Below are 144,179 nucleotides of genomic sequence, written 5' to 3'. Positions count from 1 at the left end.
GGTACAAACTTAGATTGTGAGCCCTCCTGGGACAGAGAAATATCCAGTGTACCTGAATGTAACTCGCCTTGAGCTACTACTGAAAAAGGTGTGAGCAAAATCTAAATAAATAATAATCACATAGGTACCATATTTGGCCCCTTTGCAGTATATCAAATATTTGCAAATAATAAATATTGTAACAGTATAACTCTAGTTGAAAAAAAGAGTCTTAGATAGATCAACCTTCCATCAAGTAAAACTTGACATCTGTAAGATTAGCCTTTAGTGAAATAAATGCCTTTTGTAATCTTTATTTATTCACTTTTGATGATGTACAGTAGGTAAACCTGCTGTCAGCATATCCATAATCTATCTAGCAATAATGCCGATTTAATTGCTCTGTGATAAAGCACTGAGTTAATGTTCTATATAGAAGTTCTTCTATTTCAGATACAGTATTCCATTGCCAATAAAAGCTTGAATTAATGAAATGGTAACAGAGCTGCTTTCATTAGATTATGATAGCTTAAAGTGTTCACAATATAAAATACTGCTTATCATTGTCTCGATTTCTTCCTAGTCAAGAGAACTAAGACATCAACCAAAATACTTTGCCATCAAGAAAGATTTTATTGTAGAAGGTTCATGAATAAACAGTATGGGCCTGATATTCAGCCAGCAGTGATCAGCATTTTGCTGGCGTTTGTCATGGCTGCTGCAGGGAAGCCCGCAGCCTGACCGAAGCTGACGCCCTTGCTCGGGGACCGCATGGTGGCATAGGAACAGTTGCTCTCCAGAGGACCCATGTGGTGGTGTGCCTTAGGTGCATGCATGTGGCCCAGGCGTACCTTTATGTTAAGTAGTAGTAGTAGTGAGTCAGAGATGGATGCCCCCGGATGATGTCACCTCTGGGCGTTCCTGGTCGCCTTCACAATGTTTCTCAGCATGCCTGCTGTGTGTCACCTGGGCCTCAGTCCTGTCTTATTCCTGCCAAGCTCAATCCTATTCTGTTCCTGCCAAGCCTCAGTCCTGCCTCATTCCTGACAAGCTCCAGTTTTGTCCTGTTCCTTCCTGCCATGCTTCAGTCCTGTTTCATTCTGGCCAAGCTCAAGTCCTGCCTCGTTCATGCCGAGCTCCAGTCCTGTCTTGCTCCTGCCAAGCCTTGTCCTGCCACGTTCCAGCTGTTTCCGATCCAGTTCCAGTTAAACGCACAGTGCTGCCTGTCCCCAGTTCCAGTTGCTCCCGCTCTAGTGCCAGCCAAGTTCAATACAGCCCTTGTTGTGGCTGGTGTGATTGCAGTCCTTGCTCCAGCTCAACCCTTCACTGTCTTCTCTGTGACTCGTCCTCTATCACCTGGGATTCCCTGGTCTTTGGGTCATGGCCCTCACGATGGTCCAAGGGCTCACATCCAGGACAGTAAAAATTTGCGAAGGCCATGAGCTCGACAGTCACCCGCCTTGCAGCTACTGCAACAGATGGCCATTCAGCTCTAACAACTGTCCGGGGGTAGTATAGGAGTTGACCCAGTGTACGGACAACCTGCAGAATTCTGGCACATTGCAAGCCGTATCTCCTCCACCTGCTGTCGCTCCGACTCTGGCTGCCGCGCCATGGCTCGGTAGTCCATGTTGCTCCTCCCCACATTGCCACATGCCGCCCAATTACTGTGAGGTTGGCGCATGAGCCCTTACTGCCTACTAAATAGGTGGCGGTAAAGCCTCAGGCAGTAAATAGCCACATGCTAATTTTAATATTAGCGCACGGCCGTTTACTGCCCCGTTTTAAAAAAAGGCCTTTTTTCCACTGTGCTAAAAAGTGGCCCAGTGTGCAGCAATTTCACATGCCAAAACTCTCGCAGGCCACTTTTTACCATGGCTTAATAAAAGGGACTCTAAGCATGCTATTCAGCATTTAACCAGCCATGGCGAGTTGCATAAAGAAGGACTGACTTTTTTGTGATCCTACTTATGCGGTGACATTAGCTGGTTAAAGTGCTGAATATTGGAACTTAATTGGCCAAAGACTGATCCTGCCCCCCAGAACACCCCCAAAATAGCTGGATCATGTTGGTTGCTAGCTGGACATTTTCAGTGGCACTATTAGGTTGAGTTAGCCCTGAACAAGCTAATTAACCAGGCAGGAGCCGTTTCTTGCTAGTTAAATTGCTTTGACATAGTGGAATTGGAAAAGGTGCAGAGAAGGGCGACAAAGATGATACAGGGGATGGGACGGCTTCCCTATCAGGATAGGCTGAAGAGGCTGGGGCTCTTCAGCTTGGAGAAAAGGCGGCTGAAGGGAGATATGATAGAGGTCTATAAGATAATGAGTGGAATGGAACGGGTCGATGTGGAGCGTCTGTTTATGCTTTCCAAAAATACTAGGACAAGGGGGCATGCGATGAAGCTGCAGTGGGGTAAATTTAAAACGAATCGGAGGAACTTTTTCTTCACTCAATGCACAGTTAAACTCTGGAATTCGCTGCCGGAAAACGTGGTTAAGGCGGTTAACTTAGCGGACTTCAAAAAAGGGTTGGACGGCTTCCTGGAGGAAAAAGCCATAGAATGTTATTGAATGGTCGAGGGAATACAGTATTTCTAGGATGGGCGGGACAAATTGCTTGTTCTTTTGGCCGCTGTCGGTGACAGGGTGCTGGGCTCGATGGACCCTTGGTCTGTCCCAGCATGGTGATGCTTATGTACTTATGAGTATCGACCCCTATATTTTTGTGTAACATATTTTATATTTTAGTTTTATCAAACTGTACCTTAAAAGGGTCATTTTATAACAAGGATCCTAGGTTAAGAGGCCAGGTAGGCAGCTAGTTGGGTGCTACTGGCATTTTAAAAAGATGCAGAGGCACCTCTGTGCCTTTATATCGTACTTGTGTAAGGGATAGAAATCTGCCTTGAATGCAGGTGTGGACATGCTCCAGAACAGCTGTAAATGTTTGCACATAAATGGAGGAATTTTACATACACTGTAACTTAGATCAGTTCCTTACCTCTTGCTTAACTATACAAAGAACTTGCCTTGATTTTAGATAATCATCAAATTATCCCAACTGACTCTGTACCCTTGTATGACAGGCTGGGATTTTGTTCCAGGTTTTTTATATTTCACGGTATACATGGTAGTGCAGAGAGACTTATGTAGCTTTTGCTCAGGTGATACGAGAATCAGAATATTTTTTTTTTTGTATGGTGACTTCCAAGGAGAAATGTTCTATCTGTTGTTGCAGAGGCAGTTGGATTATTGTGACAGCAGAGCATGTTAGTGCTTAGTTTATAACATAACATAGTAGATGACGGCAGATAAAGACCTGTACGGTCCATCCAGTCTGCCTAACAAGATAAACTCATTACACATGGTACGTGATTCTGGCCTCCATGGGACTGACTCTTCCTGTGTCAGATCAAAACAAATGGGAGGAAATATGTTTTCATTCAGTGAGTGGTTAAGCTCTGGAAAACTCTTTGCGAAAAGATGTGATAAGAGTGGATAGCGTATCTGGGTTTAAAAAAAGGTTTGGACAAGTTCCTGGAGGAAAAGTCCATAGTCTGCTATTGAAACAGACATGGGAAAGCAACTGCTTGCCCAGGGATTGGTAGCATGGAATGTTGCTACTATTTGAGATTCTGAATGGAATCTTGTTACTCTTTAGGATTCCAGAATCTTGCTATTCTTTGGGGTTCTACATGGAATCTTGTTAGTCTTTGAGATTCTGAATGGAATGTTGCCACAATTTGGGTTTCTGCCAGGTACTTGTGTCCTGGCTTGGCCATTGTTTGGAAAATAGGATACTGGGCTAGATGGACCATTGGTCTGACCCAGTATAGCTACTCTTATGTTCTTATGTAATATACATCTTGTTCCCATCATATATCTGCTTTTGGTCTCAGCTATATGGTAAGCCATATTGTAGAAAATCTTTAGCATCATATTAGTTGAATGCTCTAATGCATGCTAACTAGGTGTATCATTAGCATTATGCTAACATTGTATTACATCTCTGCTATTTGAATTCCTTCTGTTAAATGTGCATATTTTTGATACTGTTTCACGATAGTTCTATTATTAGGTTTCAATTTACTGTTTTCAAGTTTATCTCATTTATTGTGTTTATGTTTATTCTTGGTTATTTTACTATTGTTATGTTGTTAACAAAATTGTAAGTTTTATGTTAAACTGTACCTGCTGTACATCGCCTTGGGTGAATCTCTTCATAAAAGCGATTAATCAATCCCAATAAATAAATAAATATGGTGCTGAAAATTGCACACTACTTCCTTGCTGAATTTTCGATGCAAGGTGCCGAAATGGGGTCGAAATGGCCAATCATTGTGAAAACACACTCACCCATTTATAGCATCATACCTAAGTATTTCCGCACAGATCTGCAAAAGGATGTGGCCCAGGGGCGTAGCCAGACTTTGGCGGGAGGAGGGTCCAGAGCCCGAGGTGAAGGGGCACATTTTAGCCCCCCCTGGTGCCACCGACCCCCCCCGCCATTGCCGATCCCCCCTGCCTGCCACCACCTTGACCCCCCCCTGCTGACGACCCTCTCGACCCCCCCTCCCGCCGCCAACCCTCTTGTCGCCGTTGCCTACCTTTGCTGGCGGGGGACCCCAACCCCCACCAGCCGAGGTCTGACGTACAACGTGCAGGACGTCAGACTCAGAAACAGAACGAAGGAAGAAGAGGACCTCGGCTGGCGGGGGTTGGGGTCCCCCACCAGCAAAGGTAGGTGACGGCTGGTTGACGGCGGGGGGGGGGGGGGGGCTCAAGTGGGTTGTCGGCAGGGGGGTCCAGGGCCAAATTTACGGGGGCCCAGGCCTTCTTGGCCCCACGTAACTATGCCCCTGGTGTGGCCATGGGAGCCTGGTGTCTATTGTCACTTTCACATCTTTGGGTGACGGGAAGGGGTCAGTGACCACTGAGTGTTTAAAAAGGGGGAGGGTCATGCCTTCATTCCTACAGTGGTCTATTGGCCAGTTAGGGTACCTTTTTCTGACTTAGTCGTGACTGAAACAGGTCTAGATAAAAATGTACTTTTTTTGCCCTGGACCTTTTTATCTGTTCCATTAACGCTGAAAAATGTCCAGATTTTAAGTCCGTCCAAGTCCTGCCCAAAACACATCTCCAACACGCCCCCTTGCTATTTCGACGAATTCAGTGAAAAATATCCCAGTTCTGCCTTTTTGAAAATCATGATTTAGATGTTTTGGCAAGAAACCCATCCATCTGCCACTGTGTGCCGCTTTTCAGACCTTTTTCTCTTTTGAAAATGAGTGCCATAGTTCATCTTAGCACATTAAGATTCCTGATTGTTTTTTAAATGATTCATGAAGATAATATGACCTTTGTCCTTTGGGTACAATATATTGTGGCAGTGTCTTCTGTATTTGATTGCGCTGGGATGCTCAGTGCACCCAGTTATGAGTCCCTGATAAGCCACTAAAGATATTTCAATCTGCAAAATTCCACTACTGCAGGCCTGAAATCTGCTCTTGTGAAATAATGTTCCTAAGCAAATGAACCTTGAGAAGGGAATGTGAAAAGGAGCAGGGATCCCGCTGACTTGTCAAGAACAATAAGGAAAAGTTAGCAGGCACTTGGAAAATAGTCAGAAGATCTCATTACAGTACGCCATCATTGCAGCGCTGCTGCTCAGAACCCTGTGAGAATGGCAGGCAGGCGAAGCACTTTGCTATTCAAGTGGAAAATTGATGCTGCTCAAAATAGCACCCTGTATTATTTTATTCATAAATGAAGCACAGTTTGATGCAGCTGAAGGGCGCCCTGCCTTTAGTCTTGCTGCCCTTTGTGCCTGCATGAAAACCCCCTCAAATATGTTCACCTAGCAGCATGTGCTGATCCGAATGAGGCGTGCTTAGAGCAGATCGAAAGAGTGAAAGAAATCTGCTGGAAGCAAATGTCGTTTTTGGAAAATGAGGCCCGACTGAGGTTGTTCTATTTTATCATCCTCACTTTAATATTCCCTTATCTCTTGTTTGTCCTGCTTGTCTGCCCTAATTAGATTGTAAGCTCTGTGGAGCAGGGACTGTCTCTTCATGTTCAAGTGTACAGCGCTGCGTACGTCTAGTAGCGCTATAGAAATGATAAGTAGTAGTAGTAGTCTTGGGATTCCGGAATCTTGCTACTCTTTAGGATTCTGCACGGAATCTTGCTACTCTTTGTCCTTATCCCTTATTTGTTCTGTTTGTCTGTCCTAATTAGATTGTAAGCTCTGTGGAGCAGGGACTGTCTCTTCATGTTCAAGTGTACAGCGCTGCGTACGTCTAGTAGCGCTATAGAAATGATAAGTAGTAGTAGTCTTGGGATTCCGGAATCTTGCTACTCTTTAGGATTCTGCACGGAATCTTGCTACTCTTTGTGCTTATCCCTTATTTGTTCTGTTTGTCTGTCCTAATTAGATTGTAAGCTCTGTGGAGCAGGGACTGTCTCTTCATGTTCAAGTGTACAGCGCTGCATACATCTAGTAGCGCTTTAGAAATAAGTAGTAGTAGTAGTCTTGGGATTCCGGACTCTTGCTACTCTTTGGGATTCTGCATGGAATCTTGCTACTCTTTGTCCTTATTTGTTCTGTTTGTCTGTCCTAATTAGATTGTAAGCTCTGTCGAGCAGGGACTGTCTCTTCATGTTCAAGTGTACAGCGCTGCATACATCTAGTAGCGCTTTAGAAATAAGTAGTAGTAGTAGTCTTGGGATTCCGGAATCTTGCTACTCTTTGGGATTCTGCATGGAATCTTGCTACTCTTTGTCCTTATTTGTTCTGTTTGTCTGTCCTAATTAGATTGTAAGCTCTGTCGAGCAGGGACTGTCTCTTCATGTTCAAGTGTACAGCGCTGCGTACGTCTAGTAGCACTTTAGAAATGATAAGTAGTAGTAGATATGGCTAGTTCACAGCTTCAAAATGGTGGAGTCAATTTTCAGTACTAATTGAAATGTTAGCCGGTGGGCAAATTAATATGTATATTGACTGCCTAATGGTGAGAGCAGCAGGCTGAGAACCAGCAGCTGCTTGTGATCTTTGAGAAGTCACTTAAACCCTCCACTACAAACAGATTGTGAGCTCCCCAGGGACAGAAAAACACCTACTCTACATGCATGTACATTTTGATAGCTTTCAGGCAATATATCAGTAATTAAATAAACTCAGTGGTGTTGAATATAGAAGTAATGTGGTGACTACTGTTGCCACTATGGACAGAATTTGGTAAATGGCACCCAAAGGAATTGGTACTAAGGGCCCCTTTTACCAAGCTGCAGCAAAAGGGGGCCTGTGCTGGCATCGGCACATATTTACGTGCAGCAGATAAAAGGTAGATTTTTCTTTTTTTAAAGAAATGGTCATGCGGCAAGTGAAGTACCTGTATGTACACCATTGTGTGCTGGTCTGGATAATTGGACATCTGGTTAATTGGCGTTCAGATAATCGACGTCGTACTGTATAACATCAGGTACTAGATACCCAGAATGCCCTCCCGTGGGAGGTGGTGGAGATGAAAAGGGTAATGGAATTCTACGGTCTGTGTCCTGATCGTAGCTGGATAAACTTCGATGGGCTGGAGTGGGGCTTCAATAACAAGTTCGAGAACAAGGCCAGTGCCAGGCAGACTTCTACAGTCTGTGCTGTAAAAATGGCAATGACAAATCAAGATCAAATATACATATGTAGTATCACATCATACCTTTATGCTATGCGTTTATCATGTTGGGCAGACTGGATGGACCATACAGGTCTTTATCTGCCATCTATGTTACTATCAGGCTTATTTTCGAAAGAGAAGGGCGCCCATCTTCCGACACAAATCGGGAGATGGGTGTCCTTTTCTCAGGGTTGCCCAAATCGGCATAATTGAAAGCCAATTTTGGCCATCCTCAACTGCAGTCCGTCGTAGGGACGACCAAAGTTCACGGGGGCGTGTCGGAGGCATAGTGAAGGCGGGACTGGGGCGTGCTTAAATGGGCATCCTCGGCCGATAATGGAAAAAAGAAGGGCGTCCTTGACGAGCATTTGGTTGACTTTACTTGGTCCATTTTTTTTCACGACCAAGGCTCAAAAAGGTGCCCACACTGACCAGATGACCACCGGGGGGGAATTGGGGATGACCTCCCCTTACTCTCCCAGTGGTCACCAACCCCCTCTCACCCTAAAAAAAAATTAAAACTTTCTTTTGGAGCCTCTATGCCAGCCTCAAGTGACATACCCAGCTCTCTGACAGCAGTATGCAGGTCTCTGGAGCAGTTTTAGTGGGTGCAGTGCACTTCAGGCAGGCGGACCCAGGCCCATCCCCCCCTACCTGTTACACTTGTGATGGTAAATGTGAGCCCTTCAAAACCCACCCAAAACCCACTGTACCCACATGTAGGTGCCCCCCTTCACCCCATAGGGCTATGGTAGTGGTGTACAGTTGTGGGAAGTGGTTTTTTTTGGGGGGGGGGTTGGGTGGCTCAGCACACAAGGTAAGGGAGATATGCACCTGGGAGCAATTTGTGAAGTTCACTGCAGTGCCCCCTAGGGTGCCCGGTTGGTGTCCTGGCATGTGAGGGGGCCCAGTACACTACGAATGCTGGCTCCTCCCACGACCAAAGGGCTTGGATTTGGTAATTTTTGAGATGGGCGTCCTCGGTTTCCATTATGGCCGAAAACCGGGAACGACCATCTCTAAGGGCGACCTAAATGTTGAGATTTGGGCGTCCCCGACTGTATTATCGAAACTAAAGATGGACGCCCATCTTGTTTCGATAATACAGGTTTCCCCACCCCTTCGCTGGGATGTCCTTAGAGATGGGCGCCCTTAGAGATGGTCGTCTCCGTTCGATTATGCCCCTCCACATATAGCATGCCTAACTTATGTTTGAGGAGCAAACACAAGTATTGGCAGCTAGGGTTTTTAAAGTGCTGTGATAATCAATAGAAATAAAATAAAACATAGAAAAGAAAATAGCAAGTAGAGCGTCCACAGTTAGCAAATGCAATGTATGAATTCATTGGCCTCCAATTCAATGCAGCAAGCACCCTTCACACTGAGATGCCAAGTTATCCAGTTCCAGGAGGGAGACTTTTTAGTCAGTCCTAGTTCTTAACTTTATACCCCGGAGCTGCATGATATTTGTATTTCCTGATTTTACCATTGAAATAAGGGCTGCAGAGTACATAATGTGGGCAGTTGCAGCAGCCATTTTGACTGCAGAGCTGGCATGGGCAGGAGCAACTGGGAATCACTACTGCCCTGACTAGGCTACTAGACCACAATGGTGTGTAAAGTAAGCCTAGGATTTGCTTACGTGTGGGGGCTGATTTTGTTCAGGGGGGGGTCAGAGGTAGGGCCCACTTTTGTTTGGGGGGAGGGGTCTGCTGTACCATTTTAGATTTCAGCTTCGGCTGTGGCGAATTTTGGCTGCTGGTTCAGTTTTGGCTGAAACCAAACCAAACAGTTTCAGTTGCCCTCTACAGTGTCGCAAAACACTCCTCCCCCACCCAAAAGAGGGGGAGGTAATAGTAAAACAGAATGCCATGAACCTGCTATATATATATATATATTGTGATAAGTATGAGGCTGTCCTATCTGGGATAGGCCACTAGAGGGCGCTAGGAGAATAGATGGAGGTCGCTAGGACCGGGGAGAGCCCTGGGAGGTCCACAGGTGTAGGAGGTTATGGGCTGGGACCTGTGTAGGTAATTAGCCCCTTTATACCCCACCTGAGGGGTGAAAGGAAGAGAAGTGAGCTGGCAGCAGAGAAAGAGAGATCCCCCTGGAAGATACTGGCTAACCCTATGGACTTGTGGTGGACTGTGTGTCCAAAGGAGAGAAGCAGGCTGAAAATCCTGGGGTAAGAAGTCCCTAAAGCATTAGTGTTGGACTGTGTGTCAGTACTTATAGGAACTGTGTGTTCAAAGAAGGAAGGACTGTGTGTCCAAAGAAGGAAGGACTGTGTGTCCCAGTACTGAGAGAAGCAGGCTGCAAAGCCTGGGGTTAAAAGTCCCCAAAGTATTGAGGTAAGTACTGAGCCCATGTATCTGTGTGGGGAGGCTCAGTGTGAAGACCTATGAAAGCATAAAGTATTAAGCTAGAAGAAGTGTGCCCAGGGGCTGGAATAAAGAGTTGCCTGAGAAATATGCAGTTGGTAAGCCTGTTTAATTTGCTTAGTGGGAACCAGGTCACCCTGAGCGAGAAGGGGTAGCACACTAATTTGCATATGATCTGCATATTGAGAACCAGGTCACCCTGAGTGAGAAGGGGGATATCACAATATATATATATATATATATATATATTACACATACACACAGAGTGTAGACGATATGTATATCATGAAATATTTGTAAAATTTGTGGAAAATTATCAATAGGGACTAACCCGAGTACAAGACTCACAATATGAAATCGCCACTCTCAGGCCATTCAATATGCTCTCCTTACATTATTAGAGTTTCCACATGCTCAAATTAACCAAACAGTGTCAGTGAAAATAAATGTGAGAATAGCAAGTTCATGGCCCATATTCAATCTAAAGAACATTGAAACAAATGCAATAGCATATGGACAACATCCATAGTCTAATAGTTTAAATCTCTTGATATACCACCCTTCTAAATAAATATTGAGAGTGATAAAACATCACAAAAACTGAAAAGAATGCCAATTAAAATAGGACAGACCTTAATCAATCTCCCAATGTTTAATAAACAATCACACCACCTTCCTGCAAGCCTGGGGAAATATCTGCCTAGATTAGTTGCCCAACCCAGATGCTTTTTCAAGAAAATATGCTTTCTATTTCCCTTTTAAACAGCTTAAAAGACTTTTCCTCCCTCAAAGCCTGAGGGAGCTGATACCATTCAACTGGCGCATGCCAAAAAAAATATACATTGCTGAATCATCTGCAGGTAAGCACGGTCTGCCTCAGGCAATGACAAGAGTTGCACTGAAGCAGACCTCAGGGAACGCCTTGAAATATATAGTTGAACTATAGGCACTAAATATTCAGGAAAACCCTCATACGAAGCTCTATGCATCATAACTAAAATGTTATATAGTGGCCTCTATTCCACAGGCAACCAATGATAATTAATATATAGGAGGGTAACGATCTCCCCACCCCACATCTCCCAACAACCTAATGGCTGCATTTTGCAATGTCCTCTACCTCTTTAAGAGAGAATTTTTTTTTGTTACATTTGTACCCCGCGCTTTCCCACTCATGGCAGGCTCAATGCGGCTTACATATTGTATAGAGGTACTTATTTGTACCTGGGGCAATGGAGGGTTAAGTGACTTGCCCAGAGTCACAAGGAGCTGCCTGTGCCTGAAGTGGGAATCAAACTCAGTTCCTCATGAGCCATTCCCATGCAAACCATATTGGCGTAATCCATAAGTACATAAGTAATATCCAATTTAGATATTACTAAAGCAGACATGTAATGTGGCTTCATCAAAATAAGGCTTAACTGTCCACAACATTCATAAAGTACCAAAGCCTGAATGAATGACTTGGGACACATGCTGGTCAAATTGCAACTGCAAGTCCATAATAACTCCCAAATAGCGAAACTCCTAAAATAACTTATCCTGCTCCTCCAAATACTGTGGCAAAATGTCTTCGCCAAGTTCGAAATCAATTTATGCTGACGCAACCAATCAACCACCATCAGTAGGCATTCATTCAATGGGGTTAAATCCACCAACCAGGGAGAAGAATAACCTACCAATAAAACATCATCTGCGTACACATATACACCAATTGAAAATGCCAGAATACTTTGGATTAATGGAGCCAAGAACAGGTTAAACAAGACAGGGGATAACGAAGACCCCTGAGGAACCCCATATACACTATCATACAAATACACAATAAGACAATACAAATACGCAATAAGACAGGCCATAAGATCATACTATAAAACCAAAATAGGGACAGATTACAAAGACATGAAGAAATTATACCAACTCGTGAACAAACTCTTAGACACCAACTTGGTCACTATCATGAATACAGACATCCCATCTGCAGATAAAGTTGCGAAGTACTTCAATGAAAAAATTGTAAACCTACGCAACACGCTACCTCAGAACAACACCGACATTGAAAACTTCCTTAATGAATTGGACCCAACCATTGGAGAATACCCAGCAGATCGGACCTGGTTAAACTTCGCCCTCCTTACCGTTGAAACAGTTACCCAAGCGATTAGTAGGTTTTCCAACACTCACTGTAAACTAGATACCTGTCCCAGCTACCTAATGAAATCCGCCCCTGACCGCTTCATAGCTGTCTCATATGGAAATCTCGTGAGCCCTTAGGTCCAGCTGGAGGGTTGAGGTTAGGATAGTACCAGCCCTCCAAAGGACAGCCGAACAACCCGAAGTCTTCACCTGCGGCGACCGCCATTCCACGGGGGTTGAGCCCCCATGTGCTGGCGGCTAACAGGACTTCCGGAACCTCGGGGGTGGCGGGCTGGCCGCAGATGGTGAGGAGTCTTGGAGGCCTGGACAGGCACACGCAGAGAGTAGTCAGGATACCAGCAGAGGTCAGGGCAGGCAGCGAACAGAGAGTTGTCAGGAAACCAGCAGAGGTCAGGGCAGGCAGCGAGCAGAGAGTTGTCAGGAAACCAGCAGAAGTCAGGGCAGGCCACATGGAGTCTAGATGCAGCACACGGAAGCTTGTCTCCTCTGTAAGTAGAAGCCAAAGCAATGTTAAGGATGTACGTGGCTCCTTAAATAGTCCTCCGCGTCAAAGGAACAAGAATCGGCTGGCAGCAGCATGGAGACGCGGACCCTGTGATGTCGTCAAGAGAGCAGCGTCCTAGGGATAGGTCCGCCGACCGGCAGAGGAGGAGCTGCGCCGCCAACGACCAACCCAAGGGAAGGAAGGCTCCCCACTCTGCACCCGGAAGTGCTCGGGGCGCCAATGCGATCCCCTGCCTGGCGCCTGGGAACGCTACGGAGGGATGGGGCTCAGCATTGAGCCTCGCGCCCAGGCAGACCACCAGCCCCCACTGGCGGTCCCATCCGGGGAAGCCTGCGGACCCCGCCAGGCCGGGACTGCCCCCGTGAGAGACGCGACAATAGAAGACCTCACATCCCACCTAAATTACATGCTTCAGCAAGGCCTCTTCCCTAAGGAAAATGGCAATATCTTACTCACCCCAATACCAAAAGATACCAAGAAAAAACCAAACGAAATCACTAACTACCATCCAGTAGCATCTATCCCGTTGGTGGTCAAACTGATGGAAAGCATGGTAACCAAACAACGTACAGATTACATAAACAAATTCTCAATATTACACGAATCACAGTCAGGCTTTCGCCCCCTCCATAGCAAGGAAACAGTATTACTCACTCTTCTAGCCAAATTCAAGCAGGAAATAGCAACAGGCAAAAACATCCTTCTCCTCCAATTCAACATGTCTAGTGCATTCGACATGGTAAACCATAATATATTAATAAGATTACTAGATAAGTTTGGGATTGGTGGAAACATACTTAACTGGATCAAGGGCTTCCTAACCACAAGAACATATCAAGTAAAATCAAATTCAAACATATCATCACCGTGGAAAGCAGACTGTGGAGTACTGCAAGGATCGCCGCTATCACTGATCCTATTCAACTTAATGATGACCCCACTTGCCAAGTCCTTATCCAACCATGTCCTTAACCCTTTCATATATGCAGATGATGCCACAATATACATTCCTTAAAAAAACAAACTGACAGAAATCACCAACAAAATCAAGCTTGGCCTGAACATCATGGATTCATGGGCAAATGCATTTCAACTAAAACTCAATAAAGAAAAAAACTCATTGTCTCATCCTCTCATCCCAACACAGCGCGGACATCCCCTCAAGTATCAACACTAGCACAAAACAACATATTTCAAAGAAACTTTCAGGCTGGGGGAGGCCCAAAAAATCTCTGTTGGATGTCTCAAAATTAAAGCTAAAATAGAATCCCCCCAATATTCAGCTGGAGGCGGTCCCCACTTTTTTAAACGCTGATTGTCACCTGCTAAATTATCCCCTGATATTCAGTGCTGAGCCAGCACTGAATGTTGGGGGATAATTTTGGGCAGCCTGGCCACCCAGAGCTTATGCAGGCTTGGCCAATTTTCAGCCGGGCCCATGTAAGAGAGTTATGCGTGTACTGGCACTAAATATCGGGCTGGCACCCATATATAACTAATTTTTCTTTGTAACCCCCTCCCAATCCCCCACCCAGCCTCTCTAACACTCCCCCTCCTACCCCCCCTAAGCTGAGATGCTCTAAGTCCTTCCCCTGCTCCCGAATGAAATCTCTGCCCACGATGTCTAGGTAGACCCCTCCCTGGGGGTCTTTCAGGGCAGGAGCACAGCCCCCTGTTCCTGCCCCTTTGCGACTGACTCTCAAAATGGCTGCTGCAACCTACTGCATCAGCTTGTGGTGCTTTGAGCTGCCATGAGAGTTCGCAGCAGCCATTTTGACTGGCTGCCGCGAGGGGGCAAAAGCATGGGTCTATGTTCCTGCCCCGAAAGACCCCTGCTGAACCACCAGGGAGCCAGGTAGGCCCTTTGGGGGATAGGGTATTCATTTCAGGGGAGGAGAGGGATTTAGGGCATCCTAGCTGGGGGGGAAGGGGGTAGGAGAGGGGTGTTAGAGAAGCTAGGTGGGGGATCAGGAGGGTGTTACAGAGAAAAATTAGTTATGTGGATGCCGGCCTGATATTCAATGCTGGCACCCACATAGCTAAGTGGCCTAATTTAGGACAGCTTTTGAACCCCAGGCTCCTCCCCAGCAGTGTTGCCACATGGGAAAAAATGTTCACGCACAAAACCAGCCCAAAAACCGCACACAGTTAATTTGCATGTGAATGACATCATTAATAAATATTAATGAGGCCATTTGCATACAAATGACATCATCGCGGCCGCGGAGAACCAGTGGAAAAACCCGCAGTGGGTGAAAAAACCGCCGGCGGGCAAGAAGAAGCCGCCCAAAACCCCGCAATCCGCACACAGTGTGAAAAAACCGCAGCGGGTCGCGGGAAGGAGCCCAATTGGGCGGGAAACCCGCAGCCCTGGCAACATTGCTCCCCAGTGCTGCCTCCAGCATTGCCCCTGACTTGCCCACTTATTCGCTTTGAAAATTGGGCCTGATGTCTCTGTTGACAGAAATGAAAAAGGGGAATAGTAAAGTAAGGCACAGAGGCAGCTTTATTATTCTGTAAAAAGAATTGAAGCGGTTCAAAGAAAAGCTACGAGAATGGTAAGGGATTTGCGTTACAAGATGTATGAGGAGAGACTTGATGACCTGAACATGAATACTCTCGAAGAAAGGAGAAACAGGGGTGATATGATACAGACGTTCAAATATTTGAAAAGTATTAATCCGCAAACGAACCTTTTCCGGAGGTGCGAAGGCAGTAGAACGAGAGGACATGAAATGAGATTGAAGGGGGGCAGACTCAAGAAAAATGTCAGGAAGTATTTTTTCACGGAGAGAGTAGTGGATGCTTGGAATGCCCTCCCGCGGGAGGTGGTGGAAATGAAAACGGTAACAGAATTCAAACACGCGTGGGATAAACATAAAGGAATCCTATTCAGAAGGAATGGATCCTAAGGAGCTTAGTGGCTGGCTCTGCGAGGCGAGGATAGTGCTGGGCAGACTTATACGGTCTGTGCCAGAGCCAGTGGTGGGAGGCGGGGCTGGTGGTTGGGAGGCGGGGATAGTGCTGGACAGACTTATACGGTCTGTGCCCTGAAGAGGACAGGTACAAATCAAAGTAGGGTATACACTAAAAGTAGCACATATGAGTTTGTCTTGTTGGGCAGACTGGATGGACCATGCAGGTCTTTTTCTGCCGTCATTTACTATGTTACTATGTTACCTACATTCTAGAAATATGAAAAATAAAGGTTAATCTTTGTCATCCTTAACAATGCTGAGAGCAGGAATCCAGACATGTGCATGATATATCGATGCAAAGAGGATGCATCTTTTTCACCTTTTTTTGATGTTAATTAAAAGAAATCATTTTCCTTGCTCAGAGGCCTTATATAAGTGCTCCGTCTAGATGGTATAATTGGTGTTAATATGAGGTTACTACACTAGACATGAAACTGGAAGATGCAACAGATAATTACAAGGCTGACAGAACTGTAGTGAGCATTTCTGGGACACTTGCTCCCACATGCACGCACGGAAGCAAGTCAGAAGTCCAGCCACATACCAGAGAAAAACTCTTTTTGCAGTCTAACCTCACAATATACAGTTTTCTGATAGTTTAAACTGTTACTAAAAATTCTTGAAATCTATTTCAAACTAGTGATGCTTTTGCATTTGAGTGTAATTTTATAAGGGGGGGGTAATTAAAGCACTATTTAAGGCACTTGTGTGAAACCACTTGTCTTTATAAAATGCTAGTGTAAGTGGTGGGCATGGATATAAACACCAGCCCTAGAGCAGATAGAAGATTGTTTCTATTAAGAATTATTTATATTAAATCTTGGTTTCTGTAGTATTTAGTTTAACCTTGGACCATGCTGGCACAGTTTTTAAGGTGATACTAGTTATTTTTACATTCTTAAAATGAGTTGCTAACTAGGATGATGTCACCGGAACACATTTTAAGATGGCGTCTGGAACGCATAATAATTTAATAATTGTAAGCATTTTGGGGGATTTTCTAAGTGATTTTAGGAAGTTATGCACTGAGTTTTAGCGATTCCAGCTAGTCACCTGATGCATTTTGTGAATCTGGTACTATATTAAGGATATCTGGATTTTGCTTTTTTTAAGCACTTTTTAACTTTCCTTTATAATACAGTTTTTCATTTTGCTAGATTGATTAGGATCTCTAGTTGTGCTGGCAAGGGTCGTTCTGGGTTGCATTTGATTAAATCATGAGTAAATGGTATGTTTAGAAAGATTTTCTGATATGGTGACCTTTGAACCAGAGGGAATGTTTATAAGGCAACTAGAACTAGTCAGAGCATACATTGAAACGCTGCTTTTCACAGGCAATAGTTCTGCAGGTTTGTGAGATCCCTTACCACCATCTCAATGGATGCTGGTAAGTGCTCCTCCATCCCACATGGCCACATGGTAAGTGCAATTGTACTGCATGGCTGTTTCTTTTTTGACCTTTTTATCTATTGCAATATAAAGGGCCTCAGTGCACAGCAAAAATGGCAGCCGCTGCTAGCGCAGGGCCCCTTGTACCGCAGCTTAGTAAAAGGGCCCTTAAGGCATTTCTACTGACCAAAATGCCTTCCCATGTTGTTTGAATCTAGATCCTGCTAGTTTTGAAATAATAATTTTGGATATGCAGGTAGTAATAACAGGGTAAACATTCAGCTGGTGACAGTATTTTTTTTTTTTTTTTTGCATTATTCCTGGATATTCAATACCTTTGAGACCTCTAAGGTCCTCTCAAGCAGCATAACTATCTATCCTCATCAAAAGAAATTGTACGATGTAATACTCGCCAGCGAGCTTTCTCAGGAGTAGCCCTCATGCTTTGGAACTTACTCCCAGAGGGGCGAAACAGAACTTACTAACTCTACTTCAGGAAGCAGGCTCTTCTCCCAAGCCTTTAATACATGGATGGGCATAATCCAACAGGGACGACCATCTCTAAGGGCGCCCATCTCTGAGAACGTCCCCGCGAAGGGACGGGGCATCCCGTATTATCGAAACAGGATGGGTGTGCATCTTTCTTTGCGATAATACGGTCGGGGACACCCAAATCTCAACATTTAGGTTGACCTAAGAGATGATTGACCTAAATGTTGAGATGGTCGATCTCGGTTTTTGGTGATAATGAAAACCGAGGACGCCCATCTCAAAAATGACCAAATCCAAGGGAGGAGCCAGCATTTGTAGTGCACTTGTCCCCCTCACATGCCAGGACACCAACCGGGCACCCTAGGGTCACTGCAGGGGACTTCACAAATTGCTCCCAGGTGCATAGCTCCCTTACCTTGGGTGCTGAGCCCCCCAACCCCCCCGCAAAACCCACTCCCCACAACTGTACAACACTTATGGGTGAAGGGTGGCACCTACAAGTGGGTACAGTGGGTTTCGGAGGATTCACATTTACCACCACAAATGTAACAGGTAGTGGGGGATGGGCCTGGATCCGCCTGCCTGAAGTGCACTGCACCCACTAAAAACTGCTCCAGGGACCTGCATACTGCTGTGATGGAGCTGGGTATGACATTTGAGGCTGGCATAGAGGCTGGAAAAAATGTTTAAAAAAATTTTTTTTGGGTGGGAGGGGGTTGACCACCACTGGGGGAGTAAGGGGAGGTCATCCCTGATTCCCTCCGGTGGTCATCTGGTGAGTTCAGGCACCTTTTCAAGGCTTGGTCATGAAAAAAAGGGACCAAGTCGGCCAAATGCTAGTCAGGGATGCCCTTCTTTTTTCCATTATTGGCCGAGGACGCCCATCTCTTAAGTATGCCCCTGTCCCGCCTTCAGTACACTGCCGACATGCCCCCGGGAACTTTGGTCGTCCCCGCAACGGAAAGCAGTTGAGGATGCCCAAAATCGGCTTTACTTGGTCCATTTTTTTTCACGACCAAGCATCAAAAAAGGTGCCCGAACTGAGCAGATGACCACCGGAGGGAATCGGGGTTGACCTCCCCTTACTCCCCCAGTGATCACTAACCCCCTCCAACCCTCAAAAAAAATCTTTAAAAATACTTTTTTTGCCAGCCTCTATGCCAGCCTCAGGTCCATCGAAGCAGTATGCAGGTACCTGGAGCAGTTGTAGTGGGTGCAGTGTACTTCAGGCAGGCGGACCCAGGCCCATCCCCCCCTACCTATTACACTTGTGGTGGTAAATGTGAGCCCTCCAAAACCCACCACAAACCCACTGTACCCACATGTAGGTGCCCCTCTTCATCCCTAAGGGCTATGGTAGTGGTGTACAGTTGTGGGTTTTGGGTTTGGGGGGGGGGGGTTGGGGGGTTGGGGGGGCTGAGCACCCAAGATAAGGGAGCTATGCACCTGGGACCTTTTTCTGAAGTCCACTGCAGTGCCCCCTAGGGTGTCCGGTTGGTGTCCTGGCATGTCAGGGGGACCAGTGCACTACGAATACTGGCTCCTCCCATGACCAAATGGCTTGGATTTGGTTGTTTTTGAGATGGGCGTCCTCGGTTTCCATTATCGCCGAAAATCGGGGACGACCATCTCAAAAACGACCTAAGGACGACCATCTCTAAGGTCGATCTAAATTTCATGATTTGGGCTTCCCCAACTGTATTATCGAAATGAAAGATGGACGCCCATCTTGTTTTGATAATATGGGTTGCCCCGCCCCTTTACGGGGTCATCCTGCGAGGACGCCCTCATGAAAACTTGGGCGCCCTGTTCGATTATGCCCCTCTTAGCGTCCATCATCTCCAACGCACATTTTTGAGTGCCATTTATAGAAACTAGTCCATAATGAATTTCTTTACAGTTAGGTCTCTAGCCTGCCTCAACACGGTCACTGCACTGAGAAAAGTGAGACCTTCATCACCTGCAAACTCTGAGCCACAGCAGACACAGACTCTAGGAATCATTTCCTGAATATTTGTTCATGCTACACATATTTCACAAATGGTTAAAAAAACCCTCATGGCATTTGGCTTTAATTATCTGCAATTTAATATGGGTTCAGTAGTTCATGATCGTTCATGCAGAAATGTCTCAGGGAACAATGAAAACCAGATAACACGTAATTAGGAAACAGAATGTGATATGGACTGAGGTTAAACTCTTTTACCATCTGAGATGAGGGGTTATCATGAAGTCTTTGGTGGGTAGTATATCATGTGTCTACTTTTAGTTTTGAGTGCAGGAATAATTTTAGAGCCACACAAAATATGTACTCAACACTGAGCCTCTGAAACTTGATTGGATATTTGCCAAACTGAATCTCAACCACAACCATCGTCATGTTGAATGGTAGGTTCAGTGTGTTTTTTCTAGCAAAAAAGGTGCCGGTACTCAAATGCTAGGCATGTCCATTTTCGGCAAAAATGTAAAAAAAAAGGCATTTTTTACAGGTGCGCTGAAAAATGATTCTGCGCGTGCCCAAAACACAAGTCTACACTACTGCAGGCCATTTTTCAGTGCACCTTCGTAAAAAAGTCCCTCTGTGCAGTGAATGTTATCTCATGTGAATATTTACTTAGGGATCCTTTTACCAAGCTGCGTTAGGTGTTAACGCACGCCTAACCCAGTAAAAAATGGTGTGCTGTGGGATGCGCTCAGGTGTCCTGATGTAACTTTGAAATTACATTTTTCTGAGGGGACATGTCAGGGACAGAAAGCGGGCATCCCTGTGCTAACCAGTTAGCACATCTACATTACTGTAACATATACATAGTAGATGACGGCAGAAAAAGACCTTCACGGTCCATCCAACAAGTCTGCCCAACAAGATAAACTCATATGTGCTACTTTTTGTGTATACCTTACCTTGATTTGTATCTGCCATTTTCAGGGCACAGACCCTAGAAGTCTTGCCCAGCATTAGCCCCGCCTCCCAACAACCAGCCCCTGTGTGCTACTGGTTAATGCACAGATACCTCATGAGCCCTTACCACTTACAAAATAGGTGACAGTAAATGCACAAGCAGTAATTTACAAAAAAAAATGTCCATGTACTAATGACATTAGCATATGGTTATTAATGCAAGAAATAGAAAAAGGCATATTTACAGCTGCAGTAAAAGTGGCCTTAGCACATGGGAAAGACTCTCGTTAGGGCGCCCTAAGACTACTTTTTATCGCAGCTTAGTAAAAGGACCCCTTAATTAGAGGCCTGTGATATTTGAGAAAGGGAATGGGATCTGATATACCGCCTTTCTGTGGTTTCAATTAAAATGGTTATCATATACAGGTACTTATTTTGTACCAGGGGCAATGGAGGGTTAAGTGACTTGCCCAGAGTCACAAGGAGCTGTAGTGGGAATCAAACTCAGTTCCCCAGGATCAAAGTCCACTGCACTAACCACTAGGCTACTCCTCCACTAGCAATAGTCCATGTAGAAGCCTGTCCTTGTAGATCAGAAGCCTGCGCGGCCGCATTGCTGTTTCTGTGAGTCTGACGTCCTGCATGTATGAATATGTGCAGGACGTCAGACTCACAGAAACAGAAGCCTGTGCGGCCCGTTGCTGATCTGCAAGGACAGGCTTCTACATGGAATGCTGCTAGTGGAATAGCAACATTCTATGTAGAATCTTCAAATAGTAGCAACATTCCAGAATCTCCAATAGGGAAAGGGAAATGGGACTTGATATACCACCTTTCTGAGGTTTTGTTTGCAACTACATTCAAAGTGCTTTACATATATTCAGGTACTTATTTTGTACCAGGGGCAATGGAGGGTTAAGTGACTTGCTCAGAGTCATAAGGAGCTGCAGTGGGAATTCATTCCAGGATCACTAAGGGGTCCTTTTACTAAGCTGCGGTAAAAATTAGCCTTAGCATATCCCTATGTGGGTCTTTCCTGTACGCTACGCCATTTTACTGTGGCTGCAAAAATCACAACTTTCTATTTTTTCCCCATTTACGGCCATGTGCTAATGTTCCCATTCTAACGTGGCCATTTTAAAACATTATCATGGAAGCACTTACCAAAACCGATTTTGTAGGCGGTATGGGCTCTTGCATTATCTGTGCGATAACCAGTCAGCATGAAGTAATGTAAATGTGCTAACTGGTTAGCACAGAAACACCCACTCTCCACTCCTGATGTGCTCCTCAAAAATAAAAATTTATCACATGCTTAGAGTGCGCACATGGCAAAACTAACACAGGATGCTTTAGCATGTCCCGCATTAGGTCATTTTTGCTGCGTTAGCACCTAACAAAGCTTAGTAAAAGGTCCTCTAAATATTTTCATTTTTATGCCTTTTGTTTTTACTATTACCCTATAAATGAAAGATTTCAGAGATCAGAAAATTAAAGGGTCAATATTCAAAGGGGTTTAGCCAGACAGGAGAGGCTCTTACCTGACTAAACCCTGCTGAGCCGGCCGGCAGCCGATTCTCAGGCTCTTAACTGGATAGTGCAGCCAAATATGGATTCTAACTGACCACTGTGAAACTTGCTAATTTAGGGGGTGGTCTGGGGCGGAATATGGGCGGAGCCACAACCTTTTAGGAATAGATTCTATATATCATGACTAAAAAATTGACACCGAAAAAATACACCTAGGCATATTCTATAAAGTACATCTAAATTTAGGCGTACTTTATAGAATATGCCTAGATTTCCATAATGTTTTACAGAATACGCCAAATACCCACCCGCGCAACTAAATTTAGTCATGAGCAGGTTCGCCAAGTAAAACTTGGTGTAAATGCTGACGCCTAAATTAGGCGTGGACTGGGTGTATTCTAGAACATTCATAGATTTTAGAAATACACACAACCCACCCATGCCACGCCCATGGCCACACCGCCTTTTCAACTATGTGACTTAGAATTTACGTGCATCACTTTACAGAATACTCTTAGACAGTTGTGCATGTAAATCCCAAATAATGCCAATTAGTGTCAGTAATTGCTTGTTAATTGGCAATTATCAGCACACATTGGCTTGTTAACTAATTAAGTTGCATGCGCAAATCCAGAATACAACCAGATCTGTGCGTGCAACTTAAGCTACACTATACAGAATCTCAGGGTTAACAGCGATACTCAGTCCACTAACTGCCTAAGTGGCTAAGGACAGCAAAAAAGCTGTCCTAACTTTATGCACCGAGGGCTCCTTTTACTAATTGGCAGTAAGCCCAACACGGGCTTACCGCTCGCTACACAGGAAGTACTGCCAGGCTACCGCAGCAGCCCGGCAGTACTTCCCACCTCTAGTGCACCACTATTTCTGGTGCTACAAAAATTGATTTATTTTTGTAGTGTGACGTGTACCCAGTGGTAATCAGGCAGTATTGCGCGCTGCCCAGTTACCGCTGGGTTAACGCGGGAGCCCTTACCGCCAGCTCAATGGGTGGTGGTAAGGGCTCCCCCCCCCCCCGAAATGGCCGCGCCACAAGTGCTTTACTTGCCGCACAGGATTTTCTGCAGGAAGTCGAGACTTCTCTTTTGCCAGCTGCGGTAAAAGGGGAGCCTCGGCACGTGTCGCCAACGCCAGCACCGGCCCCTTTTTGGCACAGCTTGAATTTAGGCTGGTCCCTGCACTAACCTGGATATTCAGTGCCGGAAGCTAGACATGCTGAATAGTGGGCCCTAAATCTCTACGGGGGGTCTTTTATGAAGTGGCGGTAAGCCCAACATGGTCTTACCACTCGCTAATCCAGAACTACTGCTGGGCTACCGCAGTAGCCTGGCGTTAGCTCCCACCCCCAGCAAGCGTCACTTCCAGCACTAGAAAAATATTTTAATTTTTGTAGCACCGGTGTTTACCCTGCGGTAATCGGGCAGTGCTGCTTGCTGTCTGGTTCCTGCCGGGTTAGCAAGCGAGCCCTTACTGCCATCTCAATGGGTGGTGGTAAGTACTCCCCCCGAAATGGCTGCGCAGCAAGTGGTTCACTTGCCATACGGCCATTTGTTTTTTTTTTTTATTTTCATTTATTTAATCAAAATTTCAAGAATTAGTCAAGCAAAAAAAATACTTGTACAGAAAAGTATGATATGACAATAATAATATGCAATTATATCTAATAAAAAGGAAAAACATTACCTGTCAATCATAACTCAAGTCAACATTTTAGATAAAAGATATTAAACAATGGAAATTCTAAGGAATGCAATAAAAGGCATTTTTTTTCATCTAATGAATCACTAGATTCCTGTTAAATTAAAGAGAGAGCCTATTATTGGGGCATTATAGAGGGGCATAATCAAATGGGGTGCCCAAGTTTTCATGAGGGCGTCCTCGCAGGATGGCCCCGCAAAGGGGCGGGGAAACCCATATTATCGAAAAAAAGATGGGCGTCCATCTTTCGTTTCGATAATACGGTCGGGGACGCCTAAATCTCAACATTTAGGTCGCCCTTAGAGATGGTCGACCTAAATGTTGAGATGGTCGACCTTAGAGATGGTCATCCCCGGTTTTCGGCCATAATGAAAACCGAGGACGCCCATCTCAAAAATGACCAAATCCAAGCCCTTTGGTCGTGGGAGGAGCCAGAATTCGTAGTGCACTGGTCCCCTTCACATGCCAGGACACCAACCGGGCACACTAGGGGGCACTGCAGTGGACTTCAGAAATTGCTCCCAGGTGCATAGTTCCCTTACCTTGTGTGCTGAGCCCCTCAAACCCACTCCCCACAACTGTACACCACTACCATAGCCCTAAGGGGTGAAGGGGGGCACCTATGTGTGGGTACAGTGGGTTTCGAGTGGGTTTTGGAGGGCTCACATTTACCACCACAAGTGTAACAGGAAGGGGGATGGGCCTGGGTCCGCCTGCCTGAAGTGCACGGCACCCACTAAAACTGCTCCAGGGACCTGCATACTGCTATCATGGAGCTGGGTATGACATTTGAGGCTGGCATAGAGGCTGGAAATTTTTTTTATAAAGTTTTGTTTAGGGTGGGAGGGGGTTGGTGACCACTGGGCTAGTAAGCGGAGATCATCCCCAATTCCCTCTGGTGGTCATCTGGTCAGTTCAGGCACCTTTTTGAGGCTTGGTCGCAATAAAAAATGGACCAAGTAAAGTCGGCCAAGTGCTCGTCAGGGACACCCTTCTTTTTTCCATTATCGGCCGAGGACGCCCATCTCTTAATCACACCCCAGTTCCGCTTTCGCTACGGTGCCGACACGCCCCCGTCAACTTTGGTCGTCCCTGCGACAGAAAGCAGTTGAAGATGCCCAAAATTGGCTTTCGATTATGCCGACTTGGGCGACCCTGAGAGAAGGACGCCCATCTCCCAATTTGTGTTGGAAGATGGGCGCCCTTCTCTTTTGAAAATAAGCCTGATAGTGTCCCCCAATAATCTGTTTAGTTGACAAAAGATACCTGTAAGAAGGGAAGGCTGCCACGTGGCCATCTCTTAAAAAAAAAAAAAAAAAAAAGACAGCCACTGCGGTAAAAGGGGGCCTCAGTGCATGTCAAGAACATGTGCCAATTCCAGCACAGGCCGCCTTTTACTGCAGCTTGGTAAAAGGACCCTTAAACGCCATTGTTTATGAACAGATCAGTGTTCATGGCTTAAGGAGGAAAGCAGAACACTGTGTTCAAATTTCTTTTGGATTTGTTCTGTTGCTGTGCTTTTACTAACGGCAGAAGGACCTCTAGTGGACCAGTTAGAAAGAAGCTCTTAGGATGTCGTCTGTTATATTGTGCTTCTATATTGCCTTCCTTAAACCAAAGTTGAACCCAAGTGGTTTACAAACAGGTGCATAATCAAATGGGGAGCCCAAGTTTTCCTGGGGCCGTCCTCGCAGGGCGTGAAAGGGCGGGGAAACCCATATTATCGAAAAAATGGGCGTCCATCTTTCGTTTCGATAATACGGTTGGGGACGCCCAAATCTCAACATTTAGGTTGACCTTAGAGATGGTCGTCCTCAGTTTTCAGCGATAATGGAAACCAAGGACGCCCATCTCAGAAATAACCAAACCCAAGCCATTTGGTCATGGAAGAAGCCAGTATTCGTAGTGCACTGGTCTTCCTCACATGCCAGGACACCAACGGGCACCCTAGGGGGCACTGCAGTGGACTTCATAAATTGCTTTCAGGTGCATAGCTCCCTTACCTTGGGTCCTCCCAACCCCCCACCCCAAAACCCACATCTCTTTCGAAGGGACTCATTTTTAAAAGAGAAAAACGTCTCAAAAACAGCATAAAGTGGCAGATTTGAGATGTTTTTCTCTGCAATGCATGCAAATCACAAGGGGGTGTGTTGGGGGTGCAATTTGGGCGTTGCCAAAACGTGGACATTTTTTTGTCATAATGGAACAAAGCAAAAATGTCCAGGGCGAAAAGTTAGATGTTTTGGTCTACATCTGTTTCAGTCACGACTAAGTCAAAAAAGGTTGCCCTAAAGCACCAGATGATCACTGGAAGGATTAAGGCATGACCTCCCCCTCCTTACTCCCCCCATGGCCACTGTTCCCCTCCAACCCCCCAAAGATGTGAAAGAAAGAGTACATACCAGCCTCTATGACAGCTTCAGATGTTATGGCCAGTCCTATTAAAGCAGCAAGCAGGTCCCTGGAGTAGGCTAGTTGTCCATGGAGTGGACTGTTGAGAAGGGGACTCAGGCCCATATCCCACTCTAACTGGTACATTTGTGGTGGAACATGTGAGCCCAACTGGTATAAGACTAACCCTCCCTGTACACAGAGAGACATATCAGCACGTCTATGTCCCTCCTTTGAGAAAGCGGTGGAGTGAAACGGGTCCCCGTCGGGAGATAAGAAAATAGACGTGAGACCATCCAGCACACAAAAGCTAAGTCAAAGAAAATTTCTTTTTGTGAAAAGTCCTTTGAATAAAATTGAAGGAGGGTTTTTTTAGGTCGATGATGAGTTCAGCCTAAGATATGCCTTATGATATACTCATATATATATATGGGCAAACTGGTATTTTGAGACCTTTTTTCTCCATAATTAAGTGAACCTCCCAACACATAATATATGTAACACCAGTAAAAAATGCCCGTTTCTTAAGGGAAGTAAACGGGCGCTAGCAAGGCCATCCCCCACCCTCCCTCGCTGTTCCAGACTCTGCCCTCCCTCCGTTTTCACCCCCCCTCCGCGTTACGGACCCCTGTACCCCCCTTCCGTGACCTTGTCGACCCCCCTTCTCGGCGAAAACAGTCCGCTGCCGCCGTGGAGTACCTGTGCTGATGGGGGGCCCCAACCCCCACCAGCCGAAGTTCTGTGCTGGCCTTCACGGCGTTGCTTCCTCAATGATCTTCTGTTGAAGTTCCTCTGCATGCGTCTGACGTCAGACGGACGCAGAGGAACTTGAACAGAAGATCACTGAAGAAGAAACGCCGCGAAGGCCAGCACAGGACTTCGACTGACGGGGGTTGGGGTCCCCCGTCAGCACAGGTACTGGACGGCGGCGGGGGAAGGTTTTCGGCGGGAAGGGGGGGTCGACAGGTCGTGGAAGGGGGGTACAGGGGGCCGTAACAAGGGGGGGGTTGAAATCGGAGGGAGGGCGGAGTGTGGAACTCGGTGGGAGGTGCGTGAGGGGACACGAGGTGTTCATGCTCGTCAGGTGGGGGGGGGGGGGGTCTGTGTTGCCCCGCTCCCTGCCACTTGCTCAGAAGTGGCAGGGAGCGGCGCTCTGACAGCTGATTCCATGTATGTGCAGGATGTCAGACTCACAGAAACAGAAGCCTGTGCGGCCGTATTACTGATCTGCAAGGGTAGGCTTCTACATGGAATGTTGCTAGTGGAGGAGTAGCCTAGTAGTTACTGCAGTGGACTTTGAGCCTGCTGCCTAGGGAACTGAGTTCAATTCCCACTGCAGCTCCTTGTGACTCTGGGCAAGTTACTTAACCCTCCATTGCCCCTGGTACAAAATAATTACAGTACCTGAATATATGTAAACTGCTTTGAATGTAGTTGCAAAAACTTCAGAAAGGCAGTATATCAAGTCCCATTTCCCTTTCTTAACAAGTCATCTTTTTCTGTCAATTTAGTTTCCTGGACAGAGTTAGCTAGAACATTTTTGATAGCTGAACTGCTCAGTCCATTTATGGACTTGCTAACTTAACTACTGTTTCACTGATGGCAACCTGTGAGCTATAGGAGGAAAACTTCGGCTTTGCACTGCACAATGTCACCACCTAGTGGAGGACACTGCATTTATTTTCCTGCTTGAAAGTATGGAAGAAAAGGTTATTAATACAAAAAAAGTTATAACCTTTTTATTGAAAGCTAACTTAATGCATTTAACAAATGCAAAGTGAATGGGCTGTGTCAGCATTAGTGCATGGCAGTCACTAGTGTGGCTTTGTAAACGGGGGGGGGGGGGGGGGGGGGGGCGGGGTTAGTGCAGCTACATTATCGTACAGAGAAAAGTAATGAAAATGATAAAGGGGATGGGACGACTTCCCCATGAGGAAAGGCTAAAGCAGCTAGCACTCTTCAGTTTGGAGAAGAGGCAGTTGAGGGGAGCTATTATAGAGGTAAATAGAATACTGAGTGGAGTGGAACGGGTAGATGTGAATCGCTTGTTTACTCTTTCCAAAAATACTAGGACTAGGGGAAATGCAATGAAGCTACAAATTAGTAAATTTAAAATGAATCGGAGAAAATCTTTTTTCACTCAACGTGTAATAAAACTCTGGAATTCATTGCCAGAGAATGTGGTAAAAGCAGTTAGCTTAGCAGGGGTTTAAAAAAAGGTTTGGATAATTTATTAAAAGTCTATAAGCTATTATTAAGATGGACTTGGGAAAATCCTCATAATCATAATCCAAAACTTGGAAGGAAGAGAAATTGACAATGAAAAGGTAGAAACATTCCTACCTCAGAAAGTTGTTAGGAAAACACAGGGACTGAGTTCAATTCCCACTTCAGGCACAGGCAGCTCCTTGTGACTCTGGGGAAGTCACTTAACCCTCCATTGCCCCATGTAAGCTGCATTGAGCCTGCCATGAGTGGGAAAGTGCGGGGTACAAATGTAAAAAACAACAACACAGGGCTCTGTTTACTAAGGTACACTAGCACTTTTAGCTTGCACTAAAATTAGTGCACGTTAATCGCTAGAGACACCTCTATACTCCTACGGGTGTCACTAGCGTTAGCACATGCTAAGTTTTAGCATGAGCTAAAAACGTTAGTGCGTCTGTAGCGTAGCTTAGTAAATAGGGCCCTTAACGTCAGTTTTAGCTCTGTTGGATTAAATTCCATTTTCAGTTTCAGAAAACATTTATTATAATCCTATCATGGCATGCTTTCCATTTTGGCCAAGCACTCCTTTCTCATTTTGTACATAAAGCCCTTCTGTTTCGTTGCTCAGGAACACTGTTCACTTGTTTTCCTTCTCTACATTGTGTTCCCAAAGTGAGCGGCCAGTGATACAGAAGCATTTTTGGGATTCCGAATGAGACTGTTCGCTACAGGCTGACTTGAGAATATCATTCCTCGGGCCCCCCCCCCTTTTTTTTGTCCATTTGGAAATAGTTCTTCCTTTAAACTTCCTCTTAACCTTTAACTGCTCCACTGTGCTAGCCCTCATGCTTTACTACAGTAAATACCATGAGTGATTGCAGTCAGTTGATAACAAGCCAAAGGGCGAGAATGATTTACATTATCCATTCTTATGCATCAGAAAATGAGGTGTTATGTTTTCTTCAGATTAAAAAAATCCCCACAGTTCTACTCTTTTAAGGAATTCTTGTTATGCCTTTCTTCTAAAGCTGAAAAAAATTAGTTTTCACCTATCCTATTAGAGAGTGATTTTCAAAGCTTTCTTTCCATGATAAATGTTTTATTCATGGAAAAAGACCTACTGAAAATTGTCTTGACAAATACCTTTTCCACTGGCAAACTGAAGGTGGAGTTAGACTGGTGGGCCGAACATGTGTATGAAAGTCCCACATGTACTTTCCCATGGGTACATTTGTATCTACATCAAATAATGGTGTGACCTCACTGAGTATTGTGTTCAATTCTGGTTGCTGTATCTCAAAACATATATAGCGGAATAAGTAAAATGTTCACAGAACAGCGACCAAAATGATAAAGGGGATGGACAGCATAGCCAGAGTTTAATTTTTAGATGGGCCTGGAGGTGGACTGGGTGGGCACAGGCCTCGCATTTCCTCTCCACCAGCTACCACCTCCCCGTCCGCCGCCGCCGCCGCATTTCCTCTCCATCCGCTACCCCCCCCCCCCCCCCCGCGACAGCCCCTGCACATGGTCAGTTCTGGTAATTTTTATTGCCCTGAAGCGCCATTCTCCCTCCAGCACCAGCGATTCCCATAGCCAGCCTTCTGCCAGCGTGCGTCGTCGGAGCCTCTTCTCAGGCACGTCCCGCCTACTCTGCAACTTCCTGTTTTCCACAAAGGTGGGACGCAGGAAGTTGCAGAGTAGGTGGGACACGCCTGAGAAGAGGCCCCAACGACGCACGCTGGCAGAAGGCTGGCTATGGGAATCGCTGGTGCTGGAGGGAGAACGGCGCTTCAGGGCAGTAAAAGTGAGCAGATCATGTGGACGGGGAGAGCGGGCAGAAGAGACTGGGCAGGCCTGGAGCAAAAGTGACTGGGCCTGGGCCCGTCCAGGCCCACCCGTGGCTACGCCCCTGAGGTTAGGGCTCTTCAACTTGGAAAAGAGACACCTGAAGGGGGATATGACTGAGGTCTACAAAATCCTGAGTGGTGTAGAACAATTAGAAGTGAATCGATTTTTCACTTTTTCAAAAAGTACAAAGATCAAGGGACTCTCAGTGAAATTACATGGAAATACTTTCAAAACAAATAGGAGGAAATATTTTTTCACTCAATGAATAGTTAAGCTCTGGAACTCTTTGCAGGCGGTTGTAGTAACAGCAGGTAGCGTACCTGGGTTTAAAAAAGATTTGGACAAATTCCTAGAGGAAAAGTCTATAGTCTGCAGTTGAGGAAGACATGGGGAAGCCACTGCTGCCCTGGGTTTGGTAGCAGGGAACGTTAGGTTTCTGCCAGGTACTTGTGATCTGGATTGACCACAGTTGGAAACAGGATACTGGGCAAGACGAACTATTAATCTGACCCAGTAAGACTATTCTTGTGTTCTTATGTAAAAGGAAACCTGCTGTACATAAGCTAAACTTGTTTCATGAAAGGGTTTCATAATTGCTACTTTAATCCTTGGCTTGAACTCATGAACAGTCACCAATAAACTGCATATCCCCAACTTTTAGGGCTGTATTCTATTAATGGTGCTAATCTATATATGAGAAGGCATCATAACCTGGTGTCAGACAATAAATTAAACGTGGACATGGCACACGCTGGGGGAGGAAACTACTGCCGGGCTGCTGCAGCTGTCCAGCGGTACTTCCCAGTAAGCCTGCGCTGGGCTTACTGCTGCTTCATAAAAGTGTCCCTTAACCCTCTATTACCTACTACTATTTATCATTTCTATAGCGCTACAAGGCATACGCAGCGCTGTACAACATACACGAAAAAACAGTCCTTGCTCAAAGAGCTTACAATCTAGATAAGACATGCAAACAGACAGAACGATTAAGAGTAAGGGAATAAATAGGGGAGGATAAAGGACAGGGCAAGTGAGTAGTGGTTAGGGGTCAAAAGCAGTGGTAAAGAGGTGGGCTTTAAGTTTGGACTTGAAAACGGCCAAGGACGGGGCTAGACGCACAGGCTCGGGAAGTCTATTCCAGGCGTGGGGTGCAGCAAGACAAAAGGAACAGAGTCTAGAATTAGCAGTAGAGGAGAAGGGGACAGATAAGACAGATTTATCTACAGAGCGGAGTACCCGAGGGGGGGGGGGGGGGGCGTAGGGAGAGACAAGAGTGGAGAGGTACTGGGGAGCGGCAGAGTGAATACACTTATAGGTCAATAAGAGAAGCTTGAACTGAATATGGAAATGGATAGGGAGTCAGTGCAGTGACTTAAGGAGGGGGCTAATGTGAGCATAGCGACTTTGGCGGAAGATGAGTCGCGCAGCAGCGTTTTGGACTGATTGAACTTGAAGAGGAGAGAGATGGCTAAGAGGGAGGCTGGTGAGAAGCAGGTAATACCCAGTGTACCTGAATGTAATTCACCTTGAGCTACTACTGAAAAAAGGTGTGAGCAAAATAATAATACATTTTACACCCACATTAGCAAGTTCCCTTCCCAGATAATAAAACTTCACTTCTTTTAGCCTCTGAATAGGGCTTTCTTTCCCAAGCCCAGCATGATGGATGTAACTTGAACTAATAATGATCTGAACCTTTGACATTTGTGAACCTGGAAATTCAATGCCACGATCTTCTGAAGACAAGTCGGTAGGGAATCTGGTTGAAGAAAATTGCTGTGATTTTGATCAGCACCTTAGCGAGTAATTAGCCAATTAGATTACTCATGAAAGTGAATATTTTTCTCCTACCTACATATGAATCCCATGCATTTCTCAATTTTAATCCTTTTATGAATTCAACTTTGCAGTACAGCTCTTTTTTTTTCTGCTGTGATAAATAGAGCTGCCAGCTCAGTTTTTATCTTCTTCCTGCCAGGGATTAAGCAATGGGCAGCCACAGTGAGCAACTCTCTGGCTAGAATTACATACTGTACTACAAATCCTAGTTTGTCTCAGAGAGGAATTTCAGCTGTCCCCAAAAACTTGCATCTCTAAGGGGTCCTTTTACTAAGCTGCGCTAATGGATTTAGCTAGATGCAGTGGCGTTCCTGGCCTGGCTGGCACCCGGGGCAGAGCGCCGATGTGCCCCCCCCCCCCCCGGGTGCAGCGTGTCCCCCCCGCTAAATGACACCTTCTCCCCCCCTCCGGTGAAATGACACCCCCCTGGGTGCACGCCACTGGGGGGGGGGTGCCGCAGCACGCGCCTGCTCCGAGTTCGCTAAACTTCGCTTCGCTGCAGCTCCCTCTGCCCCGGAACAGGAAGTAACCTGTTCCGGGGCAGAGGGAGCTGCAGCGAACGAGCGACAAAGTTTAGCGAACTCGGAGCAGGCGCGCACCGTGGCACCCCCCAGCGGCGTGCACCCGGGGCGGACCGCCCCCACCGCCCCCCCTTGGTACGCCACTGGCAAGATGTCCATTATATTTTTATGTGTGTCATATCACTTAGCGTACACTAAATCTATTAGCCTACCTTAGTAAAAGGACTCCTAAATTTCTACCCAATTCCGTTGTGAACTTTTAACTTCATTTTTTTTCTACATTATACCGTGCTAGACAAATAACGCTTGGCATGATGTTTGATCTTGTGGTGCATATGGATGTCTCAGGGCCAGATGCACTAAACTTAATGAGCCATTAACGAGCAAGTAGTAAACCGTGGCATGCATAAAAGTCATTTTCCAATCACGGTAGCAGCTAACGAAAATGGAATGCAGATGAGCAAATTAGTACCCCAATGTGCATAAATCGTATTGTAATGAGATGCACTACCGTTTTCCGATTGCCTAACCGTGGGGCTGCGCAGGATTTATTCGCCTCTAAAACTTCTATAAATTTAACAACAACAAAACAAATCGGGAAACAAATGTCAAAGTGCTCGTCAGGGACGTCCTTCACTCAAAACAACCAGATGGAAACCTTTGCCTAGCCACGTCCAAGTGCTTGTCAGGGCTGTCCTTCTGAAGTGCCTAACATGGACGTCCTTCACTAAAAAGGACGTCCCTGATGAGCACTTGGACGTTTTTCTCCCAGAGTTTTTGTGATGGGTGCGAGGACGTCGAAATCAAAAAACTATTTGGCTCTGAGGTGGCGTTGCTGAGTCCGCCTCTTCAGGTTGCTCCGCCGAGACCAGGTGGAGAAATGGACCCTACAAGTGAGCCTCATTCGGTTAGTTTTGAGGCGGGTAGCGGCCCTGTGGGATTCTCAACGCCGGATGTGATAACATTGGAGCGGAGGGCGGGAAGAACAGAATCTACACCTTCCGCCATCCAGACACCCCCACCCGTAAGCCTCGGCGAAATTGTGAAACCGGCAACCGTGACATTGGAAGCCCTCTGGGATGCCATCTAGACTATGAATGCGTCCCTGCAGCAAATATCAACCGCTTTGACTACTGAAGTAAAGGATGTTGAAGTTCGACAACAGCTAATAGAATCGAAAGTGGAAAAGCAAGAGGAAAAAAGTGAGTCAAACTTGCTTGAAATAAAAAAACTACAAACTCTAGTTAATAATGTAGTTATGGAGAGAGACAAAGATCAAAGGAAAGTGGAATTTCTGGATAATCAGCTTAGACGGAATAATTTGAGATTTTTAAATTTTCCAAAGAATCCTTTATTACCTCCAGCAGAAATGCTATGGAAATATTTCCTGGATATATTGGGAATTCCTAAAGAAGCCCTTCCTCAGATTGTAAAAGTTTATTATATTACAGGAGCTAAACCAAGTTTGGGGACAGCTCCAGATTTAAATCTTACAGTTTCTTGAAACTTCTCTAGAGACTATTACCAGTGGTGTAGCGGGGGGGGGGGGGGGGGGGCTGCCACCCGGGGCAGGGTGGTTCGCCGTTGCAACCCCCCCCCCCCGGGTGCAGCACGATGACATCCCCCCCTCAGCGCATCGACACCCCCCTCCCCCCGACCAGCTCCCGCACCCTACCTTTAAAAAGAATGTCAGAATCCGAGGCGAGGCGCAGCCCCTCGCGCCTGCCCTGCGTGTAAAAGAAATGTGGACCATCGGGCCTTCTCTCGCTCTGTCTGTCCCGCCCTAGCGGAAATAGGAAGTTGCGTCAGCGGAGAGCGGGACAGATAGAGCGAGGGAAGGCCCGACGGTCCACATTTCTTTTACGTGCAGGGCAGGCGTGAGGCGCTGCGCCTCGCCTCGGATTCCGATATTCTTTTTAAAGGTAGGGTGCGGGAGCTGGTCGGGGGGTGTCAATGCACCGAGGGGGGGAGCTGGCAGGGAGCACCCCCCCACTGAGCTGACACCCGGGGCGGACCGCCCCTCCCACCCCCCCTTGCTACGCCACTGACTATTACTGAACGCACTACTCTCCTAGCGTCTTTCGCTTTTGAGACTGATCAGAATAATATTCTAAGACTTTACTTCAAATTCATGGCAGCTCAGTTTATGGATCGAGGATACAGGTTTTTCCGGACATTAGTAAGTCTACGCAGAAAAAAAGATGCAAGTTTTTGGGGCTTAGGCCTCGAATTCTCTCTTTAGGAGGAACATTTAAATTAAAATTTGCATGTAGATGCCTTGTATCGTTTGGTAATACTCATTATGTATTCTTTGATCCAGATAAACTGAAGCACCTTGTAATAAGTAAAGAAAGCGGGGACGGTCAAGTCTTGGTGGCACCAGAAGGGAGCTAAAACCACTGGTAAAGTTTGGGACCCCGTCCTCTCTTCTGTTATTGGAGTTCGCTCTAATTTTCTTTAGATACTATTACCTTATATCTTGATCAGTATTTTCTTGTGGACTAAGTAACTTTGACATTTTCTGAAATCCATGAATATGTAATGGATGTAGTTTTTTTTTCTTTTTTGGATGTATTGCCTGACTGCCTACATTTATTTTATGTGAATGTAATATTTTTGAAACAATAAATAAAATAAAAAACAAAAAACTATTTGGACGTCTTTCAATTATGCTCCACCTCCAGGTCTCTGTCAGCCAATCACAGCGCATTTAGCTGACACCAGTGACAGCTAAATGCGCTGTGATTGGCTGAGAGAGACCTGGAGGAGGGGCATCGGACATGCTGCTAACACACCGGGGCAAGGCGGCCGGAGCAGAAGCCGCCGATAGCTGCCAGGTATGAGTTTGATGACACGGTGTGGAGGGGCTTGAGAGAGAAGTTCCGAACTGCGGACGAGGAAAGAAGACTGAAGAACGGTTCCCCGATCCCTGGCTTGCAGATGCAGTTTGACACCTGCGGGATGCCTTACAGGGAGAGAAGGTGTGCCTCGGCAGAGACATCCTTTTTTTTGTGTTTTTTAGTGAAGGACATCAATAAAGGACGTCCTTGGCATGCGCAGAGCAGCTCTGTGCATGCTCGACCGGCCGACTGGCTTCCAAGGGAATAGAGAATGCAAGTGAGCTACAACGAGCAGCTCATTTGCATTCTGTTTCCTTGATGCATGGCTGTTCCCTACCGATTCGCTATGGAATTGGTAAGGGAAGGGCTCTTCCGAGGACCTTAGTGCATCTGGCCCTCAGTGTGACAAGATGCACAAACTTCATGGAGGTTAGGGATCAGGAGGCAAAATCTGGAGCCTTAAATCCTGAGGAACAAACCCATAGCCTGCGTGTGGAAGGTATTTTGCTCTGCTATTTTGAGTTGTTTCTTTGTTGTTACTCTTAGCACTCAGAAAGAAAAAGGAATCTTCCTTTTTAAAGCCCCGTGGTCAAAATACTTCTTAATGTTTAACCAGGCACTATGAAAAGAGCTCTAAGGATGTGCACTCTTTAACGTGTATTCCTTTCATCAGACCCACCGCTGGATCTTAACAGTTCCAGTTTATTCAATTTTGTTATCTTGCCTGGTTATGAAACAAGATCACAGCAGTGTACAATCAGGAATTATAAAAACAATTAAATAGAAACTAAGTGCAGTGGTGATCCTAGGCCGGCTGTCACCCGGGGCGGATCGCCGCTGCACACCCCCCCTCCCTGGGAGCAGCGGCGTCCATCCTCCCAGGGTGCAGCACGACACCCCCCCCGGCGCAATGACATCCCCCTCTCCGGCGCATTAAGCCCCCCCCCCCGGTGCATTCTTGGCTGCTGGAGGGTGCAGAGAGCAGCCATGCGCCTGTCGGCTCCACTGGCTCCCTGCTCCCTCTGCCCTGGAACAGGAAGTAACCTGTTCCGGGGCAGAGGGAGCAGGGAACCAGCAGAGCCGACAGGTGCACCGCTGCTCTCTGCACCCTCCAGCAGCGTGCACCCGGGGCGGACTGCCCCCACCGCCCCGCTCTTGCTATGCCGCTGACTAAGTGGCCCTTTCACTGAGACGTGTAGGCGTACAACGCACATCAAATTAGAACTACTGCCCGGCTACCATGTGCCATGGGCAGTAACCTACGAGTCCACCCATTCCTCTGCCTTTTATCTTCTTGCTCCCTCATTCTGGAATTCTCTTCCCTCTCATATCCGATCTAATTGTCATTTCCTAAGTTTAAGGTTTTGCTGAAAACTTTTCTGTTTGATAAAGCTTTTGGTCTGTCTGTCCCAACAGCTCAGTACATTCTCCTAAACCTCGATAGAATATGTATGAATGGTTCTTGTAGATTGGTCTTTTGCTTTCCTATTATGCTTTGGCATTATCTCATTTTTAAATTTGTTTTTTAATTGTTAGCTGCTATGACCTACAATCAGAAATAACGACATATCAAGCCTTTTAATAAATATAAACATAAACATACCTAAGCCAATCTGTGCATTTATAAACAGTGAATGGGCAAAGTCTGATTTATAAACCCTTGATTCATCCATCCATTATTCTGGGCCCAGGAGAACACAAAGTATCCTCTTTTACTAACACAAGACACAACGTATTAATAAATGTACTGGACGCTGGAACACTGAACAGTCTCATGTGAATATTTTTGACGGTGCAGTGAATGTTAGATTGTCTCGTCTTGTTGCTATTTTTGCCTGACTCAAGGCTTTTCAAACGAGCTAATTTGTAACTTCTGACAAATATTTCTCTTCAAAATACCAGGTACAACTGAGTTACTGTAGTAACAATCTACCTGCAGAACAAGTTTGTCAGTGGAAGGCTTCTGGAATGCAGGAGTAGCCTAGCGGCTAAGAGCCAGGGGGAAACCAGGTTTATTTCCCACTGTAGCTTCTTGTGATCTGGGCAAATCAGCTAACTCTCTCCATTGCTCTAGGTGCAAAAACTTGGATTCTGCAATATGTAAACGTCATTGGATTGTACCATGTAAAGGTGGTATATCAAGAATCTAATACACACACACACACACAAACAACATACGTCTCTTTCATGATCTTAAAGATGGTATAATTCAAAAGGGAAAAAACAAATTATCTTCCAATGTTCCATTCGCTTATAGCAAAGTTCGAATCATAATTTGGTGGGTTTTGAGCTTTATTCTTTCTTTAAAAGTATTTAATACACCACTCTTAGTACACAAGACAGCAGAATGGTGGACAGTTTTCACCAAAGATGGCCTCTCATAATCTCTGACTGGTGGGTTCTTAAAATAGTTCAGCTAAGATACACCCTCAATTTGATATCCAAATCTCCAAACTGCCCACCGAGAGCTCATTCATTCCGCTCTCAGCAAAAGCAGGTACTTGCAGAGGTACTCTCTACTCTTCTAAAGGGCCATGCGGTCAAACCCATTCCACCAGGGGAAGAAGTCCTCCCAAGGACTTTCACTAACTACACCCTCTCCAAAAGACATTGCATGGTGTGATACCCGCAAGCGAGTCTTCTCCGGAGTAGCCCCCACATTCTGGAATGCACTGCCTGAAAGGCAGACCACCTCTACTTCAGGAAGCAGGTGAAAGCTTGACTCTTCAACCAAGCCTTTAATGGAAGAAGTAACTAACTTGTTAGTCTCACTCACACACAGAAGGATTGACTCGGGCTGCACATACTGCAGCGGGACACGTTTATCCACTCCTAGGCCTAACTGAGATAATATTTAACCGTCTCTCTGACCTCATGTGCAACTTTCTTCAAATCAGTCACCTTACTTTCAAATTCGTCCTACTTTCTTACTCATCTATATGTTACAACTTTGCCTTACCCTTCACTACCAATTATAATGTTCTATTACGTATTGTGTTGACATTGCCATACTTTGTACTGTCCAAATATTTTTACTGCTCTAATTGCCTCCTGCTCATGTTTGATCTATTCTTACTGTACACCACCTTGAGTGAATTCCTTCAAAAAGACAGTAAATAAATAAAGGAAAACAATTTAACATAATACCAAATTATGGAGCCCTTTTACTAAAGGGCATTAAGCCCTAATGTGCACTTAGCATTCAAGAAAAGTCCCATGTTAGAATAAGCTAAGCCCCTAAATGACAAGAAAACATCAATAATTCAACCATTCAATAGCCAAATACATATTAGTTGAGATTTCAATAATCAAAAAAAAATTTAAAAAGACACAAGAGGTAGAAAAATATTAGCACTCAATACAGCAGTTTCGCTTTTCAGAGGCCTGATTTCAAGTAACATAGTAGATGACGGCAGGAAAAGACCTGCATGGTCCATCCAGTCTGCCCAACAAGATAAACTCATATGTGCTACTTTTTGTGTATACCCTACCTTGATTTGTACCTGTCCTCTTCAGGGCACAGACCGTATAAGTCTGCCCAGCACTATCCCCGCCTCCCAACCACCAGCCCCACCTCCCACCACCGGCTCTGGCACAGACCATATAAGTCTGCCCAGCACTATCCCCGCCTCCCAACCACCAGCCCCACCTCCCACCACCGGCTCTGGCACAGACCATATAAGTCTGCCCAGCACTATCCCCGCCTCCCACCACCGGCTCTGGCACAGACCGTATAAGTCTGCCCAGCACTATCCCCGCCTCCCAACCACCAGCCCTGCCTCCCACCACCGGCTCTGGTACAGACCGTATAAGTCTGCCCAGCACTATCCCCGTCTCCCAACCACCAGCCCTGCCTCCCACCACTGGCTCTGGCACAGACCGTATAAGTCTGCCCAGCACTATCCCCGCCTCCCAACCACCAGCCCCGCCTCCCACCACCGGCTCTGCCACCCAATCTCTGCTAAGCTCCTGAGGATCCATTCCTTCTGAACAGGATTCCTTTATGTTTATCCCATGCATGTTTGAATTCCGTTACCGTTTTCATTTCCACCACCTCCCGCAGGAGGGCATTCCAAGCATCCACTACTCTCTCCGTGAAAAAATACTTCCTGACATTTTTCTTGAGTTTGCCCCCCTTCAATCTCATTTCATATCCTCTCGTTCTACTGCCTATAACTTGAGTAAAAAGCAGGGTTTTTATTCCCATCTTGAGTAGATTTCTGATTAGACGAAGAAGGGCTACCTTTGAAAGCTAATCAAAAAATGTATTAAGTTAGTCCAATAAAAAAGGTATCATCTTATTCTCTTTTCTATGTTTTATTTTATTCTATTTCTATTGACTGCTATTCCCATCTTGAAATTATTCAAAGTACTTTCCATCCTAAGAGCACGTGGCAGTGGATTCCGTCTGAAGTGCAATAATGTGAAAATACGCAAAGGATGGGCTGTGGGATTTAACAAAAAGAAGGAAGTGGATTGGTTCATGGTTCTGTACTGGGTTAGCAAGAGAAAGATAAAGCCTTAGTCGATAGCCATTGAAATGGAGGAGTTATATTCCTGAAAGTGGGGTAATCTGCACTAACCCCCCCCCCCCCCATTTACTAAAGCTTAGCTCGAGTTATCTGCAGCAGGGTCCATTTTATTCCTATGGACCCTGCTGCAGATAACGCGAGCTAAACTTTATTTATTTTTGGTACATTTATACCCCCACATTTTCCCACTAGAGCGAGCTCAATGTGGCTTACAATATTACAAAAGGCTACAATGCAAGGAGGGTAATGACACAAAAGTCAGAAGGACGAGAAAGAACATAAGGATAGTACACGCTGGACAAACGGGTATAGGCAATGTGAGGACGGTGGAGACTGAGGATTATTTGGGGGGGGATATGCTTTCTCGAATAAAAATGTTTTTAAGGATTTCTTGAATAGCTGGTGGTCGTCAATCACTTATTATTTTTATTTATTTTTATTTATTGCACTTGTATCCCACATTTTCCCACCTATTTGCAGGCTCAATGTGGCTTACAGGGATCTGTTATGGTATCGCCATAACAGAGAAGAAATACAATTGGTGTTACAAAGGAATAAAAGAAGATAAGAGGATCAGGTTATGCAGCTATACAGTGAGACATTCTGGATAAAAGAAGTGTAAGAGGTTGTGTTCTAGTCATTATTGGTTCTCGTGGTAGGCTTTGTTAAAGAGATAGCTTCCGCAAAGCTTTGAAAACCTATTTACTTTGTTGATCATTTTCAAGTGAGTTGGTAATGCATTCCACATTTTCGTGCTCATGTAGGAGAAGCTGGACGTATGTGTTAATTTGTATTTGACCCCTTTACAGCTGGGGAAGTGTAGGTTAAGAAAGGTGCGAAAGGAGCGTTTAGCATTTCTGGGTGGAAGGTCCACGAGATCCAGCATGTAGGTCGGGGCGTCTCCATGAATGATTTTATGAACAATTGTGCATATCTTGAACGTGGTGCGTTCTTTCAGTGGGAGCCAGTGTAGGTTCTCTCTTAGGGGTTTTGCACTTTCATATTTTGTTTTTCCGAATATGAGTCTGGCTGCAGTATTCTGGGCTGTTTGGAGTTTGAGGATCTGTTCTTTACAGCCAGCGTAGAGTGAGTTGCAGTAGTCCAGGTGGCTTAGTACCAGGGATTGTATCAGGTTTCGAAAGATGGCCCTTGGGAAGAAAGGTTTTACTCTTTTGAGTTTCCACATGGAGTGGAACATCTTCTTCTTTTAGATGTCTTGGTAGGACTTTTAAGTCTTTAGACTGACGTAGGAGAAAGAAGATGAAAAGAGCAGTTTGTATTTAACAGACTTGCAGCTTGGGTAATGTAGATTAAGGTAGGATCGAGCAGTCTCCGAAGCATTTCTTGATGGTAGATCTATCAAATCTAGCATGTAGGCAGGGGTTTCCCCACATATTATTTTGTGAGTCAATGAGCAGATTTTGTAGGTAATACGGCCTACAATGGGGAGCCAGTGCAGATTAAAACGGAGAGGTTGAGCATGATCAAAGCGTGTTTTGCCTAAGATTAGCCTTGCAGCTGTGTTTTGAGCATTCTGGAGTTTTTTCAGAATGAAATTTCGGCAACCAGCATAAATTCCATTGCAGTAGTCAATATGTGATAGGACCAACCAGTGAGTAAGGGTTCAGAAGAGCTCCCTTGTGAAGAATTGCCTGAGATGCCTCAAACTCCACATGGAGTGGAACATTCTTTTTGTAAACAACTCCCCAAATTGACCCATTAGTGCCCAATGTTCCCATAATAAGCCACCATATGGGAACGTTGGGCACTAATGGGTTAACAAGGTGAATGCTACCTTTGATATAAATTATTGTGTGTGTTAATGCAGCTTCATTATTTTTAATAGGGCCATCATTAACATTCAGGGCAATTTATAATGGTTTATAATTTATAATGGCCATACCAAGACTCATTAGAACAACCAACGAACTTCTACCCTTCCGAAAGTTGCTGAAAACATACCTCTTCAAACGAGTCTATTCGAACGACCCAACTTAATCTAATTACCTAAACCACATCTCTAAACCAAACCACTAGCATTAACCATACCTTATCGTGCCCCCATATTCCTTCGTCTTCTCATTCTCTATACAATTTGTATCTCTGTAAAATGATGTATCCATATCTTTTATTATCTCTGATACACCTTATTCCCATTTATTGTAAGCCGCACTGAACCTGCTATTGAGTGGGAAAGAGCGGGGTATAAATGCTACAAATAATAATAATAATAATAGTCGAAATGTGAAGGCTATTTTACAAACAAGAGACAAAGTAGGAATGGACCAAGGAACTTCCAGCATAACAGGTATAAAAACACTCTTTGGCTGTTTTCAAGTCTAAACCTAAAGCCCACCTCTTTATTACTGCTTTTGACTCCTAACTCACTTGCCCTGTCCTTTAACCTCTCCTATTTATTCCCTTACCCTTAATTGTTCTGTTTACCTGTCTTATCTAGATTGTAAGCTCTTTGAGCAGGGACTGTCTCTTTTTGTGTATGATGTACAGCGCTGCGTATGCCTTGTAGCGCTATAGAAATGATAAATAGTAGTAGTAGGTAATATCTGAGAGTACTCTATAAAAATATAAGATATTCATGAATGGCTAACTGTGACACTGAAATATAAGTTTTTGCATAAGGTAGCAATAGTCCTGGTTTCTATAGTATTTTATATTTGATGTTACCAGAGACAGGGATATTTTTGATTACGGATTCCTTAGGAGTCAAAGATTAAGCAGCTAAAACAGGGGAAAGAATTTCTAGCAAATTACCCCATGGTATAAGTGCACAGGAGTACACATGATGATAAGACGGCTTGTAATTACACATGCACCATGTGTAGGTCTTCCCAGAGGCATAACTTTGGGACAGCAGAGGCGGAGTTGCAATGTATTCACATCCTATATAATAAAACTCACCCTCAACGTTCTGAGGACACTGACATCACTGTCAGGTCCTCCGGGCACTTTCTTCCAGTTTGAAGGGTTCGTGGTGGTGAAGCCACCGAAAACACTGTGTTGGGTCCCCGCCCTCGCGTCAAACGTGATGACATCGAGGGCGGAGCAATGGCGTCAGTGGCTTCACAACCAACGACTCAACAGATTGAAGGTGGCGTGCCGAGGTCCGCAACAATGGCGGTCAGTGCCTTCAGAACGCTGAAGGGGTGAGTAGAGAGGCGGGGAGGTTCGGAAGGAAAACCGTGCTAGCGCCCGTTTCATTTGCGCAAGAAACGGGCATGTTTTACTAGTATTTTATAAAATACACGGGTACATGCATAGAGTACATGCTGTGAAGAAGGTGTCAGCGACTGCATCAGCAGTTAAGCACTAAAACAGCTGCTTCTGGAAGTCAGTTTTCTAAAGAGGTGGCTCTGTTGCCTTTACAAAATAGGCATAAAATAGGCACTTTTTTGGACTTCTGCAATAGGTATCCTGCTGTAAAATTACCCTCGTTAAATCTAGTGGGAAAAGTGTGAATTTAACATGGGGAATGTTTTCAAAATGGGGCCTTAATGTAACAACCTCTCTCTCCTAAGGGTTCCATTATCAAAACACAGATTTTCACCGGCAGTGAGCAGCAACTAATACACTCATGTTGGCCCCACAGCCTTCCACTGACACAACTTCCTGTTTCCGCATAGGCAGGAGTACGTCAGAGGGAAGGCTGTGGGGCTGGTGTGAGTAGTATGTATCAGCTGCTGCTCGCTGCAGGCGAAGATCTGCTATTTACAAGGTATGCAGGAGGGACAGTTGTTGGGAGTTTTCAACTGGTGGGACTTGGGAATCCCTGCAAGCCACATCATAGGTGTGCTGCTACTGGGTGGGCCTGAGCCCACCCAAGCCCACCCTTGGCTACGCCACTGACAGGCAGAGGAGTGGAATCCCAAGCTTGCTGAGTTAGGAGGCCTCCTAGTGGCCATAAATTACATAGCATGCCTCTAGGTACACTGTGTGGGATTAGGTCACAGGGAACAATGACTGAAAGTGTTAACTTAGAGAGTTTCTAAGAGCAGCCTAGTGGTTAGACCAGAGTTCAAATCCTACTGATATTTCACATGACCTTAGCAAACCACTTCATTCTTCATGACTTCATGGGAAAATTAAAAAGAGTCTCTTTACCAAAGGTTGTCTCTTCAGCTTGGAGAAGAGATGGCTGAGGGGAGATATGATAGAGGTATAAAGAATACTGAGTGGAGTAGAACAGATAGACGTGAATCGCTTGTTTACTCTTTTCAAAAATACTAGGACTAGGGGGCACACAAAGAAGCTGCTAAGTAGTAAATTTAAAATGAATTAGAGAAAATATTTATTCACTCAATGAGTAATTAAACTGTGGAATTTTTTGCCAGAGAATGTGGGAAAAGCAGTTAGCTTAGCAGGGATTTAAAAAAGTTTGGATAATTTCCTAAAAGTCCCTAAGCCATTATTAAGATGGAGTTCAGAAAATCCACTGCATATTCTAGGACAAGCAGCATAAAATCTGTTTTACTGTCCTGGGATCTTACCAGGTACTAGCTGTCTGTTCGTCTGTCCTTCATGTTCATTTGTACAGCGCTGCGTAAATCTAGTAGCGCTATAGAAATGTTTAATAGTAGTAGTAGTAGTAGTACTTGTGACCTGAATTGGCCACTGTTCGGTCTGTCCCAGTATGGCATTGCTTATGTTCTTATGTTGTGTCTATTGGAAGAATACAACCTATGGCTGGGAAATACACACTGTACCTGTATTGTAACTTGCCTTGAAATTATGGTTGAAAAAGCAAGTAATTAAATCTAAATTCATATGTGAGACTGGAACACTGGATTATGGGGCCTGAATCCCAGGAACCATCTTTTGCTGGAGTTCCCAAAGAAAATCAATTCTAGGGTCCTTTTTTGTTAACATAGAATTCCCTTTCTTTTTAGACTGTACCATGTTATGTTTGTCTATATAGTAACTCATTAATTTTCACTCCTTGTGGACACTGGTGCCAATATTCAACTTGTGGGAGGCAGGTCGGCTAAGTCTCATGGTTGGCACTGAGCCTGGATATTCAATGCTACGTCATGCACGGTTCCACATTAGGAATCACGGACCAAGAAAGGGATCTAGGTGTCGTCATTGATAATATGTTGAAACCTTCTGCTCAGTGTGCTGCTGCGGCTAAGAAAGCAAATAGAAGGTTAGGTATTATTAGGAAAGGAATGGAAAACAAAAATGAGGATGTTATAATTCCTTTGTATCGCTCCATGGTACAACTGCACCTCGAATACTGTGCTCAATTCTGGTCGCTGCATCTCAAAAAAGATATAGTGGAATTAGAAAAGGTGCAGAGAAGGGTGACGAAAATGATAAAGGGGATGGAACGACTTCCCTATGAGGAAAGGCTAAAGCAGCTAGAGCTCTTCAGCTTGGAGAAAAGGCGGCTGAGGGGAGATATGATACAGGTCTATAAAATAATGAGTGGAGTTGAACGAGTAGATGTGAAGTGTCTGTTCACGCTTTCCAAAAATACTAGGACTAGGGGGCATGCAATGAAGCTACAATGTAGTAAATTTAAAACGAATCGGAGAAAATTTTTCTTCACTCAACATGTAATTAAACTCTGGAATTCGTTGCCAGAGAATGTGGTAAAGGCAGTTAGCTTAGCGGAGTTTAAAAAAGGTTTGGACGGCTTCCTAAAGGAAAAGTCCATAGACCATTATTAAATGAACTTGGGGAAAATCCACTATTTCTGGGATAAGCAGCATAAAATGTTTTGTATATTTTTGGGATTTTGCCAGGTATTTGTGACCTGGATTGGCCACTGTTGGAAACAGGATGCTGGGCTCGATGGACCTTTGGTCTTTCCCAGTATGGCAATACTTATGTAGGTCATTTCCAGTGACTTGCACTGAATATCTGGGAGAATTTTTGACTGCTATAAACCTAACCGGTGCTGGCTGGTTAAGGTTATAGTGGCCAAAGAGAGGTCCTGCTATTTTGGCAGCTTCGTTTGGCTGGTGAAGCACTGAATATTCGCAGAAAGCCGCTTATATCACATAATATGACCGGTTAGCCGCTACGGGAGAGATTCTATATATGGCACCTAAAACATCGGTGTGAAAATCCAGTGCCAAATGTATTCTATAAGTGGTGCCTAGATTTAGGTGTGGTATATAGAATATGTTTTGTTGATCTCAGCAACTAAAACTACACACCTCCATTTACACCAATGTGGCATAAATCCTGGCGTGTAGATTTAGGCGCACTGGACTATATTCTATAACTGTGTGTGTAAATGTTGGAATGCCCACAAAACGCCTGTTTCCCTGCCCATAACCACACCCCTTTTTGCCTGCACACGTTAGAAGTTAGGCATGCTGCATTACAGAACGCGCTTAGCAAGTTGTGCGCATAAATTAGAATTATTGCCAAATAGTGCTCATTATTGCTTGTTAAGAACCGTTATCTATGCTGATTGGCTTGTTAAGCCAATTAAGTTATGCGCATGGTTATAGAATACGCTTGGATTTTGGCGCCAATCTTTAGGCGCACTATATAGAATCTGGGGCTATGTGCTGCTCGCTGCTATCTCCCGCTCAATAGTCGTGGATAGCCAGTTAAGTGCTACTTAACCTGCCAGGCGCCAATAAGACAATAACAGGGCCGCTGAGAGGGGGGCAGGGGGACCAAAATTCCCCAGACCAGGCCTCCAAGGGGGCCCGACGCTACAGTTCCACCCACCCTCCGTTGTCAACCTTCTGCCACTGGGCCGGGCCCCCTGCATTGAAATCATAGCGCTTCTCACCTCTGTGTGAAAGCATTGCAGGCACCAGCAGATCGCCTCTCTTCGGGCCTCCTTCCCTCCCTGTGTCCCGCCCTCGTCTGACATAACTTCTGTGAGGGAAGGAGGCCCGACGGGAGGCGATCTGCCGCTGCCTGCAGCGCTTTCACACGGAGGTCAGAGGCGCTGTGATTTCAATGCAGGGGGCCCGGCCCAGTCTCTCGGCGGCTCTGGACAATGAGCTGGTACAACACTACGAATACTCAGGTCCCCTTTCCTACTGCTTACTGTGTTTAATGAATGTTGAATGTTACTTAGCGGATGCTTTAGGCCCTGACTGCCGTGTCCCGAGAACGGGCAGAGGGGGAAGTGCAGGAAAAGATGCAAGTTAAAGGTGGAGGTGCAATAGTGAGGATGCAGTACAGATTTTATTTACCAGAGCAAAAAGAAGCAAGTTTGGGAGTCATCAAATCTATAAGCAGCTAAGAGAGTTTTAAAGTAGTAATGAGGCCACTGAGGTACAGGTGAAAATGTCTGCACTCAGCACTATTCCTTTCCACAAATGCTGCAATGCAATATTCTCTCATTTCCTTAATGAATATCTGGCAGAATGTTGAATACTGTCAGAGATACACGTGATCACATGATTCTTCCCCAGCGTTTGGGTCCTGTCCCCTCTGGTTTTATGTAATACTACAGCGTGGACCCCTCCAGCCCCACCCTGTCTTCCTCACTGGCTCTTGAAAAGGAAAGCTACCACTAATGGTTAGCTTGCAAACCTTTCCAGACTGATCAACTTGATGCAATCCACGTTACCTAATAATCCCCACCCTCCCTCCTCCAGTATTTACAATAATAACCACCCAACCTACAATCTGTCCTGGATTAACCAGAAGGGTTTTGTGACACGGTTCAGTTGAGGAAGAGTTAGCCCAGTCTCCAGGTGATAACCAGGCATCAGACTCCACAACCACTAATAAGGAATAAAATTCTGCCCGGTACCTTTTTTCCATGTGCTGCTCCCATGGTATAGTGCAGCCTTTCCCCCAAATCCTCCGCAGTCCTTTGCAATTGTGCTCCTGACTTTTTTTTTTTGTTTTGGAGTTGGCACTTTGCAGCCTCTGTATTGTTGTGTTGTGCTGTCCACAGGCTCTGTGCTGAGGCACAAGCGCATCAAGCACCAGGGAATGTGCAAACACGCAGTTCCTGGCATCCTGACAGCTCCAGTTCATTCTATTCAGCAGGCAGGCAAAAGCAGCAGGAGCTTAAAAGAGATGAGCAAAAGTTTCCCTTTCTGTCTGTCTGCATTTTTGGTTTCATGCCTTTTCCCTTTAATAGCCAGCAGAGAACTCATTTTCGAAAGTACACTTCTTAGGAGCTTGAGCACAGCCTGGGTCCCCAAAGACAAAGGCAGCTTTCATAGATGCCCTTCCAAGCTGGGTTCTTCATTGTGAAACGTTGTGGGAAATTTCAGTAATTGCCCTTGACGGACCAAGAGGTTTTGAAAGCTGATCTGATCTCAGGAAACCTTCACCAACTTGTCCCGTCACCTTTAGGCACCACCACGAAAGCCTCCAGTTCTTGGTGGAGGCGAGGTTTTCCTTTGGAAGAACTTTCTGGAAAATTCAAAAACACCCGTGCACTTTGCTAAAACAACGCCGTGCTATTTGCAGAGACTCGTGCAGTGCAATCAGTGGGTTCTGACAACACAGTCGGCTCATGAACTTTAGCTGGATCCCAGTTTGTTCCCAACTGCGAGCATTTCAAACCATGACCGTACACAAGATACCACTGAGCACCACAGTGGAGGAGCAAATAAACCTTGCTGAATCACACAGTGCAGTTGTTTAATGCAAGGCCGAACATTTTTTTGATGACTTGAATGAGAAATGTTAATCCTGCTGCAAAGTCCTCCCATTGCTGGTGGATCTTTTACAATGTTTTCTGAAGTACCAAAATTAAAAAAAAAAAACCCCACCTTTTTTTAATGCAATACTTAACCATTTAGAGCGGACATAATTCAAAATATGTGATTTAATCCTATAAAAAGATTTTAAGAATGTCTCTTCTCTCCTCCTATAATTTATTTTGCACTATGAGTGTAGTTGAAAAAGTGGGCTAAACATGCATTATTATTATTTAAATGTCCAGATGTGCCCTTGAGTCAGATTTGACTTGCCTAAGGCCACAAGAGCTGCTGTGGGGTTTGAATGCTGGCCTGTCTGGAACATAGCCTGCTGCTGTAACTATTAGACTATTTCTCCACTCCTAGTTAAGCATACCTATGAGTAAACTTGGATGTTGTGGTAAATAAAAGAGATATTGAATAATGAGGGCAGAGCTACCTTCATGCAGAAGTCCGGAGTCAGTCTAAATGTGCCAACATTGTCTAGCTCAGCACATTATTAGCCGCCAAGTTCATACAAAATTAATTATGTTCAGTGGAAAATAAATCAGTTGGCTCAGGCGGCTTGCTATGTGAATATTCCATCATTGTTTCATTATTGCTACCATGTATTACATAAGTAGTATACTATGCCATACCCAAGAAAAATGTCAGGAAGTATTTTTTCACAGAGAGAGTGGTGGATGCTTGGAATGCCCTCCCACGGGAGGTGGTGGAGATTAAAATGGTAACGGAATTCAAACATGCGTGGGATAAGCATAAAGGAATCCTGTGCAGAAGGAATGGATCCTCAGGAGCTTAGCGGAGATTGGATGGCAGAGGCGGGGCTGGTGGTTGGGAGGCCGGGCTAGTGCTGGGCAGACATATACGGTCTGTGCCCTGAAAAAGACAGATACAAATCAAGGTAAGGTATATACAAAAAGTAGCACATATGAGTTTATCTTGTTGGGCAGACTGGATGGACCGTGCAGGTCTTTTTCTGCCATCATCTACTATGTTACCATGTTACTTTGTATTGTTATTTGAATATTTTTACTGCTGTAATTGTCTATTGTTCATGTCTGATTTATTCTTATTGTACACCGCCTTGAGTGAATTCCTTCAAAAAGGCGGTAAATAAATCCTAATAAATGAAATCAAATGTTTTAGAGAAAATCAGCCCTACCACTGGGTAACTGTGTTTCTTGCACATGGTCCTGCTTTTCAGCTGTGAATGAAGCCTCACAATGGGTCTCTGCACATGGCCCCACTTGGGTCATGTCTTGAGCTGGCTCTGGAGTCAGATCCCTGATGCTTCTTAGCAGTCTGGAAACCCAAAGGACTCACTTCTCCTCTGCGGTAGGCAACCTAGCCCAGCAAAAAGCCCCAGCCACCCTAAGTATAGGGCTTTTTACAGTTCACTCCAAAACACAAGCTGGGAACACCTACGCAAGTTGTTATAGAATACACTTAGATTTCAGCACGGAACGCTAGGTGCGATATATAGAGTCTGGCAGTAAATAGATAACCTATTTATTATCGCCAAAAGCATAAATGGCAAGAATAGCTTTAAGAGGTACTGGTATGTATTTAACGGTGGACCAACTGTATAACTTGAAATGGATAATATATCTGTTAAAGTTAGAGATTTTCTTTTTTTTAATCTTTTTATTCTTTTTAGATTTAAACTCAATATCCAAGTAAATACCATAAAACTATGATAGAATAGAAATCAGAAAAAAATGACTAAGCATAATTAATAACCCTCATGTAAAAAGAAATAATTTGTCCACCAGTGAGGAAACTAGATCCAAGACATTATATTGCGATGTCATCAATAAAAAAATATGATGCTTAAACCTAGTTGTTTCACATTTATAACTTGTTGATTTATAATTGTATAAATATGATTTTTGATGACGTTCCACCTGTTATTTGATCTAGGGTTTGTCCTATTCTTAGCTTGTAGACTGCTCTGATCTAAAATTTTTCGTTATGTGCAGCCTATAAACGTTACCTGTAATGTAAGAAAGAGAATTAAGAAACAAGAAATCATTTGAAAGATTTGTCACCTGTGTCCACTCCTTAAGCCAATCCTAAACAGTGAATGTGTAGAATTACCCAATAGCATTAACATCCTTTCCGGATTTCAGAAAGTCTTCCAGTGGTTTGGGATCAAAGAACAGAAAGTGTTTACCTTCAAATACAACAGAACATGAAAAAGGAAATCCTAGCACAAAATTGGCTCCCAAGGCTTGAAACCTGGACCTAGAGGCCAGGAAAATCTTATGCCTCATCTGTATCTCTCTAGCCACATCAGGCAAGACTCTTATTTTCGATTCAAAGTTATAGGGATTTTCAGTGATGTTATTTATCTGTACAAGTGCACCCCTGAAAAACCATATATAACTTTAAACAAATATCTTACCATTTAAAGATATTACTACTACTATTAAACATTTCTATAGCGCTACTAGACTTATGCAGCGCTGTACAAATTAACATGAAAAGACAGTCCCTGCTCAACAGAGCTTACAATCTAAATTGGACAGACGAACAGACAGCTAGGGGTGGGGAAATTGCAGTGGTGGGGTGATAAGTGAGGGTGTTGAGTAAGAGTCATGGTTAGGAGTCGAAAGCAGTAGCAAAGAGGTGGGCTTTAAGCCTAGACTTGAAGGCAGCCAGAGACTGAGCCTGACGTACTGGCTCAGGGAGTCTATTCCAGGCATAGGGAGCAGCGAGATAGAAGGAATGGAGCCGGGAGTTAGCAGTGGGGGAGAAGGGGGACGACAGGAGACATTTACCCAGCGAACGGAGTTCACGGGGAGGAGTGTAGGGAGAGATGAGAGCGGAAAGGTACTGAGGAGCTGCGGAGTGGATGCACTTGTAGGTCAAAAGGAGAAGTTTGAACCGTATGCGGAAGCGGATAGGGAGCCTGCTGTTAATTGATTACCTGTAAATGTTTCCTCTGAAAGTTTAGATGTTTCTGCTATTCTCGAGACTTCGCAAGAAATCGTAGACTTTCGGTCTACTTTATTGGTTTCATTCGTTTTTCTTCAGGACAAGGAGGCAGTTTTACGACTTTTCTTAAAACAAAAAGCTCCAGTATCTTTTATGGGAGAAAGGATCCAGATATTTCCGGATGTGTCAAGGGTGACACAAGAAAGAAGGAAGAAATTTCTGTCTATGAGACAAGAGACTCTATCCTTGGGAATTAAGTTTCAATTAAGATTTCCATGTAAATGTGTTATACGATTAGACAATACGATGTTTCATTTCTTTGAACCATCTCAGTTACGTACATTTATAGATGCAAGGCTCCCCAAATGTTAACAGAGTTGTTTATTTAAAGTTGAAATAATAATGTGTAATCATAACTTTTGATATCCATCATTTTGTTATTGTAGTTTCTTTCTTTCTTTTGAAGCCTTATCCTCTATTAAGGTATTACAGTCAGTCTCCCTCTAGCTTGTGGACTGTTGCAGGGCTAATTTAAAAATGGTTGGGGTATTATTCCCCCCAAAAATTGTTTCTTGAGAATTAATGGCATGTTACTTGACAAAGTACGCTTTGGAAATGTATTGAAAATTGAATAAATAAAAAATAAAAAATAAAGATATTCCTGCTGTTTATGCCTTCATACAGGGCTTAACTGGCTCCTGTATTCCATTTCTAAACGATGCAAATCTTTTTTTAATGCTTTTATTATTTCTTCTACATCAGCTGCGACATCGGGCTATAGTGCAACGTTAGGCAGTGAGCTGATAGAGTAGGCTATGTTATTTATAGCTATGCGGGGTGATGCAGCTAGAAGGTTATAGTATGCATGAAAGCAAAGATTAAAAATCAGCGTTTCTGGTTTGGGAGGGGAGTGGCTCCCTGAATGAAAGAAAACACCACCCCTCAAGGTACCTTGGAAGGCTGAGAACAGAGAGTGAAAATGATAGGAAAGGATGTATCTGTTGAGGGTAAAGGGGAATGTGTACCTGGCCTTTCTCTGACTCATGATGGTACAGTCTAATTAGGTCATCTTGTGTGTCTGGCCACTGTGTCTTCATTAGTTCATTGTTGGTAATAAGACGTGGAGTTATTTGTGAGTGCTGTCTTCTATTTCCGCTTAGATTATTCACCAGGACAATACAGAACAAGAGGAAAAGCTAAATAAACCATTATTCTGTTTCAGTACAAAGCAAAGACCTCTTAGGGGTCCTTTTACTAAGGCGTGGTGAAAAATGGCTCGTGGTAGTGTAGGCGTGGGTTTTGGCCATGCGCCAATCCGTTTTTTTAGCGTGCCTGTAAAAAAGGCCTTTTTGCCGAAAAAGGACGTGTGGCAAAATCAAAATTGCCGCACCGTCCATTTTGGGTCTGAGACCTTACCGCCAGCCATTGACCTAGTGGTAAAGACTCATGCGGTAACCGGGTGGTAATGACCTACACATGCCAAATGCCACTTGGCACGCGCCCGTTAGGAGCGCCCGAAAATAAAAAAAAATATTTTTCAGACGTGCGTATCAGACGCGTGCCAAAAATGAAATTACCGCAAAAGCCATTTGGTAGTTGGGTGGTAGCTCCCTTTTGGTGTGCATTGGGTGCACATAGATGCTTACGTGGATTAGTAAAAGGGCCCCTCAGTTATTATTAAAGAGGTAAATCTTCACAGTTATATTTGTGCATAAAACTGAGTTTTGTGCACTTACAGTAAACGGGGCTTTTTATAATGGTATCACTATTACCACCTCTCAGTATTTGAATTCGCTGAGAACTTTATAATGGCGGAGGAGGAAACCACCCCAGCGCTAAACACATCCCTCAGGGTCAGTTTACTCCTATTCAGGGGCTACAGTGAGACCAATCATCGGTTTCCAAACCTCAGCCATCTATTCAGTTTTCTTCAAAAAGACAAATGGAGAAAAAGCAACTAGGTTGAAAAAAAATCTCCACTGAATTTTGTTCAGAGAGCTCCCTACTGAAGCTATAAGCCTATTTGCTTATCTCTCCAGGAAGGCAAAACACAACGGTAAGGTCCAGAGTGCAGCTGAACACGTCTGATCAGGTACACGCCATCTTGGATCTCTGCTTGAGGAGATATTAAACAAATTAGGTAACAATATTGATCCTGTTGGTATCTCATTGGCCAGTGGTGATGAGGTGCTGCTGAACAATACGAACTGTTGTCTATCTGATAGGATCTAAATCAGACAAGTATTACCACTGATAGCTGCATCTGCCAGTCATGCCAGTATGATATTGTGGTCCACAGAATCAAAAGCTGCTGAGAAATCCAAATGTAGTCGGAGGAGAGTGGGAACAGAATCTGTTCCTGCTCCTGAGACTTTTCGTGGGACACCATTGTTCTTTCCACTTCCGTGGTTGTGCTGCTGAGGGTACCCGGTCAAAATAGTCCTGACATAATTGCCCTGACAAAATAGCTCCAAACAAAAGAAGCTCCTCACATAACAGCCACTGTCAAAACGGCCTGCCCACAATATAGCCCTTGACAAATTAGCCCCTTGACAAAAAGGCCTGATCAGGCTTCCCAGAATATGGAACTGCATATTTTTCTAGGGGGCTATTTTGTCAAAGATTATTTTGTGGGAGGGGCCATTTTGTAAAGGGGTATCTTGTTACAGGCTGATTTGTCAAGGGCTGTTTTGTCTGGGCTATTATGTCAGGGTGCCGCTGCTGAGAAATCCAGCAGTGACAGTTTCTATCTTCTTGCCAATCATTGAGCTGAACACGGAGGGGGGGAGGGGGAGTAAATGGCACCCAAAGTTAGGCACTGGGAAGATCCGTGATAAACTAGTGAGTTCTCTTTGAAGATTAGTAGCTTATCGCAGATCTCGTGCTTCACTTTGAGAGTGAGATCTTACACCTACTGAAACCTGCTGTAAATACTGGCATGCAACCAATGATGAGACACTATTCTCTAACATTGTGCCTAAATTCTGTGATGCCCCTGACCCACCCATGCCGCTCCCATGGCAACACCCCCATTTGAGTTAGGGGCCATAAATTTGGAGGAGTGGCCTAATGGTTAAAGCACCGGTTTTATAATCCAGAGGTGGCTGGTTCAAATCCCACTGCTGCTCCTTGTGATCTTGGGCAAGTCACTTAACCCTCCATTGCCTCAGGTACAAACTTAGATTGTGAGCCCTCCTGGGACAGAGAAATATCCAGTGTACCTGAATGTAACTCACCTTGAGCTACTACTAAAAAAAGGTGTGAGCAAAATCTAAATAAAATAAATGGAATGTTGCTACTATTTGAGATTCTACATGGAATGTTAATGTTGCTATTCCACTAGCAACATTCCATGTAGAAGCCTGCCCTTGTAGATCAGCCACGCAGGCTTCTGTTTCTGTGAGTCTGACGTGCAGGAGGACGTCAGACTCACAGAAACAGAAGCCTGCGCAGCCGCATTGCTGATCTGCAAGGGCAGACTTCTTCATGCCAGTGGCGTAGCCAGACCTGAGATTTTGGATGGGCCCAGAGCTAATATGGGTGGGCACTATATATATATATCTATATATCTATACATCTATAGATATAGATAGATATAGATATATAGAAATAGATATATATATAGAGAGAGAGATGATTATGATGGAAAAAAAAGCATTTACAATTTTATTACCTGCTGGCTGCTGCTGGGCTGGGCTGGCAGCTGCTGCTTACCTTGGCAGTAAAGTTTATACAGAGACACTGGAACTCGATTCGAATGATCTCTCCAACAACTCCAATGAATCGAGTAGAAGAACTTTTCCCAACTTGCCAATACGTCGTCGTCCACTCCAGGCAGGGCCAGGCTGAGGCTCGCCTTACACCTGCGTGCGTGCGTGCACGTGCTGCAGCTATTTTTTTTAGCCTGCTCCTGCCCTCAAATGCCATGAGCGAGTGGATGGAGTGAGAGTGAGGCTGAGCACGCCGCTGCGCACAGCCATGTCCAGTCATTAGCGCTCCTGCTACCGCTACCCACGTAGGATGGATGAGATGGAAGGAATCATGGGAAAAAAAACAACTACGACGCGGTGCGCTGCGTGGCCCTGCAAGTGCATGCCCGAAGGTAGGCGCCTAGGCGGACTGATGTCTGAGCTGATCAGCTGAGCCTGAGCAGGTGCCTGGCTGCACGCGACATGGTACGCTAGGCTGCCGCTGCTGCAGTCACAGTGTGTGTGTGCGTGGTGTGCGCTTGGGTGGTGGGCGGGCCTGAGTGAGACGAAATCGGGCTGGAGTGGAGAGTCTGTGGGAGCCTGATCAGCTGACTGAGCCGGTGCGGGTGCTGTCCCTGCCGTGCCGTGCTGCTGCTGCAATGTGTGTGCGCTTGGGTGGGCGGGCCTGGGCCGAAAATGGGTGGGCCTGGGCCCACCCGTAGCTACGCCCCTGCTTTATGTAATGTTGCCATTGGAGGAGTAGCCTAGTGGTTAGAGCACTGGTCTTGTAATCCCAAGGTGGCCAGTTCAAATCCCCCTGCTGCTTCTTGTGATCTTGGGAAGTCACTTAACCCTCCATTGCCTCAGGTACAAACTTAGATTGTGAGCTCTCCTGCAACAGAGACATATCCAGAGTACCTGAATGTAACTCACCTTGAGCTACTACTGAAAAAGATATGAGCAAAATATAAATAAATCAATAGAAAAAGGTGCAGGTTAGACCCACTCATAATGCCAAGTGAATGCAAATTAACACTAATTATTAATTGTTCGTGCCTCATTAAGGAGCCCTTTTACTAAGACACGCCTAAAAGTGGCCTACGCTGGTGTAGGCATGTGCTTTGGATGCGCACAGGTCCATTTGCTCAGTGCGCCTGGCAAAAAGGCATTGTTTTGTGCAAGAAAATGGACGGGCGGCAAAATTAAAACCAGTGTGTCCATTTTCAGGCCGATACCTTACAGCCACCCATTGACATAGCGGTAAGGTCTCATGTTCTTAACTGTGCGGTAAGCGGCCAGCATGCGTAAACTGCCAATTACCGCCAGGTAAGCGCCATGCAGTAGAAAATAGAAAATATTTTCTACCATGTGTTTTGGGTGCGTGTAAAAAACGGAATTACCACCCACATCATGCAGTAACTGGACAGTAGTGCCAATTTGGCACGTGTTGGATGCGCATAGGTGCCTCACGCGTCTTTGTAAAAGGACCCCTAACTAATTAGTTTGCATGCATATCTGGGATATCTATATAGAATCCGAAGGAGTGTTCGCAAGAGCACTGCTTGTATTGGTACAAGTAAAACGAAAGTCAAAATTTGGATGGAGGAGGTGTTTATTTTAAGTATTTAACTGTAACCAGACTTGGAGGGATTTCTCAGAATTTAGGAGGAAGATTTCAGAAATATGTTCAGATCTCTCTGTTTCTTAATTATAGTAAGCCAAGGATTTCAGTTTTGTTTTAAGACTTGGAGGCGTAGTGTATGTAGGTGTAGGATTATTGCTCAGTAGTCATATTGCAGCAACCATATGGCTACATATATTTAAAATAGGAATTACAAGATGAAAAGATCTATAACTGTACAAAGTATAAGATCAATCATTACATATTTAAAAATGTATTCAATTATAGCAGCTTGAACTTTAAAAATCAGCCAACAGATATGAAAATGTTTAAGAAACTTGGTAAAAGATGCTGCATCACCAGGAAAGATTCTAGGCTGGTATTCAGTTAGAAAAAGCTGGTGTCCAACATTAACAAATTTACAGCAATTAATTTTAGTGTAGATTAAGGTCTAGATTAAGGGGCCATAAGTACATAAGTATTGCCATACTGGGAAAGACCAAAGGTCCATCAAGCCCAGCATCCTGTTTCTAACAGTGGCCAATCCAGATCACAAATACCTGGCAAGATCCCAAAAAAGTACAAAACATTTTATACTGCTTATCCCAGAAATAGTGAATTTTCCCCAAGTCCATTTAATAACGGTCTATGGACTTTTCCTTTAGGAAACCGTCCAAACCTTTTTTTAAAACTCCACTAAGCTAACCGCCTTTACCACATTCTCTGGCAACGAATTCCAGAGTTTAATTACACGTTGAGTGAAGAAACATTTTCTCCGATTCGTTTTAAATTTTCTACATTGTAGCTTCATCGCATGCCCCCTAGTCCCAGTATTTTTGGAAAGCGTGAACAGATGCTTCACATCTACCCGTTCAACTCCACTCATTATTTTATAGACCTCTATCATATCTCCCCTCAACTGCCTTTTCTCCAAGCTGAAGAGCCCTAGCCGCTTTAGCCTTTCCTCATAGGGAAGTCATCCCATCCCTTTTATCATTTTCGTCGCCCTTCTCTGCACCTTTTCTAATTCCACTATATCTTTTTTTGAGATACGGCGACCAGAATTACTAAGCAGCATTAGGCAGCTAGCACAGATTTTGCTCCATGATAAGCTTTAGCATGGACTCACTCTGAATATACTGCTCGTTAAAACCAGCCAGTGCAGTAACAAAATTTGTGCTAGCTGCTTAATGTGAGTAGGGATGGTTCATGGGCGTGACAGGGGCAAAGCAGAGGAGTGGCCAATTGTGACAACTAGTGCATGGGTCAGTACCGTGTGCTAGCTATCACGACTACCGATGGCACAGCTGCACTTAAAGTCAGTACAGTGGTATTGCTAGGGGTCACCTATGCCATTTTGATACCTAGAGATAGATGAGGTGGGGAGCAGAGGGAGCTGCTCCCACTTTGTGCCTTTAGATGACCTCAGATTACCCCTGGGTGCTGGGGGAGAAATGATTGGAATGAGGGGGAGGGGGCTTTGCACCAGGGGTGGAGCTTCACTAATGCATTCCATTCAGGAGGAGGGGCTTCTGAGGAGATTGGATCAGGATGGTGCAGGTCTTCTGGGAGATCAGTGCTGGCAAGAGTCTTGGGGGTGTCAGATCAGGTTTGGAGGATTCTGGGATAAGGGATTGCATTTGGGGAACATAAGTGCTATTGGGAGGGGTTGAAGGGGGGAATGGCCATTGCTACGGCTTCATGTTTTGTTGAATGTTGAGGCAGCTGCATTACTGAAGTGTAGCCACTCAATTAGCAGTCTTGACAGCTAGCATGTGGTACTGTTCGCTGTCACAGCCGGCCACACCTCTGTCACAGTTGTGAACCTCCCCAACCCATATTAAGCAGCCAGCGTGAGGTTTTGTTTGTGTATTTGTTTGTTTTTGTATTGTACTGTCTGGTATTAACTCACGGTAGCTGTTAGTGAGTCTACCATACAGTAAAATGCTTAATACCACAATCTGCATACTTGTTCAAGGTAAAATTTGTTTCTTGGTGTATCAATAGAAATCAAATAAAATAAAACATGGAAAAGAAAATAAGATGATACCTTTTTTATTGGACATAACTTAATACATTTCTTGATTAGCTTTCGAAGGTTGCCCTTCTTCCTCAGATCGGAAATAAGCAAATGTGCTAGCTGACAGTGTATGTAAGTGAAAACATTCAAGCATTACTATGACAGTCTGACAGGGTGGGAGGATGGGGGTGGGTAGGAGGTATGCATGGGGACATCAAAGCATATCATTGATATTCTAACAGGATGGGTGTAGATAGGTGAGGGGTGGGGTGATCAACAGAGACATACAGCTTTATGGTTTATAATGGGCTAGGAACCCCAGATCCTTGTTAAGTCCTTTCTGTTAGGTATTAAAATATTCAATCATTCTGACTTCAAAGGTCTTACGTTCTTGTATGGTTTTAAAGTTACCTTTCAGGATTCTCACTGTGAAGTCACTGGTACAGTGTCCTGGTCCTGTATAATGTTGACCAACAGGCATGGGAACCCTACTGGCACCAGTATTGTTAATGTGATGTCTATGTAAATTGAATCTTGTCTTAAGCATCTGGCCTGTTTCTCCAATATAGCATCCTTCGTTACATTTTTTACACTGAATGATATATACCACATAGACATCACATGAACAATACTGGTGCCAGTAGGGTTCCCACGCATGTTGGTCAACATTATACAGGACCAGGACACTGTACCAGTGACTTCACAGTGAGAATCCTGAAAGGTAACTTTAAAACCATACAAGAACGTAAGACCTTTGAAGTCAGAATGATTGAATATTTTAACACCCAACAGAAAGGACTTAACAAGGATCTGGGGTTCCTAGCCCATTATAAACCATAAAGCTGTATTTCTCTGTTGATCACCCCACCCCTCAATTATCCACACCCATCCTGTTAGAATATCAAGGATATGCTTTGATGTTCCCATGCATACCTCCGACCCACTCCCATCCTCCCACCCTGTCAGACTGTCATAGTAATGCTTGAATGTTTTCACTTATATACACTGTCAGCTAGCACATTTGCTTATTTCCGATCTGACGAAGAAGGGCAACCTTCGAAAGCTAATCAAGAAATGTATTAAGTTATGTTCAATAAAAAAGGTATCATCTTATTTTCTTTTCCATGTTTTATTTTGTTTGATTTCTATTGATAACCTTAAGAGTGGACTAACACGGCTACCACACTCCTCTACTTTCTTGGTGTATAAAGCAAAAAACGTGCTGAAAACACTGAGGGAACCAATTTAATCTGGCTGTACAGAGTAATCAGCAACATCGGTTGTTGGGTTTGCATAACCTTTTCTTAGCGTATTGTGAGGCTTCCATCTGCTGGCTATCAGGAAAATAGCAAAAGCTTAAACTGCTTTGTGAGTTAAACTCAGGGCGTTTACAGGAGCAAGGAAGAAGGGTGATTGGTGCTGAAATGGTAGGAAGGGTAACCGCTGCCCTCTTGAGTCAGTCTGTAATTAGCAGGGAGAGAAGCACTGAAATTTCAGGGGTGCCATACTATCAGCTGCCCTGGTTAGAGAAGCTAGCTCTGAAGTGTAAGATAAATATCTTGTTCTGAAATGTAAAACTGGTATTTCTTATTTAGTGTTTCACAGGGCCACCGAGAGACACAGCCAGGCCTGGGGCAGGACTGCCCCCCCCTACTCGGGCTGCCGCCGCCCCCCATTCAGATCCTGGCATGCAGGAGAGAGACAGACAGGATGAAGCTTGCCGGTGCCGAGCTCCTCTTTGGAGTCTGGGCCCGGGGAATTTTGCCCTCCTGCCCACAAAATAAGTACCTGTATACTGTATATGTAAACCGCTTTGAATCTAGTTGCATCTTTGAACGGAAAGGCTACAACCCCAAAATAATCTCCCAAAATATGCCTCCTCCCTCAAAACACCCAGGGAAAATCTGCTACGATACAAAGAAAAAAGAGCCACAGACAGAATCCCCCTTATAGTGACATACAATCCAGAGCTGGAAAAATTAAGAAAAATCATAAAAGATCTTCAGCCTCTACTCCAAGAGGATGAATTACTGAAAGAGATATTCCCATCCCCACCAGTGCTGGCCTTCCGACAGCCACACAACTTAAAACACAAGTTAATTAGAAGTAAGCTCCCAACACAGACTCAAAAAGAAAAGAATGGCACACATCCTTGCAATATATCCAGCTGCAAACTATGCCAAAACATTTCACAGGACCCCACAGTCATTCACAAAGGAAAAATATTCAACATAAAGGTATATTTCACATGCTCATCTTCCAATGTGGTATATATCATTCAGTGTAAAAAATGTAACGAAAGGATGCTATATTGGAGAAACAGGCCAGATGCTAAAGACAAGATTTAATTTACATAGACATCACATGAACAATACTGGTGCCAGCCGAGTTCCCACCCATGTGGGCCAGCACTTTACAAAACCAGACCACTGTACCAGTGACTTCATAGTAAGAATCTTGAAAGGTAACTAAGACAATACAGGAACGTAAGACCTTTGAAGTCAGAATGATTGAATATTTTGACACCCAACAGACAGGACTTAAAGATCTAGGTTTTCTAGCCCATTATAAACCATAAAGTTGTATTGCTATGTTTATCACCCTCCTCTCACCTATCTACCCCCATCCTGTTAGACTATCTCTGAAATGCTTTGATGTTCCCATGCATACCTCCTACCCATCATCACCCTGTTAGACTGTCAATAAAATGCTTGGATGTTTTACTTATATATACTGTCATCTACCACATTTGCTTACTTCCGATCTGACAAAGAAGGGCAACCTTCGAAAGCTAATCAAGAAATGTATTAAGTTATGTCCAATAAAAAAGGTATCTTATTCTCTTTTCCATGTTTTCTTTTGTTTGATTTCTATTGATTACCTAAAAATACCACAGAAAGGCGGTATATCTAGTCTCATTTGCCTTTCCCTCTCTCGGCAGCCCTGGTGTTTCAGCAAGAAATCTCCCTATTTCTTTTGGAAGTTAAAACCCAGGAGTAGCCTATAATGTCCTAACTGGAATTGGAGAAATTGACAGCTATGGATTCATAGTCTATAGGTCAGGTATAGAGGAAGCAATTTTAAAAATTATGACTGGTCTTCTTAGCCCTCAGAGGAATGTCTGCTATTCTGTCAAGACTTACTATCATTGAAATGTGCCAAATCTTTGTCTAAATCAATTAACACCCCAAATATTATAAAAACAGAGGCACGGTGCAAGAAGAATAAAGATCTCATTGCCACAGAGTAAACAAATCACACTGGATTTTACTTAAAAGTTCCTTGCAATTTATTTTACCTGCCTTTTAATCGATATAAAGGGTACTTAGTTTCAAATGCTATTCAAAATGCTTTATAGCGTTTAGGGTTTTAGGACTGTTCTGATTTAACAGCATTTTTTTGTGTGTAAATCTATTAAAGCCAACACCTAAAACCTTAAAATCAGGAAGCAGTCTTTAGAGATAGAAGATAAAGATACACCACCCTTTTCGCAGGTTTTTTAAATATCCCTGCGAAGGCTATGGAACGTCAACAAAGGAACAATGTACAAAATGCTCAACCACTTGATGATTCAGCTTTGCTTGAAATGTCAGATACGGAACAAATAACTGCCACTACTTTATTGGCTACAGTAGCGTTACCCTCAGATAAGGTCTGGATTTTAAGGAAGTATTTCCAGAAAAAAAGAGAAGGTTTTTCGTGGTTTGCAAACTCGGTGTGTTTCCAGACCTAGCGAGGGAAACGCAAAAACGAAGACAAAAGTTTTTGCAAATGAAGCAGGAGGTAATCCAATTGGGAGCAACATTCTACCTCAAGTATCCATGCAAATGTTTAGTTTCTTATCAAGCAGCGAAATATGTTTATTTTGATCCTGTCCCATTGTCGTCTTTTATACCAGCTAAAAGAGCCCTTATTTAAGATAGTCGAATAGAAACATGTCTGTAATCTCAATTTGATTTAAAATGATTATTGCCTATTTTTTTCTTTTTCTCCAATATATGGAATCTTGGACTCCAGTTGTGGACTTATATGAAGCTATAGAATTTCTTTGTGTTTTGATTTTATTCAATATTTTTGTAGGAATTGATTGTAATAGCGGAATTTTTCTTTCGCAAGTGATATGCTTGCGTAATTGTTATATAAAAAATCAGGAAGCAGAAATCTTCACAAATGACAGTTTTAACAAATACTGCAAGTAGTACTTTTGGGTGCTATTTACTGACCTCTATTAGGTGTTTAATGCAGCTGATGAGTAAGAACTTAACGAGGTTCTCCAAAATAACAAATGCACTGTGCATTATACTGCCACATTAAACATGGAATGTCATATTAGGGGGCAGGGAAGGGGTGGAGTGTGTCATTGCAGTTAACATGGATGGTGTTAAGATGCATTAAAACTGGTAACTTGGCTCAGCTGCTTTCCCCTAAGTGCTAAGAGTGACCCTTACATTACCACGGAGATTTACAATTAACGAAACTTATCTTTGGCTGTTATCTATGTATGAATCTTTAATACAGTTTAGTAAACAGAATGACAGATGGAAATAATTTTTTTTTTGTCAAAGGGCATGGATACAGTCCTGCAATTTGATTTAACAGCTGCATTTGATACCATGAGGTGCTGATCTATAAATTAAAGGGCCGTTTTACAGAGTGGCCGTAAGCCCAATGCGGGCTTACCACTCGCTCTTCCAGGACTACCATTGGCCCAACATGGCCGCCGGCAATAGTCCATCCCCAAGCGCGCGCCATTTCTAGGGGGAAAAAGAAAACCCATGGAAATGGCTTGTGTGGCAGTAACCCGGTGGTAATTGAGCACCACCGCGCACTGCTCGGTTACTGCCAGGTTAGTGTGGGAGCCCTTGAGGGGCATAATCGAACAGCGCTGGCTATCTACATGGCTGGCGCTGTAAAGGGGCGGCGCCAACTGTATTATCGAAAAAGATGGCCAGCCATCCTTTCTTTCGATAATACGGTTGGCGCCGGCTAAATCTCAACATTTAGGTCAAATGTTGAGATCGCTGGGTTTAGGGATGGCCGGGTATAGAGATGGCCGGATTCGCTTTTCGGCCATAATGGAAACCAGACCCAGCCATCTCAAACCTGGCCAAATGAAAGCCTTTTGATCATGGGAGGAGCCAGCTTTTGTAGTGCACTGGCCCCCCTGACATGCCAGGACATCAACTGGGTACCCTAGGGGGCACTACAGTGGACTTCAAAAATTGCTCCCAGGTGCATACCTCCCTTACCTTGTGTGCTGAGCCCCCCAAAAACCCACTCCCCACAACTGTACACCACTACTATAGCCCTAAGGGATGAAAGGGGCACCTACATGTGGGTAAAGTGGGTTTTGGGGGGGGGTTTGGAGGGCTGAATATTTACCACCACATGTGTAACAGGTAGGGGGTGGACCACTGGGGGAGTAAGAGGAGGTGATCCCCAATTCCCTCCAGTGGTCATCTGGTCAATTGGGGCACTTTTTTGAGACTTGGTCCTATAAAAAATAAATGGACCAAGTGAAGCCAGTGAAATGCTCGTCAGAGCCGGCCATCTTTTTTCCATTACCAGGCGAAGCCGGCCATCTCGTAACCATGCCCCATCCCGTCCGCATCCAGACTTCGCTACCCTGCCAAAATGCCCCCTTGAAGTTTGGCCGGCTCCATGATAGAATGCAGTTGGCGCTGGCCAAAATTGGCTTTCGATTATACCGATTTGGCCAGGTTTAGGAGATGGCCGGCCATCTCCAGATTTGTGTCGAAAGATGGCCGGCGATCTCTTTCGAAAATAAGATGGCTTATTGCTACCTCAATGGGTGGCAGTAAGGGCTTCCCGTTGCATGGCCATGAGGTAAGAGTTCTCTTACCACATGGCCATGTGTGCCTGAGGTCTTTTTACCCACTGCAGTAAAAAGGACCCTGGTGCACGGGAAAACAGCCCCCGCCATTAGCGCAGGGTCCTTTTTCCCATAGCTTGGTAAAAGGACCTCTAAGATGCTTGGGTATTTCAGGGTTGGTTCTGAAGTGGTTTAGGAACATAGGAGCATAAGAATAACCATACTGGGTCAGACCAATGATCCATCTAGCTCAGTATTCTGTTTCTAACAGTGGCCAAGCCAGGTTACAGGTACCTGGCAGAAAACCAATTAGTAGCAAGATTCCATGCTACCAATCTCACAGCAAACATTGGCTTCCCCATGTCTGCCTCAATTGCAGACTATGGATTTGGCCAAATCTTTTTTAAACCCAGGTACGCTAACCACTGTTACCACATTCTCCAGCAAAGAGTTTCTAGTCAACAGATTCTATCAAGTCAAAATAAATGATTCCTTGCCATTTACTTGGAACCCTCTATGTGGAGTTCTGCAGGGTTCCCCACTTTCCCTGATTTTATATATAGATATAGATTGTAATCCTATTATTCCTCAGTGTGGGGCAGACAACTTACACAGCTCTGTCCTCCTTGCTTCCCTCTTTCACACAGTCCAAAAGTAAAACACCAAACTCCCTTCAGGATCCACAGCTTCCTTTCCTTCCTAGAGAAGGATTCCATGTCGGGGGTTGCCTTTCTTTCCCTCTCCCCCCTGGCCTTGTGGGTAGGATAGTTCTATACCCCCTGGATCTGCAGCGTGCCAAAGTTGCCCTTCCTCACTACAATATTATATATATATATATATATATCATTCGATGAGAGCTTATAAAGTCACAAATAGTCACAAATGTATTGAGTTAGTCCAATGATACCGCACCAGCCTACAAGTTGTTTGTTCACCCTTATTTTTACTTATGTATTTATGTAACCTTTATAGCTTTCATAATCTTGCCTATAATCCACAGGTGGTGAATGCTCCCAGCCTAGACATGTAAATAAAACAGCAACATGCATGCAAGTCTCATAAATAAACAGAGCTTTATGGCTAGTTTGTCAAACAGTAATGAATAGATTGATGAACTAAATTCCATGGAGACAGAATTGCACATTAGAAACCTTGAGCTAGCATAAATGCCAAGGAACAGTTAAAAGGAACTAAGAAGAGAGATTATGATAGCATCTGTTCCAGTAAGAAGCATGGAAGTAAGTAACAGAAGAACAAGTGATAAGAAAAATAAATATTGAAAATTCAGGCAGAACTTCAAAATATAAAGAGCACAAGACAGAACGGGAAAGCTTGGAAAAAAATGAAATGCATTGCAGTTCAATTGATCAGAGGTATAATTGAAAGTGAATGGGTTAAGGAGGAGGCTTTGGTAACAAATGAAAAATGTTTAAACTTTACAGATTTAAATATATAAACTATTCAAAGTGATGTATGAGCAAACAGAAAAGTTGGAGGTTATATATGATATGTGACTCCTGCATTAATTTATTAAAAGTTAGAACTAAAACAATGCAGATTACAAACACAGAGTCATGATGGACAGAAGGTAAAATTCAAAGTTTCAGTTCATGGTAAATTTACCTATCTTTCACTGGAGAATCAAGACTCAGAATATTAGTTTTCCAGCATCTTTACACCTTTAGATTTTCGAAGGGGTTGGCACCTTTTACACATGTAAAAAGCTGATTTGCATGTGCAAATGGTCATAGATGTGTAGGTACCAATTTAGAAAAGCGGCTACTTACATGTCTAGACTCAAGTGATGCCCAACTTGGACAGGGTCTTCTTCTGGACATGGTTTGGGTGGACCTTAAAATTATATACACATCTCCTATTTTGCAGTGAAATACATATATATTTAAAAAGATTTGCCCCTTGTCATGTACACCTGCTGCAAGACATGCAGAAACTGTAATTAACTGCTCATGTGGACCTGGGGTTTTGAGGAGGGATTGAGGGTTATTGTGCCTATCATGCTGCTGCTGAAAAGCAACTTAAACAGCAAAAAACCCTCTTCTCATACAATTGTCTGAATGCAAGTGCCAGCACTCACACACACAATGCTCTGAGTGAAGCTGCTCATATTTGTTATACATGTTCTTTTTGTAACATGACTGTTTCCGCAGGATGGGCCAGAAAATACACATTTTTCCTGTGGCCTAATACGTAGGTCATGGTTTTGAAAACTGCTGTCATAAAATCAATGAGTAAGTGATTTGCACTAACATACATCAACACAAATGGAGGGTAATTTTATAGCAGGGCATCTGGCTTAAGAGGGCAAGTAGGTGCCTTCTTATCTTTATAAAATACTAGAATAAGTGGCAGAATAGCTCCCACTATGCAACCACACACGTTTACATTTGCTCTGAAGCAAGTGGAAATGTCTTCACATGTGCATAGATTAGCACAATTTATAATCTATGGAGGCAATTCAATAAAGAGGCACCTACAGGTAGGCACCACCTACGCATGTCAAAAGTGCCATTAAATTGATAGGCACCTATGTGCACTAAGTGCTATTCTGTAAGGTAGCACCTAAGTGCCAAAGTGCCTAAAAGGGGGGGTATGCATGTGGGTGGAGCATGGGTTGGGTCTCAGTTGTCAAGTGGCACTGATATGTACAGACGGGGAGAGGATTTTGGGGTGATAGTATCTGAGGATCTGAAGGCAACAAAACAGTGTGACAAGGATGGTGGCCGTAGCTAGAAGGTTGCTAGGCTGTATAGAGAGAGGTGTGACCAGCAGAAGAAAGGAGGTGTTGATGCCCCTGTATAAGTCATTGGTGAGGCCCCACCTGGAGTATTGTGTTCAGTTTTGGAGGCCGTATCTTGCTAAGGATGTAAAAAGAATTGAAGCGGTGCAAAGAAAAGCTACAAAAATGGTATGGGATTTGCGTTACAAGACATATGAGGAGAGACTTGCTGACCTGAACATGTATACCCTGGAGGAAAGGAGAAGCAGGGGTGATATGATACAGACGTTCAAACATTTGAAAAGTATTAATCTGCAAACGAACCTTTTCTGGAGACGGGAAGGTGGTAGAAATAGAGGACATGAAATGATATTGAAGGGGGGCAGACCCAAGAAAAATGTCAGGAAGTATTTTTTCACAGAGAGAGTGGTGGATACTTGGAATGCCCTCCCGCGGGAGGTGGTGGAGATGAAAATGGTAACAGGCTCATCTGTGCGTGGACGCGCTGCGCAGAGGATCTGTTCCTGGTCAAAGAAGCTCCTGGCTCTAGCTGTGAACCAGGCCCCTCCCCCCAGCTGATGTTAAGAGCCTGGATGATGTAAGGAGGGGCAGTGTTTATTGGATAAACACCTATTTTACTTTTTTCTACTGACAGTGTGTTTTTATTGGTTAAAACCTAAAATCTGAATCCTAATCCTAAAATGAATATTGACACTGGATTGTAAGAATAATTCATGCTATACTTGAAGCCAATTAAAGTCAGTTTAATCTTACAAAAATATTTCGAACATATATGTAAAACTATAACAGGCCAAATCCATTGACCGGGCAGAAACAGGCTCATCTCAGAGCTGACCATTTGAAAATGATGCATCATCGTGTGCTGTGCTTTGCATCCAGGTAAATGTCATTAGGGTGAGTTGGTCAGCAAGTCCTGGTTACGGCACAGCGAAGAGCAGCAACTTTTCATCTGTGGTGTGCACGCATCCTAGAATTTCAGCTGTAGTCATTCCCTCTTCCTGGGTACACAGCCCTCCATTTCCAGAACCTCGGGCCACCCGTCATATTTATTTGTCTCTCCATCATTTTTAATGTGCTGCCAAAGAAAAAAAAAAAGAACAAGATTCAGGGCTTTATGCTAGATAACGAAATGTAAATAATTTCAGATTTGCTGCATGTGGAAACACTGTAATTAAACTGTCTTTGTAAAACAACAGTTGGATAAATGATAGGCATTTCTATCACTTGGCACCAAGATGTAGGCGCCGCAATGGAGGCTGCCAACCGGATCCAGGTTCTCAGGACAGGGTTGATCCAGTCCTGGGCATTCCCGAAGAAAAGCAAGACTACAAGTCTCAGCATGCACTGGGGTGAAACCAGGACTGGGTCAACCTTAGCCTGCAAATCTGGATCCCATTGGCAGCCTTAGCGTAGCACCAATTTCTATAACGGCATTTAGGTGTGCCTGAGCCATTATAGAAATACTAGCACAAAGCTATGTTGACGCAGCGATAGTTAGGCATCTCCAGTTCTGACAGGTCAATGCCTGGTGTAAGTTGACACATCCTCCCCCGGATTCTATATAGCGTGACTGAAATTCCCTGACAAATCTGGTCATATTCTGGATTTGTGCACGCAGTTTCATTACTTAGCAAGCCAATCAGTGCCGACAATAAGAAATTATTGATACTAACTGGCATTAATTAGAATTTACATGCACAACTTGTTAGGTGTATTCTTTAAAGTGGTGTATGCAAATTCTAATGCGTGCCGCCAAAACGGCGGTGCGGATATGGGTGGGCTGTGGGCATTCCAAAAAACTACATGCAGAATACACCTGCTCTGCGCCTAACAGGCATCGGTATTTACGCACGCACCTAGAGTTAGGTGCAGGCATGACCGCTAGACAGGGGCGTACATAAGTACATAAGCATCGCCATGCTGGGACAGACCAAGGGTCCATCGAGCCCAGCACCCTGTCACCGACAGAGGCCAAAAGAACAAGCAAGTTGTCCCGCCCATCCTAGAAATCCTGTATTATTCCCTCGTCCATTCAATAACATTCTATGTCCTTTTCCTCCAGGAAGCCGTCTAACCTTTTTTAAAACTCCGCTAAGCCAACTGCCCCAACCATCTTATCCAGCAACGAATTCCAGAGTCTAACCACACGTTGAGTGAAAAAAAACTTCTTCCAATTTGTTTAAATTTACTACACTGCAGCTTCATTGCATGCCCCCTTGTCCTAGTATTTTTGGAAAGCGTAAACAGAGGCTCCACATTGACCCGTTCCATACTCAAGGTGCGGTCGCACCATGGAGCGATATAATGGCAGAATAATATTCTTATTTTTGTTTTCAATTCCTTTCCTAATGATACCCAACATTCTATTTGCTGGCGTAGCCAGAATTTGGCAGGAGGGGGGTCCAGAGCCCGAGGTGAGGGGGCACATTTTAGTCCCCCCTGGTGCCGCCGACCCCTCCGCCATTTCTGGCCCCCCCAACGCCGCCGCCGCCACCACCACCTTTGACCCCCCCGGCGCCAACCCTTTTGACCCCCCTTCCCACTGCCGCCAACCCTCCCCCTTCGCCGCCGTCGGGTACCTTTGCTGGTGGGGGTCCCCAATCTCCCCCAGCTGAGGTCCTCTTCTCCGGCGTGGCTGCGTTGCTGATCTGCAAGGCTTCTGTTTCTGTGAGTCAGGACGTCAGACTCACAGAAACAGAAGCCTTGGAGATCAGCAGTGCGGCCGCGACAGAGAAGAGGAACATGCAGGACGTCAGACTCATAGAAACAGAAGCCTTGCAGATCAGCAACGCAGCCGCGCTGGAGAAGAAGACCGGCTGGCAGGGTTGGGGACCCCCACCAGCAAAGGTACCCGACGGCGGTGGCCCCACATAGCTACGCCCCTGCCACTAGGTGTATTATATAAACCCGCCTAGGCATGTTCTATTAAACTGTGCCTAAATCTAGGCACAGTTTACAGAATACACCTAGGTGGAAATATTTTCAGCACTGATTTTTCAAGCGCTGTATATAGAATCTAGTCCCTTAAGTGCACCATGCAATACGCACAACTGAGAGTATCTATAAGTTGCGTGCATCACTTGGTGGCATGCTCTTTAATATTCCCTTATCTCTTGTTTGCCTGTTTGTCTGTCCTAATTAGATTGTAAGCTCTGTCGAGCGGGACTGTCTTTCATGTTCAAGTGTACAGCGCTGCATACGTCTAGTAGCGCTATAGAAATGATAAGTAGTAGTAGTAGTCTTGGGATTCCGGAATCTTGCTACTCTTTGGGATTCTGCATAGAATCTTGCTACTTTGGGATTCCGGAATCTTGCTACTCTTTAGGATTCTGCACGGAATCTTGCTACTCTTTGTCCTTATCTCTTGTTTGTCCTGTTTGTCTGTCTTAATTAGATTGTAAGCTCTGTCGAGCAGGGACTGTCTCTTCATGTTCAAGTGTACAGCGCTGTGTACGTCTAGTAGCGCTATAGAAATGATAAGTAGTAGTAGTAGTAGTAGTCACCCATGCTCTGTATATGCCCCTCGTAGTTACATACTAAGCTACTTTGGTGTCCATGTTATACAAAAGCACCTAGTGCTTATGCCTGTTGCTATCAGCTATTGGCACTTCTGACACGCATAAATGCTAATATTCTATAACATATGCATGTTCTTGTCACTGGATTCTATGTGCGTTGCCCAAAGTTGGGCACAGAAGTTTAGGGGCAGATCCCAGATTCGCACATAAACGAATTAGTTAACATGGCTTTAACAATAATTAGTGCTAATTGGCAGTCATTAGGATTTCTGCATGGATCTGCCTTTTGTGCTATTTCTATAACATGCACACCTAAATTTTATAGCATACATGGTCATGGGAGGGGCATGGTGCATCAGAGGCGTTCCCAGGATTTAGGTGCAATGTCATAGGATAACGTCATTTGCGTGCGCAATTGCCATTAGCTGGGCGCCAGCATTTACTCTAGGTTTTGGCAGGCGTAAGTGCCATGCCCAAAGTTAAGCACAAGCCCCCAAATTCTATATAGCGTGCCTAAAGTGGACTTTGATCCTGGGGAACTGAGTTCGGTTCCCACTGCAGCTCCTTGTGACTCTGGGCAAGTCACTTAACCCTCCATTGCCCCTGGTATAAAATAAGTACCTGTATATATGTAAACCGCTTTGAATGTAGTTGCAAAAACCTCAGAAAGGCGGTATATCAAGTCCCATTTCCCTTTCCCTATTTGAAATTCTACATGGAATGTTGCTACCAGTTGAGATTCTACGTGGAATGTTGCTGTTGCTACTATTTGAGATTCTACATTGAATGTTGCTAGTGGAGGAGTAGCCTAGTGGTTAGTGCAGTGGACTTTGACCCTGTGGAACTGAGTTTGATTCCCACCGCAGTTCCTTGTGTCTCTGGGCAAGTCACTTAACCCTCCATTGCCCCTGGTATAAAATAAGTACCTGAATATATGTAAACCGCTTTGAATATAGTTGCAAAAACCTCAGAAAAGCAGTATATCAAGTCCCATTTCCCTTTCCCTATTTGAGATTCTGAATGGAATGTTGAGATTCTGTTGCTACTATTGGAGATTCTACATGGAATGTTGCTGGTGGAGGAGAAACCTAATGGTTAGTGCAGCAGACTTTGATCCTGGGGAACTGAGTTTGATTCCCACTGCAGCTCCTTGTGACTGGGCAAGTCACTTAACCCTCCATTGCCCCTGGTACAAAATAAGTACCTGAATATATGTAAACTGCTTTGAATGTAGTTGCAAAAACCTCAGAAAGGCGGTATATCAAGTCCCATTTCCCTTTCCCTAGAGATCCGTGACCAAATTCAAGCATCCTATATAATAAAAAGCACCTTCAACGTTCTGAAGCCGAGAAAGTGAAGCCTTGAAGCATTCGTGCTCACTGTAAGGCTGTATCCATCACCAGAACTGACGTCAGCGTGCTTCCGGGTACGTCACAGGCAACCCTGCCAACCGCACGACAGCTGCACCGCACACCCAGAAACAAATTCTCACACGGAACTTAACCATTGCAGACAACCGCCATCAACACATCCGGTAACGCCAGGTAACCCCCCCCCCCCCCCCCCCGTCAGAGACACTCGCCCACAACCTCACCACTACCGCTACCGTTGCTGACGAAAACCACCTCTAAAACCTTCCGCCGCACCTCCAAGACTGCTGGACAAGCTACCAGACCCCTGCAAGCCACTAGCCGCCTGCCTCTAAGCCCGCCTCAACCACAACCCCTCTCCCACAGACACGACACACCTCCCAGCTCGCCAGCAAGGCCCCTCCCCACAAAAACAACAACATCCACCCACCTGCAAATCATTCGCCGCCTCCCTCTCAACCCGCCTCCAAGACACCCGACACACCCTCCCAGTTCGCCAACACCGCTAACACCCCCCCAAGAAGCAGACACAAAATCAACCCCCTGCAAGCCACTCGCCACCTCCCTATCAACCCCCCGCCCACACACACACACAACACATCCTCCCAGCTCGCCAGCAATGACCCACTACCCCACAAAAATGCAGGCAAAAACTCCACCCCCTATAAGCCACTCGCCGCCTCACTCACAACCCCCCTCCCACACACACACGACACACCCTCCCAGCTCCCCAGCACACAACGAACCAAACCACTCGCCGTCTCCCTCTCAACCCGCCTCCCAGACACAAGACACACCCTCTCAGCTCCCCAACACCGCTACCTCCACTCCCACTTCTTTCCACTTGGGCAGCACGGGGCTTGATGGACCCATTGGCAGGACTTTAGGTGGAGGACTCCCACTCAACTTAGAGGGAACAGTGAACTCAAGTAAGTTTGGGAATCTCTGGCTTATCATTAACAAAGATATTTCTATATATATTTATTTTATTTTATGATACAGCATAACAAAACAATTCCATCCCCTCCAACGCCCCTCCCCCAATACAAAAGCTTCTTGCATACTGTCACTCTTTAGTATGCAGTGAATATCACAAACATCAAACCCTCCACATGATACCCCTCCCAGATCCACCCAGCCCTCCCTCATTAACAAAGATATTTGGAATTTTGGAAATAATGGTGGACTGAAGTCTCATCAGAAAAGCAATCACAGAGGAGGATCTTGGTTTATGTGATGCACCATTCTGGTTATTTTCATTGTATGAAGAAGGACATGATGGAGTGTGTTAAACAGAACTTACTTTTTCAAAAGGACTTTTTATCTGCATCCCCACCACACCTAGGAACACCCAATTATCCCGAAAGTTCAACTTGTTTGCATAAGCGCTTCCCATGTCTGTAAAATATTTTCGTGCTTCATCGTTCAGTCTAAAAGAAAAAGAGGAACATTTACATGGTTTTTGGTGTTCAGTCACTCTAGATAGAATCTCTTCTCAAAGCTGTTGGATCCTTAGAAAATGGTAAGTGAATATGTACTTCAGAAAAACAAGGTAGTATCTAATCTATTTCCCCCTTTACAGCACATTTTCTTGTCACCTTTCTGTTTCCCCTATCCAGAATTTTGTGAGAAACAGGAAGTTGCAGTAGAGAGGGCGGGACTTGGCAGGAGGAAGGCCATGGAGCCGGCCTGTGTGAATTGCTGCCGGCTGGCTGCAGGAAAGTGTAAGTGACTCCATGACTTCCTTGAGTGACACCCATGGGAGGAGAGGATTGTTTTTATTTACTGTGGGAATAAGTCTTTTTACTGTTCCTGCAGGGCGGTAAAAGTTTTGTTCACGCAGCCGCAGTAATTTTTTTGAGGACAATAATGAAGAACAAATTAAAGAAATTTAGGGGGGAAGTTATCAATAGCATTAAGACATTTTAGGCTAGGTACTATATATGGTGCTTAAAAATGGCGCCTAAAGTTCGCTTAAGTGTAGAGGTTGCATGTAAATTTAGGTGCCACCATGTACACCAACAAAAATGTAGTGCAAATGCCTACGCTTAAATTTATGCGCGGAGCATCTTTATTCTACAATTACGCATGTAACTCAAAACCACTCATCCCGAGCTGCCCTGAAACACCCATGACCCTCTCATTTCTGTGTCTCTTTTTTTGGGCCTCACGTAAAGTTTAGGTGCAAATCCCGCATCTAACTTTATGCACGTAAGTCCCAATTAAATCTAATTAGTGGCAGTAATTGCTTGTTAAAAAGCCAATCATTAATTAGCTCATTATTCTATTAAATTGCGTGCGCAAATCAGGAACACGTATAAATTTACACGCACAATTTTTGGTGATCTTTATAGAATCAGAGGGTTTGAGGCTCATTTGCAAAGCACTTAGAGGTCCTTTTTCAAAGGCATGCTGAAAAATGGCTTGCAATAGTGTGGGCATGGGTATTGGGCGTGCATCGATCCATTTTTTAGCGCACCTGTATAAAAGGCCTCTTTTTTGACGAAAATGGACGTGTGGCAAAATCAAAATTGCTGCGCGTCCATTTTGGGTCTGAGACCTTACCGCCAGCCATTGACCTAGCGGTAAGGAATCCAGGCGGTAATGACCTATGAGCATCAAATGCCACTTGGTGTGCGTCCATTACGTGCGCCTGAAAATAAAAAAATATTTGTCAGACGCACACAAAAAATGAAATTACCACAAGAGCCACTCGATAGTGGGGCGGTAACTCCATTTTGGCGCACTTTGGGCCCGTGTAAACAATTACACGGCTTAGTAAAAGGGCCCCTTAGACTTACAAAGTTCTCTTAGACTTACAAAGTTCCATAGGTTACTATAGAACTTTGTATGTCTTTGTGCTTTGAAAATGAACACCAAATTTATTTTACTGTTAACCCCAGTTACTAGGTTTCATTGCATAAAATGGGACCTGTGCTAAAATAGCACGAGTTAGTTGTAAAAGAACACATCTTATCCACATTGATAACTATGCCCTTTCTGGAACTCTTTTCTTTAACCAATTCCATTGACCATATATCACTGGTTAAATGAGTACCTTGGCTGCCATCATGTATCAATGGGACAGTCTCTCTGCAGAAACATGCAGTAACTGCAGAGAAAGTGTACCAGTGCAAGGCAAACAGCAACTGCAGCTTAATTTAATTGGTCTAAAGAGGTAACATAGTAGATGACGGCAGAGAAAGACCTGTACGGTCCATCCAGTCTGCCCAACAAGATAAACTCATATGTGCTATGTTATGTGTATACCTGACCTTGATTTGTATCTTCTGTGTGAAAATTAGGATAACTCTAAAAATCAAATTAAGGCTTGGATTATCAACAATATCTGTCCACAATAAAGCATACAAAGATATCCAATTACTGTGTGTACGTGGTGTATTGTGTTATACATGGAGACAGGAGGGTGACAAAGCAGTACAATTTTATGGCTTATAATGGGCTAGAAAACTTGATTTGTATCTGCCATTTTCAGGGCACAGACCGTAGAAGTCTGCCCAGCACTAGCCCTGCCTCCCAACCACTAGCCCCACCTCCCACCACCGGTGCTGCCACCCAATCTCCGCTAAGCTTCTGAGGATCCCTTCCTTCTGAACAGGATAATTCCGTTACCGTTTTCCTCTCCACCACCTCCCACGGGCTTCTTTCCAATTCTAGGTAGATAATTAGCTGGGGTTTTTCTTTTACTTGGGCAATGACTGTAACTGCTTTTATAGGTGCTTGTACAGGGTGAGGCAAAAAAAAAAAAAAAGTAACCCCTAGAGTTTTTTTTTCTCTTTTTCTTTTAGCAATTGCTTGGAATTTCAATGTGAAATTTTACAGCTTTATTTGTTGCTCACATCTACATTTATGTGCCAAGTGGAATGAGGCTATCTTTAAATATGGAGAAGTTCCAGACTTTTTAGTGTGACCACCCAGCGGTTTTCGCACATTCAAAAATATTTGCACTGTAAAACACCATTATTTAAATGGAAAAAAAAGGGGTACCGGCTTACTGTTAATGATGTTACAGAGATGTAGACTTTTGTAAACAATAATTTGAATAATTTGTATTTGATAATATCAGAGATAATTTCTTTAAAAAGCATTTCAGATCAGAACGGCAATCATGGGCAGGGTGTCGTAGTGGACAAAATGTGAATCCAGATGCTGCGTGAGCAAGGTTTCAGAGCAAGGGCGATGTTGGCTGTGTATCATCTCAAGAACTGGAAGCTCAGCACTGTGACGAACATTTGTTGGCATGACTGCAAAATTCTGACACATTGTTAATTTTGTCGTTTGAGTGATGTTATTTTACTATGTTTTAGGTCGAATATTTTTAACGTACAAAAATTGCTAGGTAGTAATGCTAAAATGTCAGTAACATCATCCTAGCATAAGATAATTAATACGTAAGTATGATAACTAAAAAAGTACTTAAAATTTCTCATTGAAATTCAAAGTGGTTGCTGATAAATCTGCAAAAAACTGTAGTTATCATATCTGATGAGGAAAAACTAAACAAAGGGAAAATCCGTTCAAATTTATGGGGGAATTGAAATTATTCAAATTAGGGTACTCCAAATACTAAGATACTGGACACATGAGCATAGTTGGTCTGGTTGGAAAGATTTCTAATTTACCATGCTAGACAATTCAAAAAACAATTGTTAAAAATGATTGGAAATCAAAAAGAAATATCACATTAAACACTTGCTTACTTTGTGGCTGGATCATCATAAGTAGCTATCATTGCCATATAGCCAACCTGAACTGGTTTCACAAATTCTAATAACTCAGCTACGTCTGATAAAAGGAAACAAAAGAGCATTAACTGATACATTCTGTTTGTGAATGTGGCACTCAGTACAATTTAAAGCAGGGCTCAACAAATCTCTGTTATCTACTCTTTATTCACAAATTCCCAGATAATTCATTTATAAAACATAAGAAGAAAAGCTCCATTTTCATTTGTTTATCGCTTTGAAAAGCGGAATTAAATTTGTTCACTTTTATTTTAGCTTTCCTTCAGAACTTGAGGTCTTTATGTATATACCAGCTGAAGAGATTCCCAACGTGTATGAAGAATGGACCCAGCAATGGCTGTTGCAGTGTTTCAAAACTGGGTTCATGGCCATTTGAACCAACTAAAATGTGGTGCAAAAGCCCCTATTCTATATAACTACGCATGTAACTTAAAGGAACACCCCCGACCTGCCCATAACCCACCCATGACCCTCCCATTTCCATGCCCCCTTTTTTTGATTCACGCGTAAAATTTAGGCGTGGATCCCGTGCTTAAATTTACAAGCGTATATTTTAATTAATTCTAATTAATTAACTAACAACTAATTAACATTTTGGACGTCCTGAACTGCCCCCCCCACAGGGACGGCCAAATTTCAAGGGAGTGGAGGAGTGGCCTAGTGCTTACAGCACTGGTCCTGCAATCTAGAGGTGGCCAGTTTTTATTTATTTATTGCATTTGTATCCCACATTTTCCCACCTTTTTGCGGGTTCAGTGTGGCTTACAATATGAGTCGAATGTCGGAAATACAATTTGTTACAGATAGTTATGGATTATATTATGCAGGGTTATGCGAAACAATTGAGGTGTCGTTAAGTGATGTAATAATGGAACATAGGCATTGCAACTTTGGAAGGAAACAATGGGAGCTTAGGGGCGATAGAAAGGCATGAAGTCATATGGTATATAACTTTCTGTGAGTAAAGGTATGAGTGATGTGATAATACGGGAATGGGAGTTCCGAGGTGAATGTACGATGCATTAGTGAACAGTAAGTGTGGACTTTATGTGTTTTGTTTCTTTCCGTAGACTTGTTCGAAAAGATGAGTCTTCAATAATCTGCGGAAGGAAGCTTGCTCGTTGGTTGTTCTTAGGTTGCGCGGCAGTGTATTCCAAAACTGCGTGCTCATGTGAGAAAAGGTTGACGCGTGTAATGTTTTGTATTTCACGCCTTTGCTATTGGGGAAGTGGAGGTTAAGGAAGGTTCGGGATGATCTTTTGGCATTTCTGGGTGGTAAGTCTATCAACTCAGACATGTAGGATGGGGCTTCACCGTGAATGATTTTGTGGACTAATGTGCATACTTTAAAAGTGACGCGTTCCTTGAGTGGAAGCCAGTGCAGTTTTTCTCTTAATGGTTTTGCACTTTCATATTTTGGCTTTCCAAAGATGAGTTCAAATCCCACTGCTGCTACTTGTGATCCAAAATCCAAATAAATAAAGGGGATGTTGGAGGCATAGCAAAGGCATGGACATCCTTCTCACAGAAACATCCACATTTTGGACGAAGGATGTCCTTCACCCATACTCTAAAAAAAAAAAAAAGACGTCCCTGACGAGCACTTGGACGTTTTCACCTGGACTTGTGTTTTTCTAAGGTTGTAAATGGCTATTATACACGCAGGTTGTCTGCATGTATGAAGCCGTCTTTTTCAAGTACAGAGCAGCCACGCATAATGCTTGGCTGCTCTGCACTGGCTTCCCCTCCTTAGGAAGGAAATCGTGTGCAAATGTGCTAACAGCGAGCAGCTAATTTGCATGCAATTTCCTTCATGCATGCCCGTTCCTTTCCGAATCGCTAAGGGATCGGTAAGGGAAGGGCTTTTTCCGTTCAGTTAGTGCATCAGTAAGTCCACTGCAGTGCCCCCTAGGGTGCCCGGTTGCTGTCCTGGCATGTCAGGGGGGACAGTGCACTACAAATGCTGGCTCCTCCCACAACCAAATGAGTTGGATTTGGTCATTTTTGAGATGGGTGTCCTCGATTTCCATTATGGTCGAAAACTGGGGATGACCATCTCTAAGGTCGACCATCTCAACATTTATGTCAACTATCTCTAAGGTCAACCTAAATGTGGAGATTTGGGCGTCCCCGACCATATTATCGAAACGAAAGATGGTCGTCCATCTTGTTTCGATAATATGGGTTTCCCCGCCCCTTCGCTTATGGGCGCCCTGTTCGATTATGCCCCTCGTTGTGTTGTCATTGCAATTAGTATACCATGCCATACTGTATTGTTGTTCGAATATTTTTACTGCTCTATTTGCCTATTGCTCATGTTTGATCTATTCTTACTGTACACCACCTTGAGTGAATTCCTTCAAAAAGGCGTTAAATAATCCTAATAATAAATAATAAAATTAGTGTCAATTGCTTGTCAAAAAGCCAATTATCTGCACTAATTAGCTTGTTATTCAATTAAATGACATGCCCATATTGGAGCATGCAATTTTTAGCATTTTTTTATAGAACTTGAGGTAAGCGCTATTCAATAAAGGGTGCTCATCCTGGAGTGCCCTTTATTGAATAGCGCTGAATGCAGATTTTTCCCGGTGCCTAATTTTGGGTGTCATCTATAGAATTGTCTGCATATGTCGTACCTGCCATTTGTGTGTGAAATTGGGGAACAAGAGAAAAAAAAGCATGTAAATATTTGTAAATTGAATGCACATGGAAATTTACTAGCCCAAACTGAACACGCTAACAGAATGCCAATGCCACTTTCCCATGCAGCTTAAAAAAAGAGATCCGTTCAAGCGATATTTTCTAAGCCGCGCCTAAAATTTGGCATGGTTTATAGAATAACACTTATGTGGAGAGGTCACACGTAAATTTAAGCACTGCCATTTCCACCAATGAAAATGGGATGCGGAAGCCTGTATCTAAATTTATGCGCGGAACACCATCTACTATAATAAAACTCACCCTCAACGTTCTGAGGACACTGACGTCAGTGAAGCCAAACCCTGACTTCCTTCAAAAAGGTTCAAAGGTTCGTGATGGTGAAGCCACCAAAACCGCTCCGGGCCCCGCCCTCGAGGGCGGAGCAATGGCAGAACAACGAACGGGTTGGCAGGGAGGGAGGGAGGGAGGCAGGGAGGTGGGGGGTGGGTGGGAAATTGCTCCGGGCCCCGCCCTCGCATCAAACGTCATGACGTTGGGGGCGGAGCAATGGCAGAACAACGAAGGGGTTGGCCAGGGAGGGGGGGTGGTGGCGACGAAAACCTTGCTAGCGCCCGTTTCATTTGCTCTGAAACAGGCCTCTTTTACTAGTTATTCTATAATTACGTAATTCAAAGCCATACCCCCGATCCACCCTGAAATGCCCTTGACCCTCCCTTTTCCACGTCCTGTTTTTCAGACCACGTGTACATTTTTGGTGCAGATCTCGCATCTAAATTTACACGTGTTAGTCCTAATTAAATGTAATTAGTGCCAATAATTGCTTGTTAAAAAGCCAATTATTGGCACTATTTGGCTCATTATTGCACATTGTCAGGTGAATTTTCGAAAGAGAAGGGTGCCCATCTTCCGACACAAATCGGAAGATGGGCGTCCTTCTCTCAGGGTCGCCCAAATCGGCATAATTGAAAGCCGATTTTAGGCGTCCTCAACTGCTTTCCGTCACGGGGATGACCAGAGTTCACGGGGGCATGTCGGCACCGTAGCAAAGGCGGGACTGGGGTGTGATTAAGAGATGGGCGTCCTCGGCTGATAATGGAAAAAAGCAGGGTGTCCCTGACGAGCATTTGGCCGACTTTACTTGGTCCATTTTTTTTCACGACCAAGCTTCAACAAGGTGCCCGAACTGACCAGATGACCACCGGAGGGAATCGGGGATGACCTCCCTTTACTCCCCCAGTGGCCACCCAACCCCCAAAAATTTAAAAACATTTTTTTACAGCCTCTATGCCAGCCTCAAATGTCATACCCAGCTCCATGACAGCAGTATGCAGGTCCCTGGAGCAATTTTTAGTGGGTGCAGTGCACTTCAGGCAGGCGGACCCAGGCCCATCCCCCCTACTTCTTACACGTGGTGGTAAATGTTGAGCCCTCCAAACCCCCCCAAAACCCACTGTACCCACTTGTAGGTGCCCCCCTTCACCCATAAGGGCTATGGTAGTGGTGTACAGTTGTGGGGAGTGGGTTTTGGGGTGTTTTTTTTTTGGGGGGGGCTCAGCACACAAGGTAAGGGAGCTATGGACTTGGGAGCAAATTAGGAAGTCCACTGCAGTGCCCTCTAGGGTGCCCAGTTGGTGTCCTGGCATGTGAGGGAGACCAGTGCACTTCGAATGCTGGTTCCTCCCACGACCAAAGGGCTTAGATTTGGTAGTTTTTGAGATGGGCGTCCTCGGTTTCCATTATCGGTGAAAACCGAGGTCGCCCATCTCTAAGGTCGGCGATCTCAACATTTAGATCGACCATCTCTAAGATCAAACTAAATGTTGAGATTTGGGTGTCTCCGACCGTATTATCGAAACGAAAGATGGACGCCCATCTTGTTTCAATAATACAGGTTTCCCCGCCCCTTTGCGACGCCGTCCTTAGAGATGAGCACCCTTAGAGATGATCGTCCCTGTTCGATTATGCCCCTCCACGTGTACAAATGGGGGGTGGGGGTGGCTAAATTTGCTCGTGCTATTTTTTATGACTTTTATAGAATCAGGGGCATGATGGAAACCACATGTCATGTGCACTTTTAGCCACATTTAAGAAGGGCAGTATTCAATCAGGCATTTTATCCAAGTCAACACCTTTAAAAATAACCCTCTAATGGCAGAATTTTGTTTTAACAATTATAGCAAATTATGTGTATGTGTCACGTTTTCAAAGCTGGAACTGGGTTTGTGAGCCCTTGGGCCACTGCCGAGGAGCGGCAGTGGCAGGCAAAACCACCCCACGCTAGAGACAGGGCAGATCTCTGACAAACAGTTATGCTTCACCTGCACCTGGCCACTTTCCACCAAGAGTTGAGCTCAAGGCTTCAGGTGGCCGGCAGGACTGGCTAACAGCTAGGCAGCACAGGGACAGCAAGGCAGGGAAAGAATAGGCTAAAGGACAGGACTGAAAGCTGCAAGCAGCCACTGAAACAGGGAAAAAACACAGCTAGACAGGAGACTGAACTGAAAGCTGCAAGCAGCCACTGAAGCAGGGAACAAACACAGATAAACCCATAGACAAAGACATACAAACAAGACATAAGACTGGGAAACAAGCAATACAGTAAACAAGCAATACCCTAAACTAAACATAGCTTAACAAGAACAGGGGAGACTTCAGGCAAGAACTAGAGCAAGGAAACAAACTCAGGCTGAAGTGCAAAAGCACCAACATACCAGGGCCTTAGACGCAATGCAAAGGCAAAGCAGAAAGGTTTCAAAATGGCTAATAAGCCCAGCAGCAGATGAGACTCAGCTGTAACAATCACCAGGCAACTAAGGGTGCTGTGCAGGTTCAAACAAAACAAGCAGGTCTGGCAGCCTGGAAGATCCGGACTGGACTAGGCTAAAGTCTGGAACGGGTGATAGTCCATTGCAGCCACCGGTTCTGCCACCAGAGGGCGAGGGGAGCACAGACGTAACAGTATGGTTCTACAATGAGGATCCCTCCTGTAGCGTACAGATTAATGACACTGTAGCAAACCAGTGAATGCAATGAATGAAATAAATACAACACATAGGATTATAGCATCAAAGGAAATACCTACCTCCTGCATACATGTCAAAGAAGCCAGTTTTAAGGACCTCACCATTCGTTCCTAAGTCCAAATCAAATGAAACCGTATTATTTTAAAAACACAAGTCCCTAGTGTTTAAAGATGCTTTTTTTGAACAATAGTTTCACATTTCAGCTTGTTAAAGGGACGAGGTCACATCTACAAAGCACTTTTTACCTCTGGACTTTGCACCAGTTTTCAAAGTGAAAGCAAAACACGTACTTTCACTTTGATAACTGCCTAAGGAAAAGTGACCTTTTCCAACCAAAACAATATGTATGCTTCTGAAAATATTAAAGCATTGTGTGTTCAATCCTTGGCCTAACCCTACTCCTGACATCACCACTACTAATGGTTTTCAAAACTGCTTTCATAGTATAATACATTGTTTTATTAAGCCATCATTAATAGAAGCCTCCTTAGATGATCAATAATAAATATTGTGAAATATATTAGTTTGACGGTGTAAGATCACAACATGCCCATATCTGTAATATTAGCTATTTTTTATTATTATTTTTAACAATGTGACATTCTTGGTTATATATTGTGAGAAACAGGGAAACTACAGGTCCCAGAGTGCATTGCAAGATAGGAGGAAGGAGAAACAGGGAAACTACAGGTCCCAGAATGCATTGCAAGATAGGAGGCATCAGGACAGGGAAAATCCTCAGATTCAGGAGGAGGGAGGAGGGGGGCTTGATTAGGAAATGGAATCAGCTGAGGAGAGTGTGGAACACCCGAGCTAGGGGGTGCAGAATGAGGGAATGGAATGGGAGGAGTTAGAACAAGTAGAGGGAGAAGAATTGGAGGAGCAGATGGAGGTAGGAGCAGGAGTTACTGGGGGTGAAGAGTGACTGCTGGAAGTGCCCAATGGAAAACAACAATTGCCAACAGAAATCCTGTGGGTGGATGTCAGGAGGTAAATGCTAACAAATGAGGGTGGTAGATCTTTGAAGCCCGGCTGGCTAAAGTGAACTGTGTTTTGAGGCCTGGCTAGGGTTACCATATGTTTACCCCGACATGTCCTCTTTTTGAGGTCATGTCTGGGCGTCCGGACGGGTTTTGCCAGTCCGCCCATTTGTCCGGATTTCTGGACAAGCGGGCAGGCCTATCCTAGCCTCCCCTTCCCTTACTTACTAACTACTGCCCTGGTGGTCTAGTGACCTCTTGCAGTGGCGCAGCTAGGTGGGGCGCAGGGGGAGCGGTCGCTCCCCCAAACAGATTTTTGAAAAAAAATGGCGCCTATGTGCCACGTGCCAGTAACTTTCCCTGCAGCCTGCCACATAGTCTTGTCTTGCATCTTTCTCCATTTCTTCTGCTGCCCGCTGTCTCCCGTCTGCGTCGTCATTTTTACTGCCCTGAAGCGTTCTCCCTCGGCACCGGCGATTCACAGTCAGCCTTCTGCCAGTGTCGGGGCTTCTCCTCAGGTGCGTCCCAGTCTCCTGCCTACTCTAACGCAACTTCCTCTTTTCCGCAGAGGTGGGAGTGAGACGCGCCTGAAGAGAAAGCCCCGACGCTGACAGAAGGCTGACTGTGAATCGCCGGTGCCAAGAGAAAACGCTTCAGGGCAGTAAAAATGACGATGCAGACGGGAGACAGCGAGCAGCAGGAGAAACAGAGGGAGAAAGATGCAAGCGTCCGGGGGGGGGGGGGGGGGGGGAGAGCTGCCCAAGGAGGTTTGTTTAATAGACGAGTGGACAGTATGTCCTGTAAGCAAGGAAGCCAATTTGGTTAATGTTTCCACTCCCCTGCGCAGCCGTCAATGTCATTGCCTTCACCCCAAACAAAACAAGCAAACTTATGAACTTTTACATCCACGAAAACTGAGATTGGATAGGGACACAGAGGGGTACTATTGGAAAATACTTATGTACTTATGAGGAGGAGAAAGGGACACAGAGGGGCACTACTGGAAAGGGGGGGAGGACATAGGGACACAGAGAGGGCACTATTGGAAAGGGGAGGAGGAGATAGAGACAGAGAGAGGGCACTATTGGAAAGGGGAGGAGGAGATAAGGACACAGAAGGGCACTACTAGAAGGGATGGGGATATGGGGACAATGGTGAAAAAGGGATGAGATGGGGACAAAGAGGGAATTCTGGAAAAGGGAGGAAGAGATAGGAACACAGAGGGGCACTACTGGAAAGGGGGGGGGAAGGAGATAGGGACACAGAGAGGGCACTATTGGAAAGGGAAGGAAGAGATAGGGACACAGAAGGGCACTACTAGAAGCAGTGGCGTTCCGACCCTAGCTGACACCCGGGGCGGATCGCCGATGCGCCCCCCCCAGGTGCAGCGTGACCCCCCCCCCCGGCGAAATGACACCTCTCCCCCACCCCCCCGGCGAAATGACCCCCCCCGGGTGCACGCCGCTGGGGGGGGGGGGGGTGCCGCGGCGCGCACCTGTTGCCCTGTCTCCGAGAAAGTTCGCAATTCACATGTGTTCATTGCTCCCTCTGAGTCTGCCCCGGAACAGGAAGTAACCTTTTTCAGGGGCAGACTCAGAGGGAGCAGTGAACACATGCGAATTGCGAACTTTCTTGGACTGAGACAGGGCAACAAGCGCGTGCCACGGCACCCCCCCAGTGGCGTGCACCCGGGGCGGACCGCCCCCACCGCTCCTCCTCTTGGTACGCCACTGACTAGAAGGGATGGGGATATGGGGACAATGGTGAAAAAGGGATGAGATGGGGACAAAGAGGTAATTCTGGAAAACAGAGGAGGAGATAGGAACACAGAGGGGCACTACTGGAAAGGGGGGGAGGAGTTAGGGACACAGAAAGGGCACTATTTGAAAGGGGAGGAGGAGACAGGCACACAGAGGGGCACTACTGAAAAAGGGAGGAAGAGATAGGGACACAGAAGGGCACTACTGGAAGGGGGAATGGGGATATGGGGACAATGGTGAAAAAGGGATGAGATGGGGACAAAGAGGTAATTCTGGAAAATTGGGAAGATGGTAACACAGGGGTAATGCTGGAAAAATGGGGAAGATGGGGACATGGGAATGTTAGAAAAAGGGAGACATGGGGACACCAGGAGGGCGGATGCTAGAAAAGGGGGAGATGAGGAGTCCAGGAAGGCTTGTGCTGAAAAAGGGGGGAGATGGGGAAACAGAAAGGGCAGATGCTGAACTTGGGGGTATGGTAGGGACAAGGGACACAGAAGGGAGATGCTGGACAGGACAAATAGTGGTGCAGAGGAAAGAAGGATGGTGCACTTGGAGACAGAAGAAATGTCAGATGAAACAGAGAAAAACAGAAAAGAGACAGTGGGACCAAAGCAATTGAAAAAATTAATTGTTCTAACAACAGTAGAAAAAGGTATTTTATTTTGAATTTGATATTAGGAATATGACAGTATTTGAAAATGCACATCTCTGATATCTTCAAATTAGCAACCCTGCAGGGGTCCGAGTGCATTTTCTTAAGTCATTTTGGATGTACTGCAGCACAGAGTTTGATGGGTAGAATCAGGGACTGCAAATCCCACATGAATGTGGGATATGAGTTCATACTAGGACTGGTTGAAAAATCTCCCTCCTGGAACTGGATCACTTGGCAGCTCTATATATAGCTATTTGATAGTTGGGATATAAAATGAAAGTTAAGAGAGAATCCACGAACGTGGAGAACTCAGTAGATCCCACGAGGCGTAAAATGAAAATAAAAAAGGTGGGAATGTGAGCCAGGCTATCTAAAGACTGGAACCAGAATGAAATAAAATAAACAGCGTTTAATAATCTTCAAACAAATGATAATAAAACAATTTCACATTAAAAGTGACTCGACACAACGTTGTGTTTCGGCCAGATAGGCCTACATCAGGAGTCTATAAACAAAAACAATAAATACATAAATAGGTTATACATAAACATAATATGTACAAAATAATATGCAAAAAAGAGGACCATATATGAGATATTAAACATCAAAAAAATACCATGCTAGTACGAATACTGAAAATCATATTAGGTGAAAAGTATTGGCCTATGACATAAAATGAAAGATCAGTGCCAAATAGATGTAGAGAAGGAAAGGAAGAAGATTAGGAGAGAGAACAAATGGAAAGTCCAGCCTGGAAAAGAATTTGTAAGACTGACTCATGGAACATGGAAAAAAAGACTGGGACCAGCCAAATACCCAAACAAAAAGGTAGAAAAAACATTGTTTTTATTTAATACTTTGTAAGGACTGAGATGTACCTGCTTTGAAAAATGTATATTTTTTCTATTTTTATTTTGCAAAGTACAGGAGAAAATGCATTTCTGTTTCTTTTTACCAGTATTGCGCTGTTTATAGAGTCTGGTTTTCTTGGGCAGAGAGGAGGGGGTCTCTATTTCAACTTTTGTTGCTGTTGGGTTTTTTTTGTGGCTCCCTATTCTGTATTAGATTGGTAGGATGGAATGTTGTCACAATTTGGGTTTCTGCCAGGTGTTTGTGACCTGGGTTGGCCACTGTTGGAAACAGGATACTGGGCTAGATGGACCTTTGGTCTGATCCAGTATGGCTACTCATATTATATAGATGAGGTTCTGTCCATGTTCTGCATGTGCGACTGAGGTGAAGGATTCTGCTAGCATGTAGCGTCTGTGTAGAAATGTGTAACAGTGCAGCTTGTTCTAGTTTTCTCAATAGTAGGTATATTGGTGCTCCAGAACCCAGTGTAATACATACACATTTCATAGGTGGGTTAGGGCTGTTATGGGGTGGTGCGTTTTGTGTTCTTGGGCAGTGTTTCCCAAGTTGGTCCTGGAGTACCCCCTTGCCAGTCAGGTTTTTCAGGATATCCACATTAAATATGCATGAAATTGATTTGCATATACTACCTCCATTACATGCAAATCTTTTTCATGCAGATTCATTGTGGATAGCCTGAAAACCTGAATGGCAAAGTGTCTAGCCCTATTTGAAAGTAGGCTCAGCCACTCTGGTCTTTGGTGGCCCTTGTCACCCAAAATAAAAATCCTGAAGACTAGTGGTCTCCACATCCTGTAGAGTCACCTCACAAACAAAAGCCCATTTGATTTAAACAAGGTGTCTAGCAGTGGAAGGAATGTGTGTTCTATTCCTGAGGTGAGGGTCACGATTTGAATATTTTTACTTTGTAGTTAAGAAGACAGGGTGCCTGCTCTGGACAGTCCAGAGACCTCTTCTGCGTCCTGCCTCCTGATGTAACTTACTGTTTCATTGTAGGCAAGGCACAACAGAGACAGCTTGTATTAATCATTGCCCGCCACAGCCCTTGAGCAACAGCACAGACACTGCTGTCTAGCTGACACCAACCGGCACCTATTTTATAAAAGTCTGCTCCCCCTGAAATCAAAACCTGGCTACGCCTCTGCTCTTCGGGGCTCTTTCTTGCCCGGAGCACTGCCCTTGCCCTGCATCCTGTTGCTGTGACGGTCTCGGGATTCAAAATGGCCGCCAAGAGTTGAAGCGGCCTCGCGAGACTTCAACTCTCGGTGGACATTTTGAATCCCGAGACCGTCACAGCAACAGGATGCAGGGTAAGGACAGAGTTCTGGGCAGGAAACAGGGGGCTCATTCCTGCCCCAAAGAGGTCATAAGACCACTAGGGCAGTAGATAGTAAGTAAGGGGAGGGGAGGTGACGGGGGGGGGGGGCAGGGGAATATGTGACAGGGGGTGGGGCGAGGATGCAAAAGGGGCGGGGCAGGGGGGTGGGACATGCATCCTCTTTTTGAGAGGACAAAATATGGTAACCCTAGGCCTGGCTAAAGTGAACTGTATTTTGAAGCCTGGCTAAAGTGAACGGTGTTTTAAAGCCTGACTAAAGTGAACGGTGTTTGAAAGCCTGGCTAACTGAACTGTGTTTGAAAGCCTGGCTAACTGAACTGCGTTTTGAGGCCTGGCTAAACTGTGTTTTTTGAAGCCAACTGTTTTTTTGGAAGCCTAGATAAAGGGAGCTGTGTTTTGAAGCCTGGCTAAAGGGAACTGTGTTGGAGCTGGATTAAAGCGGAGCAGTGAATGGAATTGCTTAATTCAGCTGCTCAAAGATACAGTGGGGGAAATAAGTATTTGATCCCTTGCTGATTTTGTAAGTTTGCCCACTGACAAAGACATGAGCAGCCCATAATTGAAGGGTAGGTTATTGGTAACAGTGAGAGATAGCACATCACAAATTAAATCCGGAAAATCACATTGTGGAAAGTATATGAATTTATTTGCATTCTGCAGAGGGAAATAAGTATTTAATCCCTCTGGCAAACAAGACCTAATACTTGGTGGCAAAACCCTTGTTGGCAAGCACAGCGGTCAGACGTCTTCTGTAGTTGATGATGAGGTTTGCACACGTCAGGAGGAATTTTGGTCCACTCCTCTTTGCAGATCATCTCTAAATCATTAAGAGTTCTGGGCTGTCGCTTGGCAACTCGCAGCTTCAGCTCCCTCCATAAGTTTTCAATGGGATTAAGGTCTGGTGACTGGCTAGGCCACTCCATGACCCTAATGTGCTTCTTCCTGAGCCACTCCTTTGTTGCCTTGGCTGTATGTTTTGGGTCATTGTCGTGCTGGAAGACCCAGCCACGACCCATTTTTAAGGCCCTGGCGGAGGGAAGGAGGTTGTCACTCAGAATTGTACGGTACATGGCCCCATCCATTCTCCCATTGATGCGGTGAAGTAGTCCTGTGCCCTTAGCAGAGAAACACCCCCAAAACATAACATTTCCACCTCCATGCTTGACAGTGGGGACGGTGTTCTTTGGGTCATAGGCAGCATTTCTCTTCCTCCAAACACGGCGAGTTGAGTTCATGCCAAAGAGCTCAATTTTTGTCTCATCTGACCACAGCACCTTCTCCCAATCACTCTCGGCATCATCCAGGTGTTCACTGGCAAACTTCAGACGGGCCGTCACATGTGCCTTCCGGAGCAGGGGGACCTTGCGGGCACTGCAGGATTGCAATCCGTTATGTCGTAATGTGTTACCAATGGTTTTCGTGGTGACAGTGGTCCCAGCTGCCTTGAGATCATTGACAAGTTCCCCCCTTGTAGTTGTAGGCTGATTTCTAACCTTCCTCATGATCAAGGATACCCCACGAGGTGAGATTTTGCGTGGAGCCCCAGATCTTTGTCGATTGACAGTCATTTTGTACTTCTTCCATTTTCTTACTATGGCACCAACAGTTGTCTCCTTCTCGCCCAGCGTCTTACTGATGGTTTTGTAGCCCATTCCAGCCTTGTGCAGGTGTATGATCTTGTCCCTGACATCCTTAGACAGCTCCTTGCTCTTGGCCATTTTGTAGAGGTTAGAGTCTGACTGATTCACTGAGTCTGTGGACAGGTGTCTTTCATACAGGTGACCATTGCCGACAGCTGTCTGTCATGCAGGTAACGAGTTGATTTGGAGCATCTACCTGGTCTGTAGGGGCCAGATCTCTTACTGGTTGGTGGGGGATCAAATACTTATTTCCCTCTGCAGAATGCAAATAAATTCATATACTTTCCACAATGTGATTTTCCGGATTTAATTTGTGATGTGCTATCTCTCACTGTTACCAATAACCTACCCTTCAATTATGGGCTGCTCATGTCTTTGTCAGTGGGCAAACTTACAAAATCAGCAAGGGATCAAATACTTATTTCCCCCACTGTACATAAGGAATTGGATTGAACTTTGCTTTTTTTGTTTTGTTTGTTCTTATGGGAGCTGGCTACCAGAACGTGTTTGGCAGACTGCATTCATATAAGCACTAGAAGCGAATTGGAAGAAGTGAATCTGGCTACAGATTATATCTCAATAAACACTTCCGTGAGAAGAGGCTCGGTCTGTAAACTTTCTTTGGGTATGTGCATAACGGAGTTCATAATTTATTTCTCACGAAGGTGCTTCTGTCTGTCCTTTGGGAGCAATTTTTCCTACAGGAGCCACGGCTTTGGGACTTGTTATACTCATGACTTCAATGCTGGGTTATTGTGTCTGGGGTGAATAAGACTTTACAAGGTAACTTAGAACTAAAAAAAAAAGAGGGGGGGAATATTTTATTTTTATTTACGAATTTTCAATGATTACCAAGAAATCTCAGGAGCAATATGCAAGAAAAAACAAAAGGAAAAAATAATACAATCCACATCTATGCATAACAGTCTACGTGGGGGGGGGGGGGCAATATTTTAAAGGACTTATCCAAATAGCAGCACCTGCTACCTGGATACTTCAGTGGCACTACCTGGAAAATGCCGATGAATACCTTTACAAATGGTGCCGCGGTGGTCTGGGAGAGAGACCACAGCCATCTGGGTAGCAATGATTTTCAGGACCACTACTTGGATAACTTAGAACAGCAAAAACGCAGTCTCAAATGTATTTATTTATTTATTTATTTGTTTCATTTGTATCCCACATTTTCCCACCTATTTGCAGGCTCAATGTGGCTTACAATTTTCCGTCATGACTTATGTCATTTCAGAGTACAAATACAATTAGTAATATATATATAACATGGATGATATCATAAACAGGTGGAAAAGGGAAAACATACAATTGGTATCATAAACTGAACATGGATTGCATAATAAAGTTAAAACAATATGATATAGGGAGAAAATAATCCGATTGTTAAGTAAATGATGGTGAATTACGGTTCCAATTATGAGTCCTTATGGTATGTTATGTTAAAGAGATGAGTCTTTAGTGCTTTATGAAAGTTAATTACGTTGTGAATTATTTTCAGGTCAAGTGGTAAAGAATTCATCATTTGCGAACTCAAATATGAAAAGCTGGATGCATGTATTAATCTATATTTTAGACCTTTACAGCTGGGGAAGTGAAGATTTAGGAAAGTGCGTGCTGATCTTTTAGCATTCCTGGGTGGTAGGTCAATAAGGTCTAACATGTAAGTCGGGGCATCATTGTGGATTATTTTATGTACCAGAGTGCATATTTTGAAAGTTATACGTTCTTTAAGAGGGAGCCAATGTAAATTTTCTCTTGTATCTTGTTTTTCCAAATAAATAGGACCACATAAAACACAGTACTATCTTTATGTGGTTCTTCATAGCTGGTTAAGTGCCAAATATCGCAGTTGACCACCTATGTTTTAGTCGGCTCCCTATACTCAGAAATTCAATGCCGGAGCCTGGGCATGACCCAGCGTTGAATTTCTAGGTTTTAACACTCAGGTTCCCTTATAGAATAGTCCCTAATGTGCAGCCTTGGGACACCCAAATGGAGGTGCCCAGTTATAGAATGACTCCCTATGGAGTCCCTATGGGGACAAATCTACAAGTGGGAATAGGGGCAAACTGACAGTGACCAAGGCCTTCGGGTAATAAGGGTCATGGGGCCCCTAACCACTTATCAAAAGTGATTAAATTAGATGGACACTAGGGGAGATTCCCCCTACTGCTATGGGCCCTTGGGAACTGCCCTATTGTTCCAAAGGTCAGTCCACCCCTGATTGGGATCCTCCAATTAGGTGCCAAACCCATGTGCTAGGAGTTTATTCTATAACAATTATACGGTCTGTGCCAGAGCTGGTGGTGGGAGGCGGGGCTGGTGGTTGGGAGGCGGGGATAGTGCTGAGCAGACTTATACGGTCTGTGCCAGAGCCGGTTGGGAGGCGGGGATAGTGCTGGGCAGACTTATACGGTCTGTGCCCTGAAGAGCACAGGTACAAATCAAAGTAGGGTATACACAAAAAGTAGCACATATGAGTTATCTTGTTGGGCAGACTGGAAAACTCTTTTTATTGGAAAAAACTAAAAACAAATAACATACAAATCAAAAACAAGCCCCTAGCTATACACAGTCCTCCTATCTATGTACACCCCCTCCCCCTCCTCAATAGTACAGTGGAAACTGTTTATTAGAAAGACCAAAGAAAAAAACCGGACATGCAAATCAAACCCCAGGCTCCTAGCTAGACATGGTCTGCCTATCTATGTACACCCCCTCCTCAATAATACAATGGATCAACCCCCCCCCTCGACCCCCCACAACCCCTTCAGACAACTGGCACACAATCCCCTGGGAAGCATGTCCCCTCATGGCGGCTTAAGCCTCACGTGTCTCCACCACCTCGAAGCCACCCCCACCCCTTTTTCCACCCTTTCCCACTTCGCCGCTTCCTGCACCGCCCTTACCACATCCCAGCTGACTACCTCCGCCGGCCGGACCTCCTGGTACAGGGACACCCTGCAGCGCGCCATCCAGAGGCAGTACCGCAATATCACCGAAATCAGAAAGCGTGTTACCGGATCCCCGCGTCCCTCTCCACCCTCTGGGCCATACACCCAGTCCGCATAGCTGTAGTTGCGGAAACTGGGGATCTGCAGCAACGAGGAAACCCGGTCAGAGACCTGGACTGTAAATGGGCACCTCACCAGGAAATGCTCCATCGTCTCTTCAGTTCCAGCACATTCCTCCCGTGGGCACCCTCTATCCCGCACATTGCGATATTTCAAATTTCCTCGGACGTACAGTCTACCGTGAAAGGACAGCCACGCCAGGTCTTTATACTTCACCGGGATGCGGTTCGAAGCAATCAACCGTAACCCCTGCTGCATCCGTGGGGCCGGCGCGTCCCTCAGCGCCAGAGGAGCTGAGAACACCTGCGCCCGTACTCTGTCCATCCAGACCCCCCGTTGTCCTGTCTTCACCTCCCCCACCGTCAGCCCCCACACCCTCACCAATTTCACTAGGGTCTTGCAATAACTCACCCCCCCCGGAGCCCCCCTTCGCAGTGCCACTACCCTCCCCCCCTCCCGCCATAGGTCCCAATATCTCAGCCACCACTGCAGGACACTCCTAGCCCACCCCGGTGGCTCCCGCCCTACCGCCCTCCCCAGATTGAACTGCAGGAACAAAGCGCTGAAAAACAGGACTGGGTTTATCATGCCCACCCCCCCTCCCTCCTAGGCAGATAGGTAACATTCCGTTTTACCGGATTCTTCCTGTTGCCCCAGAGCAGCCGGAAGAACACCCCATACAAGGCCGCGTACCGGCTCTCCGGCAGCAGGCAGATGTAACTGACGAACAGAAACAAAGGAACTAAGTGTGCCTTGATGAGCTGTACCCGCTCCCCCATGGTCATTTTCCACCCCTTCCATCTATCCACCCTCCCCTTCACTTCTTGGAGACACCTATCCCAGTTGTAGAGCCTATAATCCCCCTTCTCGAAGTATATTCCCAAGACCCGTATACGTTCCACAGCTGTAGGAAACCTACCTCCCAACTCAAATTGCAGCCCCTGATCCCCAACCCACAGGCTATTGGACTTTTGAAAATTGACCTGCGACGCTGTTGCCTGCGAGTATTCCTGGATCAGGTTCTGCAATCTACCTCCCTCCCTCTGGTCCGCTACCCACACTGTAACGTCATCTGCATACGCCACGACCCTTAACTGGTTATTGTCCCCCACCTCCACCCCTTCCAGCCCCTCCGCCCCCCCCTTCTCCAGCCGTCTTATAAAAGGGTCGATGGCGTATGCATACAACAGCGGGCTGAGTGGGCACCCCTGTCGGACCCCTGCCCCTACCTCAAACCCCTGCCCTCTCCACCCGTTAACCAGGGGAAAACACCCCGCATGCCGATAGAGTAGCTGTAATTGCTCTATCCAACCCTTCGGAAACCCATAGCGCTCCAGAATGCTCCATAGGACACCCCACTGCACTCTATCAAACGCTTTTTCCTGGTCGAGTGTTACCAACAGCCTACCATGCCCTCCCACTCTACTGCGTTCTACCCCCTCCCGCACCCACGCTGCAGCTTCCAAGACCCCTCTCCCTTTAACCCCGCATGCTTGCGAGGCTGCTAGCAAATCCCCAGACACCTGCCTCATTCTCTGGAATAGCATTCGCGCGAAGATTTTTCGATCCGTATTAAGCAGTGCTATAGGCCGCCAGTTGGCCAGCATCGCCGGGTCCTTCCCCTTACTTAGTAGGATAAGAGCCGCCTCTGTCAAGGAACTAGGCAAGGAACCCTCCAACTGGGCTGCCCCCCATACCCTCACCAGGATCGGCACCAGCTGCTCCTTAAAGGCCTGGTAGAACTCAGTTGTTAGCCCATCCGGCCCCGGCGAGGTCTTCCTGTGGAGCGCCCCGATGGCTTCCTCCACCTCCTGTTCTGTCCACGGGTTCAAGAGGGCCTGAAGCTGGGGTCCCCCGTGACCTATCCCCGGGGTTCCTTCCACATAACACTCCATCTGCTCCATATCAATCTGCTGGGCTGAAAGGAACGCCGCAAAGTGGTCCCTCACTGCCCCCAGAATCCCCTCCTTGGTGTCCTGCAGGACCCCCTGTGCATCCCGCACCCCCTCCATCACCCTGCGCGCCCTCCGCTCCCGGCAGCATGCGAAGGGGTCCGGGCTACACATTTTCCCGAAGTCCCGCTCATACACCAAGGAGGTGTAGCGGTTGTACTGTACCTGCTCCAGGAGTGCTTGGAGATCATGTATTTCTTCCTCCCTCCCCCCTTGTGAAATCAATGTGTCCCTCTTTTTCTTTATTGCCATGCCCAACTTTGTCCTTTCCCTCCCCTCCCTTCTCGCCTGTCTGAGAAAGAATCCCCGCGTTCGTCTTTTCACTGTATCCCACCACTCCCCCAATGACTGAAATGCCCCCTGCACTGACACCTGATCTTCCAAAAACCGGCGGTACTCCTCCCGCACCTGCTCGCTACCTAACCACTTTAAATTTAGTCGCCATAACCCCCTCCCTGGCCTCTGCGCTGCCGCCCCCCCCACCTGAAGGAGGACCATGTGGTGGTCTGAAAAGTCCACGTCCACGGTTCGTGGACCCCCCAGACAAACCCCCTTCTTTACCAGGAATCTATCGATTCTACTTTTACACTGCCCTCGAAAGAACGTGAACCCCTCCTGTTCCTCACAGAAGGCCACATGCGCGTCTACCAGCTCCGCCTCCCGCATGATCCCTGCCAGCCTCACCCCGTCATAGCCCACCTGTACCGATCGTCCCCCACTATCCTTTTTCCGCAATATGGTGTTAAAATCTCCCCCCCAGACTACTTGGCGCGAAGTGTATAGGTAGGGCTTGATCTTCCCAAAGAGGAGCACCCTTTCCTTCTTGCTTTGGGGCCCGTACACATTCACCACCCTCAGTGCTCTATCCTCCCAAATCGCATCCACAACAAGACATCTCCCCACCCCCAGCTCCACCACTCGCTGAATATTCACCCGGTGGGACTTAAATAAGATCCCCACCCCACCATACCTCTCCCCCGCCAACCCCCACACCGAGGGACCCCACTTCCAGGCCCGCCTTGCCCGCCTGATCACCTCAATGGACCGCAGCCGAGTCTCCTGGAGCAGGAAGCAATCTGCTTGGACCCTCGCGAACCAGTCATACGCTAAACCCTGCTTCTTCGGAGAGGCGATGCTGGCCACATTCAGCGTGGCAAATGTCAACACTAAGCCTGCCATCCTCATTGCGAGTCACGGGTCTGCTCACTCCCAACTTCTTTCCTTATCTCCTGGGATACCCCCTTCTTACCCTGAAGCAGGTCCTCTGCTATGCGGTCTACATCATCCCCTGCCAGATCCCCCTCCCCCCCCCGCAGCCGTCCTGTCTGCACCTTACCCCCCCCTCCCCCTTTCTTCCTTGCTTTCTTCTTTGCTCTATCCGGACCCACCCCCTGATCCCTCCCTCTCCCCTCTTCACCCCTGCCCCCTACCTCCTCCTCCGAGTCCTCCACCTCCCCCAAGTCCTCCAAGTCCTCCAGATCCTCCTCTAGCTCCACTCTGTCCCCCCAAGCCTGCACTTGGGCCTTCACCACCTGCCCGGCCCCCTCAGCTTTCCTCTTACTCCCCTTTCCCCTCCCTCCCTCCCTTCCCTCTTCCTCCTCCCTCACCCCTCCCCCTCCCCCCAGAGCCTTCCCGCCCTTCTTCCTACCACCAGTACCCTCCTCCAGTGCTTCCTCATATTTCCGTTTGCCCTCTCCAATCCCCCCTGCCGCCCCCTCTTCCTCCATTAACTCCACCTCTTCTCCTTCCCCCTGTTCTTCCTCCTCCCTCCCAACCTCCCTATCCTCCTCCTCCTCCTCCAACACCTGAAATCTGTTCCCCCCCCTCTTCCCCTGCAGCGACCCCTCCTTGCCCACCCCTAGTTTCCCCCCCCTCCGAAACTTCCCTTTCCTCTGTGGCACTTGTACCCACTCCCCCTCTCCCCCCTGCTCCACTCCTGACCCAGCCCCCTGCCGCCCCCCCTCCTGCATCCCCTCCTTCTCCCCCCCTTGCCCCTCCCTGCCTATCACCCCCTGCCCTATCCCCTCCTCCATTACCCCCCCTCCCCGTCCCTTCCCCCACATATCCCACTCGTTATGGGCCGCCCTAGGGCAGTTCCGATATGCATGGCCTAACCCGCCGCAGAGGTTGCACCTGATCGCGGTGCAGTCCTCTGTGGCATGCTGATCCCCGCATCTTCCACACTTTACCACTGGGCATGACATGCTGAAGTGCCTAAACGAACCACATCTGAAGCACTGCCGCGGCTGCCCCTTGTAAAAGCACAGTATCCTGTCACGACCGATAAAGGCAGCCGAAGGAATGTGCTGGACCACATGGCTCTCCTGTCTCAATTTGACCAGGGCTCCCCAACCTCCTGCCCAAACCCTGCTTGGATCCGGTAACTTTGTAAGTGGGGATCTCAGCTCCGCGTACCTCTGTAGCCAGTAGGCTAAATCTGCCCCAGAGATAGACTCATTTCTCACGAGCAGGGTGATCTGCACCAGGTCCGGCTTGCTGACTGGAATGGCCCTGAGGTCCCGCCACTCCCCCTTTCCCCTCACCCCCTCGTACCTTTCCCAGAATATTTCCATCCCCCTCTGGGTCATGAAGCTCAAGTCATATTCTGGGATGTTGATGGGGTGTATACACGCGTAAAAGTCCTCGGGTATAAACCCCATCCCCATCACCAGCCTCAAAACCCGATCCCTGGAGGGCATTGCCCCCTCCCCTATCCATTTGAGCTGTACCACATTTCGCCGCTTAGGCAGCTGTCCACCCCCTGTCCCCGCTCCCCCCCAACCCCTCCCTGGGCCCTCAAAACCACCCGATCTCCCCCCCTCCCTCCTTCCCCCTCCCTGGACTACTGCCGCAAAGGACTTGGACCCCAGCCCCCACCGCCCCCCTCCACACTTGTTCCAGCCCTTCCCTCTGCCTCCCCCCCCTTCTGTCCCTCTGCCCCTCCCCTCATCCCTCTCCCTTCCTCAATATCCACCGCCCCCTCCCCCTCCCGTTGTCCCCCGTCCCCTTCCCTCTCAGACAAACATCCAGCAACGTCCATAGTCAGTTCTGCGGCTTGGGCTGCCTCCAACTGATTGTCCTGCCCATCTCCACTTCCTGGAACGTCCCTGCTCGTCCCTGCCACTGCAGGCTCCAGCCTCTGGGCTAATCGCCTCCTCTCCTCTGTCTCCTGGCGATACTCTGGCACCTGCCCAGTCAGGTCTGCAGCTGGCGATACCAGACTCCCTGCTCGCTCTGCCCCCGAACTCCCTCCAACCTCCGGCACCAGGGGCGAAGCCTCCGGAACTCCGCCGCTCCCCTTGGCTCCTCGCTCCCAGCCGTCCTGCTGGCAGGTCTGCTCCACCACCCGCTGCACATCTGTTAGACTTGCCATGTCCACTTCTGTAGTCAACGAAAGTCTCTCAACAATCGGGTTACTTCCCCCTTGCTTCTGGTGCAGTCCCTCCTGCGTTCTCCCAATGGCTGGCGCTTCCCGGGGGCATGGCTTGTCTGTTCCTGATTCCGCCACAGGCTGGCTGTTAGCACCCCCCGATTTCACCTCTTGTAATGGACAGCTGGTCAAATGAGCTCCCAGCTGCTGCCCGCTCCTATTCCTCTCTCTCCGACCCCTCTCCTGTAAACCGCCAGCTACTCCATGCTCAGGGAAGACCTCCCCTGCTCCCGGACTTCGTGGGCGGGGCTTCTCCAGATGCCATGCTGCTTCGGTTTCCACTTCAGTCATTGCAGACCCGGCCAAAAATACCGGAGTCTGCCTCTGCTGACCCTTTTCCAACAGGGCCTCCTTCACGGCAACTGTCTCTGCTGTTTGCACAACTGCAGGTAAGCCCTCTGAGACTTCGACCACCACCTCTGTAGAAAACAGGCTGCTACCTGCGTCTCCCTCTGCTGCCTCCATTATCTGGAGTTTTGAAAAGTTACTGAGTTCTGTCCTCCCCTCCACAGGTAGGATCTCTACTCCAGCCCCCACCTCAGAGCCATGTCCTGCCGCTGCCTCCTTATCCTCTGGCTGCTGGGTAAGTGCTCTGGACTGTGTTGCCAACTGTCTCATGTATTTTAAAGTGGGGTCACCTCTGAACCCAGACAACTCTTTTGAGTCTAATGCTGCTGAAGACACTGAAGCTTGCTGCAACTGTAGTGTTCCTGAACCCCCAGACTGTGGTATTGAAGCCATCCTTTCTCGGTTAACATAGAGCTCCCTCAAAGGATTCACAGAGCCCTTTTTTAAACAGTTCAACAAGTGTTCTTTTTTCCCCAACAACTTTGATATCCGGGCTTCCTCTTTAACATACATTTGTCTGTGCTCCGCTGGGGCAAATTTACACATAGTTCTTGCCATTTTCAGACGTTTTCCTAGCTCCACTACTTCTTTTTCCACCAGCTTAATTCGTCTTACAATATTTACCACACTACTTGCTGGATCATCAGGGTCATAGCTCACTTCAAGGAACTCCTCATCTGACGATCCACTCTCCTCACTCTCACTCTCAGCTGCCTCCAGCAAAGGCTTCTGGCAAACTTCCATCGCCTCTTCCTTCTCCCTTCCTTGGAAGCGCCCTTCTGGGGCCTGTACTATTTTCCTCCCCCCTCCACTGTCTTCTCGCTTACCTTCCGCAAGCTGGGCCATGGAGGGGGAAATGCTCTTGTGGCCTCCACCGGGCTGCTTCTCCCTTCGGTCCACTGGACTCCTTTCCCTTCTCCCGGTAGTCAAACCAGGGAGAGAGCCACTCCTTTCGGCCTTCTGGTCCCGGGCCCCAGGAGGCCCCACAGCCTGGGACTTTCCTGAGGCCTTCTCCCCAGGGACCCTCCTCATCTTTGGGGAGGGAGCTAGGTCTCACTCCCTTTCCACTGGAAGTCAGCAGAGCTCTCTAAAACACCTCCTTCCTCCTCAGCAGACTGGATGGACCGTGCAGGTCTTTTTCTGCCGTTATCTACTATGTTACTATGTAACATAACCTGGGCACCCAGTCTCTATTATAGGATACTGTTTAAAATTTGCTATCCCACACCAGTGGCGTAGCTATGGGGGGCCTTGGGGGCCTGGGCCCCCCAAATTAGATCTGGGGCCCCTGGTTTGGCTGGCGGGGGTCCCCAACCCCCGCCAACTAAAGTCTTTCTCCAGCGCTGTTCTCTACGCATTGCCTGCCCTGCTTCCCCTCATGTCGCGTGCATGCTCGGTTTTAGTGAAAGTGAGCATGTGCGACTCCCCTGTCCTGCACATCAATAAAAATGTCTATGTGGCTTACAATACTAAAATATATAGAGAAGAAAGAAACTAGAGAGTAGGAATGAAAAGGAACATCAGGATGGGATACAATAGATGCCTAAAGGTGGCAAGAATGCATGTAAGAATTCTGGAAGTTTCACGTGTAAGTGGAAGCCCTGTCCAATCCCTGTGTACTTCTCCTTTACAAAAACATGTGGGTATTTACAGAGCAGCGCTTAGACAAAAACTAAGCACTAAAGGGTCCTTTTACCAAGCGGCATTAAAAGGACCCTTGCAGTGGCATCGACACAGATAGAGTTTCTAAGGCTACATATTTATCTCCTCTTCATTTTCAGTTGTAGGAAAAGCCAGGCTTTATAAGAAGTAAAGAGTTGGTCCCAAATACATAAAAAGTAAGCAAAGCACCTTGAGTCTGTACACAGGACACTCACCGTTTATAAATGCAATATTTATTCCTCTGCCAATATTATTTTTTATATTGCTCATGATCCTGTAATAAAAAGAGAAAACATCAAGTCTTTCTGGTCATGTGACTGTATGTGGTTATATCACAATTTATAGTTAGAATTAGCATTGCTTGTATATTGTCATCACAATTTCCATTGTAACCAAATTTAAGAGCTTTGGTAAACACAGGAAGTACTGAACCTGATACTACTACAGTGAGACTACTATAAGTCTAAGAAATATATTTTATATAAGATTTATTTTGTTTCAGAAGATGCAATGCTTCCAGCAGTCATCGGTTTGGCATTCTGGAAGGCTCCATCTTCTATAAGCTAATTTTGAGGCTGTAAAACAGCATGACAAGGATCGGGGAAGAGCAAAGGACATATGATGAGGTATAAAAAGTTGAAAAAGGAGGCAATTGTGCTCCTCCATAAATCACTGGCGAAGCCTCATTTGAATATTATGTCTGGCTCCGAAGGTTCTACTGCTCATTTTCAAAGCAGATGTTCATCTTAAGTAATGACTTAAAAAATATCCATCTCCTAAAAACATCCAAATCCCGATTTTGGAAAGTCAGAATTTGGGCGTTTCACACTATACAGTTCATCCAAATAACGAGGGGGCGTGTTGTGGGCATGTTTTGGGTGGGACTAGGGAAGGCCCAAAACTAGGACAACCAATAGGGATTTTCGAATGGGAAGAACCATCTATGTCTAAAAAAAAAAAGGACGTTTTTATCTAGACCTGTTTCAGTCACATCCAAGTTACAAAAAGTTGCTCTAATTGAACAGCTGACCATTGCTCCCCTTCCCTCTCCTCTGAAAGTGAAACTGGAAAGAAAAACCAGGCTGTAAGTCCGCTGCAGGTATTATGGCCGTTCTGAACAAAGCAACATACAGGTTAGAGGAATAGCCTAGTGGTTAGTACAGTGGACTTAAGCCAAGGGACCGAGGATCAAGTGCTATTTCAGCTTTTTTTTTTTTTAATTCTGAGCCTTCCAGAAACATAAAAATACCTACTGTACCTAAATATTAAAGCCACCTAAAGCTGAAGGCTATTGAAGTGATGTACGTTCAGGTACAATAGGTATTTTTCAGGTCCTGGAGGGATCACATTCACCAAAAAAGAGAAAAGAAAAAAAAGGTTTTAGAGGGGTTTAAACCTGTGTCCCTTGGCTTCCAGTCCACTGTACTAACCACTAGGCTACTCTTCTAGGAATAACATGTATAGAATGTTTGTACGTTTGGGAAGCTTGCCAGGTGCCCTTGGCCTGGATTGGCCGCTGTCGTGGACAGGATGCTGGGCTCGATGGACCCTTGGTCTTTTACCAGTGTGGCATTACTTATGTACTTATGTGGCCGTATTTTTTGCAAATTATTCCAGATAGATGCTTATGTCCCTGGTTTTTTTGTTGTTCAAAAGTTGGACATTTCACTTTGGAAAATGGCTATTCATTTTGGATGTTTTCAGTGCAAAATGAATATCTATTTTTCCTGTCTGAATATGGCTGTGCCATAGCTGGGGTTTTTGGACGTTATGAGGAGAAATTTTTTTTTTTTGGACTTAGATGTTTTTCTTTGAAAATGCTCCTCCATGCCTCCAATAAGATACAGACAGAACAGAAATAATCTAGACAAATGCTAACACAATGATGCAAAGACTTAAAATTGTAAATGCACGCATTCAAGAGTAAGGATGTCAAACTCATTTCAGTGTCAGGCTGCAATGGAAAAAAATGTACTTTAAGTGAGCTGACCTGGGGCACATTTCCATATTGTTAAATTGTATGATATTTTATTTTAGTAAAAAAAAAAAGCCTTTTCTGACATCTTTTGCTTGTCCAGTTAATATATTTGGTATTTTTTTGAGGAGATAAATCTTAGTAATTAGGTCTGGGAAGTAGGGAGTAAGATACAGAAATTTCAGAGCAGATAGAGGGAATCCCAGAGGAGGATAATGGAAAGGATGTCTTGAAAAGCAGAGGGAGAGGGGCTGGAGGCATAGATAGTGTAGGATAAGGGAAATCAGGGTGCAGAGGAAGGAGAAGGAAAGAGGAGGAGATCTGGATCAGGAGAGGGAGGGAGGGACAGAGGAACTAGTCAAAGCCCCTCCCATTTCTTCACATATTGTCCCCACACACCCCTTTCTGATTCTTTCCTACACCCTCTAAGATTCTCTCACTCACACCCTGCAGCATATGCAATCCTCTAACTGATAGCCCCTAACTCATACCCCAAATAGGAATTATTTATTTGTTACATTTATATCCCACATTTTCCCACCTATTTGTAGGCTCAATGTGGCTTACATAGTACCAGAGAGGCGTTACAGACTCCGGTGTAAACAAATTAAAGTGATGTTGTGGTAAGATATAGTGCCGTAGCAAGGGCTAATGGCACCCTGGGCGGGTCGCCGCTGAACACCCCCCCCGGGTGCAGCACGGCGCGACCCCCCTCTGCGGCGCACCCCCCCCCCCGGAGCACAACCCCCCCCCCCGGACCGCATTCTTACCTGCGGGAGGGCCGATCCGCCCCGAGTGCACGTCACTCGGGGCTGCGTCGGCCCCGCTGGTTCCCTGCTCTCTCTGCCCCGGAACAGGAAGTAACCTGTTCCGGGGCAGAGAGAGCAGGGAACCAGCGGGGCCGGCACCCCCCGAGCGCGTGCACCCGGGGCGGACCACCCCCCCCCCCCCCCCTTCCTACGCCACTGGTAAGATAAAGTTCATGTGGCACAGCCACACTAGGGAATCATACAACGGAAGAGTTGTGTTTTGTCCATTACGTTCTTTAGTTTTGTTGTGTTGCAGAGATCAGGCATTTATGTTGGATCGGTAGGGTATGCCTTTTTAAAAACAGGTTAGTTTTTAGTGTTTTCCGGAAGTTTAGGTGGTCGTTCGTAGTTTTCAAGGCTTTTGGTAATGCGTTCCACAGTTGTGTGCTTATGTAGGAAAAACTGGACATGTAAGTTGATTTGTATTTGAGTCCTTTGCAGCTTGGGTAGTGCTGCAAAGGAGTGGAAAACAAAACTGAGAATGTTATAATACCTTTGTATCGCTCCATGGTGCAACTGCACCTTGAACACTGTGTGCAATTCAGGTCACCACATCTCAAAAAAAGTATAGCAGAATTAGAAAAGGTACAGAGAAGGTCAACAAAAATGATAAGGAGTGGGGCAACTTTCCTATGAGGAAAGACTAAAGAGGTTAGGGCTCTTTAGCTTGGAGAACAGACGGCTGAAGAGAGATATAATAGAGGTCTATAAAATACTGAGTGGCATGAAATGGGTAGACATGAATCACTTGTTTATTCTTTCCAAAAATACAAGAACTAGGGGGCACACAATGAAGCTATTAAGTGGTAAATTTAAAACAAACTGGAGAAAATATTTCTTCACTCAAAGTGTAATTAAACTCTGAAATTATTTGGCAGAGAATGTGGTAAAAGCAGTTAGCTTAGCAGGGTTTAAAAAAGGTTTGGCTAATTTCCTAAAAGAAGAGTCCATAAGCCATTATTAAGATGGACTTGGGAAAATCAACTGCTTATTTCTAGGAAATGCAGCATAAAATGTATTCTACTGTTTTGGGATCTTGCCAGGTACTTGTGACCTGGATTGGCCACTGTTGGAAACAGGATACTGGGCTTGATGGACCTTCGGTCTGTCCCAGTATGGCGATGCTTATATTCTTTTATAACCACCTTTATGAAGAAATTTATTCAAGGTAGTAATATTGATTTATCATTGATTTTTTTTTAAGCCTACATCAGTGTGACCATGTTGGATCGGAAATGTAGTATTTCAGTCATTTGTATGATATTTTTATGCATACTTTACTTACAGTTTGTCGTCTAAGCACATCGAAGGCCCAACAACACTGGCTGCTCCACTCACAATTTTGAATGCAAAATGATCTTTGCTACAAGGTTTTGCATTGCCGCACTTATTTTTAGATGGTTTGGTACCTAAAGAGAAAAGAAGAAGAAAGGGCAGTGCAGTTTATTGTAATGCTTTAACAGTTTGGTGAAATCTGTGCAAAAAGCATAAAACCATTTAAAAAACAATTAGGGTCCCTTTCATTAAGGCACGTCCATTTTCAGCCACAAAAAAGGCCTTTTTTGCAGGCGCGCTAAAAAATGGCCTGCGCTGCTGTAGGTACATGTATTGGACGCGCGCAGGTCCATTTTTCAGCGCATCTGCAAAAAAGGCCTTTTTTGTGGCTGAAAATGGACGTGCGGCAAAATTAAAACAAGCGCGCATCCATTTTGGGCCCGAGACCTTACCACCATTGACTTAGCAGTAAGGTCTCACGTATTAACTGGGCAGTAATTGTCAGCGCACGTGTACTGTTGATTACCGCTCAGTTAGCGCCACACGGTAGAAAATAGAAACTATTTTCTGTCATGCATTTTGGACACGCATCAAAAATAGAGTTACCACCCAGGGCACGTGGTTACCGGGTGCTAGTTCTAATTTGACGCATGTTGGACGTGTGTAGGCGCCTACATGCCTTTAGTAAAAGGGCCCCTTCAACTTTTATGGGTCATTTTACTAAGCTGCAATAACAAATGGCCTTAGTGCACCCTTACATGGGTCTTTCCAATGCACTAAGGCCATTTTTACTGCAGATGTAACACTGGCATAGCCAAGGCTCAGGCCCATCCAGTAGCAGCACACTTATGATGTGGCTGGCAGGGATCTCCAAACCCCACCAGACGAAAACTCCCCAAAACTGTACCTCCTGCATACCTTGTAAATAGCAGATCTTCACGTGCAGCGAGCAGCGACTGATACATACTGTTCGCACCGGCCCCACAGCCTTCCCTCTGATGTACTCCCAGCTATGCAGAAACAGGATGTTGCATCAGAGGGAAGGCTGTGGGGCCAACACGAGCAGTGTGTATTGGTTGCTGTTCGCTGCTGGTGAAAATCTGCTATTCAAAAAGTTTGTGAGGGAGGGAGGATGTTTGAGAGACCATTTATGGCATGCAGGCAAGAGAGGGAGAGACCAAATCACTTGTGGGACAGGGAGGAGTTCTTCTGCCCACCCATCCCACCCAAAATTGGGTGTCTGGCTACACCCCTGAAAATTTCTATTTATTTCATTAATGGCCATGTGCTAATATTTGTACCAATCAAAACATCCAACAGGAAAAGGCTGAGTAATAATTAGAATATCCAAAAAGAAACTCAGCTATAAAACAAACTGGATTGGCTTCTGGTTAATAATAAAAAGTACATGGTGGGGAAAAAAGACCTCAGAACCAGATTGCTCCATAAAATCCTATAGCATAGACCATGGAGCGGGTAAGAGCGTGAGTAATCGTTAGTCAAGAAAAAAACTCCACCCACAAATTTCAAAATAGAAAAAAGTATTTCCAAAGTTCAAAGTTATTAAAAAAAAAAAAAATCTTCAATGGAACCTGGAGACCAAAAAACAGTTTGTATATAGGAGAAGCACACTCAGGCAGAAACACCTTATGTCAAGCTCAATTGTGCATTACACTCACATCAATAACAGCAACCATTATCATAATATTTCACTGCAAATACTTATCCACCATGACAGTCATTTGGGGTCCTTTTACTAAGGTGCGCTGAAAAATGGCCTGCGGTAGTGTAGATGCGTGTTTTGGGCGCGCATGCAGAATTATTTTTTAGCGCACCTACAAAAAAATGCCCTTTTTTTTGCTGAAAACGGACGTGCGGGAAAATGAAAATTGCCCTGTGTCCATTTTGGGTCTGAGACCTTACAGCAAGCCATTGACCTAGCGCTAAGGTCTCACACGGTAACTGGCCGGTAATGGTCTACACACGTCAAATTCCACTTGATGAGCGTAGCTGCTGCACGTCAGAAAATAAAAAATATTTTTTCAGACGCGTGCCAAAATTGAAATTACCGCAAGGGCCACACAGTAACTGGGCGGTAACTCCAATTTGGTGCATGTTGGGCACACGTAGGCGCCTAAGCGGCTTACTGAAAGGGCACCTCGAAGTATAACATCCTCTACAGTAGTAAAATTGAAAGTCTCAAGTAAATCCCAACAGAAGACCTGTTTTGCTTGAATACTGCATCAGGGGAGTAATGCCTCTCTCTCGCAATATGGTGAGCAGCCATTTTTTTTAAACTACTGTGGGAGCACTTACCGCCACTTATTTTGTAGGTGTTAAGGGCTCCTGTATTATCTGTGTGCTAACCAGTTAGCGTGCGGTAATATAGATGCAGTAACTGGTTAGCGCAGGAAAGCTCACTCTCTGCTAGAGGCTGACCAAAACTGAATCAATAGCCAAAACCAAGACCATTGTGCTTGTCCCCCTTGCAGAAGACGTGCCCCCCTGCAGAAGATGGATCCCTCCAGGCCACTGCCCTCCACCCCCCCCCCCCCCCCCCCCGCTGCAAAGACCTGCCCCCCCGGCCTACCTAAAGAAGCCCTGGAGGTCTAGTAGTCTCTTCGGGGGCTGCTCAGTTGAAATGGCTGCCAAGACTTGCCAAGACTACTGTGGGAGGTCCTGGCAGCCATTTTGAGATTGGAACCAGCATAAGCAGGAGCAGTCTCTCTTGCTTATGCTGGTTCCAATCTCAAAATGCCTGCTGGGACCTCCTGTGGCAGCCTTTTGAGACTACTGCGGGTGGTCTTGACAGCCATTTTAAGATTGGAACCAGTATAAGCAGGAGTGACTCAATCATTCATCTCTTTTGCTCTGCTCCAGGCCCTCCCTTACAGGAAGTGCGCATGAGAGGAAAGAAGAGGGAGGTGAACGTGGAACGGAACAGAGAACAGCCACTCAGCTCCCAAAACAAGCCCCTTTTCGCTTGCTGCTCCTGTCCCTGACCCACCCACCTCCTCTCTCAGCTCCACAGTTCTACTTCCTTTTTGTCCTTAATTTAAGCCCTGAAAATGACACAAAAAATGCACAAATAGGTACAACTAGGTTGTCCATTCAGTTTCAATGCATTTTAATCTTAAACAACATGGCCTCTTTTGAATCCTCAAAAGTTGCGGCATCACATTCATATGCTAAATCAATGGTTCCTAAACCTGGACCTGGAGGCACCCCAGCCAGTCAGGTTGTCAGGATATCCACAATGAATATTCATGAGAGAGATTTGCATGCACTGCCTCCACTTCAGGTTCCTTGTGAATACCTCTATTATAAGGTCATACTGTATTCTCTCAAAATATTCACTGGTTATTTTTCTCCATGAACATACTAGAGAAGCCTCTAAATATTATACTCATACTTAAAAGCAATAATAATTGAAGTGATACTGTACTCACTGGCTTGTTTGATTTCCCTATCTGCACAAAAAAAAACCAGAAACAAATATTAGAGAGCTTATCATTACTGGGTAGTGTACAATGTTTAATTGTTTTATGTTTGACTGTATCCTGAGAAGCTAAGAAAAATATGATTATTTTTTATTAGGACTTTTTAAAGTGCCTTTATGAAGAGAGTCATCCAAGGTGCTGAACAGCAGGCACAGTTTGGCATAAAATGCACAATTTTGTTAACTGCAAAACAATAGTAAAATGATCCAATATAAGCATAAATACAATTAATGAGATAAATTTGGAGATGGCAAATTGAATCTCAGAAATATAGGAGTCCTTTTACTAAGGTGTGCTGAAAAATGGCCTGCGGTAGTGTAGGTGCGGGGTTTAGGGCGCATGCACATCCATTTTCCAATGCGCCTGTTAAAAAAAAAGGCCTTTTTACAATTTTTGCCAAAAATGGACATGTGGCAAAATAAAAACTGGTGCGCGTCCATTTTGGGTCTGAGACCTTACCGCCAGCCATTGACATTGCATTAAGGTCTCACGTATTAACTGGGCGGTAATGACCTACGTGCGTCAAATGACACTTGATGTGCGTAGCTGACGTGCACCAGAAAATACAAATTATTTTTCAGATGCACATAGTGCACGTGTGGCAAAAATGAAATTTAACGCAAGGGCCACGTGGTAGCTGGGCAGTAACTCCAAATTGGCGCGCTTTGGGTACACATAGGCGCCTATGCGGCTTAGTACAAGGGCCCCATGCATATTTAACAGCACTGTAAAACAATCATATAACAGAGATATGATAAATGTCAGCAGAATATGAATGATACATATTGAGGGGCATTTTCGAAAGAAACGTCCAAGTTGCGATTTGGACGTCTTTACAAAAAGTCAAAATCCAGGGGCAGGGAAACCCGTATTTTCAAAAAAAGATGGACGTCCATCTTTCATTTCGAAAATACCGTCAAAGACGCCCAAATCCTTAAATTTGGACGTCCCTAGATTTGGACGTTTCTGACTTTCGGCGATTTTCGAAACCAAAGACGTCCATGTCAAAAATGTCCAAATGCAAGACATTTGGATGTGGGAGGGAGGAGCCAGCATTTGTAGTGCACTGGTCCCCCTGACATGCCAGGACACCAACCGGGTACCCTAAGAGGCACTGCAGTAGACTTCATAAATTGTTCCCAGGTACATAGCTCCCTTACCTTGTGTGCTGAGCCCCCCAAACCCACTACCCACAACTGTACACCACTACCATAGCCCTTACGGGTGAAGGGGGCACCTATATATGGGTACAGTGGGTTTTGGAGAGCCTGATTGTAAGTTAATACATAAATATAAGCAAACCTTATATCAAAATGAAATACATAGTGTAGAATAAACAACCCAAATAAATCTATTTTAAACTTTTTGCTTTTGCATTAAAGATTAATTCACAAATTAAAGTGAATAAGAAAATATACACAAAATATACAAGACAAGAAAATTACTAAAACCATCATCAGTAAAGCTAAAAATCAATAGACCACCAGAATAAAGGGCATAGTTATTCAAAATGAAAATAAGGTAATAATTACAATATATTCAAAGAGCTAGACTACAATAACCCTGGGCATATCAGCCAATCTCAACAGTACATTTCTCTGGTAATGATTATAAATCCATTTTTAATTGAGCATAGCAATTTTTAAAAGAATACTGAAAAACTCTTTTGTGGTAGCATGTTTTTCTTGTGCTAATTATTAGGAAAGGGATGGTAAATAAGACCAAGAATGTTATAATGCCTCTGTATCACTCCATGATGCACCCTTATCTTGAGTATTGCATTCAGTTCTTGTCGCCATACACCCAAAAAGATATAGCGGATTAGAAAAGGTTCAAAGAAGAGCGACCAAAATGATAAAGGGGATGGAACTCCTCTCATATGAGGAAAGGCTAAAGAGGTTAGGGCTCTTCAGCTTGGAAAAGAGATGGCTGAGGGGGGGATATGATTGAGGTACAAAATCCTGAGTGGTGTAAAATGAGTAGAAGTGAATCAATTTTTTACTCTTTCAAAAAGTACAAAGACAAAGGGACACTCAATGAAATTTACATTGAAATACTTTCAAAACAAATAGGAGGAAATATTTTTACACTCAATGAATAATTAAACTCTGGAACTTGTTGCTGGAGGATGTGATATCAGCGGTTAGTGTATCTGGGTTTAAAAAAGGGTTGGACAAGTTTCTGGAGGAAAAGTCCATAGTCTGCTATAGAGACAGACATGGGGAAGCCACTGCTTGCCCTGGGATTTGTAGCATGGAATGTTGTTCCTAATTGAGATTCTGAGTGGAAGTTTGCTACTTTTTGGGTTTTACATGGAATGTTGCCACAATTTGGGTTTCTGCCAGGTACATGTGACCTGGCCACTGTTGGAAGCAGGATACTGGGCTAGATGGAATATTGGTCTGATCCAGTATGGCTATTCTTATGCATCCAGCTTCTCCTACTTAAGCATGCAACTATGGAATGCATTAACAATAGCCTTGAAAATGACGTACGACTACCTAAACGTCTGGAAATCACTAAAGATCAACCTGTTTCAAAAGGCATACCCCACCGACCCAACTTAAATGCCTGAACTCTGCAACACAACAAAACTCAAGTATGTAATGGACATACCTACCTCAACCCTTCCGATTCCCTAATATGGCCACGCTACATGAACTCTATCCTACCACAACATCACCTTTTTAATTTGTTCCCAGAGACTTCAAACCTCTCCGGTACTACGTAAGCCACATTGAGCTTGCAAATAGGTGGGAAAATGCGGGATACAAATGTGACAAATAAATAAATAAATAAATGTTCTTCTGATTCTTTAGTAAAAAAGCCCCTTAGGATCCTAAATGAAAGAGGTCAGGTTTTTTTTGAATATCAGACACTTTTTTTTAAAAAATAGGATTATCAGTTTGACTATGCAGACACTGTGGCAGTGCACAGCAGAAGAAAATGTAACTACATCTTTGGAGATGTCGTTATCCGATAGTACACAACCAAGCTGTTACCTACCAATTTTAGAACAGTTTGGGAAACATGTTAACTTTCAAGGCTGTTTTCAATTTCTCCAGGCACAGCCTAATTAATGTTAATTGTGTTTTTAAAAAACTTTAAGTGCTCCTTTTACTAAGCGACGGTAAGCCCAATGCGGGCTTACCACTCGCTATACAGAAAGTACTGCTGGACTACCATAGAAGCCTGATGGTATTTCCCACCCCTAGCACGTCGTCATTTCCAGTGGAGTGTACCCAGCGGTAATCGGGCAGTGTTGCGCGATGCCAGGTTACCTCCGGGTTAATGCGGGAGCCCTTACCGTCACATCAATGGGTGGCGGTAAGGGCTCCCCCTCCCAAAATGGCCGTGCGGTAAGTGCTTTACTTGCTGCCTGGCCATTTCCTGTAGGAAAGTGAGAATTCTGTTTTACCAGCTATGGTAAAACGTGCCGATGCCAGTGGCAGCCCCCTTTTGCCACAGCTTGGTAAAAAGGGGCCCTGAAACAGGAACTAATTGTTTCTGTCTCTACGGAAGAAGCACAGTGATTTTAAAAGGTCTTACCAGCTATATTTCTGAAACTGTTAGTTCTCCAGCTTCTGAGAAGATATGTACGTGCAAAATGCCAGGTGACACCTACCGTGAGCAAAATAACAGCGAAACGGAAAACACCTAAGACAAAAGAGAAAGAACTTAGCAGTCAAGCAAACAAGATGGCAATAAAAATCTTTACACTGAATCTGGAAATGGACACTAACAAAACATAAAGAAATATGCTAATCTAGCTGCAGCAGTTAGAAAGGATATTCAGCGATACTATACAGTTAAGTGCCACTGAACATCCAGAGACAGTCTGCTAAGCAGGGTTTAAGAAAGAAGGAGCCCCCCCTGCCCAGTTAAACCCCATTGAATATAAGTACATAAGTCTTGCTATTCTGGGACAGACCGAAGGTCCATCAAGCCCAGTATCCTGTTTCCAACAGTGGCCAATTCAGGTCACAAGTACTTGGCAAGATCCCAAAGCAGTACAATAACTTTTATACTGCTTATCCTAGAAATAAGCAGTGGATTTTCCCAAGTCCATTTTAATAATGGTCTATGGACTTTTCCTTTAGGAAGCCATCTAAACCTTTTTTAAACCCCGCTAAGCAAACTGCTTTTACCACATTCTCTGGCAACAAATTCCTTATAGTGGAGGAGCAGCCTAGTGGTTAGAGCACCAGTCTTGATATCCACAGGTGGCTGGTTCACCTCCCACTGATACTCCTTGTGATATTGGGCAAGTCACTTAACCCTTCATTGCCTCAGGTACAAAATTAGATTGTGAGTCCTCCAGGGACAGAGAACTAACCAGTGTACCTGAATATAACTCATCTTGAGCTATTGCTCACTAAATAAATATTGCAAGCCCTTTGGGGAAGGAAAATACCTACTTTACATGAAATGTAACTCACCTTGAGTTTAGCCTTGGAATAACAGTAGATCAACTGTGGAATGTCTCCAAATACTGTAGGGTAAATTGCATTAAAAGCCTATGTATTTAATGTTTGTTTTGTTTATTTATTTATTTAGATTTTGCTCACATCTTTCTCAGTAGAAGCTCAAAGTGAGTTACTTTCAGCTACATTAGGCATTTTCCTGTCCTCAGAAGACTAACAATTTTGTACCTAAAGCAAGAGGGTTAAGGGCTCCTTTTACCAAGCTGCGCAAAAGGGGGCCTGCACTGGCATCGGTGCATGTTTTTGACACACGCTGAGGCCCCCTTTTACCTCAGTGGGCAAAAAGTAGGTCTTTCTTTTTTAGGAGGAAATAGTCACGCAGCAAGTGAAACACTTGCCACACAGCCATTTCGGGGAGGGGGGGGGTGGAGTCCTTACCGCTACCCTTTGAGGTGGTGGTAAGGGCTCCTGTCTACCCTTACTAACTCTTAGTTGGCATCCTTCTGAAGCATGCTGCGAAACAGTGCCACTTACAGCTGCATTGCTTGAAGGAGAATTTCATGAGTAATTTAAACCCTGCTCCTTTTACTGCATGAACTGTTGAACTCTACCCCAGTGATTACAATTGTAACAATAATATTTATAGCATATGAGTTATCACAATACTCTAGTTTTTCTGTTCATAATGTCTGCTTTGTGCTGAGTACAATTTCCAGGGAGAAAAGGATTGACTACTTTTGAATTTCTGTTTGTCAGGCTGTATGCAATCCTTTAGTTTGCCTCGCTGGACAAGGGTTATGAGGAAGCTGTAAAAATTACTGGCTACATATCTGAAGAAAATGTTACCTAACAAAGAAGTTTCTCTGTCTAATGTCATTCCAGATCAGTTTAAAGATCCTATACACACATAACTTTCAGCTGCTGCTGTGAAGCTACAAAACCTTACTTCCTGCTTCAGATATCTGAAGTCTGCTACCTGTATGTCGTTTAAACAAAGCTGGACTCAGCCATACTTCATACTATCTGTTATAACGGTTCTAGATTTTTCATTTATTTCAATTTTGTCATTATTCTCACTGCCTTGCTAGCAACAGTTTTGTTGATAAAAAGAGGATTTATTACTCCAACATTTGTGAAAGAACTGCTATAACCTTTTAACTCTCTCATGACTGTTTTGAGTTGAGATCCTGGCCCTGATGATAACATTGCCTGGAGTCCTTACCTCAGGTTTTTCTATTCTGACTGTTTTTCATTTTCTGTTATTGATCAGTAGTGTCCACAGATTCTGAACTTATTGAGCTCGGAATGGTTCAAGCAGGAGACTGGGTCCTAATCAAGGTCATCAAGAGGGCTAAAGCAACCTGAGTAGACCAACTTCTTGCAAGGGTAACCCCGGCTGCAAAGGGGAGGTGCTTCAATAGGAACCCTCATCTCAAACCCGGTGATGAAACCAACAACCCAAGCGAGAATTTAGGGTCTAAATGGAGGCCTTAACATCTAATTCATATGCCCACGTGACTCCTGTCTATTCTGTGCCTTTTCGCATTGGGACTCTTACTCCAACATCTGCTTTACTTGAAGGAGATTCTTCCTGGACTCATTTATCTGATCTGCGCCCTTCAGCTATTGTTTTGTCTGGAACTTGAGAAGGACTTTGCATTTTAGACTTTGCATTTTGGACTTTGCAGTGTGAACTTTTGCCATAATGATGAATTTGTTTTTTATTCTTACAACTGTTTGTTTTTCTCCTATTTTTGTTGCTCACTCTCCACCCTCTGTTTCTCTTCTTACCATTAACACTACTCATACTATGTCTGTGGCTTCTGTTGCCTAGTTTTCTAATGCTTCGTATTATATGCTATCTGCTGCTATACTGGTTAACTCTTCTTGTATTGTGGTTAACTGTACTGAATTCTTTATTAGTCGTATTAATTGTCCCCTATCTCTTTCTCATGTCTTTGCAGTTTATCCTCTTATTTCGGCTCTTTTATGTATTTCCTTTTCTGATACATGTCAACATTTAGGTCAAGTATTGTCTTATGTGACCACTATTCCTTTTATTTCTATTCGTGCTGTTTTTCCTTCTATGGATATTTTCTGGCATTGTTCCATTCATTTACACCCATTTCTTCTTGGGAATACTTCTGGTATTTGTACACCTGTATGCTTGTTTTCCCCTGTTGCTGTTTTTCCTGTTTCAGATTTTCTATCCTGCTGAATTTTGTTTATTTTCTTTCCCTGAACTTGGTGCAGTTTCTTTCTTTACTCCTGGCTTGCAGGCCACAATTAATGCTAAGTGGCTTCAGAAAATTCCATATGACCTGTTGCAATTTCTTAATTTATTTATTTTTTTATTTTTGTTACATTTGTACCCCACGCTTTCCCACTCATGGCAGGCTCAATGCGGCTTACATATTGTATACAGGTACTTATTTGTACCTGGGGCAATGGAGGGTTAAGTGACTTGCCCAGAGTCACAAGGAGCTGCCTGTGCCTGAAGTGGGAATCGAACTCGGTACTATTCAGTATGCTAACTTCTGCTCTTCCTGTTGATTTTTCTACTGATGCTTGGTTTGTGTCAGGTTTGTGTCCTTGTGTAAGACATATGCCACCATAGTTTTAAATGTTCATGGACTCACTTTTACTCATGATACCATACCATTGCTTCATGCTTTCCCTTAGACATATCATTGTCTCCTGCACCCCCATTTTTGTTGATACTAGCTGGACATCCTGGTGGGATACAACCTTTGGTAACTGGAAAACCTTTTTTTTTTCATGTCTATTTTTACCTCCATTTTGATTGTTATTTTAGTTTTTGCTTTAATTGTCTGATACATTATTCCCTGTGCTCGTGGGCTTGTCCTCAAACTTCTTGCTGATAGTACAAGACAAAATATACTTCCATCATGAATGCTGTATAGGCCTCCTGCTATAGACCTTATTCATTTTAACATTTATTGCCTGTAACGCAAGTATACCTACTTAAGGAAGACATTTATTCTGCTCATACTGCTTTTAGTTGAAATATTATATTACAACCAACGAACATCTACCCTTCCGAAAGCTGCTGAAAACTTACCTCTTTAAACAAGCCTATCCAAATGACCCGACTTAACTTACGAACCTAATCCACACCACTAATATTACCTTTACCTCAATCCCCCTCCACATCTCTTCCTCTTGTCTTACACTATACAACCTCACCATAACTACACTATCCTACAACTGTTTTTTCTGTGATACTTTGTAACCCATACTTTGTAAGCCGCACTGAACCTGCCATCAAGCGGGAAAGAGCGGGGTATAAATGCAACAAATAAATAAACAAATAAATAAATATATTCTTCTTTTATATCCAATGTGCTTCCCTGATGTTATTTTGCTATTTCTTACCTGTATTCTCCCATATCATCCATGCTACAACTTTCACACTTGATTCAGAGTTGATTTTTTGTAAATGTTTCACTCAATTTTTGAATCTTCTCTTTGTAATATTGAGTGTAATGTTTAAATTTATCTGATTTGGCCACTTATTTGTTACATGGGTTTCTCCTTTTAGAGTTTATTTCAGCTCCCCAGGCATAGATAGATTTAGTTTGGGTTCATTCCTTTTCAAACTGTTGTACCCTTCATCGATGGACATTGATTGGACACCCTGCGGATTATTATCTGTACAGGTGATGATTTCACAATCATCAAGAGGGGAATGAATTGATTTGCACTTTTCTGACCACTGACAACTCAGTTATGACCCATGAACTGCGTAGCTAAACCAGGCTCAAACTTAAAATGCCTGACCTGCATATTTCTCTTTGCTGAAGCTGTGAATACAAGGTCATGCTGATCTAGCAAGGAGCGCTCTTCCCCTCCCTGACAGAGTTGACTGACTCAGACAAGGACACTAAGAATGTATTTACTGTTTGAAAGCGAAGATGTTTTTGAGGTGGCTAGACAAAATAGAGATAAGACCTGGGTCTTGGAAAGATTCCTGTAGCAAAGTGGCGACTGCAATCTTCTGTGAAAGAAACCTTGGACTTCTGTTTTTCATAAATATTGTGATCTGTATTCCATAACATTCAGATAGTGTTTTCCATTTTATGTAAACAATAAAGTAAGACAGAAATTAGCTGATGTAACACAGAAATTAGCTGAAAGTGCAAACTGCATGATTTTTAGGAGGGAATTGATGACCAATGCATTGTGCAAAAGAGTATATAAGTGGCTGCTGTGTGTTATTTAGACAGAGGCTGAGATGATCAACTGAGTGACTCTTTACCACAGTGGTCTCTCTCCCTCTAGTAACAAATTTACTGACTGATTGCTTTGTTGTTACCTAATTTGGTAAGTAATAAAGACAAACATAGTCTCTGTCTTCTGTCTCTGTCCCCACAGGTCCAAATGGTATATTTCCTATGGTAAGTAGAAATATATCAGAGAAGAAATTCCCATATATTATAGCCCTTCCCTGAGACTAGGTAGTTATCAGAGGGGACCATGGACTCCACTATAAACATTATATGCTAGTAATCTGTAACACACGAGGCATTTGGTGCTTACCCATAGGCGTGAATTTATAGAATTGCCTTTTTAGTAAACAAGGTCCTGAATTAGCAATTTATACACTGATACTAGATTTCAACACCTGTCTTAAAATTTTAAAATTCTGAATAAACATTTTATAGTGGATTGATGTTTCTTCTGATGATTTGAATTTCACAGATATTTTGGAAAGCTCCACTGACGAGGGAGGTATCACAAAGAACTTTATTGGTTACTTTTGTCTTCCTCTAAGATAAAGAATCATTGCAACTTCTTTTTTTCAGGTTTAAAGATTGCTCCTTTCTTGGAGGGAAACTTCCCCTTTTTCCTGACATTTCTAAATTGACCCAGGAAAGGCAGAAATTGTTCCTACACTTCAGGCAACAAGTGTTGGATATTGGAGCGAAGTTCCAGCTGAGATATCCATGCAAATCTTTCATGAGAATTTTCCCTATGTATTTTATGAACCATCTGAGCTACAGTATTTTGTATAGGGAAAGGGATTTTGAAACTAGCAAACTCAAAATTACATTGACAGAAGGCCCCTTTTACTAAACCGCGTAGTTGCCTTATGTGCACCCAACGCATACCAAATTGGAGTTACTGTCTGGTTACCACATGGCCCTTGCGGTAATTTCAATTTTGGCGCGCGCGTCTGAAAAATATATTTTTATTTTCTGGTGCGTGTAGCAGACGCGCGCCACGTGGCATCTGATGTCCGTAGGTCATTACCACCCAAATTCTTTACCGCTAGGCCTATGGCTGGTGGTAAGGGCTCAGACCCAAAATGGATGCGCAGAAATTTTGATTTTGTGACACGTCCATTTTTGGCAAAAAATTTTAAAAGAGACATTTTTTTTGCAGGCACGCTGAAAAATGGATCTGCATGCCCCCAAAACCCGCACCTACAGTACCGCGAGCCATCTTTCAGCGTGCCTTTGTAAAAAGACCCCAGAGTTTTATAGTTGATAGGTGTAAATTTCCTGTGGTATAAATTCTTTTGCAAATACTGTTTCCTCAGTTATTTTGGATTCTTGGCTTCCCAAATGTGGATTTATTGGGACTTTAAGATTTATTCTTGGATTATGCATTTTTCTTCATTTTTCTGCCATTTGTAAGTTCCTTTTCTTTTCATAGATCTACCTTTAATGTAAATTGATCGCAAAAAAAATAAGAAAGTTATGGAATGAGGAAGATATTAAATCCATCTCTCAATGTCTCAGAAACTTTCCAAAACAAAATTATTTATCTTCTCATTTTCTATTTGTGGTTAGCTTACCACAGTCATGAATTCATCAGTGTCATATAGCGATGTTAATTATTGATAGCTAGTTGTTCCTAGATACTTGTAGACTGATTGTTTCCTGGCTCCTAGTCAAGGTTAATGCTTATCTTTGAGGAACTTGACAATCCATGTATGAATGACCTGCAGATGATTGGAGAGGGGGTAGGGCAGAGATTGGCTAGATGGCAGAGTCAGCATTGTTATGAATTTTGAACAAAAGGTTAGGTGCACAAGTTGCAGTGGCTTGAGAATTCTTAGACATGTCGATTGCACAAATCTCTTACCTGACAGCCGCATTATCAGTCTCAGTCGTCTGTACTGTAGCTGATCAAGGTTCTTGGTTTACCCTGTTTAAAGCCACAAGAATTGTTTGTCATTAATTTTTAAGGACGCCACAGGAAACCAGTCTGAAGATGTTAAAAAGAGTTGAAGCTTTGAACATTGGTACTGGTAATTCCTGCAACAGTACGACTCACAAATTTCAAACTTGCGCAAATTCAACCCCTGTCTAGGTTTCTGCATAATTACAGTTAGGTGGATTTAGTATATATACCAAGCACTGTTGCCTGTCAGCTGAGCAGGAGTGGAGTGGAATGGGTAGACGTGAAGCGTTTGTTTTACGCTTTTCGAAAAATACTAGGACAAGGGGGCATGCAATGAAGCTACAAAGTAGTAAATTTAAAATGAATCGGAGAAAAGTTTTCTTCACTCAACGTGTAATTCAACTCTGGAATTCGTTGCCAGAAAATGTGGTAAAGGCGGTTAGCTTAGCAGAGTTTTAAAAAGGCTTGGACAGCTTCCTAAAGGAAAAGTCCATAGACCATTATTAAATGGACTTGGGGAAACTATTTCTGGGACAAGCAGCATAAAATGTTTTGTACTTTTTTGGGGATCTTGCCAGGTTTTTGTGACCTGGATTGGCCACTGTTGGAAACATGATGCTGGGCTTGATGGACCTTTGGTCTGTCCCAGTATGGCAATACTTATATACTTATGTACCTACAGTGCTGCCAGTGGGGGAGGGGGGAGGGTGCTGTTTCACTATCACATTTTCAATAGTGAGGGACAGGTGCCTGTCCCTAGCAATTGAAAACACATAATTGAATTACTGCCCCCTGCTGGCAGGTGCAGTTAGAGGACTCCTGCTCAGCTTACAGGGGAACAGTGATACCAAGGATATTTTTTACAGATCTAAAGAAATGAATCCCCAATGTAGCTGACATTGTCACTCAATTGTGAATTGACCAGCTACATTTAATTACATTTGACAGTCTATAAGCTTAAAGAGAATTAAACAAACTTTGAAATGCATATACCCAGGGATCAATCAATATTCAGCCTGTGGCAGTGAGCATTTTTTTTAAAACACTGATCACCATCAGCTTAATGAGACCCAGATATTCAGTGCCGAGACCTATCTGAGCACAGGCACAGAAGAACCACCTGGAAGTTATGTGGATATAGCTGATATACAATTATCCAGACGTAGTTAGGACTGCTATATCTATGATTCTATCTGCCTGGTTAGCTACAGGGGAACCAGCACTAAATATCGCTGGTGCCCATATAACTCCCAGATCTAGCCCTGGACGGTCCTGACACTAACCAGTGAGCGCCACGGCAGTCAGAATGGATATTCAGTGGCACTGTCTAGTTAAATATCACTGAGTATCGCCTCCCAAGCCAACCTCTCCTGTCTATTTATTTATTTATTACATTTGTATCCTGCGCTTTCCCACTCATCACAGGCTCAATGCGGCTTACATAGTAACAAGAGAATACAATCTGTAGTATAAGAATCAACAAAGGAGGTATGTGGTAGGACAAATGAACAAGGGGCAAATAGGATAAAAAAGGTATGAGGGAAAGGATAGGGATAGGTAAGGACGTTGAACGATAAAGAAGAGATAGGGGAAGAGTATGGAGGGTAAGAAGATTGGTAGGAGGTAATTTCTAAGTCATTGTTGTTAATGATAAGATGAACCGGTAAATGGATGGGTTGCTTATGTTTGCTTATGGTTATGTCTAGTTAAATTGTTTTGATTATCGGGTCCAAAAGGACAAAGAATGTGCCAGGATCGATAGCAATTCTTGCTATATATTTTTGTGATTTTAGCTTCAGTCCTTAGAGCAACATCTCAGAAATTTTCCGGCCGATATTCAAAATGATATCGGCTGCTGACCGGTTAAATCGCTTGGTTGGGGATAGCAGGTAATTTTGACACTTAACCAGCTGAGTGCCATTGAACTATGTGGTTAGTACCTAATCCAAAGCCGGCTATCTTGGAGGCATTCCAGGGGTGGAGTCAGCAATTGGTCAGCCCTTAACTTCCGGATTCTATATAGCATGTGTAGAGATCCACGCCAAAATCCAGGTGGATTCTATAACAACGCGCATAACCTAATTGGCTTAACAAGCTAATTAGCATTGATAACAGCACTTAACAAACAATAATGGGTGGTAGTAAGGTCTCAGGCCAAGAAAGGACATGCGCTGGTTTTCATTTTGCCACATGTCCATTTTCCGGCCCATTGAAATAATCCCTTTTTTCCAGAGGCGGAACAATAAGGGTTCGGCACGCGCTAAAAACACGCATCTACACTACTGCAGGCCATTTTTCAGCACACCTTAGTAAAAGGACCCCTCAGACCAAGTAGAAAAAGCATATTTGAATAGGAACGTTTTTTAGGGCTGATTTAAATAAGGGGTAGGGGGGCTCTGATGTTAAGGACAGAGGCAGGGAATTCCCAAGAATGGGAGCAGTTACACTAAAAATCCAGGAATGGATAGTATCAGATCTGATAAAATGAAAAGATGGGATCTTTAAACGATTATGCTGTGAAGACCAGAGGCATCATGCAGGAATGTAGGGAATCAGGAGCCATGAAAGGTAAAGTGGTTGTTGAAAGTTGTGAATCTTGCTAAGGATGTAAAAAGAATTGAAGCGGTGCAAAGAAAAGCTACAAGAATGGTATGGGATTTGCGTTACAAGATGTATGAGGAGAGACTTGCTGACCTGAACATGTATACCCTGGAGGAAAGGAGAAACAGGGGTGATATGATACAGACGTTCAAATATTTGAAAGGTATTAATCCGCAAACGAACCTTTTCCGGAGATGGGAAGGCGATAGAACGAGAGGACATTAAACGAGATTGAAGGGGGCCAGACTCAAGAAAAATGTCAGGAAGTATTTTTTCACTGAGAGAGTGGTGGATACTTGGAATGCCCTCCCACGGGAGGTGGTGGAGATGAAAATGGTAAAAGAATTCAAACATGCGTGGGATAAGCATAAACGAATCCTGTTCAGAAGGAATGGATCGGATCCTCAGAAGCTTAGCCGCGATTGGGTGGCAGAGCCAGTGGGGGGGGGGGGGGGGGGGGGAGGGGGGGAAAGACTTCTACAATCTGTGCCCTGAAAATGGCAGATACAAATCAAGGTAAGGTATACACAAAAAGTAGCACATATGAGTTTATCTTGTTGGCCAGACTGGATGGACCGTGCAGGTCTTTTTCTGCAGTCATCTACTATGTTACTCACATTACTATGAGAAAGAACTAAAATTGTATAAGTAATTCGACGAGCGACCGGTAGTCAGTGCTCCTGTTGCAAGAATGGGGTCATGTGATCGTATTTGTGGGAGTTAGTAATAATCTTAACTGCCATATTCTACATGAGCTGTAATCGTCGTAGGTTTGATAGGCGAATGCTATGCAGAAGTGCATTGCAGTAATCTAGCTTGCTAATAACAAATGCATGAGTTAGTACCTTAAGTGCCTCTTGTGAAAGTAAGTAGAGCATGCGTAATTTAGAGAAGCAAGAGCTAACATATGCAGAAATTTGTGACCTGAAGGTCAGGTGTTGATCCAGAATGACACCCAGGACCCTGACACTGGATTGGAGTGTAACTGTAGATCCCGAGATGCTTATGGGTATGGCAGGCTTGGAGTTACCTTTTCATGAGAATAAGACAACTTGAGTTTTGTCAGGATTCAGTTTCAATTTGGGAGAAAGTGGCCAGTCTAATTTGATGTTAAGTGCAGAAATATCTTGAGTGGAGTAATAGTCTAAGGTAGTAATAACGGTATGACCATGAGCAATGGCACCATGAATATATTAAAGACTGTGGGACCAAATATAGCACCCTGTCCAAGACGGTGAATCACTGCATTTCACAAAGGCATGGTGTTTGTTCAAACAATGTGCTGAAAGTCCCCCTTGAAGCAGGAATACCAAAATAAAGTCCTTGTTGGGGATTTTGAACAGATTTCTGAAGCTAAGTATATTCTAATTGGATTAAAAGACTAGTAAAATGGAAATACACTTTAGTGTTCACTTCCTGGCTGCTCAGTTTATGAATCTCCTATGTGGGACAGTATCAAAGGCTTTACTGAAGTCCAAATAACTCACTTCCAGTGCATGCCCTTAATCTAATTTTCTGGTCACCCAATCAAAGCAATTAATCAGATTTGTCTGACATGGAGGGGCATTTTTGGACGTTTTGCTCAAAATGGACAGAATCCAAAAAGCAAATAAACTATTTTTGAAACAGTAAAGCGTCTATCTTTTTTTTTTTTTTTAATTGCCACTTGCTAGATGTTTTTGTGCTCTGTGTGTTTATCTTTTGGTCCATTTTTGAAAAAAAAAAACTGTCCAAGTGAAAAACACACAAAATCATGCCATTGGGATGTGGGAGGAGCCAGCATTCTTAGTAGACTGGTCACACAGAAATCCCAGCAGAGCAGTGAGGCACTCTAGGAGGCACTGCAGTGGACTTCATATAAAAGGTCTCGGGTACACATCTCACCATTACCCCCTTTTATTGTATGGTGAGCCTCCAAGACCCACCAAAAACCTATTGTACCCAACTGTACATCACTACAATAGCCCTTTTGGCTACAGGTTGTAACCAAGTCCACCTTCTACCCGGGAGCCAGGGCAAATCCTGCTTAACTTGGCTGTCTCATCAAGGAATACTGAATCTGACCACCTCTCCTTCCGGTGAGGGGGGAGGGGGCATCCCAGCTCTCACCACTCCGCTGTGGTTCTGACTTTCTACCGGCCCAGCAGCAGGGTCAGACAAAATCTCAGCACGCTCACCGTCTTTTAAAGCAAAGGTTTTTGTTTTTTTTTTTTTAAATTCTTTATTTATATTTTCAATATATCATTTACAAGGATAACCTTGTGGACATAAAACAGGCAAGTAATAAGTAATATTAATATTCTCATCCTGCATTTTTCAAAACTCAAAAAGAGAATAAGAGAAGAAAAAATGAAAAAGAAGAAATATCTTATACAGGAAAAGAAAATTAGAATTAACTAATCAATTAAGAAACACAATTAACCTTTCTTAGACCTCAAAGCACGAGGGGGGAGTGATAGAATTAGAGAAGTAATCAAAACAAATAACATTTACAGAAGTAAAAGCTGCCATTTCTCCAAATTATTTTCTACATATTACTTCAATTGTTTCATTTCTAGAAACGATTTCAGTTGTTCCGATGAAAAGAAATTATATTTAGTTTGACCTAATTTAACTACACATTTAGCTGGATATGCCAAAAAGAAAGATCCCCCAATATCCATTGTCTTTTGTTTCAAAGCAAGAAACGCCTTTCTTTTCTGTTGTGTTTGTTTTGTCACGTCTGGATACATCCAGACTTTAGATCCACAAAATTGAGCTTTGGAATTCCGGAAGTAAAGTCTTAAAATATTGTTGTAGTCTTGCTCAAAAACCAAAGAAATTATTAATGTAGTTCTATCCAACACTATTTCTATAGATTGTTCCAATATTTCAGAGATATTTTGTAAGTCAGGCATATTCTGTTCAATACCTTGTAATTCCCCCTTTGGTTTAGGAATAAAATAAATCTTATTTATTGGAGGCATAGAGTCTAGGGGAATTTTTAATATCTCAGTCAAATATCTACGTAATGTATCAATTGGGGTTACCCCTGTTAACTTGGGAAAATTCAAAAGACGAAGATTAAGCCTTCTATTATAGTTCTCTAACTGTTCAATTTTCCTCCTCATTTCCATATTATCTTTAAGAGCCACATCTTTAAAGTCCTTAAACGAGTCCACTTCTTTCCTCAAAGTTGTCACTTGCTTTGTTAAATCTTCTTTTACGGAATCAACAGTTAATTTTAAACCCTCAAACTTGGCATTTAAATTTGTAACGTCACCTGAGGTTTTCTGCAGTGTAGTATTCATCCGGTCCAACATCACCCAAAGCGTTTCCAGAGTCACCTCCGGGCTTTTTGCTGAGGGAAACCGAGTTCCTTCAGCTTTCAGAGCCGTTTGTTGCGGTCCTGGGTCCTCGCTGGCTACCCCCTCCGATACACTTCCGGAATCAGTGGGGTTTCCCTCCAGGGCCGCAATCGACGCTGGACACGGAGGGATCGTCGAAGTAGGTGGTGGCGAAAGGGAGGCTTCCTCTCCCGGCGGGGAACTCGCTTCTCCGAGAACCCCCGCTATGGGATCTACTTCCCTCTGAGACTTGGAGAAACCGGGAAAGTATCGTTCCAGAGACGCTTGGGCCGGGGAAGACGTCAAGGTAGGCTGAGGAACATTCCTTAACGCTCCCTTCCTTTTAGAATGAGGCATTATCGCACAGATAGAATAAATTTCCCCAAAATGCTCGGAGCTCTCTACCAACCTTTTGGTCTGGCAGCCATCTTGACACGCCCCCCAATTACTCTACTCATTAAAGCAAAGGTTTATTTAGTGGGCTGTGTTACCTTCTCCTTAATACAGCCTCAGTCTAGGATTAGTTTAGGGGAGGAGTGGCCTAGTGGTTAGGGTGGTGGACTTTGGTCCTGAGGAACTGAGTTCAATTCCCACTTCAGGCACAGGCAGCTCCTCATGACTCTGGGCAAGTCACTTAACCCTCAATTGCCCCATGTAAGCCACATTGAGCCTGCCATGAGTGGGAAAGCGCGGGGTACAAATGTAACAATAAATAAATAAATAATCAACAAAGAAAGTTACAGTCCCAGTTTACAGCATTCACCTCTTTAACACAGTTCAGTCTTCATTCCAAAAAGGCAACAAAGCAGTGAATCCCCTCCTTGTTCTCAATGATAGCATAACCCTCACAAGCACTACTTAATTGGTTAGCTTCCCCTACAAGTTTATCATTTTCTCCTTTCCAACCTTCAACAGTCTGGGTAAAACTGAGGCCACAAAACCGTTTACCTTTTCAACCGGAGTCCATGCTAAACCTGAGACTTCAATGCACTCCTCCTCCTCTCCTTCCCCTACCTCCTCTTTATTCCATTCCATGGCTTCCTCCACCCAGGGTTCCCCCAGCTGCTGCTCATTCCCCTGATCTGAACTCACTTCCCAATCATTCACCCCTCCCTCCATTTCCTGGGAGTCCTGTATGTGTCCTGATGGTTTCTGGGAATGGTAGTTCCTTCCCTTATCTGGTAGCCATACTGGCCCTTGGCCACTAGAGGGTGAACTTTTCCTCTAGAAGAAATTGGAGAGTGAAATTCATTACGTCTAAAGGGAAAACTTCTCCCCTGTCCTGGTTTTGGCACTACCGGACTGGGTCTCTTTCCCAACCCCTCACAAGGTATCACCCATATGTGAGTACAGTAGGTTTTTGGTGGGTTTTGGAGGGCTCACACTTTCCACCACAAGTATAACAGAGGTGATAAAAATGGTATAGGGTTTGTGCCAAAAGACATATGAGACAAGACTGGAAGACCTGAATATGTATACCATAGAGGAAAGAAGGGACAGGGGAGATATGATACAGACATTTAAATACTTAAACAAATCTTTTCCAGAGAAGGGGAAACAGTAAAACTAGACATAAATTGAGGTCGTGGGGTGGTAGACTTAGGAGTAAAGTCAGGAAAGTCTGTTTCATGGAAAGGGTGGTCGATGCCTGGAATGCCCTCCTGAGGGAAAAGACAAAAACGATGACAGAATTCAAAAAATGTGTGGGAAGAACATAGAGGGTCTCTAATTGGAAAAACCTGAAACTTAAATGGCTGCACGTGTGTGTTGATGCGTCAAGTAGTGCTTAGATGGCGACTCCAGCTGTGAAGAACTAAGGCCGGTGCCAGGCAGACTTGTATAGTCTGTGTTCCTTATACAGCAATCTGGTTTAGGATGAGCTGGAGTGGACTCTGACGGCAACTCCAGTAGTTGGAACATAAGGGAAGGGAAATGGGACTTGATATACAGCCTTTCTGAGGTTTTTGCAACCACATTCAAAGTGGTTTACATATATTCAGGTACTTATTTTGTATCAGGGGCAATGGAGGGTTAGGTGACTTGCCCAGAGTCACAAGGAGCTGCAGTGGGAATTGAACTCAGTTCCCCGGGATCAAAGTCCACTGCACTAACCACTAGGCTACTCCTCCACCAAGGACAGTGCTGGGTAGATGTCTATGGTCTATGCCCCAGAAATGCCAAAGAAAGGCCGTGATCTCTGGCCGTCTTCAAATCTAAGCTAAAAGCCCACCGTTTTGATGCTGCTTTTAACTCCTAACCCTTATTCACTTGTTCAGAACCCTTATTTTATCATCCTCACTTTAATATTCCCTTATCTCTTGTTTGTCCTGTTTGTCTGTCCTAATTAGATTGTAAGCTCTGTTGAGCAGGGACTGTCTCTTCATGTTCAAGTGTACAGCGCTGTGTACGTCTAGTAGCGCTATAGAAATAATAATAAGTAGTAGTAGTAGTAGTCTAGCAGGAGAGCAAGAGTTTTGAAACACAGAAGGCACCTGGAGTTACGTTTCTGTACCATTGTAAAGAAAGTCACTGTACACCGATGGGTATCTGTTTGAGGTTCAAGGTTATGTTCTTGCGGGGTCCCACAGGGATCGGTGCTGGGACCTCTGCTTTTTAACATATTCATAAATGACCTAGCGATGGGGGTAACTAGTGAGGTAATCAAATTTACCGATGACACAAAGTTATTCAAAGTAGTCAAATCGCGGGAAGATTGTGAGACTGGGAGACTGGGTGTCTAAATGGCAGATGATGTTTAATGTGAACAAATGCAAAGTGATGCACGTGGGAAAGAGGAACCCAAACTATAACTACGTCATGCAAGGTTCAGCATTGGGAATCATGGACCGAGAAAGGGATCTAGGTGTCGTCGTTGATGAAACGTTGAAAACATCTGCTCAATGTGCTGCTGTGGCTAGGAAAGCAAATAGAATGTTGGGTATCATTAGGAAAGGGATGGAAAACAAAAATAAGGCTATTATTCTGCCGTTGTAGCGCTCCATGGTGCGACCGCACCTTGAGTATTGTGTTCAATTCTGGTCGCCGCATCTCAAAAAAGACATAGTGGAATTGGAAAAGGTGCAGAGAAGGGCGACAAAGATGATACAGGGGATGGGGCAGCTTCCCTATCAGGATAGGCTGAAGAGGTTGGGGCTCTTCAGCTTGGAGAAAAGGCGGCTGAGGGGAAACATGATAGAGGTCTATAAGATAATGAGTGGAATGGAACAGGTCGATGTGGAGCGTCCGTTTACGCTTTCCAAAAGTACTAGGACAAGGGGGCATGCGAGGAAGCTGCAGTGTGGTAAATTTAAAATGAATCGAAGGAAATTTTTCTTCACTCAACGCGTAGTTAAACTCTATAATTCGCTGCCGGAAAAGGTGGTTAATGCAGTTAACTTAGCGGACTTCAAAAAAGGGTTGGACGGCTTCCTGGAGGAAAAAGCCATAGAATGTTATTGAATGGACGAGGGAATACAGTATTTCTAGGATGGGCAGGACAAATTGCTTGTTCTTTTGGCCGCTGTCGATGACAGGGTGCTGGGCTCGATGGACCCTTGGTCTGTCCCAGCATGGCGATGCTTATGTACTCATGTACTTATGAAGCTGTTAATAAAGCTTCTTTTCTTTTCCTTTTTTTTTTTCTTTTTCTGAAACAACTTTTTTATGAAAAGTCAGTAGAGGACTAAGTTGGCCAGCAGGAAAGCAAATACCTTCATCTCTAATGTATTCTTTTATTCAGATTAATACTGTATTGTATTGTTCACACTTTTAAAGCAAAAGCCTTTGCACTTTCACAGATTTCAGCAATCCACTGGAACTGCACATGATAAATGCGACTGAAACCTTCAATGCCCTGACGCAGCTTGTATTGAGACCATCTCTGATAGGTTATTGTGTTAGACTTGGGCCATGTTTACGTCTATTAAAATGTGATATACAATCAGCAACAGTGCTCGTCCTATGAAGGTGTCAAGAGACCGTTTTGCAAGACCGTTTCCCATTTTCTTGTTCAGATTGTAATACAAAATAAAAAATTAAAACAACAAAAAAATATTGATAAAATTGCCCTTGTTGCAAAACAAATCAGAGTGATGTACAATCCAAAAATCAGTAAATCAAAGCAAAAAAGGAACTCCATTAAAATATAGGACAATCATTCGATCAGTAAGATGATCCAGACAGTGTTAAAAGTCCACTCGTCAACCATGCCAAGCACTCTTATAAGAATAGAGAAATCATTCAAAATATAAAGCAACCACGTGTGTTTTTTGAAATGACTAAAAGAAGATTCTGAAATAGAGTGTCTTCTATTTCAAGGCCCCTTATGGTTATAATCTTCCTCTCTCGCTTATAACCATAAGGGGCCTTGAAATAGAAGACACTCTTCTGAGTAGACTACCAGTGTGTTCAGCGAGGACTGGGAAGAGTAAGATGGTGATCATTAAGGGGGTCATTTACTAAGCTGCGATAGCGTTTTTAGCTCGCAGTAGAAATCAGATGGTGGTAAACATAGGAATATACTGCCAGCTGAACACTACCACAGCTTAGTAAAAGACCCCCTAAGAGAGCAAAGTAGGCAAGTGGGGTAATAAGAAACGGTTAATCTAGCTAAATAATCCGGAAGGCCAGTATGTAATGCTTTGTAAGTCAGAGTCAAGGTCCTGCATTGAATTCTCTGTTGGACTGTAAACCAATGAAGCTTTTTAAACAGTGGAGTAACGTGGTCTCGGCTTTTGGCTTTATAAAGAGCACGGACGGCAGTGTTCTGAAGCGTTTGGAGTCTTAAATTCAGATTTAGCAATTCCTGTAGAGACCACATTACATAGTTGCAGCTGTACAAGGAAGCTGAAATAAAGCAACGCCATTTCAAAGAACAAATGTATCATGTGCTTGAGTAATGTGTAGCATTTAGCAAACTACAACAATTGTGGATATAAAAGCCACAAAACTTTGTCTTGTCCTGAATCACCTGTCATAAAATTCACAGTGTAAAACAGACTTAATGGTAATTTTAACATAAACATTATTTATTTATGGCCAAATATCACAACTTTAGATTACAAAGTATCTCAGGTATCTGATTAAATGAAACACTTGCCACAGAGCTCACTCTGTAATGCACTTAACCAGAGGTTTGAGTATAAATTGTATCTCCACTCTCAACCCCAGTGGTTAGAGCACTGGTCTTGCAATCCAGAGGTGGCCGGTTGAAATCCCACTGCTGCTCCTTGTGATCTTGGGCAAGTCACTTAACCCTCCATTGCCTCAGGTACAAAGAAAAATCCAAAGTACCTGAATGTAACTCACCTTGAGCTACTACTGAAAAAGGTGTGAGCAAAATCTAAATACATAAATACATGCCTTGTCCCATTCCAGTCAAGTCTGATGACCCTAGTTCTAAGCCTCTTCAATAAACAGCTGTTGGTTCCTAAGAGCTAACCAAAACCAGGACATAGCCCAGAATGCAGTTCCCTGTTACCCTGCAAACTGTACTCACTGCATCCAGTCCCTACAGAAACTCCCGCAGCAACTTTCTGAGGCAAAGCACCCCAGGTAATAGTGATCTCTGCATTCCTTACCTGTGTAACTGGGAGCAGTGAGAAGCAGGATTTGGAGCGGAGGGAGCTCAGCTAATCTGTTTTCTGGGCTGACAGATACTACAGGAACCTTCTAAAAATGTTCCAGCCCAGTATCTTAGACCCAACCCTCCTTCCAGCTACAAAGGTGGCATGGCTGCCATGGAGACGTTGGGAGGTGTCTGGCCAGACCAGACTGACTAGAAATCTGTGGTGCTTGATTAATTCCAATTCTCCACCTCTCACACACACCTTAATGTGCTGAGTTCCTATAACCTGTTCACTGTTGTAAGGCTCCTCCTACCCCACCACATCTGATTTCATAGTGGCCTAGTTTACTTACACCCGCCCTACAAATAACCCAGGATCCTTACTGTGGGCTAAGAAGGAACAATTTACAACATCCTTGTAATAAAATCAGGTAAACAAGACCTTTGAAACTGGCATGTACTTGAGAATTAGCAAAACAAATAAATTAAATAATAAGCATTGTCACCAATTTACCAAAAATTGAGGCTCTGAGATTCAGTGGAATTTACTGTCCTGAATACAAACAACATATGTACCTGACACCGAGAAAGTGTGAAAATCCAGTGCTTTAAGGTGTGGGGGAGAAAAAAGCCTCAAGGTGCTCTTGATCAACAGAGCTATAAATGATCCTACTGACCTATCTCTTGGTCAAAAAACCTTCCCAGGACCTTCAAAGCAAATTGACAGGAAAAACTTGTTCTGATCTGTTTCAATTTGACAATACTGGTACAAAAAACGGCTGTTCGGGCTGCTAATAAACTCAAGTGAGGTCTGTGCCCCTAACTCAAAAATAGACAAGATGTCACTTAGCTTTAATAGAACCGTTCAGCTGTGCAGTCTCATCTTCTGCTCAAAAGCCATCTAACCCACGGACCGACGGTGGCCAGAGTTTCGCTCTTGCTAAAAAGAGCAATGCTGCTTCAGGGTCCAGATGGGTGTGGTAGAACGATTGCATCCCAGCTCAACATTGGGTGAAAAATAAAGGTGATAAAGGTTGCCTTGTTCGGACAGCAATGTCGCGCTGGAACGCTATCGTTCTACCACACCCATCTGGACTGTGAATTTTTCCCTCCACACCCACTGTTTTTTTTGTTTAGAGGATTCAGTGGAATTTATCCAGTAGAAGCAGCAGCTCCTCCCCTGCTCATTAGGTCATATCTGGATTTTCAGTGACACTCCATTCCATGTTATTCACTCTTCGATGTAAAAGGCGTGGGTGGAATGGAGGCTTCTCTCTCTCTCTTGAACTTTCTTTTGTTCTCCTGCATCCACACCTTGTCCCTTCCACCCTCTCGCACTGTCCCCCCTCCTTGCTCTTCACCACTCTCTTGTACACTCCATCTTTCTCTCCACTCATGCACTCTCCCTGCCCTCTTTTCCCTACTACTCAAACTTGCACTTTTTCTTTCTATGCCACCAGCCCTTCACTTCCTCTCTTTTCCATTCCTCCTAAAACCCTGCCCTTCCCCCCCCCCCCCTCGTACACTCTGCTGGTCATTTGTCTCCTTCTTTGTAACCCTGTCTCTTCCCTTATGCTCCACCTTTTGTCCTCTCCAACTCCTCCTCCTACCTTATGCTGCAGTCCATTTCCTCAACAGGACTGGATTTGCAAGCACAACTTGTTACACTATATAGAATCTGGAGGTTAATCCACCATTACCTTAGCAGAAAAAAGGAGCTGATGTTGCAACAACCTTGTAACATAGTAGATGACGGCAGAAAAAGACCTGCATGGTCCATCCTGTCTGCCCAACAAGATAAACTCATATGTGCTACTTTTTGTGTATACCTTGATTTGTAACTGTCCTCTTCAGGGCACAGACCGTATAAGTCTGCCCAGCACTATCCCCGCCTCCCAACCACTAGTCCCGCCTCCCACCACCGGCTTTGGCACAGACCGTATAAGTCTGCCCAGCACTATCCCCGCCTCCCAACCACTAGTCCCGCCTCCCACCACCGGCTCTGCCACCCAATCTTGGCTGAGGATCCATTCCTTCTGTACTAACATATGTGCAATTTTGCTGCATTCGTGCATAATATTCTGCATAGTCAGAAGTGCAAGAATGCAGGGGGGGGGGGGGGGTTTACCATGTGTGTAATCAGTGCACAAGTGCATGTGCTGACAATAATATTGTGCTTATTATAATCACATGGTAATGAGGTTATTAAGCATTTGACCAGAAGCAAAGAAGTGCTCAACGAGGTCAGAAGGTAGAGCAGAGGAGTCCTTAGTACAGTGTGTAGAGCATGTGGCGCGAGCTAGAATTACATTGTATGGGCTACTGTGTTCAGTGCCAGATTCTGCCAATTTCGGTTTCAGACAATTCCTTTTGCTGATCACAAATCTGTACAAGGAGACTGAAGCAGGAGAAGATGGAGAAAACAGAGAACGAAGGAAAGAGAAGGGCAACCAGGCAGAAGACAGGCAAAGGATTAAAATACAAACTAACACATGCATGTAGCTTTTCTTACATGAGCTCGCAATTGTGGAATACACTACCAAAATACTTAAAAACAATTAATGAAATAACTACCTTTCGCAAATCGTTGAAAGCCTATCTCTTCACTAAAGCTTACCACGAGAATCCATAACTAACCACAACATACCACCACGACTCTCTGATTATGACTGTCTCCTTTCTATAACTGTTTGATTATATCGACAGGCTAACCTTGTTATTCTTGACATCTTTGTAACACCAATTGTATTTCTGTACCCTGAAATGGCGATGCCATTACAGGTATTTGTAAGCCACATTGAGCCTGCAAATAGGTGGGAAAATGTGGGATACAAGTGCAATAAATACATAAATAAATAAGTGCTAGGCCTCAGCAATCATGAAAGATCCCACAGACAGGCCACGACAATGCATATTTTGAACAAAGGCAACATCGGAAGGGATATGGTATTAAAGAAACATGTGAAGCGTACCTACCAGTTATGCACAAGAGCGATTTTATCACTGTATGGAAAAAAGAGTGCTACGGATCCAGACATAGCTCATGGGCATGCTGTACCAAGGTTGGCAAAGTTACTCAGCAGCTTGCATTTCCTTGGCAACGGATTGTTCCAGAATGCAGTTGGAGGAGCCTATGGAATGAACCAATCATCTTTTCCCAGACACATCAACCAAGTATTGCAAGCCTTGAAGAAATGTGTCCAGAACTATATATAGTACCCTGAGCAGCAGGTACATCGGTAGCAGATGAAAACTTGCATTTTTCAATGCTGCGGGCATGCCAAACATGATGAGTGCAATAGATTGTTCCCATTTTGCTCCTACACCTTCATCTGATAGGGAAATGGTATTCCACAACAGAAATCACTTCTACTCAATGAGTATCCAAGCTGTGTGTGATCCTGAACATGGTCTCAAGTTTGCAGACAGCTGCCATAATTCCTAGATTTTGTCCAACTTGGCACAGGTATGGAATTTCATCATGGGACAGTATAGGGAAGGCTGGGCTGGGTGTCACATAGCAGAGCAATTTCTTGCTAGGGCCAGGGGAAACACGTCTTTTAATGAAAATTTGCCCTTCTAAAGCATAAGTGAGGGTGTGTGTTTGTGTGTGTTGGGGGGGAGGGGGGGTGAGTAAGGAAAACACAAAGATAATTTCTTGGTGGAAATGGGTCATAAATTTGTTGAGGAGCCATAAACTGAAGGGTAGGGGTATCTTTTCACAGCATTTAGCATACACACAGAGACCCAAACAGTCCAATCTCAATTATCCGTCCTTCGCCAATTCATCTAGCATATCTGACAGCCCCCCCCCCCCACCCCTCGGTGACATCACATTGCTGTTAGGAAGCACACGGCTACTCTTCCTGTTTTCCGGCTTTGCATGCTGCAAGGAAGCCATCTTTGAACTGAGACCGTGCTTCTCTACAAGGGAACCAAGCGTAGCAGCTGGTACTCCTTCATGCACCCCTCATCCAAGTAAAGAAGCATGTGGCTTTTCTTCCTGTTTGTGATTTATCATCCTCACTTTAATATTCCCTTATCTCTTGTTTGTCCTGTTTGTCTGTCCTAATTAGATTGTAAGCTGTGTTGAGCAGGGACTGTCTCTTCATGTTCAAGTGTACAGCGCTGCGTACGTCTAGTAACGCTATTGAAATGATAAGTAGTAGTAGTAGATTTGTGCCCATGCTTTTATGCATGAATCTATGGATCTGGATCCCACTTTTGTTTCCCTTGCTCGGTTCTGTACCTGTACAGTATTACTGCTCACATTGCCTGCTGTACAATTGAAGTGCTGTGTATACTATTTGTGCTCAAATTGCCTATTGTACAATTTTTTCCATTGCTGATTAATTAAAATATCATTTATTAATACTAAAGCTACCCTATGCCTGTTCTTTGTGCATAATGTTTTGTGTGCAACGTTTGAGGGGATCCTGTTGTTTTCCAGATGATCTGACTTTTCACTTATCCGACACCGGGCTGGTTCCATTTACATAGGATAATCGAGATTCTACTGTACAACCAAGTTCTAAGGATTATGCTTTATTGATAGGACATGCAGGATAGGGGTGTAAGCCATGGTTGCTGAACCCCACCCGCATCATGTACACCTGTAGGGATGTGGTATAATAAGGCACATAACACGACAATTTTGGTTATAGAGCATACCTTTAAGGGTTCTAAAAAGCTGTTTCCATGATTTGGATAATTCTGGAGAAGCATTACACTGGAAAAAGTTGTGGACATCATCGTGGTGTGTTGTATGCTTCACAACATCACACTTAACCAAGGGATGCAGAATGATATGGATCCCAAACCTACCATTTGTCGTCCAGATACTGTGAGGGTGAGCTCCAATGGAATGTTGTAAAGGATTACTTTTCAGGTAAGTAATACAGTCAGCCTTGGTACTATTTGAACCCAGTACTGAAAGTCAGATGTAGCGAAGTCCCCATCGCTTTATTAGTTCTCCGTGCAACACATTGGCAAGGATTCGCCATGCTGGGATTATAACACAGGCAGAATTATTTACCACATAATTAAATTATACAGCAATTGTTGTGGTTTTATAGGGGCCCTTTTACTAAGGCCTACCTCATGCTAAAAGAGCACTACCACGGAACATGCCAAGGCATCCCACGGATGTTTCCCACTTAGTACATACTAATCCCATGCTGGAAAATACTTTTTATTTTTCAGCACGGGAGTGGAGTAGGCAGAGACTAGGTGTGCCTGCACTAATCAAATAACATGGGCAAATTACCTTGTGGTACCCTATTTGCATGGGAGTAGTGCAGGAGTCCTTACCACCTTCTAAATAGGTGGTGGGCAAGGGCATCTGCAGTAATAGCCACGCACTAATGGGTAAATTAGCACATGGCCATTACAAAAACAAAATACAACAAGGCGGCCATTTTACCACCATGCTAAAAGTGGCCACAGCGCACGGAAAACCCACGCACTGACACCGGTGCTGGCCACTTTTTAGCGCAGCTTGGTAAAAGGACCCCACAGCAGCTTTTCTAGAACCACTGCTTACGTGTGTAGGGCATTTAAAAGTGCAAATGCTGGGCAAACGTCTAAAATAACCTCCTCTACCTGCAGTTGTGTACTTTCTACTTGTGGCAATTTTTAAAGTGAAAGCACTCATTTTGGCAATTGGTGCAAGGCTGCCAGTGATTTTTGTCTCAATTGCCCTTATATGAATCCTGCAATGCCCCAATTAAAGTTGGCAATAGCGTTCCCTTTAAACTGGTGTGCAACAGGATCCCAAAGAGTGCCCAAGAATTGATCATGCTATGTATAACTTGCCAATCTTCAGATTTTGAATTCATCATATTTTGAAATCAAAAATTGTTTTGCCATCATTTGCACCGCTCTTTTCAATACTTTATAGTGACTGTCCTCTTTTGTTCTTTACTATGAATCAGGGGCTTAGCCAGACTGGTTATTTTGGGTGGGCCTTCCAAACCATCTCCCTTTTTTTTTTTTTTTGTCTCAAACATAACCAGCTATGTTAATATTCAGCTTTGACCAGTTAAGTTTATAATAGCCAAAGATAGGACTGCTATTTAGCTAATGCTGAATATTCTGGTAACCGATTACCTTTTCGACACTAACTGGTGATATTCAGCAGAGATCTTGCACAGAATATTGGTTGTTAAGCGCCAAAACGCTATTTAACCAGTTAGTGGCCATTTCTGGCAGGTTAAAGAGCGCTGAATATCGGCCAGATAGAGTAATTCCATTCAAAGCAAAACATAAATGGCTTTTCATGCATTAAAAAAAGCATTGGGTGGGGGGGGGGGGGGGGGGGTAAACTGCACAGAGTGGCAGTTACAAATCTGCGGACAAAAAAAGGGGTAAACTTGCATGCAGGGGCGGGTAGAACTGTGACCACCTTTCTGAGTGAACTGGATAGATCATGCTGGTCTTTATCTGGTGTCATTAAGGAGTAGAGGAGTAGCCTAATGGTTAGTGTAGGGGGCTTTCATCCTTGTAACCTGAGTTTGATTCCTACTGCAAGCTCCTTACGACCTTGGGTAAGCCACTTAACCCTCCATTGCCCCAGGTACAAAAGCTCAGATTGTGAGCCCTCTAGGGAGAGAAAAAGTACCTGCACATAATGTGTAAAGTGATGCGTATGTCTAGTAGCACTATAGAAATGATTATTATTAGTAGTATATTATTTATCCTGCATCTCTCTCCCTCTCCTCTGTCCCTCGCCTGCAACCTGGCAACTTCCCTTCCCCGGTGCACCTCAACACATTCGCAGGCAGAAGCAGCACAAATCCACTGCCTGCACTGGTCTTTGCAGGCTTCCCTCTGCCGCATCTTGCCAGAAGAAACGGGAAGTGATGTTAGCGAGGGTGGGACATGGCAGAGGGAAGCCTGCAGAGACTAGCACAGGCAGCGTGTGCATTACTATTGTCGCTTGTAAATGTGATGAGATAGATAGGAGGGCGTTGCTGGACCATGGACGGATCTGAGAAAGGAAGAGAGAAAGCAAGGGGCATCAGGTGGCCACCCCAGAAGTATGTTGGGAGGGCAGACAGGGTGGGCATGATCCAAGCATAGGTGGGCCTGTGCCCACCCAGGCCCACCCATAGCTACCCCACTGCTATGACTATCATATCTGTAGGTATATTTTAACACAAATTGGATGCTTTTCTGTTTTCTTAATAACAAAGAAAATACATTGTGGAATGATGTATCATGTAAAAGAAAAAAAAAGGATGTCTTAATTGCTCAACTGAATATTCATATCTGAGAAAACAGGGATAATGCAATGATGGTTGAAAGCCATTTTCAGGGTCACAGAGCAAATCATTCACATGAATTGTTGACTAAAATCACTAGAATTGAATGATTCATAGCTTTTTAATAACTCCTGAAGATTTTTGTCTATCAGTGGGGAAGACCAAATTATGGCTGGTTTAAAACAAACTCAGAAGACTTGAATGAAACTTGAATGAAACATAATTGAACAACAATAAATGGAGCCACTGCCCAGTGACTAATGATCTTCTACATAGTTCTATCTGACTAGTTTTGTTTCATGGCATTATCTGCATATCAAATAATAGCAGCCATTTTTCAAAGCTTGAGTGCTATCGCAGAAAGGTCACCCATACACTACTTTCAAAGCACAAGAGGTTTATGATCAATCACATTCATTAATTATATGAGTCTGAATAAGTTGGAACAAAAGCTCCAAATCTGTCACCACATCTAAAAATTACGAGGTAGATATTCTGTGTGGGTTAACTGGTTAGCAGAGGCTCTACCTACTTTTCCTTTTGGATTTGTAACTTATTTCTAAATTTTTCTTATCTTATAAATTTTGACTGAATTGGAAAACCACTTAGTTGATGAAATAAAGAACTTAAATTTGAATCACGGCCATTTCCTGAAAAAAAGAAAAGACCTGCCTATTACCTACTGCAATAAAAGGGGGCTTCGGCGCACGTCAAAAACATGCGCCAATGCCAGTGAAGGCCCCCTTTTGCCACAGTTTCATAAAACGGGGCCCTTACCGCCTTAAAGTGTGTGGCTTACACGTATTTTCAAACAATGTGGATAGCTTCTCATTGAAAATCTGCAAAGTTATCCAAATGTTTAGAAAATACCTAATGGAAATTCTGGGAATGCCGGAGAATTCTCTGCCGCCTATAACTCGTGCATATTATATTCAAACTGATGGGAAACTATCAGGTAATTTACAACAAGGTGCACTGAATCTCACGGCATTCCTGGAACCCTCCCTTGAGGTTATTACTCAAAGAACTACACTTTTGGCAACTTTTGCAATGAAGATGGACAGGGACGCTGTCCTTAGACTCTCTCTGAGACATTTGGACTCTCAATTTTTGGGTTCGAAAATTAGAGTTTTTCCTGATTTGGCTCGTGAGACTCAACAGAGACGTAAGAGTTTTTTATCCTTATGTCCTCGAGTAATTGCTATAGGCGCAGATTTTCTTTTAAGATTTCCATGTGTGTGTAGAATAAAATTTCAGTCTAAGCAATTTCAGTTTTTTGACCCAAAACAATTGGAAGACTTTTTATTAAGCAGAGAAGAGGTTAATGTACAAGTTTAGTCACATGTGCAACACCGTATAGCAGATTAGAGTTAGCCGCTCGGAATTAAGCTGTTCTTTTTGATTTAATTCTTTTGTGTGCTTATTGTTTAAGTATGGAAATTTATTACTATGTCTTGGATCGATTACCTTAACTTGTGGTCGTTAGTTAGGAATAATACTGTGGATTGTATATTTGCTTATTATATTTGAATGCTTAATTTCAGTTTGGTGTATTATCACTCATAAGTATATTATGAATGTTAAAATGATAAATAAAGAATAAAAAAAAGAAAACCTGCAAAATTATAATTGCGCGAACCAGTTGAAAATTGCCCCAATATTCTTAACACATTTACCCAGATGCAGCTACTCCTGAAATTATTCTACAATAGATAAAGAAAAACGCCCCAACGCAGAAATCAGCAGAGAAAAGGAAAAAGTGGGGAAGACCAATCCAATTCTAGGACAAGGGTAAAATAAATGAATTTATTGGATAAATTCTTAAAATAAATACATTTATTGAACAGACTCACCGCAGATCTGCGTTCTGGCGCAGAGGCACTTGCCTCAGGAGTCGACAGATCGGTGTTAATGCATATGGGTAACGCTTTTCACAATCGTATGTAAATCAAGTACAAAATATCCAAAGCACAGTGTACTTGACAGAATCAACATCAGTAAAAAAAAAAAAAAAAGTATATCAACTGTAGCAACTGATATCGGATTCGCAAAACAGCGGTGCAGCCATAGCACGAGTGCCACTGACAGAGTGCTATGCCGCTGTTTTGTATTTGATTTATAATATGATTGTGAACAGTGTTAACCAAATTCATTCAAACTGATCTGTCGACTCCTGAAGCAGGTGCCTCTGCATTGAAAAACAGATCTGCATCGTTTCTATTCAAATAACATTTATTTATTTATTTCAAGAGTTTGCCCAATGTTCTTACGCTATACCATTTATTAAATAAAGTACCTTACTTACATCATGTGCATTTGGCAGAAAATAGCATGTTTTCAAAACATAAAGAAACAGCAGAGATATTTATTTATTAAACTTGACATCCCGCCTTTCAAGCAATTTCAAGAATGTTTACAATTAAAACAAAATGATTGAATTATCCTTTACAATATGTGGTTTAACTAACTTTGCTTACATGGATGGTTGTGATAGTTTTCTGCACGGTGATATTAAGACACTGTATAAGACTTCCAATACAAATATTTTTATAAAGTGCAAAAACCTTCACTGGAAACACTTTAAAACCCAGATTACAAACATGTTAATAAACATACAAAAGGTATGCAAGATTGAAAAACTGAACAGCACACTTAATTTCTACAATTATATGTATTCTTCTGATATGAAGAGAAGTAAATGCAACACAATAAATAAAACAGAATTATTGCTTCAGGTATTATGCTAAATGGTTTCAGTAGTTCAATGGGCTTCTTGTTCCAAATAACACTAAATGCACAGTCAAAAACACGATGGGGCCTGGCTTCCACTTAAAGAACGTATTGCGTTCAAGATATGTTCCCTAGTCCATAAAATCATTCACGGAGATGCCCCAGCCTACATGACAAACCTGAAATATTTGCCACCCAGAAACGTTAAAAGATCATCCCGCACATTCCTTAATCTTCACTTCCCCAGTTGCAAAGGCCTATAATATAAACTAACTCATGCGTCAAACTTTTCTTACCTGAGCACTCAGTTATGGAACGCGCTGCCACGCAACTTGAAAACTATTTATGAACTAACCAACTTTCGCAAATCTCTGAAGACCCACCTCTTCAACAAGGCAAAGACCATCAAGTGTAAATGTAACATCTCCACTTTACCTATAATCGGATCTGTTCTTTTTCATATATTTGCTTGTTTAATTCTTTGTTATGTCATGCACAACCTTTTCGCAATACTGTTTATTTTCCGATCCATTACCCACCAAGAACGATACATTGTAAGATTGTTTAACTTTCTATTATATTATGCTCAATCCCTATGTAACACTGTCTATTCTATCATCCACCAAGAACGATACCTTGTAAGCAACATTGAGCCTGCAAAAAGGTGGGAAAATGTGGGATACAAATACAATCAATCAATCAATAAATACTAAAGTGTAAAGTGTTTACCACATATTACCTGCAAAATTAATGCATGGTAACTGCAAAATCTGTTCAGTAACTATTGGGGGTGAGGGGGGCAGCCACCTGCCCTGTAGTTATAGTTACTGCATGGTGCATGCATCGGCAGATATTGTTAGAATGGGAATGCGATTTGATATACCGCCTTTCTGTGGTTACAATCAAAGCAGTTTACGTATTATACACAGGTACTTATTTTGTAGCTGGGGCAATGGAGGGTTAAGTGACTTGCTCAGGGTCACAAGGAGCTGCAGAGGGATTCAAACCCAGTCACCAGGTTCTCAGCCCCCTGCATTAACCACTAGGCTATTCCTCCGCTGTTGATGGAATTACTGCAACTCTATGTGTTAAAAACCAACCCAGATCCTCCAGTATCACCCCTCCACCCCAAACAGTATCACTTCCCTGATCAGCATCACCTCTACCCCAGCACTTACCAGGGAGTTTCCTGGTGGGTTAATGGCAGGACACAAGCAATCCCTGGCTGCTCCTAACCCATTGATGACCTAGCTTCAAAATGGCCCCTGGGGTGGTACTATCTCCATGGGCCAAGTTGCCAATTAAGGGCACCCAGGCTACTGGCAACCATGACAAGTTGGAATGCGGTAAAGCACCATGTACCAACTTAGGGGCTCTTTTTACTAAGCAGCGTAAGCATCTACAGGCGCCCTACGCGCACCAAAAAGAAGTTACCACCCTGCTACCGCATGGCTCTTGCAGTAATTTCATGTTTGGTGCACGTCCGATACGAACGGCCGAAAAATAACTTTTATTTTTGGAACACGTGTATCGGACGAGTGCCAAGTGGCATTTGACGCGCGTAGGTCATTACTGCATGGTTGCTGCGTGACACTTTACCACTAGGTCAATGGCTGGCGATAAGGTTGCAGACCCAGAGAGGACTTGCCGCAATTTTGATTTTGCCGCACGTCCATTTTCGGAAAAATGTTTTAAAAAGGCCTTTTTTTAAATAGGAACGCTGAAAAATGGATTGGCGCACGCCCAAAACCCACGCCTAAACTACCACAAGACATTTTTGAGCCCACCTTAGTAAAAGTACCTCTTACTGTGAAGTCCATGCCCATTCTCCGCCCCATAATTTGGCATGCAGTTAACATTTATACTAGTCTGCGCAGTAACAGTTGCCACGCTTGTTTGCTGCTAGCATGCGCTACTAACTTATTAGTAAATGGGTCCAAAATGCATGAACTCTAGACCAGTGGTGTAGCTACGTAGAGCCAGTGGGGGCCTGGGCCCCCGTAGATTTGGCCCTGGACCCCCCCTGCCGACAACCTTCTTGTCCCTCCTCCTGCTGCCAACCCACTGTCGCCTGCCTTTGCTGGTGGGGGACCCCAACACCCGCCAGCAGAGGTCCTCTTCTTCTCACAAAAGGCTTCCTTCTGTTTCTGACGTCCTGCACATACAACGTGCAGGACATCAGAAATAGAAGGAACCCTTTTGCGAGAAGACGAGGACCTCGGCTGGCGGGGGTTGGGGCCCCCCACCAGCAAAGGTAGGCGACGGCGGGTTGGCAGCGGGAGGGGGGGTCGAGAGGGTCATCGGCGGGGGGGCAAAGTTGGTGGTGGCAGCAGTGGGGTCAGCAATGGTGGGGGGGGGGGGTCGGCAGCGCTGGGCGGGGGGGGGGGGGCTAAAATGTGCCCCCTGACCTTGGGCTCTGGACCCCTCTCCCGCCAAAGTCTGGCTACGCCCCTGCTCTAGACCCTCATTTTAGAAACACAGGAAGTGCTTTTGTTATACAGCAGCATTCATATAGTCAACAGGTGCCTAAAATGACCACTTACTTGTGGGTTGGGTTTGCATTTTTCTACAATTAAAAAATATACAATCACTGAACAGGAGACCATATGTACAAAATAGCTGAACTCTGCCATGCTGAGTATAGTGTGTCATTTTTTTTTTTTTTTAATGTTTCAATTTGTTTATTAAATTTTAACATTTTAACAAGAATATACTTGTTATTGAAATACAGCCATAATAAAGTTTATACAGAAATAATAACATTCCTTAAAGAAAACTTCTTACAGAAGTAAAATCTACTTCAAAAATAGTATAATTTCTTAATTAATTATGATAATTATTGCTTCCTTAGACCTCATTTTTGGAGGAGACGAAAAGAGTTATGGGGAAAATATAACAATAATTCACAAAAAATAATTAGGTGGCGTAATATTCCCTTGTAGTATTACAATTGTTTAGAATCTAGAAAAGATTTAAGGGCTTCTGGTGAAAAAAATGTATATTTAACCTGACCCAGTCTCACAAGGCACTTGCATGGATAGGCCAGGAAAAACATCCCTCCTATCTCAACAGTTCTTGATTTCAATGCCAAAAAGGCTTTCCTCCTCTGCTGAGTTGATTTTATAACATCAGGAAAAATCTGTACCTTAATACCCCCAAAACAGGTTTTTAAATTCTTAAAATACTGTTTCATTATGTTATTCAAGTCCTGTTCGAATATTAAAGACACTATCAATGTTGACCTTTCTGTTGTCTCATCAAGTGTTTGTTCAACTATAGCTGAAATGTTTCCAGGGTCTATATTCATAAGTTGAGCTTCTTGACTTTTCCCAATCTCTCCTTTAGGAGTAGGAATATAATATAACTTATTAACAGGCGGTATAGCTTCCAGAGGCATTTTCAACACCTCGTTCAAATATCTCTTAAATAGATCTAGAGGAGTAATCCCTAGGAGTTTGGGAAAATTCAGTAAACGTAGATTTAGCCTTCTATTAAAGTTTTCAACTTGTTCCATTCGTCTCCGAAGTTCAACATTATCTTTCACCACATTTATTTTAAATTCTTGTAAAGAGTTTACATTCTTTTGAATAACAGTCAGTTTTTCAGCTGTTTCTTCTTTTAGCAGGTCTACCTTTGCATTTAACTCACCAAATCTCTTATTAAAGTTACTGACTTCACCCGATGTTTGTTGTAAAGTCATATCCATTCTGTTCAGCTTTACCCAAATCATTTCAAGATTTACCTCCTGCGTTTTCCTTGAGGTTCCTACGACCTCTGCTCCCAGCGTCTTCTGTGGAACTTCCCGACCCTCACAGTGGATCTCACCCGATACACTTCCGGTAGGGCGTTGATCCACATCGGTACTCGCCATCGATGCTGGGCAGGGAGGTTTACTAGTAGATGGTGGAGAAAGAGATACATCCTCTCCCAGCGGGACCTCCACTTCCCCAAGGAGCCCCGCTATGGGATCCACATCTCTGCTTGTTTGGGAAATCGGGCTGAAAAAACGCTCTAGTCCCGTCCGAGGCAATGAAGGAGTCGAGGTAGGTGGGGGAACTATCCTCGTCAACCCCTTCCTTTTAGTATGGGG

At 44.3% G+C, this 144,179-nt stretch overlaps 1 protein-coding gene across 2 annotated transcripts; it reads right to left on the bottom strand.

Annotated features, from left to right (window-relative positions):
- Positions 1 to 68,121: 68,121 nt before the first annotated feature.
- On the bottom strand, positions 68,122 to 130,296 carry FAM3D (family with sequence similarity 3 member D). Of its 2 annotated transcripts, XM_030205989.1 has the most exons (10): positions 130,111 to 130,296; positions 118,566 to 118,628; positions 111,580 to 111,687; positions 107,980 to 108,000; positions 104,541 to 104,664; positions 100,687 to 100,745; positions 82,800 to 82,850; positions 77,009 to 77,093; positions 73,591 to 73,717; positions 68,122 to 68,474 (listed from the first exon to the last, which is right to left on the bottom strand). In XM_030205989.1, exons 2-10 carry the CDS (start codon positions 118,576 to 118,578, stop codon positions 68,385 to 68,387), a joined length of 678 nt encoding a protein of 225 aa, XP_030061849.1. In that variant the 5' UTR covers positions 118,579 to 118,628; positions 130,111 to 130,296; the 3' UTR covers positions 68,122 to 68,384. The 2 variants fall into 2 exon arrangements, with proteins under 2 accessions (XP_030061849.1, XP_030061850.1); XM_030205990.1 differs by lacking the exon at positions 107,980 to 108,000.
- Positions 130,297 to 144,179: the final 13,883 nt, after the last annotated feature.

Source organism: Microcaecilia unicolor, chromosome 6 (assembly GCF_901765095.1).
Source record: "Microcaecilia unicolor chromosome 6, aMicUni1.1, whole genome shotgun sequence".
Taxonomy (NCBI): domain Eukaryota; kingdom Metazoa; phylum Chordata; class Amphibia; order Gymnophiona; family Siphonopidae; genus Microcaecilia; species Microcaecilia unicolor.
Note: the sequence above shows the minus strand (reverse complement) of the source record. Positions and strands in the feature narration are given on the sequence as shown.

What these genes read in the sequence shown, in the direction of transcription:
- FAM3D (XM_030205989.1), bottom strand. An exon ending in ATGTGCTTAGACGACAAACT is followed by an intron (nt 100,746 to 104,540) that starts GTAAGTAAAGTA and finishes TTTTTATTACAG; the next exon opens with GATCATGAGCAATATAAAAA. An exon ending in TATGATGATCCAGCCACAAA is followed by an intron (nt 73,718 to 77,008) that starts GTAAGCAAGTGT and finishes TTTTTCTTTTAG; the next exon opens with ACTGAACGATGAAGCACGAA.